This window comes from Falco cherrug, chromosome 9 (genome assembly GCF_023634085.1).
Source record: "Falco cherrug isolate bFalChe1 chromosome 9, bFalChe1.pri, whole genome shotgun sequence".
Taxonomy (NCBI): Eukaryota; Metazoa; Chordata; class Aves; order Falconiformes; family Falconidae; genus Falco; species Falco cherrug.
In genome coordinates, this window is record NC_073705.1 from 24,620,829 (window position 1) to 24,758,249 (window position 137,421).

At 41.8% G+C, this 137,421-nt stretch overlaps 1 protein-coding gene across 5 annotated transcripts; it reads right to left on the reverse strand.

The window, feature by feature from the left end:
• Nucleotides 1-16,212: 16,212 nt before the first annotated feature.
• ADD3 (adducin 3) lies at nt 16,213-119,909 on the reverse strand. Of its 5 annotated transcripts, none has more exons than XM_055720109.1 (16): nt 119,891-119,909; nt 83,374-83,418; nt 45,592-45,815; nt 31,061-31,199; nt 29,396-29,547; nt 29,193-29,273; nt 27,967-28,116; nt 26,924-27,067; nt 26,737-26,835; nt 25,536-25,718; nt 24,458-24,715; nt 23,233-23,352; nt 21,635-21,724; nt 20,301-20,424; nt 19,280-19,375; nt 16,213-18,604 (listed from the first exon to the last, which is right to left on the reverse strand). In XM_055720109.1, exons 3-16 carry the CDS (start codon nt 45,784-45,786, stop codon nt 18,306-18,308), a joined length of 2,130 nt encoding a protein of 709 aa, XP_055576084.1. In that variant the 5' UTR covers nt 45,787-45,815; nt 83,374-83,418; nt 119,891-119,909; the 3' UTR covers nt 16,213-18,305. The 5 variants fall into 5 exon arrangements, with proteins under 5 accessions (XP_055576084.1, XP_055576083.1, XP_055576086.1 ...); XM_055720108.1 differs by lacking the exon at nt 119,891-119,909 and adding an exon at nt 119,510-119,647; XM_055720111.1 differs by lacking the exons at nt 19,280-19,375; nt 119,891-119,909 and adding an exon at nt 119,510-119,646.
• Nucleotides 119,910-137,421: the final 17,512 nt, after the last annotated feature.

Here is a 137,421-nt window from a genome sequence, read left to right on the forward strand (position 1 = left end):
CGCTTCACCGGAGGAGCTCCACTTTGGGAGGAACCTTGGGAGCAGCTGGTGCCACCAGCCACTGGCTCTGCCAGGTTAGTGTGGGAGCAACGCATCGAGAGACAAGTCATGAGTCTCACAGTGTAATTATGGTTGCCTAATGGTTTCCTTAATTTCTCACCAGCAGCTGCCTGCAACACCTCCACACCCTGCGGCAGGGCTTGCTGTACCTCTGCGGGCCACTGGCAGGCAGGTTTTGACCCCCGGGGCTGCTGCAGGAGAGTTTCCTGGCACATCCCAAGAACACGAAAAGCACAGCAGTGCTTGGATGCAGTTTAGCTCACCTTTACTTGCTTGACATCCTAATATTCAAACACAAATAGACCGGCCTTGCTGCTACTCAGAGCACCTGATGTTGTAAGGGGAGGGCAAAACCAGAGGGGATCTGCTGGGTCATTTAGTCCAACTATTCTGAGCAGCTGCATCACATAATCTCTTTCACAAATTTCCCAGCCTCCCGGCAGCCCCCATCAGTTAATACCCATTTGTTCATGTGCCAACGTTATCTGTGGTTTAAAAGCTATTCTCTCTCACCAGTATTTCTCTACAGCTTCCTCCTCGCCTTCCTCTGCCCCCTCTCACTGTAACTAAGGAGGAGGATCGTGCATCCTCCCAGGTTGATCCCACCTGGCATCCTCCGCCTCCGCCCCAGCTGTGGCTGATCATTGCAGCGGCACCGTGGGCAAGTCACAGCACCCTGGCTCCTGGTCTGCTGCCCGCAGCCATGCCGCCTGGGCGGCTTCTGATTTCTTCCCAATAGACTGAGATCCTCGTGTCTTATGCCAATCGTGTCACAGCAAAACTCACTGCTGTCGGTTCTGACCCTCCTTTTGTGTGGGTCCTGGCTCTGCCGAGGGCAGGGTGATGTCTCTAGCCCCTCAATTCCCCTTAGCCCACACATTACCCACTTTGCAGCTCATTTACTAATCCTCACCTGTTCTGGCTCCACAAACGTTTTGCATGGTGCTGTCAGATATGCGTTTGAAGAAGAGATTTGATCTGTTGCATTGCCTGGTCTAGAAAAGTCTCTGGTTGTAAAGGAAAAAATCAGGCACTTTTAACCCTTTCCCCTTTCTCTCCAAGCCTTTGTTGTTTTCTCCAGGACCCCAGATGCCATAGGATCCCCCCAAAAGCAAATTGTTTGCAGAGTAAAACCAAATAAAATGCCCTCAAACCAATGTGCAGGGCAGGAGAGAGTGACTGTGGGTCCCTGGAAGTGTTGGCCAGGCAGCACGTGCCGTGCTTAAATCAGCAGCTGACCGTGGGTAACATCTTCAGCAGGAACACGTTTGCTCCATGCTGTTGACTTGCTGCCCTGCGTTGGGTATTTCCCTTCCCGGGCGCTCCTATGGCCCCCTTCGTCCAGGGATCACAAAACACTCTACAGACCTGTGAGTGCTGACCCTCAGCAAGCTGGACTCAGAGAAGAATGCAAATTGTTTGCTCTACATTTCAGACTGCCGAACTCGGTGGCTGATAACTTGGTCCACACCAGCCAGTTTAAATGCTTGGCTGCGATGAGACACTGACGTGATTTTCTCATCACCTGCCCCAGCTGCCAGACCGCTTTGCCATGAGCATCACTTTGACGATGCTTAAAGATGCTGTTTGCAAAGGCACCCCTCTAAATCTGTCCAGAAATGCTCTCAGCACCTGCAGGAAGGCAATCCAGAGATCCTGCTTCAAGCCCACCCCTGTTTATTTGTATTACATTGAGAAAACACTCCAGCCTGCAGTGGGATGGCCCCATCCCTCCGAGTGCTCACAGCCTCCAGGGAATGGAGAAAAAAAAGATTTTTTGGGGTGCTCAGGATTAATAGGATTCATTGTCTTCAAAACACTTGGGGTGATTCAGCGTTGGAGGCTGAGGGATGTAGACAAGGAGGCGCTGTGGGTTGAAGGGGGTGAAGCAGGATGGGGACAGCAAACCCCTCCTGGGGATGGTGCGGGAGGCTGGCGGTGGGACGGGACTGCACAGGCTTGCTGCCAGGAGCTCAGGCACGTGGCCACTGAAGAAGACACCACAGAAAACCAGGGTTGATTTGATGGTCAACCAAACCGAAGCAGTAAATCACACGGTAGCTTACAGGACACGGTCACCTGGCACTGCTGCCAGTAGGAACAGTCCGCAGGGGCTGCAACGGCTGGAAAGCTGCTGGAGAAAGGCAGAGACAGGGGCTGTGGGGTGGAGGCAGAGTCCCGTGGCCACTGGTGGGCTGACCCAGCACCACACAGGACGGGTGTCACGGGCCACTTAGGCTGAAGCCAGACCAGCGAAAACTCACTGGATCCAGGCGTCACCCCTGCCCACTCCCTGCCAAACCCTGCCCTGCGTGGGTTTCACCCGGCCGGGCAGCCAGACACGGCGGAGGTTAGAGCGAAGACATAAATAAAAAGGTTAATATTTTCCACCCGTCTCTCCCAGTTGCCATGCAGATTGCAGCTGTTTCTCCCCAGTCACGTTGGCCGCAATACTCGTTGGGTTGGTATTTAATTGCCTCTCCCTAACGACGCATTAGGCAGGGTGTAATTTGCCGGAGCTGGTCAAACAATACAGATAAACCCGGTTCGCACACAAAGGCAGCGGAGCGGGGAAACTTCGCCATCTGATTCTGCTCCCCTTTGGAGCTGGTGGCTCCAGACATGGGTGGGATGCGAAGCGACGGACGTCTTGGACGTCTTGGCCTTCGGGAGGAGGAAGGAAAATGTCAAATTACAGGAGGCACCTACTCGCGCTGTGGTGAGCAGGGGTGAAGCCATACGTGTCCCCAGCGGCACCGGGGCTGGGCTGCCGTGTACCAGCTCAGGGGCTGGCCACGTGTTGTTACAGCTCAGTACACCCCTTTTCTTGGGCTTTCTTTCCTTTTTCCTGAATTTCAGTTGTAAAGATATTTTAAGACTTCTCTCTGCGATTTTTTTTTAAGCTTAGCAGTGTCAGCACGTATGTGGGAGATGGCAACTTCACTCTTGCTTGGGAATCACCCAGCTGGTGATCAAAACCCAACAGGTCTTTTAACTTCAGAGGCAGAGGGCTGCCATAACACCAATGTGGGCCCTCACTGCTTCTTAGGACCTTGGCTTCAGCAGAAGTAGGTAAAAAAGAAACAAAAAGGGGAACGCTTCACCCCACAGCCACAGCTTCTCACCCTGGCTCTGCAGCACCGGGATGCTCAGAGCCTCTCTGCCCTCCCCGGCTCCCCTTGCATGCCAGGCTCTGGCTGGGGGAGGGAGATTTCACCCAGATGCTGTGAATAAATGAGACAGAGAGAGTTAAAAATTAGCCTGCTCTTGCAATGCAAGCGCAGAAAAAGCAAAACACGCCCTCCCCTGTACTGGCCCTGGCACAGACCTGCATTTATGACCGTGTCTAATACAGCCATGTTTTATCAGAAAAGATAGAAACGGGCGATCCCCAATACTGATAGACGGAGAAGGGCAGTTACACAGATCACGGGTGGATTTTAGTGTTCCTTAAATATTTACACAAACTACGCTGTTAGTCACTTTTAAAGGACTGCAGATTTCCAGCATGCAGTGAGCTTTAAAATGCTCAGAAATGAAGTATTGCCATTAAAATTAATTGGGGAATCACCCGGTTTTGGACACCCCAAGTATTTTTAGGAAGGCAAGTGTGCGATCCTGCCTGTGCAGCAGTGACTCCTGTGGGTCCGCCACTTTGTGCGTGGGTCTGCAGGAGCCCAGCTGCTCTGCGTCTCCCTGCAGAGGGAAGACTTGTTTGGGATGGCACCAGGCTCCCGCATCCCATTCCTGGACCACTCAGCATCCTCCTCCCGTTGCTAAAAAGCCACATGCACACAATGAAACCGGCTGCTTTGTCACCACGTTGCACATTAATGCCCACACACACAACGCAGGGTCATTTATGGGTAACTGTGAGATAACCCTGTCCTGGCGCCCGGCATCCTGGCACCTGGTACCCGGTGTGTGCCCAGGCGTGGGGGCTGCCTCCGACGCCTGTTCAGGCACAAGCTGGGAGGAAGCAAACAAGCGACACATAAAAAAAGGGCTGTTTGTTTGAAGGTTGCTGGAACAGGAGGAAATCAAGGGTGCGTCAAAATGGAAAAGCACAAAGCCAGCAGGGAAATGGTTTATTTATAAACTTTTAGAAGACAGCCGTGAACAATGGGGTGGGTGTTTGTTTTTTATCCCACACAGAAATGGAAAAGGGGTCTGGGTTCGTCTGCTGCCAGTGCAGTGGGGCAGGCTTGCTGGGGGTCCGTGGGGTCTCCAGGATGCGGCTCCACCACCTGTCCAGAGCCATATCCTTGGCAGGGGGGTACCAGATTCTTGCTGCCTTCTGCCAAAGCTCTCCCACAACAAAAGCTCTGCGTTGTTGGTGGTAAAGAGCTGCACAGCACCCGCGGTGCACGTTCCCTCCCTGGGGCGGAAGGGAGCACCCACTGGCAGGCAGGCATTAGGGTAGGTCCCTGTCCCTGTGCAGCAGCAGCCCTGAGCATGTTTCAGAGCAGGTGATGCAACAGCAAACCTTGCTCCTGCTCATAGGGTGTCCGAGAGCTGTTTGTAACTTACTACATGTCCTCATTTCTAAAGATGTTTTTCTTGTATAGAGGGAGTGTACAGGTGAGCCATGGCCGGTGGCAAGTCGCACCCCGGTGTTGTTTCCCGAGCGTGGGAGTGGAGGCAGGAGCGGGCAGAGTTCGGCAGCGCTGCCGGAGCAGCTCTCGTTCACTCCTCCCAGATAAGGGGCCCTTTGCCTCTCCGTACATCCTCTGCCATGTTTTGAAATGAGCCCAGGAGACGTGGCCAGCCAGCCTGCATGGCAGCAGGCTCTCCCATGCAAAGTTTAAGCCATGGCGTATGGCAAATTAAAGAACACCCACCAAGCTCCAGTGAATGAATTTGATGAGCATCTCAGTCCTGTCTCACCTTTCCTCCCTAGTCAGAAGAAACATCAATATCTTTTCCAATCAAAATGTTTTTTTGGAAAAACGGCTTCCCCAGCTATTTAAGCTGGGGATGTCCCTCCCCACCCCCCTTGCTGCTGCTCAGCCCTGGGACAGGAGCCAAAGCGGGCACCAAAGCTGTGCCCTCTGCCCTGGCCCCGTGGGGACATGGGCTGGTGGCGCTGGGCCTGGACCTGGTGAAGGGTTCAAGTGCTCCGCTGCCTTGTCTATAGGGACAAAAGGAGCATGGCTGGGACCCAGCAGATCAGTCAACCAGGTGTCTAAGGCCACGTGGGTAAAGCTGGGTGTATGGGTAAGAGCCCTGCAGAATGAGGCCCAAGCAAAGAAAGTTTGTGATGGCAACTCCCTGCTGCCCAGGGCAATTGTATACACATATGAAAAATAAAACTATGTAACAGGGAAATCCTTCCACAGACTCTTCCTGCCCTAGAAATGTTCTTTTTTTAAAAAAAAAAATGACATTTGCACAAACATTTTTTTTCCCCAGGAGAGATAGCTGAGGAATACAGCAGTCCCGGAAAAGATGACATGAAAATGGAAATGACAAAAATGTTTTTGCTGAGAACTTTGGAATCTCCAGTGCATGCATACAGGTATATACGTATATACCCACCCAGCCCCACAAACTCACACTCTCATTTTCCCTATCCGTGTTTAATGGTCCCCCTGACAACTGCAGCTGCACAAACCTGGGTAACGCAGAACGTTAACGGGACCAGCAAGGTAACTCACAGGCTCAGACACTGCACCAACGGGGGAGCACTGGGACAAAAGGAGCCATCAGGAACGTGACATTTTCCCTGCTGCCTGGCAAGCGCAGCACTGAGCATCACCATACCCTGGCTCTCTGATGAGGCTACCAGCCGATGGAGAGGAGCATCCTTCCCGGCTGCTGGAGCTGGAGCGCAGGAATGGCCATCCCAGCCCCTGCCTACAGCCCTGGCAGCACTTCAGTTACACAGGGGCTAAGCAGGGCTGTTGTTCCTTTAGGGCTGGGGGAGTTACAACCTCTAATCCTAAAATCAGTCCACAATCACATCTATCAAATTAGAGGCAGCTGCTAAAAATGGCACACAGGGACACGCACCCGTGTTCCTTGAAGAGCCCGGCTAGCTTCACGCAGCAAAAGCTGTTTAATCTGTGTGCTGGGCACAGGCTGACATGGGGGAATGCTCCCTGCATGCCACTTTCTCCTTATGGGAATATGCTCCTTTTAATCTCAGTTTTCCAGATATTAAGCCATTTGTGGGTTACAGAAACTTGGGCACTATGGCAGGCAGAGCAGCCTCTGTGTTTCACCTGGCAGAGAAAGAGTTTGCTGCTGACCCATGGATCTGAAGAACTTACCCTTGCAAAACCTAGCTATAAACAGGTTAGATCTGGCTGCCTCCGCCTGCCTGTGCCCCAAAGCAGCTGAGAAAGGAGGGATCCTCCCACAGCACCTCAGTTCTGGCTTCAGAGACCATGTCAGCCAAGAGACGACGGTGATGGCAGCACAGCAGCTCCTGCTCTAATACTTCTCCAGCTGTCCTGCTGCAGCCTGGGGTGTCCAGGGCTGCACCATGCACACCGGCAGGTCCACGTGCTGGCAGCTTAGCGTGATGCCCAGCTGGCAGCTGCACGGTGTACAAGGCTCAGCCATCCCCGACAGCCCTATTGCAGGTCTCAGACTTCTGTTCAAAGTTAACCAGTCCCACTAAGAACCACTTTTTCTCTCTCAAAAAGTGCCAGAGCTGTGATCATTATGCAGGGATAATTTGCAGCCTCTCCTTCAAGCACCTGCTTGGGCAGGGAGAGGCTCCCGGTGAGGAGCACCAGCTCCCTGCCCAGCCGAGCGGAAGGAGGGCTCGGAGCCACCTCCCACAGCATCCCCTCACTTCATTAGGGACGAAAGTCAGAGCACTAAAGATGCTCAAGAGCACAAATTTGTATTAAAACATAAAAGTGTTTCGTGATCTTGCTGCTGCAATGTGCTTGCCTAATGTGTTGACTCATAGCGATGGGACTGCGTGAGCCCGTGTCCCGGCGCAGGCCTGGCGTGCCTTTGCGTCACGTACGTGTCACAGGTTTCCCCAGCACCCTCCACCTGGGGAGCAGGGCGCTGGCGAGGCAGGTGCTGTGGTGTGTGCGGCACGGGTGGCATTGGCACGGGTGGCATTGACACGGGTGGCATTGGCACGGGTGCCGCGGGAGCACGGCACTGAGCACCCCTGCCCCCAGGTGCCGCTTTGGTTCTTTCTTGTACTACTGATCTTTCAAAGTAAATTTTTTTTTTCCTGAGTGTCCAGGAAATCAGTGGTGTTGGCAGCCTCGACTAGATCTAAACGAGAACAGGGACCATGTTTTGGGGTGGCAGTGGTGCTCTGCTTTGGGGGCAGCAGCTGGGGCGTGCCAGGACTGAGTCCTCATCTTGCAGGGCGTTAATGCAGTGTGTGTGGCTTGCCAATTCCCCCCCATTCCCCAAAGGCTCACACTGAGCCCCAGCGAGCCCTGCCATGCCGATGTGGGGTTCAGGGGGCTGGAGGTACCATCTGGGAGCCTGGCCCCGCCAGGGGAGCCCCTGACCTACTCACGTGAACCCTCTGCAGGCTGAAGGCTCAGATGAGATTATTTTCACATAGACAGAGGTGCTGGTCCCCTGTGTATAACATCTCTCCAGCCAAACTGGATGCTTCTCACTACCCTGTGCAGCATGCAACAGTGCGCAGGGCGCAGTGTTGACAGCAGCACCCACGTACGTTACATTGGAGGAAAAGGCTGAAACGAAAAGAGAGCTTTTGCGTCCGCACATCGCTTTCAAGCCAAAAATGCCCCATGTAAGAAAATCATCAAGAATATTTCCCCTTGACACCCCTTGTTCACACAAAGCTCGTTTTAAATGAAGGGATGTGACACGGTTATTTCTCAAAGTGTTCCCAAAAGGCTCAGCAGCCCCCAGCAAGCAGCTGGCACCACAGGCATCCTCGCTAGACTGCAGGCAGGAGGGTGCTGGAGGGATGGTCCAGGTAACACCAACACAGCGCCTTCATCCTCACCCTGAGGAGGCAGCTGGGTCACCTCTAGTACCACCAAGCAACTGGGAGGCAGACATCAAGCCAAATGATTTGGAAGTCAGCCCAAAATAGCTGGTTATAAGAAAATCACTCCAATACCCAGATATTCTCCTATCACACAGACCCTGGCAGAGAGAAGCCTGCCCGATGTGCCTCTTCCAGGTCATTTGTGAAGCTGGACCCATTAAATAAATCTAGGAAGGACCAGCTGCGCCAGCTGGAGGTGAATGATCGGATGGAGGTGACGTACCAGCCAGGAGATCAATGCTTAAATGGATGCAGTTACTTATTAGATGTAAACACTGATGAATAAATCTAAATAAACTCTAATTATTTATACAGCATATTCCTAATGCTGGTTGAATGTTGACTCTTGCCAACTTTAAAATAAAACTGAAGACAGGGTAAATGATTTAATGCCTCTGTAGATATAATTAGCATATGTAATATGTATATACAAATATACATAATATATATAATTATAGGTGTTGGTGTTTAAGAGAGTAGTCTAGCCAGACTGAAAGAGTAAGTACTGAAAATTTTGCTACTGCCTGCTAGAGAGGGAAGGATGCTTAAACGCACTGGAATAAGAAATTGGTAGTTGGTGTTTGGGGAGGGGAGTTATTGCCCCATGTTCCCCGTCTGCTCAGCAGATTCGACAGCCAACTTCTCCACCTCGTCCATCTATCTAAAGAACTGGGGCTGGAAGTGTCCAACATCCAGGGGCAAATACACAGCTGTGTATAAGCTGCAGCTGTTGCAGTGTATTCGCACCACCTTCCGCAGGTCATTTTTGGCACCCAGTGGAGATGTAACTCCAGAAACCATGAGGCTTTGGTCCTCCGGAGCACCCGCCTGGGCCCATGCCTGCACTCCCACAACACCCAGGTGATAGAGTCCAGGCTGTGTTTGTCCTCCCCACTCTGCCGGGCTCCTGCCTGGCCCACAGGTCCCTCGGCATGGGTTGCTTGTGCTGCAGACCCCAGAGGCACCCTCAGATGAGCAAGCTGTGCTGAGAAAGGTGTACTGCCTCTTCTGCCTTCCCTTCTCCATCCCAAACACCTCGCAGGTGGCGCACAAGAAACAGCAAGGTAAACATCTTCCATTCATGACCCATCTAGGCTTTGGGCAAGGCAAGAGTTAGTCCTTGTGCCTGCTTGTGTTGACAGGGAGATGCCATGCGATTGCTTGTGCGGCTGACGGATGTGCAACCGCACATATTACGTGCGTTGATTCTCCAGTTTTCTCAAGGCACTGGCTGCAATTTCTCTTCGCTCAAGTTTGATGTTTGGACTTTGGTGTCCAAGGGAGGGGGTTTCATGCCCAGGGAGCCTGCAGGCGGCACCTCAGCACACAGAGGGGCACAGTGGTGGCCCGCAGCATGCAGGCAATGGTGAGCAGCAAGGCAAGTCCGTCCTGCTGCCTCAGGTTAGAGCTAGGTTTCTTTACAAAAAAGCAAGCTACCTTCACAGGCAGGCACAGCTTGGGACTGCATTTATACAAGTTTAATGAAGTTTTGAAAGTTTGCAGAAACTCCATTGTTCAGCTGTTAGGACAGAGGGAAGAGGAATGAGGTGATGTCCCACCAGCTGCTTTACTGCACCACGTGGCTATCGGTGCAGGGACTCAAAGCGTCCCCAAGCCTTAGTGTGTTGTGCCAAGCACGGGCTTGTGAGACCTGCTGGGGCAGGTCCCTGCATTGCCACGAACATTTGGAAACCTTTAACATGAAGGCATGTTCATTAAGGGTCAGCTAGCTGCTCTCAACACCTTGGATACAGAAAATCAGCCATCCACAGCAACCTCCCTTTTCCCATCCCCACGGGGGCATGGAGGAGAGGGAAGAGACTTGATTGCCGGGATGTTCACGGGGAAACTCAATCCCTACAAGGTCCTTAGGCACAACCACTGGTTGCCACGCTGCTGGGTTTTGGGGGCTGCTTTTCCCTCTGCAGCTCAGGGGGTATTTGGCTTTTGATGCATGAAGCCAAGGGCTGAACAAGCAACTTGCTCTTCTGCAGCTCTCTCTGGCATCAGCAAATGTGCTCAGCCCTTCGAGAAAAATCGGGCCATTAATTCAAGCACCTCATTTTAGGTGATGTTTGAACTTCCTGTACCTCTGGGAAGAGAGGGATGAGTGTTGCGCCTGGCAAGGAGGTCAGAGAGCAGCCAGCAGCTGATGTGCCTAAGGTCAAAACCAGCACCAGCTGCTGGGGCTGGGAGCAGAAGGCTCCCATTCTGAGCTCTGCCAAGACAATGCCGCCACTCCAGAGCATTTCAGTTATTCCTTACAGAACTTAACTACTCACTGTCCTGATAACCCAGAGCACAAGTTTTGTTTTTGCAAACACCATCTGCAAATGAAGAAATTGCAAAAGCTGCCACAGCATCTAGAGACACGCAGCCATACCAAGCTGCTGCTGCAAATGCAAAAGGAAAAGCGCCTGGACACTGTGACACTGAAGTAGGTGAGACAGAAAGGTACAGGATCCTTCGCACCGGTGGATACTGGTTATCTCCCCTGGAGAGAGAGGGAGCCCTGGGAAGGGCCTTCAGCTGCCCCTCACCCCTATGAGGGCTGGGCAAGGAGAACAGCTGGCCAGGATGAAACCTCTCGAATCAGTCGCTCCTCGCATCCCTCCGGCATCCCACCTGGGACTGGCACCAAACACTCCCTCCAAACACAGGGAGGGAAGGACACAAAGCCAGGAGGTGTCCCCTTCCCCGCATGGCGATGGCAGCCCTGTGCCAGTTAGAGCAAGTATTTCCAGGTGAGGTGCCCAGCCCCAGCACTGGCAGCCGAAGCTGGCACGTTCGCTTTCCCCAGTCCCAAAGCCCTCCAAAACAAAAGCTCCCCCCTGAGTTCAGGAAAACATCACTCAGCAAAGACTCTGGCCATTTCTGAGGTCAAATTGAAGTGCAAGAGTAGGTTTGAGCTCCTAAAAATGAGACCGAAGGAAAAGCTTCACTGCCTGGAGAGGCCAGGGCTGAGCCCAGCTCTCCACTCTGTGGTGCAAACACCCCAGCTCCGGTGTGCTGGCAGAGGATGCTCAGGATCCGGCCCTGAGCACGCTGGTATTTGAATCACAAAACCCCCCACAGAAACTCCGGCAGCATCTTAATGATGAAAAAATGAAGCGGAGTCAGTCTGAAGAGACACTTGTGGGGGAAGCACCAGCCCCGCGCAACTGCGGTGGGAAGCTTTTGTGTACACGCCAGCCGCCAGATCAGCCCTAATTGATTTTTCTCCCCCTTTTGCCTTGTTGATTTGCAGCCATTCTCACACAGCTGTAAAGGACAAGGTGTTTTTCACTTAACTTCTTCGGTTGGAGAAGACAGGAGGGAAAAAACCGGAGAGATCAAACAGCAGAGAGCAGCCCCACAACATCGGTGCTGGGGGGCCCCTGCAGGCAGGCGGGTGCCCTGCCGGCTCCGGCAGCAGGATTTGGCCCAAGTTTCCATCGCTCTGAACTGTGGGGATGCCGTCAGAGCTGACACGCGTCTCCTGGAGCCCAGGCAGCTGCGCACAGCTGGCAGAGCGGGCTGGGCAGCAGGGCAGGCAATGAACCTCAGCCCCACATTTGCTGGCTGCTGGACTTTATTCTCTTCCTCTTCATTCAATAAATCTAACCTTAAAGTGAAAGAACAGTCAGGGGCTGCTGGCAGCAAAGGGACATGCGTGGGGAGGAGTGGAGCTGGCTTCAGACTGAGCTGAGCTGCAGCTGCCGAGGCCACTTTGGGCACACGCGGGAATCAGCCGCCCTCCAGGGTGGCCAGACAGATGCCATGCCAAGAGAGGTGCAGCCTCTGCTCCCCTGGGCTGGACCCCCGGCGCAGGGCTCCCCTGGGCTGGCCAGAGCTTCGGTGGGGGAGAGAGGAGGAGAGCTGCGCGTGGGGGCAAAAGGCACCTGCGCCCACTGACGCTGGCGAGCGGGCACCACCTCTGGGCCACGCGTCTTTGCAGGCTGTGGCAGTGACCCTGCACACTTACCCCGTGGCAGGGTTGGACCCTGCACGAAAATCACCCTGGGACTCTGCCAGGATAACGCCACGTGTTTTCCCTTTGGCCTCAGCACTAGGCCTGCTGCATGGCACAGCTTGGTTTAAAGGTTAAAGCTGAGGACCAACATGGGATGGATGCACTAATGTCACACTTAAGCATAAGATCTTAGAAGGGAAAACATCTGCATCTGTTTCATGTGAGCTCAAGCCTTTGGTTTTCTCTCTACAAGTTTGTTCCAGTGCAAATGCTGACCAGGAATAGGAAAGAGAAACTGGATAAGTCAGGCAAGACAGACAGAGGAGGAAGTTCTGCTAAACACATGCTCCAGATGCTTCCAGCCATCATTTTTCCCTTATGTGCTTCATTTACAGGCAGATCTCAAGTAAGACACACTGGCACCACCTTCTACTCTTCTGAAGTCAAATGTGTCTTTTTTTCCCTTAGAGACAGTTCAGAGCATCTGTCCCTTTGACCACCATATATAAGGGATGCCTTATAATAGTATATAACGTCTGTATCTATAAAACATAATATATGCCTATGTCTATCCTCCCTCCTCATTTTCTTCCCCTTTCTCTTGATTTTCCATGCACAACAGTTAACAGCACAAACAGCAAAGTGTTTCCCTTTTCAAGTTTGAGTAATGCAGAAAAGTAAGTTTAACAAACCAAAACGAAGGTCCAACTTGCCCAATATCCTGTTTCCCACAAAGAGAGAGGGAAGACGCGTGGAGAAAAGCACAAAACCAGGGTGAGCATGCAGCGATGCTTCCTGAGACCTTGCCCTCAACCTCCAACAACCTGCAGGTCAGAGACAGAGTGAGACCAAGATGCCAAGCACGCCCTTGGCAAAAAAAAAAAAAAAATAATAAAATGAAGAGCAAGGAGACACAAGCAGGCTAGCAGTAGCAAAGCACGCTGTTCCCTTTTAAAGAGTTAAAAAAATTTAGAATTACCCTCCAAAACCGGTGTGGTTTAACTTCCGAAGCAGCAGGTTTCTCTAATATTTTAAAATAACTTTTCTCACTGCAGGTCTTCCTAGAGGCACAGCTGCCATGACTTCGGGTTCTCCATTCAGGCACCCCCAGCTTACCCGAGGGGGGCATCAGCAGGGCTGTGCCCCAGCCCCGAGACACCTGAAGCTCTGCTGCTTCTCAGCCCCGTCCCGCCCTGCCCCACGCACCTTCTTCCAGGGTCTCCTGTCACTTCTGTCCCCGCCACCCAGAAATGCCAAGAGCCCTCTGGCCCGTGGGAAGGGTTGCTAGAGAAAATATTGAATGTAAGGATGTTCTTCTGCTCAGTGGAGGGAGTTCACGAGTGCAAAAAAACCCAAATGTTCTCAGCTTGCTGCAAAATCATGAGGGCACTGAGGGGAGCGGAGGAGTCTTGCCTCCTGGACAGCGCCCGCTCCATTGCTGGATTTTGAAATGAATCAATATAGAAAACAAGTCCGACAGCCAGATGTCTGCTTTCATCTGGCTGCACTGGAACTGGAATAAAGCCCACAAAATCCCCACCAAAACACTTTCTTTGAAAGCTCTTTGTTAATGGCTTTCTAGCTGCAGGGAACGCAGGCAGCAAGAGTGGAAGCCTGATGATGCCATCTAAAGGCCGCTTGAATTTTCACCTTTCTAAGGCTGTGTTTGACTCAGACTCTCAACCACAATTTCAGAGTGTGAGCTTGTCTTTGCCCTCCATTTCTCATCAGGTTTTGTTTTGTTTGCTTATATGAGCTGATCAAACTTGACCGAAGCTTTCCATGCTGTGCACTGGTCCAAGTAAAAACTGCTGGGGTGTGTTTGCCCGTACTGCCAGCACCTGTGAGATGTAAAGCTCACGTAACCAAATACTTCCAAAGGACAAGGCTGTAGGAAAAGACAAGTTTCTCCCCGTGACATTCTGGCAATCTTTCCTCTCAGAAACCTAAACCGCTGCTGGCTTCGCAACTGAGATTAGAAATTGTGGCAAAGGGCTGAGCAATCTTTGCATCAGGGGTGGGCTTTCCACTGTGCCTCTAAGAGCCTGTGCAAGTTTGGCCAGTCTGCAAGTCTCTAAACACGGGAGTTTATACAGGCTCTGTAAAAGCATATATACAGCTAAAATGTCAGAAGCACCCACCTCCAGCCAGCGCCCTCCCAGCCTTCCTCGCTGGGCTGCTCGCGCTGTTTGGGCCATACGCACGGCAATGCCCAGAGACAGGCTGCGCTCCAGGCGCCTGCATGCACACTGCCAGGCAGCTTCTAATTAGTGCTTTTCAATGAGTCCTTCACCTCATTTAACATGCTGGATCCCTGAAAGAATAAACACCAACCCACGCAGCAACCCTGTGGGTGCGGGGATGCATTTCCCCACCAGTTTGCGGGAAGGGAGAGGAGGAACATCAGCGCTCACTTCAGAAGTTTCCATCAGACCCACGTGCCCAGCCTGGGACACAGTGGCCCTTTCTCCCTGTCCTTGGCTACTCAACAGTACATGTGAGAAGTTTCCACAGGGTAAAACTGAAAACAGTTTTGCAAAGTGGACATCTGGAAAATAGAAAACCCTCATCTACTGAGCAGCAGAGAAAACAGCAATGTGTGCGATGTGCTCAACAGCGTACAATAGCTCAATTGGCGAGGCAGGAAAATACTGGTCAAAATGGCCTATTACAGCCTCCAGCACAACATTCTGTCTCCTTGTAGCATCTCAAGTCTGATCTAAATAAAGTATACCTCTCTCTGCAATTTCTGCAAATCAAGTAACATCTGGTTTGCTGTGTAACACTCACCTACAGAACAGGCGAGAGTCTGTAAAAGCAGTGGAGACGTGACCACTCGGACCACAACACAGATTTCAGTATGGCCATACATAGACAAAAGCAGGGTAGAAAGATGCACAACTTCATAAATCCTTTGGTTTGCTTTATAAGGGTCTTGGGCGGTAGCTTGTGTGTAATTCCTCATAGCATACACCGCTGCTGCTTATCTGTATTACCCCTTCTTGGGTTAAGCATCCTAATGGTAATAATTACTTCCTATCAGGTCAACGATCCGTTCTGAAGCTTGTCCTTCCAAGTCCTCCTACTTCCCAAGACTTAAGCCTTAACATACGTTACGCCTGTTGTGAAAATCTACTTTATTTCCGTGCTTTGGCTTGCAGAATCTCAGATCCTTCTTGTAACACTGTAAGTGAAAGAGTAAGACGTAAGTGGAAATGAAGGGTCTGTTGCAGTTCGTAGACTCTTGGGAATAAAGAGAATTTGAAGAAGAAAACTACAGACGCACTTAGCTTCAGAGTGTAAGCTCCTCCGTGTTGATACAGTATCTACTTTCACGTTAGTGCAGCACTAAGCAGACTGTAGATGCTCTGGGAGACAAACAATCGTAGAGAGAGTTTTTTGAAACTTGGTGAAGATTTATTTAAAATGTTAAATCAAAATTATCCTCCCACATGGGGACCGAGTTCATGAAACTGTCACCAGACCTAGAGGGCTGGATTTTGACGTTCTTATAAACAGAAACAAAGCGCTGATTTGCGGAAGGACAATGAAAACAAACATTTGTCAAAGTCCTTAAGGACATTTCACGGAGTTGATACAGCTATGAAAACATAACACTACAACTTCTGCTGCCTTAGAGACTCTGAGGTATACCATATGCTGGCAGGGCATGACACTGATGTTTTCAAATAACTTTGCATTAAAAGCCTGCCCTACAAAAAATCCCTTTGTTTTCATTAATAAACCAACGACCAACAAAAAAAATGGTAATTTCCACAAGTTATTTCCCTGCTCTGTACTTACACAGCACTTAAACCACCCGAGTCCTCTGTCTCAGGCCGTCATACACAACCCCATGCTGCAGAGCAGAAGATACAGACCGGGAAGATGGGAAAGCATGCCTCGGGAGAGGAAAGCTGCAGCACGAACTCAACGAGGGCTCAAAAAAACTGCCTGACAATGCTGGTTTTTACCATGGGCCTGTCCTTTCTCATCTCTAGGATCTACGACAAAGAAAACAACTGTTCTCTAATAAGATCAGACTTTTCTTGCACAGCTTTCAGAACAAGCACAGGCAAGAAGCCATCTTCAGAATAAATTCTTGAGAAGCAATGTGCGTAATCAAAGCATCTTTTCTAAAAGTGAGAGATGTAAGAGCACTGTATACAAACAAAAGGCCGCTATACAAAATCCATCTATTTAAAATACTGTTTATTTGTGATTTAACATTAATTAGCATTACATCTATGAGCAATTGCAGATAACATTTATATATTTTCCACAGGACACAAGAGTTGGCTGGCTCATTCTTTATGCCAAAGCAAGTAAATAGAGGCATTAGCAAAAGGTGCAAATAGTTCACGGTTGCATTTTAAAAAATATTTATGCACATTGCATTAATTTAGATATATTTTTAAAAAAGTTATGAAAAGCGTAGTTCACAGGTTACTGTTTCTACATATGTTGTAATACAACACAAACAATGTAGAACACAAAAAACAAAGTAAGCAACTGAAAGTTTCCACTATGATTAAAAACACTGATTCCAGTATTTAGTGATAGCTAGAAAATTGTTTCCAGGATCCATTCCAACATTGCATTATCACACTTACACAGTCAAAGCTAACCAGCCCCCAAACATGCTATAATCAACATTTTTGCATGCCAAACCACTCTCCAGCCATATTTAACAATTATATATTGATAATATTTCAACCGGCAATTTGGGAATCACATGGATCTTTAAAATGTACTTCCTATCGCGATGACTGATTTACAGACAATTTGACACAGCGAAGAAAACCCTATGTTAATTTCTATGTTTAGTTTGTATTTACAATACAGTAAAAGTACTAAAATGACAATATCAGTAAAAATGAGTAAGTGACAGTACCAACCTTACCCATGGCACTAGGCTCTGATTTGCTCTGGGTTCATCCAAAGGACAACACAGATTCACGAGACCCTTTTACAATTCAAATGAAAGTGAAGAAAAACCCAAAGTGTTGCACTCTGTATGAATCCATACAAATTATTTAAAACGTCTAATATGGAAATGTCACTTTGCTGATTTAATAAAAATATCCCACAATCCATATCATATATGTAAAAAAAATAATCACCAAACTTTTACTTTCTTTGTCTCCTCCTGTTTTCTTACTATTTCACTTTCCCTTTTAACAGTTTTGTTTCCTTCATTTGGTTATGTTAAGAGATTATTTTTCTTCATTCATTAGCAATACCATGAGAGAAAAAAACACAACCCACAAGTAATTTTTAAACATGAATCCAGTTCAATTTTATATGCTTTTATCCTTTGATTTCTAAGTCCCTGGATTCCTGAATTATATTTAAGTATACTCTAAACCAAGCATTCTTAAATACACTCTACTATTAAATGCTTGGTTCACATGCTTATAATACCTTTATACTGAATGGTATACAAACATTTGAACATATAAAATCATCTTTTTGTTTTGCCAGTTAAACTAAATTATCAATGTTAAGTGTATAAAATCCCCCTTCTCGAAAAATAAGGGTTTTCCCTCCCCAACTGATAGAATAAAAAAGAAGTCTTCAAAAATTATATTTCACTAAAATGAAATATTTGGCAAAAAAGTTATTGAAGAATGGAATTCTTTAAACATTTTGTATAATTCCAAATAAACTTTCTCTTACACAGTTTTCCCCCTAATATTATGTGCCAGTGTATAATATTTCTATATGATCTAATCTTAAAAAAGATTTAAAGGTGTGCTGTTAATATATACCCACTCAAACAGGGGTGTGGAAACATAAAATATATGGTCGAAATCGCAATACAAAAATGTATGATCTGGTTACCGAATGAGACAGCAGTTTTAAAAAGTCATATGATTATTCAACAGTAACTTTAATAAAGACTTTAACTGTACTGAAAATTTTAAGGTCTGCAAAATACTGCAAGCAGAACTTGCTGCTGCATACTGTGATGGTATTTGATCTTGCTTGCTATGATGGCAATTGAGCACCTGCCAGTGTAGTTCTACAAGAAACTAATGAATGTTTCCAACCCTCACAGCAATTTTGGACACAGTTAAGTGAGAGGTGAATTAATTTTCAATTAAACATGAAAGCTTTTTTTTTTTTTTTTTTGTTCGTTTGGTTGGGTTTTTTTAAAGCAAAACCTCTTCCAGTTCCTTTTTGTTTAGGCTAAAAGTCCAGTTACCGCACACCCCTAACACTACGCTGTTAATGGTCAACTTAAACATTTAAAATGTGCAATGTCTCCTCATAACAGAACTGCACTTATGCTTCTACTTTCTCCTTCTTTTTGCTCTTTTTCAGGAAAGATGGGGTGCGGAATTTCTTCTTCTTCTTTGATGGGGATTTGGAAGGTGACCCTTCAGGAGACAGGGTCTCTTCTATCTTTTCAGAGCTTTTAATTGTAATCTCTACGCTCTCCACAGTACTAGTGGTTAACTGACTGACCCTCTTGGTGAGATCTTCTTCCACGTCATGTGCATCTTCCTTGCCATTCACCACCACAACTGGCAACTCCACAGATATTAGGTTGGCATTCTGGGTGTAGAGATCTTCATGATTTTCTGAAAGAACAGACCACTTTGAAATTATTTATATATGCTATCATGCAAAGAAAAAAGCACCGAAACAGTCTGCGGGTTTGGACTGTGAACCAAAGAATGAATCCTGAAGTGCTTAGATGTGTTTTTTTCCCCCCTCTTCATCTACACTCTTACTTTTGCAAGCAGACAATACTGTGCAAATGTTATTAAAGGAAAACGGGCTGAAGAAGCTCTTCCAGGTACATATACAGCTCAAGCTGTACACAGTATATACAAACACAGTCTACAGAGCATACACATGTACAGTCTCAAGCACATTCAGAATTACGCTTTACTGCAAGAGACTAATTTGTGAAAATGCAGCTATTCCATACAGAAGTCTTTGGAGAACTAGCCTTTCAAAATGCCTTCTCAGACTTTGCTAGAAAAGTCTTAAACACTTTCAGTAAAATAAAAATACACTATCTATTTCCTCCACCTTATTAATATCTAAATTTCAGTATGCCCTGTGTTGTTCTTTGTGAGAATCAGGTGTTAGAAAAAAATGGGAAACCAGTGTTCTGGACAGATTCCCACCCAGACCTGGTAAAAGAGGGCTCTTTTTGGCTCAGATGACTTCATGCAAGTGTAAGAATGCAGCAGAAGACTGGATGACTCAGATTATCAGAGTCATTGTACAGAAATTGCATGGAATACCTTCTAATTTTTCTGGGACATTTTGCGGGGATTGAGTTTGTGACTGAATTTGTGACACAGATGAACCGTCATCTGAGAATAATTCCTGTTCAGCATCTGCAGGACAAGATTTGAATTAGTAGCCATGCACAAGTAAAAAATCAAGCAAGAATGTCAGTGCTAGTGCTACAAGATTTACAGCTCTGCTAGCATTGCGTTGCTCATGCTGACATCAGGAAATTACAATACACAGTAAACTCTATAGAATTAGGTATTTACACATTTTATCTGCTAACAGTCATTATATATTAGTTCTTTAATAGCAAGCATTAAAAAGGGTGGCAGGGTTGCATTCCAAGTAGCATGCCCCATGGTGGTATCTAGCCATGGATCACACAGTTTGCTGTTATGGTAAGCTATTATGCTACGCCCTGGATGTGATATATAGCAAAATTGTTCTATTACACATTAGTGAGGAAGAATGTACAGTAAGTGTTATTGGTGAAAAAAATACTAAAAAATCAACCCTGAATTAGTAATTCCCTGTGGAACAGCAGTATTGGAAGAAGATGTAAAAATACATGAGTCTTGCACATTGGGAGTATAGAAGAAAATTAAAGAGGCCAACAACAAACACCTCTGTAAACTTTTGCTCAGCTGGGCACAGACCTGAGCAAACTTTGATATCAGCTTTGAAGAGGAGGTTGGACTAAGATGACCTTCATGGGCTCTTTCAACACAAGTTATTCTAGGATACTATAATGACTTTTTGTCAGAAAAGTGAGTTTTTGTCAACCCCGTTTCTGTGCAAACCTTCCATTGCTTTAATTTTAGCACAAACCAGGGTAAAAAAACCCTCCAACAAACAAACAAAAACAAACTAAATATTCTACTCTCTCAAAGAATGATTAGTTCTAAAGTAGTTGCCAACAGTACATGCTAATAATTAACATATATACGTTTTTAACAGTACATGTTTTCAAACTAAAAGTGAGAACATTATTAAAGTGTAACCCCCAACATTTAAAAATGCAACACTGACCTTCCAACCCTTGCTGCTTGCGCTCAATTGTTCTCTTGTACTCTTCCAGTTCCTTTTCTGTGAGATGGCTGAACGGGTTGGGTGGTGCCGGTGGCGCGTGCTCATCATCTTCAAATTGCATTGGCTGGAAAAGAGAAAACCACAACATTTAAGAGTTAAAAAAAAAAAAAAAGAAAAAGCAGCAAGCAAGACATACATGTTTAATGTCCAAAGTTTGGTGACACCAGGTTGGCAGGGAACACAGAAAACCACAGATGCATTCAGAGGAGAATTACCCCATTTAGAGGCATTCACATAGTGATGAATACTGACTACTGAGCTGTAAATCACCATCCTTTTGCAGCAGCACAATCATTATTTGAGAGGGTTTTTTTGTATCAAGGGGCAGCTTCAGAATACAGACCTGTCTCAAGAGCTTACACTTCAGGGACTAATACACTTCTCAGAGAAGTGAAAGTCCTTTAACAACAGGATTCAAAAATAAGGTTTCCTACGTTTTCTGCAAATGCCCCAAGTTCTAGGAATTTCTTTTTGTAGGAAAGTAACTGTGCTCACGCTCCAGTTTAGGAATCTAACTGGAAGAGCCATAGGAGGGATGGATCTTACAACAACAAAATTAAAATAACTCTCATGTTGAAAGAAAACGTGTTTGGAAAATACCCTTTTTGCCTGAAATAAATAAGCAAATTCAGTGTTATCTCAAAAGAATACTGGAAACCAAAATGAGGAAATACGTGTACTATCCCATGGATGGCTGGAAACTCTTAGAACTACAGAATTCCAATTACAATTCATCACAGTTTGTTAGATAAAGTTATTAGGAATATCTGTATTGTTTGGAAGTAAGTATATTCTATTCAAGAAAAGATTAGCGTGGACAGGTAAGAAACAGGAAACCTCCCTCCCTCTCTCCCAAGAAGAATCTTGTTTCTAATGAAAGTTGCCTTCTACATGGTCACATCCCACCTCTTAAATTCAGTTATTTCTGGGCCTCAATGGTTTCCTTTAGTAGTGGCTCCACACATTGATGAAAAGATTATTTTTGGCACCATGCACTGCAAAGTTCATCCTCTCTAGCTTCAGTGATCTTAGACAGGGGTCCTACTCCATTAATACGAATGGCAGGCAAACTTACCACGCATATCTCCATTTAAAACTAACATTTTAAACCTCTGAAATCAAACATGAATAAAATGTATCACATGTCCAAAATCTGGCATTAACATAATCAGTTCTAACAAAGCATTTAAAAAGAAAATGGCCCAAACTGATGTTTGAAATACAGACAGCCAAATAACCCAAATATGTACATCAATTAATTATGTCCTACTCACCGGGCTCGGCTTTTTATCCACAACAATCCCAGCGAGCAGCTGAGACTGTGGTCCTGCTGTCTTTAGGTCATATCGGTTTTGCTCCCTTATCTATATAGAGAAAATAAACCAGATTAGAATCAGGTATTTATCTTTAACAGATCCTGTGCCCATCGGCTTTGCAAAGCCGGTAGCACAGGCAGTAGTGAATGGCTGGAGGATCAAGCTGTATGCTGCCGCACTTGAAAATTAAGAACTCTCTTTCTACCTCTGAGTACGCTGCATATGCTGTTCAGCCCTCTGAGTACTCCCAAATATCCACCCTCGTCCCAGCCCCTGACCTTCATGCAAGCCACTATTTAGAAATAAGCTTCAAGGAACAGTATGTCTCTGAACCGGTCCTCTCCAGCCCATAAATCATAGAATCATTTAGGCTGGAAAAGACCTTTGAGATCATCTAATTCAACTGTGAACCCAGGACTCCCAAGTCCATCACTAAACCATGCCTCTGAGCACCACGTCTACGCATGTTTTGGACACCTCCAGGGATGGTGATTCCACCAACCCCCTGGACAGCCTGTTCCAATGCTTGACCACCCTTTCTGTGAAGAAATTTCACCCAATATCCAATGACACGTGTTAAGCTAGTGGAGAGATCTCTGTGGTCACAAAGGTTGGTAAAGTTTTTCTTTCCGTGAATAGCTCACTATTTTCCACAAACCAACAGTCCTAGCTTCACATTGTCAGTGAGTAAGAGATTGACTGATCAGATATAAATACAAATAAAGATCATATAAAAAATGTATACAGCAGAAAAATAAGAATAAACTGTCTAATAAGACAGCAACATGCATGGATCATTGTCTGGGACTTGTATTACTAATCTTTAAATGATTAGAAGGAGCCTTTCCAGTTCTAAGGAAGGGAGTTGCTCCTTTCTAACTCCAGTTCAGTCCCCACGGATGCTGATACAATGCTTTCCAAGAAAGAAAAAGAAAAAAAGTAATCAAACGGAAAGTGTCCTGAATATCTGTTAATACAGTTATACCTCGGGTGGAGTATTTGGTCAGTCTGATAGTCAGCGTCTTATGTGCTGGAAGGGAAAAGCAGTGAGATATTTGTGTTTACAGAGAGGTCCAACAATAATCTCTCTCTTTTTTTTTTACTGCCACTAGGAAGTGGATTGGACCATAGAAACTCCAGCTTAATAAGGGCTAGGCAAATTAATACGAAACAGAGTGAGATTACAGCCCGAGATCGACTCATGCTGTAGATGACACACAGCAATTCAGTTCATCTTGACACCTAATTATCCACTAAAAATAATGCTAAATTGCAGAAACTACCACTTCTAATCTATCATTTCCACAGTTAATACTCATCCTTCATCAAACTACTGCATTCAAAATGTATATATATAGTGTACGTATCTACAGATTTCACATGTATCATACATTTAAATACATGGGGTTTAGTGAAAAATCACATACAATGTAAAAAACTTCTCAGCAAAATCAGAACATTTGAAAATGTTATGTTACTGCTGTATTGAATCATTACTTGAACATATAATTTTATTTGGAAATGTTACCATTTTAATTTCATTACACTTCTTTTACCTTATTTCTCTTTTCCAATACTTCATTTGGGTTTGTATTTAGAGGAACAAATTGGTTTGGATCTTCAATTTTGATTGGCGTTCCTCCACTAGTCTTGGAGGAGTCATCAGCTTTCATCCACTTAAAGGGAAAAAAACCAAAAAACAAAAAGCTAAAAATTCCAGCATGATGGAGAGGAACAATTCTCAGCGTTGCCCTACTGTTAAAGAAGAGATACAAGGAAAGGACTTTCTGACTTTATTGTCAATTCCACATGACACCCACAAAATAATCTGACTTCTTACAGGTTTGAGTGTTTGCCCAAGAGGATTTAAGTTGCCTTGAACATGTATCATCGAGACTACTTTTTTGTAAACACTGAAATACATTCCTGAGGAATGCAGTACCGTGTACTAATGAAGTTATATTTAGAAAGGATCACCCGTCCTAGTAACTCGCAGATACATCCACCAGCTCCAGATACTTTGTTCACCAACCAAAGCAACCAACTTTCACCGCTGCTAACCACACATTTTGTCTATAGGTTTTTTTTCTTTAAATCAGTTACTGAGGGTGTTTCTCCCAAATTAAGTTTCAAAACTCGCTAGCCTGCCAGCAGGAGGAGCTGATGCTTTTACAGTTGTACTATGCAACTGGGAGTAGCCTGATGGCAAATAACATGCTTCTCTGCTCCTTAATCCCGCAAGAGCCACACTCCTCAGACTGGAAACACAGTGGAAGCTTCTTGGTGAGCTGAAGGAGGAGAAATCTCGGTCATCATTGTAACTAGTAGTATGAACAGACCCTTCAAAGTCTGTTTTCAGTAGGCTCACAAACAGTAAAGGGGCAGTTAGAGATGAATTAGAGATTGTGCCTCCCCCATCTAGAGAAGAGAACAACCACTGGGTGATTTAAAACCTCACTATGGTGGATAATTAATAGCACAAAAAGATGTAATAGAAAAACTTTTCCACTTCAGGAATCAGAAGAGCTAGTAACAAAAGGGAAATCATTGTTCAATTTTGTCACAAACACTTACTCTTCCAAACAGTTAACCCCCACTCCCCTTTCCCAGAGGCGGCCCTTAGGACTAAGGGCATTTGGTCTCCCCAGAGTCTCTTTGTCTGCTTTTATTTGGTTGATAAACTTACTTGCTATTCTTGTTAAAGATTTCTTCATACAAACTGTGCGTAATTTACTTTCAAGTAGTGCAAAAACTAAGTAACTGCCTAAAATATCTACCTACCGTAATCTTAGTCCTGGGACTGGTTTCCCCGTTCCAGGACTCCTCAGGCACATTAACTTTCAAGTATGTGTTTGGCGAGTTCAGCCATCTTGTCTTTTCCCTCTGTTGCCTCTGCGCCAGGAATTTCAGGGGGGAAAGCGGGACTGTATCATCTTCAAAGGAAAAGGCAGTCACAGTGGCTGGGATCTCAACGTCACTCTTATGTCTGGGTTTTTCTCTGACTAATGGTTGCCTATAGGCATAGCCAGTTCTGTATCCCTATGGAGGAGGGGAAAAAAAAATTTTTTTAAAATAAAAGTAATAGATAAAATCAGGAAAAGGTATCCAAAGAAGTCATGGGAGTTTTGTGCTGCCCTATACGCATTGAACAGGTCCACTGAGCTCTTCAGAGAATGGGCTAGTGTTGCTGTCCATCATTCATTCATACTGTTAACCGTCAAGAGACCCATTTAAAATACAGGACGGTAGCAGCTGGACAGGACCTCGCTCACCCTTCACCCTCCTGCCACCTTCCTTCAGTGTGTGAACACCAAATGACTCCCTGCCCAGGCTATGACCTAGGTAGGGTTCATGATGACGTTTATCTGTCTTGGGCAACGGCACAGCCTAGTTCACAACAATCCCCCACTCCTCACTCTATTTGTACTGAAGGCTGTTGCATAATTCATTATGCAGAGAAACAGGCATTTCAAACAAATAATAAACTATAATCTTACCTCCTAATATTAGAGTTAATAACAAAATACAGAGGGAATCTGCCATGTCTATTTACTAGGTGGCGATTCAAATATGTTTTTACTGTTAAGTTACTATAAAGAGCAAATATGCTTGTGAGATGGGTCAGACAAAATTTAAGTTCAAGACATAAATTCTTACCAAGACAGAATACTACTGTCAGATACAGTGACTTAATAAAAACCAAACCAAGCAGAAGCAACTTCATATACAATAAAAATTATTCCACCTTAATTTGCAAACTCACAAAGAAACCACAAAAAATAATTTGCTTTGCAGAAGCTAATCCTACACTCAAAAGTTTACAGAGACTACGTGGTCAACACCTTCAACATGCTCTCACCAGGTTGTCCAGCATCCGCATGAGCGCTTCAAATTCTTGCTCCCCAACTTTCCATTTTTGTTGTGAAGCCATATTAACTCCACCTCCTCCAGTTGCTGCCACAGCGTGTGTGGAAGGCTTGAACTTCTGCAGGTCCAGTAGTAGGAGATTGTCTATCCCACCTGCTCCAGCTAATGCATGAACCTAGAGACATCAATGAGCGTATTTCGTTTGTGGAAAAGCTTTTGGATCGTTTCCTTTTCTGAATTCACAGGAGAAACATACTTAAACACCAGCTGCAGCTATTTCTCAGGCTAGTTTTCTACTGTGCAAAAATGTATTAAAATATATAGCAAGTGATTCTTATGGAAAGGATGACAGTATCTGCTAACAATTGCACTTCACAAGTAGACTCAAATACTAACTTTCAGAGTACCTTAGAAAGGTCTTTCTGCATCACAAGACTAAAAGTTTTCATTTTTATATCCATTTCAAAACAAACTCAAACAGCAGGGCAACGGAGGAAAGGAGTGGGAGACTGCCATTTGCACCTCCAAATGCCTGCTTGGGAGGAAAGGATCACTGGAGAACAAGAAAGAGCAAAGTGAAGTTTCTGGGGATGGGCTTAAAGAGTTATGGAAGGTGAGGACACTTTCAGTGGTCTCTCTTCACAGGTTATAGATAACATCTAGATACCGAACTAGGTAGGCAGACAAAATGGAAACAACTGATTTTGGGTCTCAAGTTATTTTTAAATACAATACCCTCTACCATTGCTCCAAAGACCTTGTGTTTATTTGGTTTTCCAAAGCCTTGTTATCACAGGGAGAAGCTTCTTTTCTTGTCAAAACATTCAGCTTTGATAATGAGCTGGATGTTGAGAGATCTTAAGTCACACTTTCATACGCAGTGAGTACCACCGAATCTATTACCCACCAGATTCTCTGCATGAAGCTCACCTGCCCACAGCATGGAACAAAACCTGTATCCTTCAGAGTGTAACACCACCAATACTTATTCTAGGAAGAGTGATACAGTATTTGTGCTGTTCCTTCTATATTTTCCTGGTTATTCCAATTTCTCTGACTTTGACCTGGCATACGATTACTGGATTTCACAACCCCGGACGTTTTGTACTATGAGAGATCTTCCCATCTGGGATGTAATCTATAACTCTGCAGCATAAATGTTTGAAATGAAATAGAGATAAATTCTCTCTCACCTGTGTTTCACAAGCCAGTTGCACATTGAAAATATAGTGGAATGCTTCTTCCAGTGTCTCTCCTAATGCTACCACACCATGGTTTCTCAAGACTAATACCTAGTAAATGAAGACACTAATGTTAAATGGTAGAAACTGGCGCAGTACATGAAAATTGTTTATGAAGGGCGTGAATGAGGTTGAATACCTTGCAACTGGGTCCAAGAACTTTCTGAAGCTGAATTCTCTCTTCCTGTTCATCAAGAGATCCCTGGTAGTTGTAATAAGCAACATCTCCAAGAATCAGAGCTTCCTGTGATATGGGAAGGATGCCACACTTCATAGATGAAACCTGTTTCAAGAAAATGAAGTACTGATAACTAGGAAAAAAGTGAAACTCTTAAAACCCACATCTCAACCACCCAAACCTTAGTAGGATATAATTTGTATCTTTGTTAGAAGAGACACAAACTCTCCATAGTGGAAGCTTAGAAACAATACCTTTCTTTAATTCTTCCCTAGTGTAATTTGCAAGGGGGTGACAGAGCTGCTGCTATCCAACCTAGGGACAGATTCATTACAGGAAAAGACAAATTATCCCAACTAAGTTAATTTTATCCATGTTTAATGCTCAGCATAAGCCTTCTTAATGGTTTTTCCTTCTTTCCCACATTTATAACTTCAAAAAGCTAGTATAAAAGAAGTTATTTTTTTTTTGTCTGTAGTCAAGGAATGCATATATATGCATTTATATATAAAATAATATAAATGTATCTATTTATCTCATACTATGTTTTTCAAGTCTCCTTATATTTTGATCATTGTTATACAGACAATTTTAAACTTACATGTTAGCCGTGACTTTTTAATAGCGAGGAAAATCCAAATTGAACGTAACTACTAATTAAGCCATTAAAATGGAGTTGCATAATGCAAATTATGATGTATACAGCATGTTAGATGGTCTAAGATGCTTTACATGAAGCCCGTGTAAACTATGTAATTTACAGTCTCCCCAGCCTGAGTAATATTGTACCTGAGCATCAGTTTATTCCTATCCATTTCACTGTGGTGGCCCAGTTCTCTTTCTCTGGGTATTTGATAACCTCTCACCTTTCTTTACCAGCGTAGAGTCAATTTTAAAAACAAAATTAAAACTGCCACAAGCAGTAATTCAGATTCAGAAGTGTGCTCTATGTTCATAAGGTAAATCTGTTTTGCTTTACTCTTCATGCTAGAAAGAAGACTTACAGCTGCTGTTGCAGGGGTATGTATGTGTATTACACATCTGACATCAGGGCGTGTGGAGTAGATGGCCACATGTGGACTGAATCCTGCATTGTCAATACTTAGAGTTGTACTTCCCTGGTCAACTACATCTCCTAGGATGTTTACTTTGACCTGGAAAAGTCAAACAAAGGGACAATATTAAAAAAGTTTGCGACAACTGCCATTACCTGCAAACTACCTTCCCTTTCATACTCGGTACCAAATTTCCCCACCAGATATTTAGGGCTCAGAGCATGACAAAAAGGAGAGCAGCCGTGAATCTGTGCATCAATAAACCATTGTGCTGTCCAAGCCCTTGATAGCTGTTGGAAGTCCAGCCATGGAAGAAGTGAAGATAAGACACGGACACAACATATATTCCTTTTTGGTCTAGCTGACTTTTTCTTCTTTCTAACTTTCACAGATTAATTTTGTTAACATGTCCTACATTTTAAATATGAAGAAAATTCAGCCTCTGAGAAATTTCCAATAAGAAAATTAAATGCATACGGAATTTTCAATTTCATGGGAACATTAAAATAATAATTTCAGGATCAACAAAAAACAACAGCAGGGTCATATCAGGTCTTGTTCTCAGGTTTCTATTTTGGTTCTGTGATTGCTGGTGTAATGCTATCAGTCTCAGTCTGCTACCCCTTTTCAACTGGAGGTAGTTTCTTTACAGATACATACTGACACGAAGAACATATGGCAGGTTCTGCATCAAAAGATGCATGATTTAGCAGCCACCATTGCCTAAATGCCAATCTGTAACTTCACCCAGCTCCTTTGTTGGGCCTGGGGAAGATTATTCAACTTTATTTCCCCACTTACAAAGGTAAGAGCTGATTCTACTAACACTACTCCTACAGAGTCATTTCGTATGTATTACCATATTGTCAGGTTATAAAAGGTTGCTGTTACACTGAGGCTATTTGATGAGCTTCATCAGACAGGAAAACAAAACGTTGCTGCTCCACATTGAAGCTGAAGACAAAGCAACAGAAAGCAAAGCTAAACCCCAAAAGAACTGCTGAAGACAAAGGATTCTAGTATCTAAATAGTTAATCAGCTTTTCATTTGGTGGGTAAACATTAAAACAGAAACAGCAGCATGATTATAGTTTAGAAGTCCATTTTAGCAGCCACAAAAGTCTTTTAGAAAACAGGTTGAGCCTTGCTGGTTATTACAGCAGGTGAATCACATACCAAATTAGAAGCTGAAGCTTCAGAAAAGGACAGACCTCTTGGAATGATTAGAATATGGTCATGTTCTTTGCTTACTCTTACCTGCAAAGGAGGAAGAAAATGGATTACTGATCTATTTTTAAATTTATATTATTCGGGGGGAAATTAATTTGAACGAACAGGCAAGGTTCCAAATAAAAATATTTCTTCTCTAAAATACTTACTGTGATATAGGCATTTGGCAAATGTGCCCACCCGAACAAGTCAGCCAATCTGTATAAACTGGCCAACTTGCAACGAGTAAGTTTTTCTCCTTTAACAAATGAGGAAGTATCTATCCCAGGTAGATCGTTGATGGGTGTAATCATTCCATGGCCTGAAAAACATGGACAGAAAAAGATGATGGCCAGTCAGACAATTAGATAACTTCTAGCTGTGCCATAATCTTGAAGCAGCGTATTTAAATTGTTAGCATAGCAGTACCTGCAATTATTAGGCTGGGACTAATTATTAGGCTGCACTGCTGGGATTTTAAAGGTCTGAAACCTCTGTTACTTTAAGACAGTAGGAACCATACCCCAAATTTAGGTCTTCATCTCTTTTTCAAACATGAGAGAGGTGAAATAAAGGTTTCCTTTGAAGTACCACTCAGATTTTGAGCTCTCTCTTGACTCACGATCCTATACAGGACTCTGCTTTAAGACATTGGCCACTAATGAAGGATTTTCACACATTACTTTGAAAATTACAGAAGAACACATTCCTGCTAGACTTCTGACATCGGTATAACTAATTTGAAGAGATGTCTCAGTCTTAGCACTTGAATTTAGTCTTAATGAAGAAACTGGGATTAGTGCAAGAGTTCTCAAATCCTTAGAAGATATCATCTCTTAACAGAGAAATCACAAAGATCAATTTTTCTTTGATTTGTGATGACACAAATATTCCCATCTCCCCTTCACAAATGCATGACATCCCTTTGAAAGCCTTTGCTTACAGGGAAAGTCACAACCAGAAGAGGTAATAGTTATTTTGGTTTTCAACAAAAAAAAAGTATGTACTTTGAGATCAGTCGCCCTGTTCTCATTCCTGGGCAAACGTAGCACAGACAACAGCCGGACCCACAGTCTCACTAACCAACCAGAGACACAGAGATGAGATTATTTGAGCTTTCTGTTGTTCTCTTCCACATCTTTTGTTAAATGAACTCTGAAGCACCATTTTGGGACCAATTCTCAAAAGACGCTGAATGCTGACAGCTGCCACTGTACTTCAGGCTTGTAAGCTCCCATATGATGTCCACCCACAGAACTTAAATCGACTTTAACGTTTCAGTGCTTCATGACTTGGAAAGAAGAACTTGGGCGTTAACTGAAAGATCCTAGCAACATCTTTATAACTAGAGTGCATACTACAAGCTGTTTTTAACTGTGGGAGCTGTTTGTGTAATGACTCAGTTTGTCAGGCTATTCTGTCCCCTTTTTTCTTTTCTTTTTTTTTTTTTTTTTTAAATAACACTTTATATGCAAGAGTAGAAAAATAAACAATCTAAATGGTTATGTATTTCACATCTCAGTTTATGCTCATGTTAAACTGTTAATAACAACAGGGCCCAGCATTTTGTTCCCCATCTCAGTTAAACTTTTATTAACAAATTCTAGAATAACTGAGTGTGAAGACTCCAAACAATTTGGGTATCATTATACAAATCAGAGAATCTGAAAGAAGCCTAAAAAAGAAAGTTAAGGCTACCATCTGTACCACTTCACAGCTGAAGCAAGCTCCGACAGAACTTTTATTCAAAGTGAGAGGAGATCCTAGCATTGCTAAGCCCTGGTGATAATAAAAAAGGAAGAGAAAAAGTGCAATTATATGTTTAATTCACTTACTGAGTGAAGATGAGGAAAAACCTGCAAAAGAGCTTGCTGTAATGTATTCAGCAATCTGCTGTAACGCAAGCAGTCCAGTGGGGTTATTGCCCTTCTTCATTTGTTCTTGAATAAGGCATTCCAGATCTTCTCTAAAAGCCTGTAGAAACATTTGAAAATCATCAAGGAAACCTGGCTTTGATATAAATAAAATTATTATAGGTGGGGCTGTAGCTTTGCCTGTTATTAATGTTACATGAAACTTCCCCTTAGACCTTGTTTTTAGCTGCTTATAACTTTGCCAAACTTTAACCATCTGATCTAAACTTTGTATGCTAAGTGTTAGCAATTTGGGAGGTGGAAGGAAGGAATTTGATCACAGAGGGTTAACTATTTCCCAGAACAAGGGAAGATAAAATGTATTTTTGTAAATGATAACAAAAACCATTTTTATCAATAATTAAAGAGTTCTCCATATTTTGGAAGAGGTACTTGAAATTTGATCAGGATGTGTTGCTTTTAGTGCTGGATATTATTTAGTTCTGTAATCCCCCTGAAAGTCCATTCAAATTTGATAAAACTATAAACAACTGGAAAACTGGAGCTCATCCATGCTCAAATAGTATCACAGACATGCAAAAACTAGAAGGAATGCCAGGATGTCATCTCCTCTCTATTTCTTTCCTTCTCCCAAAGGGAAAAAACCTTCCCTTTTCTCCTGTATAAAATGACTGCATGCCCAAGAGGTAAACTCTTGCAGAATATATAATGAAAAAGGTTTTCACATATCAAATTTAATATACTATGCACTGTGGACAAAGCCTGTTTCTTCCAGATGACAGACAGATGAACCACTGCCCACAACAAATGCCTATCCTAGGACTACTTCAGTCCTGACATTTCTAGTAAATTCTGTTCCTTCACACTTTGCTTGTAGGTTATTTTTTCTAATTCTCTCATTATTTCTTGGCAGCATCTTCCAGCTTTTTTCTGAACCAGCAGTACGCAAAGCTGCACACAACATGAGCTGAGGTGTATTGCAAATGCTCTTGCTGGTTCATTCTGGAAAGACATTTGGTGTCTTTACCATGCAGCTGACACCTATTATAACTCCAGGCTATTCGCTGTATGTAATTGCTCCTTTCAGCTTGCCTTCCTTAGCAGAGCACTCGCTCTCAATTAAAAAAGAAAATGGTTCTGTATGGCAAATGTAATTTCTTCACTGAATTTTAATTCAGTCCTCCAAAACACCCACTTAATTGGGTAAAACCCACCAGTCTCATTACATAGTCTGTTCATCAACAGGGTTTGACTCTAAAAGAGAGAGTGCTGCCAGACTCCCCAAGAACATTCTCAAGACTCTACTTGACATGGCTTCTTAGTTGGACAGCCAAGCATCCATAACTACTCTTTAATTTCCAAGTTTTCAGACACCCATGCTCTTCCTTAGTGTAATTTTGTCAGAGTCGTGTATACCCGAGACATCCCAGAGTTCCACAAGTAAAGCCTCTAAAAACTCATGTGGGATGACTACACGGCAGTCTATTCCACTGATCTCTCTGCTTAGACCATCCCATGCGCGCAGCATCCGCCAAACAGCTGAACAGCCTCTTGCTAGCCTGAAGATACACAGGCAAAATCAGATTTTTCTGTTTAGTGGCTGCTGTAGGTAAAGATCTATGCAGCAGGGGAAAGGAGCGAATGGGGAATAGGAAAGAAGAAACAGGGAACCGAGTGAGGAAAGGAACCTAACTAGGACTGGGAGAAAAGGAGTGGGGGTATGGGAGGTGCATCAGCACTGGGAGCCTGTATGGGAAACTGATGGGAGGTAACTGCCAGAAAGGCAAACAAGGATTTGTGGAAAACAGCAAGTGGTTGGAGAAAACATCCGGACTTTCATCTTTTGTCTATCATTTTGACTGTGAAACCCACTCCCTTCAACCTGATTCTGCTCCAAGGATGGCCATCATCACCGTGACTCCATGTGTCCCAATGGCAATGGGGGTGCCAGCCTTAGTGACAAAATAACGAGCGCTGTCCCCAGCCTGGAACCCCAGTGTGGCCGCAGGCCCAGATTGCTGGAAGTCAGTCATGCAGAAGACATTTCTTTGCCCACCTTGTGCACAGACAATAATCTTTAAGCATACCACAGTCATCTTGTCCCCATGCCTCATTTGGCACACACTGGCCTCTAGTTCTCACTAGAAAATAAATTTAGTATTTTTCCCTCTTCTCATGGCTCAGCAGGTGGCCCTGTGTCTTTTGTGCACGCTACTCATACTCTCTTGAGATGACAATTATGATTTATCTGACAAGATTTTCTCTGGGCAGATAATTACTGTAAATCCAAGTGCTTCACAAGCATTAAGTTACTAATCCCTGAAACCTGCCTTTAAGGTGCAGCAGGGAGGTCAAGCTCAGATACTTCCACCAATTCAGGACATTCATTCAGAGATGCCCAGAGCCCCAGTTGCGGAGCACTGCACAGTAAGCAGCTTCTTACACACTCAGAGCACAACTCTCGGTGAAAATTCAAGTGCAGCACTGAGTGTTTACGGTGCTGCGGTACCGCTGGGCAACAAGGGGGATACACAGAAAATTGCAATCTGAAAAAACAGGGAACAGATGATTCAGCATCACCCATCAGCCCGGTTTGAATCCTTGAGGCTGGTCAGTACCTAAATCTGAGCATTTCTCACTACAACCAAAGTGGTTCTGAATGAAATTCAGATGTGCATGATTTATACAATCCCCTATAGAAGACATAAGTGTTTTTCACATAAAAAGCATTTTGGTGATCAAACAGCTCACAGTGCATAAAGAAAGGAGCCAAGGTCCAGCCCTTATGTTCTACCAACCTGCTTCCAAGTTCATCAACAAATACTAACAGTTATTTTCAAATTCTGTCATTCCAAGTTATTTGATAACTTCTCAAATATTCCTGAAAGAGGCTCCCTGCAAGAAAGCTCTGGTATTACACACTCTGCAAGGCTGAAATGCTCTTTCACTCTTGTTTACAATATGTATATAAGGAAACTGCATATTTGTAGTCTCCCGGGGGCTATGTGGAAGACAGAATTCACAAAATTCATGGAAGTATTTGCTTGGGAGGAGACTGAGAAGAACAGTTATCTGTATTATATTAAATCACTCTTTCTTTAATTCAACAAGGACTATAAAAAGGATCTGCAAAAACGTTCACAGTAAACTCTTATTAGTCATATTCAGACCTTTTTTTTTTTTTTAAACCTGTATGAGTAATGTTACTTTTCTAGCAGAAAAAAAGGTAGTGCGATGTATTTCAGGCAATTTTTTGACAAAGATTTTTTTGTTTCTTACCATATTTTTAATTCTGCTTTCTGATCATGCTATTTTCATTCTTCTGAGCTTAGTTTTGCTCTCTGATGTTAACAGTAGTATATTATACACTGCTGAGGCCACTACAAATGAGGATTTACTGTTGTATCAACAATTCTGTCAAACCAAACAAGCAGCTTTACTTAAAAATAATTTTAGAAAAAGCAGAAAATAGGCAAAAGCTGGGGCAAGTAGGACATATAGAGGTTTGGCACGAGCTGTAAAGCAGAGGTGAGGATAGGGATGAAGAGCATAAAATAAAGTACGCAATTTATCCACGTGTCAGTACACAACAATGTTTTCTAGCAGACTGCAGCCTTCAGTGTCATGCACATGACTCACGCACATTCCTCCATGGATATTTATGAATATTTCAAAACCTTTTGTTCACTGCTACAGACCTTTAAAACATGGATCTCTATGTCCTTGGATAACCATCCCACATGTGCCAACACAACCTTCCTCCATTTATGATAATTCCCGATGAGCCCATATGAAGGGCATCACCTTCTTCTGGACAACAATTTACCTTAAATATTAGCCATTAAATGAATAATATTTATTGAAGCTTTCACTGTAAAGCACTGATTTCTGTAAAACCACTACTGTGCAGGGCCCAGATTTTGGGTCCAACTCATTCAGCAGCAGGAATCTGCTCCTGAAAACCTAACCGGTTTTGTTTTGCTTTAATTCACCAGCCTGTAATAGATATATGGCATTACACTGCAACTGCCTGCAAACGACCAAGTAAAAGTCATGCTTGAGACATGTTTTCAAAAAGATGACCAACACTCAGCTCTGGCACAAAGCAGATATTTTTCAAGCAGAAAGATCACCAGTAATTTCAGATGTAGTATTTGACAAGAAAGTGCTGACAAAGAAAAAACTGTACTGTCAGATGAATGAAAAATGATGTTAATCAGCTGTATGCTCAGCATTGCTCCATAGAGAAATTTTCAGCTCTAGGATTTAAACAGCTTTTTGGGCACGCATGGGTTTTGTTTGTTTTAAAACAGCAAAACTTCAGACGTAAGATGAGACAGTAACAGCAGTGACTTTTTACAGTGGTGTACTAAGTCCCAAAGCAAGAAACTCAGCATCTCAAGGCTGCTCAAGCTGCCTGTCAACAGTCACCCTGTCAACAGAGCTGCACCACTTCTGGACTTGGCCAACCTGCCTGTGCCTGCACAGCCAGCGAGGCTGCTGCCTGGATAACCCACCCAGCCGTAGGTGAGGATTGTTTCCTGTTTGCACAAACATCCTTCTGCCTTCAGTGAGCTCACCTCCCCAGCCAAGCACCAGTGTTCCACCTTGTTTGTGCTGGAACAGCACTTCAAGCATCCTGCAGAAAGTTTGCATAGAAAATAGCACCTAAGCTACCTCAGTGAATAGCCTGACCTCAGTACGCAGCAGGCTGCAAACTCCCCTTCCACCGCTGCCAGCTGAGGTTGTTCTCTTCGAAACTGCAGTGAGCTGAACTGCACTAAGTAAAGCAGGGGAAAACATGGTTTTGAATTTACACCATGAACCAAAGCACCCCCTGCACAGCCAAGCCTGGCAGCTGCTGACTTGATTGCCCTGAGCTTGGCAGTGCTCAGCTGCCCTGCTTCCATCTCACCCACCTTCTGAATGCCACTCCACTACCTTGCACTGATACGAATTTCCCCACAACTCACCAGTAAAAATATGCAGGGCAGCTCAGCTTGATCCTAAAACAAGTGTTTCTAACACTCCAGACAGCTCTTTTACACAGCCTCACACAGTACTGCAGCTTGCAGAACAGAAACCGATTTTCTTGATAGAGTCATTAGTTACATGATTAGGTCAAGGTTTTTCTAACACCATAAAATTACTTCTCCAGAAATACTTGCAATCATCTTCCAAATACACATCAAACTCAAGCAGTTTAGATGCAAACATCTTTCAGCTTAGACCTGCAAGGGTTCTCTGAAACTCAAGCGTGAAGTTACAAGCCTCAGTTCTGACTCATTCACTTCATTTTCTTTCAGCAGGACAGCCTAAGTGTGAGCTGACAGCATAAACTGGGGCTTTTAAGAATCAAATCAACATTTGCATGTACCAGTTGACAACTGGTATTTTTCCGTCAACATAAGCAGAAAAAATAGAATAACCGACTTGCTAGAGTAACCTATTTTACATGTATACACATCTATATATGGCACAGAACAAAAACGTTGTTAGAAAATTTTAGTATTAATCTCTTCATCTTGGTAGGCAGCTCTCTGAGGAGGTTAAAAAGTATGCAGGCTCATAGGTATTTTGCCTATCTTTCTATGCTGTTTCTTGTTTATTGTCCATTGATTTCTCCATGTAGTCCTTATCCACTCAAAAGAAGTAGAAATAAGAATAGTAAGAAAAAAATTTCCCTGTAAATAGAGAAAACAATGGTATACAGGTTATCTACCAATATTCCATGCCATTGCAAACCTTCAAGAGGAGAAAGCATGTGCTTGCATCAGGATTAACTACAGTAAGGTCCAAACAGTTTGGTATGTCAGCCTGCAGGAAAGCTGGTAGAAAAGGTATGTGGGGTCCCTACATGTAAGGCAGCAACAGCACTGCTGTTTGACTAAAAGCAGCAGAATAATACAAGAAAACCCTTCACACATTTTCACTTTTTCCCATTTTTGATCACAGTTTATGTATCTTAAATGCATTTTTAAAAACACATCTACACATAAACGTGCCCACACAGAGTCTCTAAGCCAAATCACCACTGCTGAAGAAAACTTTTAAAACTTAACTGGTATTTTGTTCTGGAGAGCGAAGAGATGTCAGTTTTAACTCCTGTGCTGTAAACGTAGCTGTGGCTGCTGGCGGAGAGCAAGACCTTCACCAAAACAGCCGATACTGGTTCGTAACAGACTGTTTCAAGACTGGAGTTCAGATACAAACAACCGGTGCACTAAGTGGAAAAGGGTGGAGTCGGCCACAAAAAAACCCGCCAGCGAGTAAAGGCTGGTGGGGAGAAGATAAAACATAAAAAGCGTTTGTTAACACCACGGGGGAAAAAAACAACCCAGGGTGTGTGTAGGGGGAAGCTTTTGTGTTAAGATAGAAAGAAATGGGCTTAGTAATACATAGGGGGAATTAGGTAAAGTTATAATAATCTCTTCAGTTGCAGTGAAGCGCGTGGCTATCTGGGCTGGATGCAGCGACTCAATCAGCAGCAAGCAGGTCCCCACACTGAGCTCAGCCTGCGCTGGTTTTTCCGGCTCCTCTAACCTGGTACACACTAGCTTCCCTCCGTGAGCTGGTGTGTTTACTCCTGCGATAAACAGCCTAGAGATACCCTATGATTAAAGCAAAACCTGAAGCACTGAACTCCTTTGCAAAGCCTATCTTCAGCACACCCAGCTCCCCAAGTCCCAGTGCCAGCTGTCGTCCCACCCTCACAAAACTGCTGCCATGAATGGAGGGTCTGTGTCCCTCCCTCATGTTCTTGTGGAATAAAGTCATACTATGCATCTTTGCTAGATGTAATATAACTGCTGAAATTTAATCAAATTACGGTTTGTCAGGGGTCTAACAGATTTCCAAGCATAATTAACTTTTTCAGTAAGGGCAGGAGTAGGGAGGGTGGAAGCACATTTGGCGGTGATGCACCAGGACAGATGACAGGCAGAGGTCTTGCAGGGCGTTCTGGATGTATGTGCCTCTGCAGCCAGGGATGAAAGTTATCAGTCGTGACCTTCCAGGATTTTCCAGGCACTGTTAAAAGAGCGTACTAAACCAAAGGATTATTGAACAGCCAAACCCAACCAACCAAAAGCCTTAAAAAAAAAAAAGCCTTAAAAATGAATACAGCTAAATCACAGATTCACAGAACGATCAGGGTTGGAAGGGACCTCTGGAGATCATCTAGTCCACCCCCCTGCTAAAGCAGGTTCTCCCAGAGCAGGTTGCACAGGGTTGCATCCAGGCAGGTGTTGAATGTCTCCAGAGGAGACCCCACAGCCTCTCTGGGCAGCCTGGGCCAGTGCTCTGTCACCCTCAAGGTAAAGAAGTTCTTCCCCATGTTCAGCTGGAGCTGCCTGTGCTGCAGTTTGTGCCCGTTGCCCCTTGTCCTGTCGCTGGGCACCATTGAAAAGAGCCTGGCCCCGTCCTCTGACACTCGCCCGTAAGATATTTGTAGGCATGGGTAAGAGTTTCTCTCCACCCAGCCCTCCAGCCTGTCCAGATCTTGCTGAATGGCAGCACAGCTGCCTTCTCCCCGTTTTGTATCATCAGCAAACTTGCCAAAAGTATGCCTAGTCTGTTCATCCAGGACATTGATAACTGAGTTCACCAGGACTGGACCCAGTGCTGACCCCTGGGGAACACCACTGGCTACAGATCGCCAGCTGGACTCTGCACCGCTGGTCACAGCTCTGAGCTCTGCCATTCAGCCAGTTCTCAATCCACCTCACGGGCCTCATCTAGTCCACACTTCCTGAGTTTACACATGATGTTGTGGGAGACCATGTCAAAAACCTTGCTGATGTCAAGGTAGACAACGTCCACCAGTCTCCCCTTGTCTACCCAGCCAGTCGTTCATTCCATCACAGAAGGCTATCAGGTTGGTCAGGCATGATCTCCCCTTGGTATATCCATGCTGACTACTCCTGATAACCTTCTTTTCCTCCATGTGCTTTGAGATGACCTACAGCATGAGCTGTTCCATCACCTATCCAGGGATGGAGGGAAGGCTGACCAGCCTGTAGTTTCCTGGGTCCTCCTTCTTGCCTTTTGAAGACTGGAGTGACACTGGCTTTCTTTCAGTCCTCAGGCACCTCTCCTGTCCTCCATGACCTTCCAAAGATGATGGAGAGTGGCTTTGCAATAACATCTGCCATCTCCCTCAGCACTCGGGGGTGCATCCCATCGGAGCCCATGGATTTGTGGGTATTAGGTTTGCTTAAGTGATCTCTAACATGAACCTCCTTGACCAAGGGAAAGTCTTCCTTTCTCTAGACTTCTTCTCTTGCCTCCATGGCCTAGTAAACTGGAGGGCCAGCCTTGGCAGTGAAAACTGAAGCAAAGGTGGCATCCAAGTAACTCTGCCTTTTCTGTGTCCTTCGTCACCAGGGCACTCACCTCATTCAAGCAGCAGGCCTGCATTTTCCCTAGTCATCCTTTTCCTGCTAATGTACTTGAAGAAGCTATTCTTGTTGTTCTTGACCTCCCTTGCCAGATTTCATTCCAATCGGACCTTAGCCTTCCTTGTCACCTCCCTGCATGTTCTGATCCCATCCTTATATTCCTCTGAAGTGACCTGTCTCTTTTTCCACAACCTGTAATTTTCCTTTTTCTGTTTGAAATTTGCCAGAAGCTCCTTACTCGTCCATGCAGGTCTCCTGCCCCCTCGATTTCCTGCTCATGGGGATGCACCTGTCTTGAGCTTGTCCTTTCAGTCATTATTCATTATCTGTACTGCTCTCACCAGACAGATTTGATGCCTTCATTGGACAGAATTTACAAGACTAGTGAATGAAAGAAAAATGGTGGATATTGTTACAATGCGTTGTATTTTAGATCACCTTATCACTTACCTAGGGAATTAATCCAGATCAGAGTGTTATTCACAATTAATAACTTCAAATACATATAGAATCATATGAAAGTCATCAGGCAAAGAGGATGGATCTGAATGTTTAATGATCCGAGTAATCTAAAGGACACAGTACCAAAAGTACAACAGAATTTGTAGACACCTGCCAAGACAACAAAACCCCAAACCCAAGCAGTTAACAACCAGCAGAAAGATTAGAAATATGGATGAGACAGGGGGGCAAGGATTCATTTGAAAATTGTTGGCATTTATATCATGATTTTAACTAAATGGAAAGCACCAATATGGAAATGAGAGGAGTGCAAAGTAACTAATTTTTAATGTAACAAAGTGGGGAAAATCTCACAATTGCTCTTGTGGTGCAGATGGATATGAATTGACCGCACACTGTCACAGCTATAGAAATGGAAGTTAGGCAATAGGATTTCTTGGTTCCCTCTCAGAAATCTAGTGGATGGCCTTGATTTAAGACACCATTACCCTGAGCATAATTTCCTCCTCACTTAAAATGCTGAACTTGCCCAGGCCACCTGGTCTGCTCCAGGCTCAGCAGGGTATTGTCACGGCTCACAGGGGATCTTTAAGGGACGTTTTGTGGCATGTCTTAAATGACATGCCAAGTTGAGCTTATCTCCCCTGGTGAACGAAATGCTGCACAGTTTGTATGATGAAAGCATGCAATTAAATAAGCTATTGTGACGAGAGGAGAGTCAGGACTCCCCAGCAGGAAGATGGCAGAGAAGATCAAAGAAGGAGCTGCAGTGCGAGAGGCCTGCCCAGCAAGGAGGTCCCAGGGGATGTACAAAGTTGTGAGCCCTTTAAGACCAAAGGGTGATGCTCTTGAAAGATCCAAAAGGCTTTTGAACTTGTGGGGAAAGAGCAGCAGAAGCTGAAACATGGGAGGAACTGAAAAGACTTTGATATTTTAGAGAAAATAAATTGCCCCAAAAGTGAGCGGTGTTGCAAAGATACTGGATGTTCACTTGATACAAAATGAAGCAAGCTAGACAACTGCAGAAATTGGGGGAAAAAATAAATCAAACCATCCTTCATCCCTGTCCTGATGGTTTGAAAATAACACAGCCATGAAAAAAAAAATCATCATCAAGTGTGGGTGGGTTTGCTTGTTATTGAGGAGAAAATCCTGCCTGCTAAGGCAGACCTCTGAATAGACAAGTTGCTAAGCTGGACTGTTATCTCCCCACTTTTTTGGGCAAGACCAGCTAGCATGGGTAGGCAGGGGTGTGTGTACATGTACAAGGAAGGAAGGGAGGCACAGGAGAGAGGTACATTTTTAACCTCAGCATAAAAAGAACTGATTTTGCAATCTGGATGGCTAAACCTGAACCAATGCCCTCATGTTACAGTAGTGCCAAGCTAGAATTGCCCTGAACACCCTGCAGAACCATGAAGGATTGGTAGATGCTCTCTATATACAACATGAAATTAAAGCAGAGCATGATGAGATCCTGCCAGCAAAGTGCTCAACTTAAAACCAAACAAGCTCCAAGTAACCGTGTTTCATATGTAAAAACAGCAAGTGCACATTCAATGGGTCTCGACAAGCCACACAAAACTTTCACTGGTAAATTCAAAACATAAACTGGGCATTTAAACTCCAATAACCAAGGATTTTTATGTTTATATATTTCAACTGTTCAACTTATAATTAATACACAAATTTGAGTACTCCAACTTTTTCTTACATCAATAAAAATAATTAAATATATCTCATATAACAGTATATCTTATGTATAAGAACGCGTCCTCTCCCATTTCCACCCTGACCTGTGGCTCTTCTTCAAATACAGTGATGTAAAGTGGATGTAAGGTACTCCTCAATGCAGTTTAAGGAGTGATCCTAACTTCCTGTTGGGTTACACACACTGTCCTGTTAGCTAAAGACTGTAGTTAGTTTTCCTGCTGGTTAGACAATTCTTTCACATGGTCTCACTTCACTGGAAGCAGCATGCCACTGCTGCCTGCCCACAGAAACACCTGACGCCTTCCGTGGCCTCTCTGGGAGGGCTGCAGGGCATTTCTCCCTTCAGTAAGTTCACAGAGCTCCTCAATGCTGAACTGAGACTGTTCAGTCTTCACACAGCATAACTATGCAACCATTGCTTCCAGCCCCCCCAGTGTTTTTGAAGCTTCCAGTTGCCATGGTAAAAGCACCAGAGAAATGCCAGAAGGAAATGAAGGCCAGGAGTACTTGTATACCATAACTGAAATAAGGGGTTTGATGATGCAGCAAACAAATGTTTACTCTTTGAAAGAGGTACTTACCCTGTGTTAGCAAACAATATATGACTGTTTAGCATATAAAAAGAAAAAACTTTTTAATTTCAAAGTTGGAAAATCTAAAAAAAACACCCCATCTTTTCAAATTTCGGATATATTATAGGTCAATTATCTCAGACCCGATGTAAAGCAATAAAATTAGTCCACTTCACAGATGTAGTATTTTTTCTTTAAAAATAACAACACAGCACCCAAACCTTCTGAACTTGCAGAAAGTACTGTAATAAACTCAAATGGCTTTATCTCAAAGATTGGCCAGCAGTACCTCTGGATGCTATCGGTCTGTTCAGACCCAGCTGACATTAATTTCTTTCCACCTTTCTAACAGACATAGAACAACAAACACGTGGGTTCTCTCAGATTCTCCAGGCCATCAGATGCTCATGGGTTACATGCAGGATTCAGCAAACATAGAATTCACAGATAATGCCAGGACATTCTTTGTGGGCAGCAGTCATAAAATGCCTGTAATTTGTTTAAGATTTATTATGAACAGACTCTTAAGACATTAGCAAACGTCAGAGGTAATGGGAATAGCTTTTCGGTAGCTTTTAAATTATTTAATTTAGGAAAGGGAAATTGCACATCAGAGACAAGTAGTCAGACTGCACATCAATATGTGCATCAAACAGTACATCAGAGAGATTCAGCAGTTTGATGTCTGGAGATGTCTGGTCAGGGCTGTAGCCCTTACAGTAACATGCACTGTGCAAAATACACCACTGATCCTGAAATGTATTCTCTAATTTATTTTCTTGCTAAAGGACTTAGATTTTCCTACTTGAAAGAAAGAAAAAAGCTTGTTAATAAAACAGATGGAATCAGTATCTATGTTTCCTAGTATATGACAGTGATTAACCCTTTAGTTTTACACCATAACCTTTTGCTTGGAGAAAGTGCATGTTCAAACCAGCTCACCTCAAGTCCATACATGCTATTGCATTTTTAAGAAAGGTATTATCCTTCCTACATTCACCTCACATTTAATAATACTTGCTAGAAGATGAGTCAATAGCTGTTTCTCTGTTCTGAATGTATATATCAAGACTGGGTAAAGATATGAATGCATGTACCTAAGACTGGGTGAAGATTTACCAGCAAGCAAGCTCTTCTTTAAAATGTGTCTGATAACCTCTCTTCCTCTTCTTCTAAACACCTTCAAACTATTTCTTCCTTGTCGACTGGAATAAACCAGAGAAGCAACAAAGCTCTATGCAAACTTCTAATATGTAATTCTGCAGCTATAGAACAAAAACATTACACACAATTCTCGTTAATTCAATCCTGAACCTTTGTTACGCAGACTGGTAACAGGAAAAATGCTTTCCAGCCCTTTTGCGACAAATATTATATTCAGGAGGAGACAAGGTAATTGTTTTCAGTCCTGACTCTCAAAACATTATGGCACATCGCAGCTGGAACCTGGAAGAAATAATGCAGTTTCTATCCCCAAATCAGTTATGAAATTTGCTTGATGGACATTCAGTTACAGATACTGTATTAAAACTGCTTTTATTTCCTCACTTGAGAAATCATAACAGGGTTCCTGTGAATTTTTTACATCAAGAGACAATAAAAAGAGATACTTGAGGGGAAATAGTAGCTCAGACAACTCCCCTTTGTGCCTGATCGCACACTTGGCTCCCATGTTGTCGTTTCTCCCTGGCAGATGCTGAGAGCTGAGCAGGCGGCAGGTCCTGGCTTATTTGGACAACTGTTCCCTTACACAACAAAAACTTGCAACTTATTGGCAGCTCCAAACAGTCACTTCCCAAAAAGTGCTGGGCTCAGCTTCTCTTGTGGCAGGACACTAACAACAGCCCGGCAGCGCTTTGTCCCCCAACCTTCTGTTAAAGCAGTTACCCAAACTCAGGGGTTGCCCCTCTTCATCCCTCTTCCTAACATCTGCACTGCAGTGATACTGCATTTATTAAAAAAACCACAGAGGCTGTAGCAAAGGGAAATTCATTACATTTTGCAGACTTGGCAAAAGGTCCCCCAAAACGTTAAGGAAAGAGTTACACTCATCAGATTCAATACCGCCATTGAAAGGACCAAGAAAATAACACATGTACAAGCCCAAACAAGAGCTCTCCAATTTATTTTTCTCTGTTAGGCTAAAGATCTGGTCTGTGCTGTGAGTCCTGGCTATTCATAACGTGAATATTTTAACAGGAAGAAGCAGATTCTGATCACATTTTATAATTGAGTGTTTAACATAAAATTATCGTGATTAAAGCATTATGCAATACCTCCCTTAAGAGTATTTTCTTTATAAAAGAGCTTGGCTGCAAAACCAAACTTGCACAAATTGACTTGAAAGTAATAAATTCCTTAGTCAACAGGTTCACATTATACTCAGAGCAACACACAGATCCAAGAGGCACTCCACGATAACACTTTAGCAAACAATCCTGTTATTCATGGATGACTATAACAGGGTGATTACTAGCAGCTGTTTGCAATCTCATTACATATGGAAAAGCTTCAAAAAAAATTACAGAAGCACCCCAACTTACAGAGGAACTGGAGAGAGAAGGATCTGTAAAGCTGCTTAACCCCTTCCCAGTCCCGTTATCCTTATTACATTATATTCCAACATCCTTAAAGGATCACCCTCCACCATCCTTACTCACTCCCCATGGCTTCAAAATACTCAAGACAACAGTATAACTTTCCAATGTATTAATCAGGTTAAACCAAAAGAATGCATATATTAAAATGTAACTTAAAACTAATGTCAGTGTGGTTCAATAGATTTAACAGTTTTATATGTAGCCTACACAAGTAGTGAACTTATACAATGAGTAGATGAGTGCTAATATGGCCAAGTACGGGTATGACTGCTTCCAAGGACATGAAAAGAACATAGCCTAGCTTTAAACAAACTTAAGCCAATTATAAATGTTAATTAAAGCATTCCTGATGCAAATGATAGGTTAATATTCAAACTCAGAAAGCAGAACTCTGAGTAATGCCCTAATTTGTTCTTACTTGACCACTGACTCCTTCACTCTCTTCCCTACCCCTTATGTTTTAACTAAGTACCCTGCAGCCAGCCAGATCTTCTTGCAATACTGCAGTGAAGCCTAAGAATATAAAAGCATCAGGAGAAAAAACTAACAAAATAAAGGCTGCTTGTTTACAGACAAAACACCATGCAAACGAAATGTTGGATAATCTGTTTAGTGATTCTTCTCAGAAGATGGTCCAGAGATATTCTAACTAGGTGTAGTATGTATTTCTAAGTCTCAAAAAGTTAATCAGGAATCTCAGAAAATAATATTCTTTCATTCTCATCCCCCCCCTTAACCCCACTCACAGGGCTCTGCAGTATCTGAGTGACCCTCTTCCTTTGCTCCATCATATTGAAGTCCTGTCTCAGGTCAGGAGACATGTTTCTCTCCCGGATATACTCTGGGTCATTCTCATTGATGCGATCAAAGTACCGCTCTTTGTGAGGCATCGTGGCTGGGGGAGGAGTAGTGATCACCACCTGACTGGCATCAGTACTCATGCTTCAACACCGCGGATGGTAGGCTTCACCTGAAACAAGAAGAGGGAAGAATGATTAACAATTAAAAGGAGGGTGTTGAATATAACTTCCAAGTCTGGACACAAATAATGTTCTTTTTCATCCCTGCCGAACAACATCTAAAATGAAAAGAGAACAAGTGAATAATTATCATAATCAGAGGACTAAGGAAAAATTCTAGAAAAGTGTTTAAAAAACAGTAATGAATTCTCTAATCACGCATAACCATTTCTATTCAAGTTCAAATAAAACCCCAACAGCATACAATTAAGAAATATGACATCAGAAATGACTTACAACATTTTGTGACAAGCTTTCTTGTACCATTTCTCATTGCACGCATCACCCCCCCCCCCAAGGTTTTTATAGCCCTCCTTCCTGACATGTTAAAGCAAACACACCCCAGAAGATGGGGCCTCTGTTTAACATCTGTTCAGACCTCATCTCCCAACTTGAACGATGACATTCCTCAATTATAGCATTTCCAAAGCATCTTATAACCCCAGCTTAAAGACAAGACACCAAGCCGCTCAAAGATTGCCAAGGGATCTCTGCAGAGAGCTGTCTGGTGTCTGCACTTTCAGGAGACACTCAGAGAAACCAAGGGGACTACAGAAAAGGTTGTATGTTGGGCTGCATCCATGGCAAACAGCTGAGTTTTAGCTTTTCTCCTCTTGTGTGCAGTTGTATGCAAAGATTCTCACTGAAGCTCATTATACTAGGAGGGAAAAAAAACAAACCACCACCCTAAAAACCTCTTTCATGTCTTGGTCCAAAGCTACGCTTAAAATCTCATTAAAAAACCTGATAAGCATTTGTAAACACAAACAGAACTGGATCAAAAGCAAAGAAGCAGGCACCTGAATTTTCATGTAAAGAATCAGGCTCAGAAGCACACTCAAACACCATTCCTCAAGTGGGTACTGAAGAAGGATGTTTTCTCAGGTTTGAGGAACAAAGCGAAGCAAGATTTTTAGGAAGAGATAGTGTTATGCAAATATGTTTTAACATGCAAATATCTACATTCAATAATATATTTAATAGAAAAATATTTGCATGCAAATGTATTTGGCATGTAAATAATTCACATCTTCGGAGGAAAAAAAGCCAAACATGAAGGAACGAGAACTGTCGAGCATTATTAAAACAGCCTGGTTTGACATTATGGTATCAGTGGTATGTGCTCTGTGGCACAGTTCACCCATCCCTCATTTGGGTCAGTGCAGCTACTGTTTGGGGCATTCTGTGAACAGTGATGAGGAGCATCTGAACTCCTCCAACTATATCCTCACGTATTTGCCGGATGAAACATCTGGAAGCCCTGTTAAAACCAGCTGCAGCAGCCCAAGCAGCCAAAACCCTCATCCTGCCTGTGACAAGTCCTTCTGGTCCTTGTGCTGCACCTCTACTGCGCAGCCACACCACGAACAAGGCTAGCAGGAGGATGCAAATTGGTTTTCTGCCAATTTCCCACGCTGACACCCAAACAGCTTTGCTGGCACACTGTGAGGGAGGGCACAAGGATGAAATCCTGGGGCACTGCATCCCTGCCACCAAATATGAAACCCCAGGCAGAAAACAAGACAGACACCACTTACGGAGCTGGGAAAGCATTAGCAGGTAAGGTACAAGAAAACCATGTCTATGATTTTCTTGTATGTTACAGATTATGAGAAGATTTGGGACTGAGATGAAATACAGCTAACACCCTTCTAAAAGACAATCACTACAGGTTGTAATTCTTTTTGTCCTTTACACTTTTTTTTTTTTTTTTTTTTTTGAGGGATGAAACACCATCCAGGAGGGAACATTACCCAGGAGCACATACAGAGCTTCCAGGAGGTACCTGGTGAGCTGGACAAACACACCACATTCTGGCATGTTTAATTTGCATCCTGGAGATAAGCTCCATGAACTCTGATGGTATGGAGGCTGTGGAAGTGTACCAGTGAGTTTTGCATTTGCTGCTTGGGTGCAGTAGGCATTCATTCAGCATTAGCAAATGACTGACCACCGGGGGAAGCCTACTACGTGTGAACAATTTGGGGATGCTGAGGGGAAGACAAGGGGCTTGCTTCAAGGAAGTGAGGGTTTGGGAAAAATCTAGTAGGAGTATAACAGGAGCTTTAGTTTATCTAAAGAATGAACTATTGTCTTTTCCAGCTGGGAGCACTGAAGCAGAAGAATAAACTTCTTGGGGCAGTGTTTGGAGATATGATCACAGCTCAGCTTTCCTCTGGTCAGGTTAGAAGAGATACCCTTATAATTGTAACCATGTATTATGTCCGTTCCCCCCACCCCAAAAAATGCAGGGTTTAAGAAACAAAAGAAAAAAGCATCATGAGAAGACACAAGACCATGAGCTCACTCTTTCACTCTCCAAATGCCACAAGGTATGAAGAGCCTGAGACCACATCTCTAAACCTACACCGTTCTCCATCTGTATCATGGTAAATACTTCCATCTGAGTCAGAACAGACACTTCCAGCACCTGCTGGTAACTGAAAGCAGTCTAGAAATGCAGATGGCAAGAACCTTGCTTGAATTGGCAACCAGCTGTGACTCCTCTCTTCAGTTGCTTCTTCCCAGGAGTTGCCTTATCCAACTGTTTTTCCTAAAATGCTCCTGAATCCTGTTAACCCCAAGTGGCACACTGCACTGCTGATCCACTTGGTTGGTTCAGCTGACTACATGCATGTCTGAACTTCAAAAACCTTTTATTGTTATTATTATAGGTTTACAGGACACAATTAGTTCAAGTCTGTTACTTTAGAATTAATTCTTACAGTGACAGAAAAACCCATTCATCTGTAAAGAGAAACAAATGTGGCTGGCAATACCCAAAATCCACAAAAGAGATTTTTCTAATTGCTTTGGACTTCATTTTTTCCTTTTTCCTTTCAGAGTGGTTTGTTACCTCTAGCCATTAAGATTACAACATTGAAGTCCTTATACTATAAAAATCCTCTCCGTTACTGAACATAATATGGGTATTGGGTCTAGTTGTTCCTATTAGGTCTGGTTCAATGCCTGCTCTGTTGGGCCCAGGCTGACTCTCATATAACCCCTACTGTTTGGCTGGAAAATTTTCAAACAAATCAGCCATTCTTTTATAATTTATCTGCATCTTGCACTGTTTTTTGGTGTGGTGGTGTTTGTTTTTTTTTTGTTTTGTGTGGTTTGTCGTCCCCCCCCCCCCCCCGAGAACATTTGTTAAAAATGTGCTCAGCTTTTGGGGATCTAAAAATCTGTACCACCTCCTCAGCACAGGACTGGTAATGACATAGATGTAAGCGTTTACAGAAAATCCAGATCTCAAAATCTACGAATTGTGATAAAGGACTCTCTCCCTCCCTCCCCTTTTTTTGGTGAGATTCTTTTGCCTAGAAGAAAAATCAGCTTTGCTGCAAGGCAACTTTTGGCTTCCACCCCTTCCAATGATGTTCATGAATTATACAAAGTGAGCTACCATCTTCCTGAGTGGTACTAGCTAATGCTTCTTAGGCACGCTATACTGCATAAGTGATTTCAGAGACTGAAATACAGGTGGAAGTGAGAGACTGTAAGCCCCTATAGCAACTAGACACTATATCTAGACTGGTCAGAAAGGATAAATATACACAGAGAAATCAAATCTAAACTAGGATCTGATTTTGTCCTGATAAGAGCCATCACTCTTGCTCAGCTGAGACACATGTTTTAGCTCACATTTTGGCCTAGCATGCATATGCTGTTAGACCAAAAAGAGATTCAAAGTATGCAGAAGAGCAGTTATCCCACCTATGGTTCAACTACTCCGATGTGGGGCAAAAGAAACTAAGAAGAGCAAGTCAGCACATAGAAGCTTTTCTTGTACAGAATCGCTATCTCTGCTGAAAATACTTTTAGGGACCTGTGAAACAAAGAGACTTTGTTACAGGGTAATTGCTTCCCCCTGTCTAGTTATGCCCTCCTGGTTCATGACGAACTGAACTCAAACTGCTACATAAGAAAACAGGTTGTGTCCTTCCATGCTTTGGTATCTTATAGAGCTGATGGGCTTGGCCTCCCTATTCTGTTCTGTACTTTATACCCTTAAGTGGGCTACAGCAGTTAAGTGGAACATTCCGCCTCTGTCAGGAGTCTGTGCAACTCTCTACTTAAAAATAAGCTTTATTTAACAAAAGCTTCCAATTTATTCCAGGAACTTGGAACTGTTAATTTTAGGCTGCAACTTTAAGTCCTGAGCATCCCCATTTGACATTTTGTAAAGTCTAAGTACCACGCTGTGCTGCTTTTGTTGGAATAACTGTTTTCAATGTCAAATCACAAAAGCAGCTCAAAAATAATAATGAGGTCAGAGAAACAAGGAGTACTGAAGGAAAAAAAAAGCACAAGAGACCAAATGCAAGAAAAATTTATCTTGCCAAAGAACACACTAGAAGGCACTGACTTGATATATCTTTTGTAACGTACAGACTGTATATAAAATAAATATCACCGTAAGAGAAAGACAGAGCAACAGAAAAGGGGTCAAATCATTAGATCACCTATCAACAAAGCATTAACCTACCTCTTATGCTGATTTTTTTTATGGCTGGTTTCAGACATCCCCTTTTTCTCTATGCAGTACAATCCATCTGTTTGAGAGTTTCCAGCACTGCAAATCAGCAGTGTGTGCGCCGCATCATTAACCAGTATGCCTGATTGCAGGTCTGAGCGCTCGAGCTAGACTATACCACATCTGAGCATTTCTTTTTTAAGGAACACATTGTGTTATTCTGCTTTTGCTATTTCTCGCCTGGTTGTTTTTAAGGAACAGTCTGCTCTTTCTTCCCCCCTCCAGTATCTTGTCTGCCAGGAGACTTGTTGGAAGCAAACTGGGTGTCTCTTGATCTCTGTTCCAGCCTCCCTATGAAACAGGCAGGTTCCTGTCTGAATCAAAGACTTGGCTTTAGCCAACATGTCAGCTACATAAGTTAGCTGGCAGAAAGAAACACGCTTAAGGAATATGAGGAAATGGTTAAGAGGGACAGAAAAATACGTAGCAGAATATAGACTGAGACACGGTCACCATTGCTATCTTCTGGCATTAGAAAGTCAACTGTTCACCCTCTCTCCTATACACTTTAGAGATGCCATGCAACTGAGCAATTGCATCTGTTCTAGGGAAAAAAATATATTTGGGTAAACACCTCAAAATTAAATTAATTTTTAAATTCTCCTGATCAGGACATCAAATACTATAAATATCTGACAACATGTTGACAGATTTTTATTTTTTTTAAAAACATTACAACAGGTTTGGGTTTCATTTATCTGTCTCACACACTGATAAGATGAGCAAGATGCATGTTCAGACATTAGCATTTTCTAAATGCAATTTGTGGAACTGAAAATACTTCTGCTACACTAGATAGGTAGCATTTCTTCAATGTTACATTGACCGATTTTACAAATACACAGTGATTCTGTACACTAGCACTCATGTTAGCCTGTTAAACCAGGACCTTACATTGACACAAGGCAGTATTTGCATTAAAAAATAAAGTAGTTGCACCTTCTCCCAGCCTTCCCAGCTTTCTCCTGGTATTACCTCTTCAGATTCACACCAGCAGATGTTTGTAAGGTGAGATGGTGGAATGGGTAGGATAAACTACTCTTTGTCTGGTTTTAAGTTCTTTTTTGGTTTTGGTTTATTTTGTTTGGGGTTTTTTTTGTTTTGTTGTGGTTTTGTTTTTAACTTTGGGGTTTTTTTTAAATGAATTTATTTTCAGCTGTGTCAGTTCCCCCAGCCAGTTAACTGCGTATCAACACAAATGTTTGTTCTGAAACAAAGACAATGATGATACGGGGGTGTCTAATACAGCTTCTTCCAGTAGCAGTGCGCCCATAAACAATTTGTCATATTACAGCCCAAACTGGTTACAAATCAAATATTCTAATCCAGCATGGCATATTTAATTTAAGTCCTTCTGCTTTTAAATAGAGTAAGCTAATAAAATAATCATCATATCCTTTCAGACACCACATGAAAGAGACTATGTGGCAGTAGAGTATTTTCTCCCAAGAAATAAAAACTTGAGTATATCTGAATCTTAGTTTTGTGTTTCTGTGTTAAATCTAAAGAATTATTTTTGCGCAATTATAGTCAACATAAATATTCAAGCTGCGCAACTCACACTTTACTCAGTGTAAAATGGAACTGAGCCAGCTACTCTTTACTATCAGAAAGCGAGGTAACATAGGAGGTTGCAGATAGCCACCCAGAATAGGAGGGCTATACCTTTAACTGAAGATGTAACATTTTTTTCCTCTGTTAAGGCAGGCTCCTTATAATGCGCCCAGCCTGTAGCAGGTGTAGTCTGCACCTCCACATTTGCAGGCCAGCCTGCCAACATTTTGCAGCACAAGCAGTGGGGGGAAAAAAACCTCAAGCCTAGAACGATGGTTTGATGCATCCAATATGCTCTACCACATGGCCATAAGTGCTATTTGCATGTGTTAAGTCTCATAAATGAGCTGGTATGCTTAACCCTCTAGACCCAAACCTACCTTAATCATTCACATTTTGGTATTCCTCACTGCAGCGTGACAGTTTTTAAATGATTGAGAGAACCCTTGATGAGCAAGTTATCCAGTTACCCTTTTCTGAGTGACAGTGTGATAAAAGACAAAACCAGACGCAAAAGGACAACCTCTAGAGTTCAGAGACAAGGCCCATCTTGCCCAGTATTGAACCCCCTGTGCTGAGGAGAGGCTGTACATAACTGGGCTCTTTCCATTGCTGTCCTTTGAGCAGTCAGCTGCATAGGGGCTTCCTTGCTTCACTCCATAAAATGATATTTTCTTGTTTTACAAGCAAATTGTTACAGTTGTGCAGAGAATAAGAACATTTTGAGATTATGCTGTTACTTACACAAAACATTCAGGTCAGAACAAACCCAGTCAACACAAACTGGTTACAGAGAAGTAACAGAGGAGGAATTCAGAGTTTGATGGTGAAATGATGCACCCAAGTACTCCTCCAGCACACCAGGAAGGGGTTGGCTGCACCACGAGAAAGCACTGAAATCTCAAAGTGGTGAAGGAAGATTCGTATCATGTGTATTATTCACTATGAATCCTCTTTTACTGCTGGACACAGTTTGCCACACCAATTATTTGTAACAGTATGACACAAGCAAATAAGAACTATTAATTTGCAACTTTAAAGAGACACAATAGACTGTGCCACTTAAACCTCGCTTTAAGAGAGGGAGGTCAGTCACCCACATATATCATGCAGGTTTCTTTTTTCCCTTTCCCTAACCTTGTTCCTTTAAAAAAAAAATATCTCTCTTTTCCTCCTTTTATTTATTCATTATTTTTAATAACTACTTGGTTTACAGCTTCTTACCAGAACAGTTTTTACCAGAAACTCCATATAAAACTGAGTTATATTTTGCTCATAGATAAGTTTTATTTACATATGGAAGCATATGCGTATATTTTGAAAGAACATGAAATTGCACTTTGGACTGCTGATAGTTGGCATGTCTGCTTGGGTACACAGGGTAACTGGTCCTATGAAACAGTGTGGAATCCATTGAAAGAGACTATTTCTAAGGCAATTTTAAAAAATCACCTCCTTAAATAGAGTGAAAACAGCTAATACACTAAATTATTTGTTAAAATGTAAATAGTTTCTGTACTCACTAGACTTGAAAAGCTGTCAGTCTTACCTCACACCTGCTTCTCCTCTGGGTTTTTTTTCATCTTCTATGTTATACTGAAGTTCACAAAAAAGCAGAGTAAAAATGGGTTCTATGATGAGAATGTAAGATTCTCTTGGTTTAAGGTGTTTTTCTATAGCAGCATTAAATTAAAATTTTATGCACAGGATATGAGATCACTTGAAAATACTAAGGTTAAATAACCTACTTCTGTTCAAAGGCAAGACTGCTGACCGGGAGGGATATCCTCGCTGTAGCAGAAAGCCAAGGAGACATCCAGAGAAAAGAAAACCTCTCCCTATGGCATACACAGAAAGCTCCTCTCACAGAAAGCACAGGTGTGGTGAATGACAACAATGGAAATGAAGTTACTTCTCCCCCTGTAACATTTTTCTGCTCATTCCCACTTTGCTCCATGGTAAAAATTACCTGCCACTCACAGAAGACTCCCTCCTACCTCTACTGCTCCAGAGGATTTGGTAAAGGACCAGAGCAACATTAATTACTACAGATTTTCAAGTTGCAAGCTTTCTGAAGCTGTATTCCCTTGAAGCATTTAGGACTTCTGCAAAAAAGGCTCTGAAAGCAGAAGACCTCTGGCAGAGGAGGCAGCCAGCACAGCAATGGCAGCAGAACTGCCGCTTTGGTGCGGCATTTGCTCGTGACCACCCTCAGCCAGCTCACGGGCAGCAGGAGTGCTCGACCTGCAAGAATTCAATCAACTCTCTGGAACTGGTTTCTTTTGGCAAATCCAAATGAAAAGAAAAGCATTGGCTCTTTCCCAATGCCACCTGGAAGTTTAGACATTACAAAGAATAAACTATACATCCAAATTTAACCAGTTTTAAAACTATATTAAGAACATATGTACTGCAATCATCTCTAAACAGTAGTTCTAGCTGATGAAAGCACATGAACATGTGTGTAACTCCAGCATGCCACAAGCCATGGGGACACGGGAAGATCCAGGCGCTCCTGAGCAGCTCCCAGCAGCGCAGCCCATGTCAGAGAACAGGCCCACGGGCCAGCACAGCCCTGATGGGCTCTGCCAGACTGGCAGGGCATCTCAGCTCTTGCTGATCCTGTTTTGTTACCCCTTTTTTACAGATGACATTTACCCACCCATGTCAAACCCGTTTGGATGCCTAGAACAAAAGTAATAACTATTATCAAATATTTACATATTTCAAGGAATCCATCAGTGATCTCGGCACTCACCGGGAGTTATTGTCCTGTATTTATCCGTTCCCGACACTAACCGACACCCTGTAGAGTTAGTATCAATAAGGGATACAAGTAAACTATAGTTGCAGAGCAAAAACCAGATCATTTGCCTTTGACTTTACTTGACTCAACAAACCCCTCAAAATAATACCAGGGAGCTTTAACCCCAAATGCGTATTTCAGTTTTATTATAAAACCAGAAACGAAGACATAAGACATACGGATCAGTTTTCAATAGGAATAACTGCTTTTTGCTTTTGGTTTTAAGGATTCTGATCAAGCGCAAACGCTGCAGCACCAAAGGAGCTTCAACTTTTGGTTCTCACCCTGCTCACATTCATGTTACAAAGGGACAGAGTAGATTACTAGTCGGGGGGGAGAGGGGGAGGACAGTATTTTGAATTCATCTAGTTTCAGAGATATCTGGGAACTTGGTAATGGAAAAGTAAGGTAGTTATTTTCCAAAATATTGCAACTTTAAGACAATGAAAATATATTTTATTTTTTTTTTAGGTTTATCTCTGCTTAGCCACAACTGATTTTGTAGATAAGTTACCTAAAAATATTTCACAAGGCAGTAGACAAGAGAGCGCTAAATTAATAGATTACATTCTGTTAGTACTTATCCATATTAAACTGTGCAAGTATGCAAACACAGAACCCTCACTCATAGACAAGCAAAGGCTGAAAAATTTCCCTAAATCCTTTGAAAAAGATGAAACCTAGGATCCTCCAAAATAACAACTGAGAACTTATCTGTAAAAAACTGCACATAACTGAAAAACCTGATTGCAGTCAAAACCTTTCACATTTTGCAGCACTTTTCCTCTCTCCCCCCTGCAATGCAAAGCCTCCAACTTCCTCTGATGACTTTCTTCTTGGGCTGCCTCTGAACTGCACCCATGCTGGGGGAAAATTTCACTCTTTACACAGATCTACAGAGTTATGGAGCAGAAGAACCAAGTTTGCTATGTAAATAATTTAAAAAAAAAAATCCACTAATTCACACCAACCTGGAAAGCACCATTTGGAGTAATGAGGGCTACTCCCAGCAATCTGCAAGAGCCGTCCTCAGTCACTGGTATAATGGGTGACACTAGATAGCAGGGAAAGCTCTTATTGATCCCAGGGCACATCAAAAGCCTTCTTGATTTATGGCAGTTTGATTATCTTGAGAAATGTCATGGCCAAAGCAGCTGCCTCCTGCATTTTTCTGGAGGGTCAGAGGCTGTGACGGTGGGCAACCCAGATGATCGACACAAGGCAACTGCTAGATTTTAGGAATGTTTTACATGAACAACCAAACTCGTGTATGGCAGCACGCAGCCAAACCTTTTTATAGCCCAAACTCCTGGAGTTCCCCCTCTTCACATCAGATCCTGACCTTTACCACCACCGACAGCTCTGTGTAGACCCCATTTAAGACCACTGCCATGCATTGACCATCCTGAATTGCAGCTCAATGCCCTCCGTAACTCATAAGTGGGGAACTGGAAACCCAGCCAACAGCTAATCTCAGTAGGGACATTTGTAACTGGAGATTTGAAGAAAAGATGAAATTGTGCCAGGCCTTCGATCATAAAGTCTTCAGGACAAACTATCTTTATTTATATGACGCACCACACCCTGCACGGTTCCCCCCAGTTCATCTTGGGATCTCTGAATCACTCCACCATAAATTTTAAATAAGCAATAACACAAGTCACATTAATACACCAGTAGCAGCCTGATCATGTCAAAATAAATTGGCTAGCTTCTCAAAAAAGGAATTTTAACATTTTACTGAATTCTACATACATTCTCACATTAAACAGAAAACAACAGCATTTCAAAAAGTTGATTTATGGTGGTTATAGTAAAAAACTAAGAATGTTTTAGATAAAACCACAATTGCATATACTGATTTCACATATGAAGAACAGGCATAGTAGGAGCTTTATGGTTGTCTTAAGGTTTTTAACCGTAATTTAAAAATAGTAATTGCTGAGATCAATGAAAGCGTGAAACAAATTATGCCAGCCCAGCCCAGGCCTGACTGCAGCAGACACAGTGCCACTGATTGGCAGGGAGAAGCATGGAAAAAATACCTGGGCATCTCCAGAAAAAAGCTACACTTTTACTCTAGTAAATGCTCTAAAAAAGCAAGCTACAAATGGGGGTGTAGAGGGAAGGCTCTGTTAGTAAGACTTTAACAGCTTATATCAGCCATGGGATGGAAGAGGGGACAAAATCTGTAAATCACTAGTCCCAAATTATGCTGAGAGTGCCTTTTCTCACCTCATTGGGTCTCCATTACTGGAATTAGTTTTGTTTGAACATAGAGGAAAATCTTTCTCCTCCCTGGTCCATTTGCAAACATAAATGTTGACGTATATTAAAAAGTAACATGACAGAAGTTAACATAAGCAGAATTTGATTTGGGTTATGGTTGCATGCCTAATATGTACAAAATTTTCACCTTTAGAGGACTTAAGCACACTTTATGCTACAGTTTTTCATGTTTTCCTGGCTGGCTTGAGGTGATCCTGCCCGTCCCAACTCACGCGTTTCAGCTCCCCACCTTTCAAAACGCCATCCCCTAGCTGTGCTAGCACACCTCTCCACAAAGCTAGGCTCTGACCTGGATACACAAAGGGACCAGGGTTACACACAGTCTGGGGGAAAAGGGAAGGGGAAAGTATGGAGCAGAGAAGGGCCACATGGACATTCGGGGGCAGCCAGGCCCTCTTCGAAAGCTCAAAAAGCAGCTACTTAATTAGCTATGTTAAAAGCATGTTGATTTGATTATCGCTCCTAGTGAAATCCCTAGAATTTACAGTGGTGCAGCAACATTTTTCCTGTTTCTCCACATTGCTAATATTGGCTTCAGCTTACTTGAAAATAATTAAAAAAAAAAACCCAACCAACTACCTAACTGGTAAATATACAGTTTCATATGCAGTCAAAGTTTTACCTATATAAATATGTATATCAATCTCAACAGACTTGGCCTGCATTTGACCTTTGCTCACCTCAGTCACCTTTTCCTCGTGGTACTGGAAAGATAAATTAAATTTGGAGAGCTAAAGGTCTTCTACACCTTCAGGAATGGAAAATTACTCCACTGAATTTCAAGCAAGCCAGCAAGTCAGAGGGTCATTTTGGACTTAACCACAGCCCTGAACAGAGAAGCAGATGTGCCCAGAGCAGTAGCCAGCAAACCCCTGAACAAGTGGTGAAGATTTACTAACAAAAGCTTCGGTAGGACACACAGTGAGGGGTATGGTGAGTCAACAATAAGCACAGTAGAAAGACTAGTTTTTTAAAATTCAAAAGGAGAATATATAAATATTTCATAATTAGGTTATTATTATTTTCCAGTGCAAGCAAGCAATTATCTACTTTTATCCTGTATTTCTCCTTCTCCGTCATCACTCATAAGCACTGAAAGTCTGGATGAAATAGAAGACATACAACAAACTACTTCACAGAGCATGGATACATCTTGGCATGCTACATGAAATCCTGGGGACTTGCAAACATCTGTGTTGTTTCTAAAATGCAAAATGAGCCTGACATTCAACACTTCTTGAGATTTAAATCATCCTCCCTTTTGTCCCAAGCAGTTGCATGAAGTGTGAATATTTTCATGTCTAAAGAGGAGCTAGTCCAATGTACTAGGGACAGAACTTCCTAGAAGCCAAGGTGGCACAAACACCATCCACCACAGACAGTTTCAGAAGACACTTACTTTCTACTAAAGCAGACAAAAGAAGAAAATCTTCTTCGTGGTTTCTCTTAGAGGAGAAACAAACTAGGCACCTGAATGAGTTGCAGTACCAGTGGACTCAAAGTCTAGCTGTAAAGACCTCAGTTATAATTCTGAGGACACATGTTGCCTTTGATCAGTAACACATACAGCATGGAAGACTCTCCCTCAAGTCCTTCCCCAAACAATTCTTCCAGTTGTGACTTAGATTTTTTATTTATAATTCCAGTAATATTCTGAAGCCAACAAATACATTAACTTATCTGTCTCTTAGATAAAACTATCTCAATATAATGTATTATGACAGAAATTCATAAAATAACATAAAAGTTGTTTTAATTGAATTTCCAAAGCTCGTTTGTTAACCTGGCCTGAAAAACGTATTTGGCTGTTTGCAATTAAACCTACTTATGTCTATGTTAAATGCAAGTATCAGACATGCTACCCATGGGCCAGAGTTCAGACTCAGAGCGCAGAGAGATGTTGGGGCAAATTTTAATCTCCATTATATCCTTATGAATTAAAAGCAACCAAATTAAAAATCAGTTAACAATTGCTGTAAAAATTACATTGTGTTCTGAGCTTTGGTGATGCTTATTTTTGAATATTTAAATAACTCATGGAAATCATCTCGATAAGCATGGTATTTCAGTTTATACCATAGGAAAATTACTGATGACAAAAAAAAAAAATAATGTCTGAGGCTATACAGATTACATCTGTTTGAGGAGTGAAAGTAAATCACATCTTTTCTATGTCTTTCAGTTATCTTGTTCACTTATGTGTTGGACGTTTATTTTAAAAACATTTATAAAAATTTAACGCTGTTCAAGGAATTAAAGATCTCTGTATTAATGTAAGAACATGCCAAAAGATACCACAAAACTTCATTAATCAAGTGCTGAATAATAGGCAACTAGACGCCTGCCAAAGGCTGATTCATGACAGCTTCCACAGACAGGCTGTAATGCTGCGGAGGACACCACCAACCCAGGGCGGACACAGCTCTACGTTAGCCACAGTGGGGATGTGGATGAACTGCATCTTTTTTGGAAATAATTTCCTAATCCAAAAAAGAAAACAGGAGTCTACAGGACAAATCTGTTTTCTGGAGTCTGGTCTAAAAGGTTGCTGGAGGAGTAGTGGTGGATGCTGCTTTTAGAGTTGGGCAGTAAGTCGATAATTTATTTTTTTTTCCATTAAGATGTATTGTTCTAACTTGCTAATTTATTCCATTATTTTGGGCAGGGGGATAGCTAGATTTCTGGTTTGTTTGTTTGTGGTTGTTTTTTGGTTTTGGTTTTGTTTTGGTTTTTTTTTTTTTTTTTAATCTTGAGTGATGCTTCCAGTATGCACTGGAACAAGCACTTAAGATGCCATTCATGGGCTGCTGTGGTTTTTTTTTTTTGTTGTTGTTCTTTTTAATTCTCTGGCAAATTGCTATGGGATTTTGATTTCTGCCTGCATCATCAGTATTATGTTCCCTCTCTGTGACAAATTATCAAAACTGGTCAGAGTTTGTACTGCAAAGCAGTCAGGGAGAAGTGATGAAAAGCATACAAAGTTTTGTGCTATATGAACAGACCTTTTCTTGAGACTTCTGCCTTCAACTTCAGAAAGCTGGAACTCATAATGAAAAACACTCCTACCTGCTGCACATCTCCTGTCCCTCACAGAGTGCAATTACACAATTATGCTATATGAACCTGAAGATAGGTTTTTGTTATGTCTACCCTGTGTTCACTTTCATTTTATATTCAAAGTGTTGTTTGTAATCGGATGATACTGGACTAGAAGACTAAGATGGACGGAGCTATTCCAACTGATCTGTTTGTTTTTTTTTTTTTAAGTTATTTTTAACATTAATGAGGCACTGGATACAAAGCTTTTAATAATTGTACATCTGATATCTAATAACAGAACATGAGCTAGAGAAAGATAAATATTTAAACAAACCCATCCCTTCCTGGCCCACCCTGGCATGGTGCAGCAGGTTATGGGCATGCCTAGCTGCCCAAAAGTGAGTCAACAGCTACCCTGAGCTAGTGGTACATTTCACCTTTTCATTCTGTATCAGAAACTATTTCCCCCAACAACAAGTACCCCAAGTCAGCTGTTCCATCCTTGTATGGGACATTCAAAAAGAGTAATTACTAAGTGCTTCTTCAGGACAACTGTGAATGCTTTCAAAACTATGTTGTTTGGAAACACAATGCCTCTAGGTTACTGGTCTCTATTAGACGGGAACATCTTATACACCTAAGAGATTTTATATACTGTTCGCAGCAAAGTATAAAACACTTCAAATCTGAGAATTTAATGGTTTTTGGTTCTGCAAATTTGATGACAAGTTTAGTTATGTACATTTATACTGGATTTTATTTTTTAGTTATTGTCCTATGATCAGATGGAACGATCAGCTTGTACCTCTCTTCAACCTCAGCATTAAAACCCTACACCTTTCTCTTCTAACCAGGTATCAACTTTTGTAATGCATAAGAGAGTTATTTGTAACCTTTGTACCAAGTTTGGCTTAAAGTAACCAACAGGTTCAAAAGTTAAGTGGCAGGCTTATACATGCTAATACATGCACAGCGTGATCAAGTAAGATCGCATTTCCATAGAGCAGCAGGTGAACAACAAGCAGGTACCTTGACCTCTTGCTGACATGCAGCATGCACCCAGTGCACATATGAGTGCAGAACTGAGTTCAGTCATTTTAAAAAAAAAAAACTCCCATGATAATTAAGCTGAACCTATCAACAAGCATGATTTTGCAGACATGGACAGTCAAATGGGAACTTGGATAATCATACAGAAGAGACAATACTTCTCTTTCTTTTAATAATAAGTAACACTTGTGCCCACGGTGATAGTACTTCCTGAAACAAATAAAGCAAGACATGTTTGCAAATTTAAATTTGTAGTACAAATTTAAAACCAGCATGGACTCTCAAAGCATAGTAAAGACTAGCTGGCATTGAAACTGGTATCTATAAATAGCATAGGTTCATATTCCGAGAGGTGATGAGCATTCAAAATTCCCCAGATGCCAGTGAATGATGACCTGAAAGAGCTAGTTCTACCTGGGCAATAAAAGCACTCAACAGACCTGGGAATTGTACTAGTAAGGGCAGAATAGCTTGAATTATTTTCTTTTGTCCCCTGTTCTTCCAATTGCATCGTTATCACTAACAAAAAGATAAATCAATTACCAATGATACAGATATATGGTTATGTATAAAAATATATAGCTGATATAGATCTAGATATATAGCAATATACAGACTGCTGAGATAAATCAATTCAAATCATGATATTGAAGTGATGTATGTTAAAAAAAAAGCCAAAACACAACAAACATTTTCATTGTTATTCTTGCAACTCATCTGACCTCCTCGGTACAACCATGACAAATGCTCAGTCAAAAAAAGCAGCCAAAACTAAAATCTGAACAAATTGTTACATAGGCTCAGAGTATTAGTTAAGAAATATAGCTGCTCTGAAACATTTAAAGAGAATACAAAAGGGCCTCTACAATAGTATAACCTTTGCCTCTGTCTGCTAGCATCACAGTTTACATGGTTTCCATGGAAACCCTCTGCAAACATATGAATGTGCTTGTTGCGTTAGATGTCGAACAGAAAATCCTTTGTGGCAACTCTGGAGGGCCATGGCCAGTGCCAATCTCCCAGCGGAATAATGCCCTTCACTATGCCTTGCCCAGCAGGCTCATGACATACTTGCTCACATGGCACAGCTGCTGCCATCGCTTGTTTTCCCTCAACTGATTAAAAAAACAAGTGTATATCATAATTATTAAATATTCTTTCCACATGGAGAGCCCATTTTGCCCCCATTAAAATAATGGCAAAGTCTCCAGTACTGGACCCTCAGCTGTAACCCAAGAGCTGCAGAGTGCGGGCACTGACTAGGAGGCTTCCAGCAGGCTTCCAGTTAGGCATTAGGGAATACATTTACATAATGAGTAGACAACTACCCAGAATGGGAATGCCACAATTCTTCATTATTACATATTTTGAGAAACACACCTTAAAAACCCCCACAAAATTCTCAGCATGCAACAGGTACCTCAGTCCAGAAAAGAAAACTAGTTTTCACCACCTTGTTTCTTACCATGGAAAGATCAACTGATTTACACGTAACTCAGGTACTGGATAAGCTCCTCCTCCAGCCACAGAGGCAGGAAAATTCTACCCAAGACAGTCTGAAATGTCATCAGGAGCGCTGGTTTCTTTTTTTGTTGTTAAGGGTATGTGTACAAGTGAAAGCTGAGGGACTAAAACACCTAGTTTCTGTTTTACAGTGGAGGAGTTACTGGCAAGCGCAACACTTGAAAGCTGTGTCCCATCTGACTTTCCTCAAAATGCATATCCACTCTGCACCTCTATGTATTTAACATCACTGAAATAAGAGTGCTTCTAATAAAAGTGCACCTTTAAGACTGATGGTACGCATAGCTGGAACATACCTTGTGTGTAGATTAAAGCATTCCCCTATATCATTATTCCTCTCAAACAATAAATTCTTAGTACAACAAGTTTCTCTAATTTCTGAGATATCAACAGCCTAATTTATCTAATTGCTTACAGATGTGCACAGTCTTGAGAAGGATAGCGGCTCCAAAGGCTGCCTTCAAGATAAAATCAGGTCTGCAGACGGCATGGGAGGTGAAAGCCTGCCTGTCCCGTTCCACGTAGAACTGGGGAAGGTGACAACCTTTTGCTTGTCTGGACACTTCACCTGTTCATTCAGCTGTTTCCAGCCACTCTTACATCATTTATTTTTGTCACTGTGAATGTAATAGTTTTGTCTTAAAAGCTGAAGAACAAAGGAAGACCAATTTTGTACCAGAAAGAAGAAAGCAAACAAACCGCTTTTACTTTGCCAACACCGCCTCTATCTTTTTTTCTTTCCCTTTCATACAGGCAGCCCCAAGGTGAAGACCTCCACAGTCCCCCATGGCCACCCTCACCTCACACACACCACCAGCCCAGGCCCCCGCACACCGGCCACCAGATTAGTCCTGAGGGTGGCCAACCCCTCCTTTTAGCCTCCCTCGCCTGCACAGCGAAGTAATGAGGGGGTCAGTCACTGCCCGCCTTGTTCCAACGCTCTAATAGCCTATTGTTCTCTTGGTGCCTCGGTGAGATAAACCGAAATCCAGCGTTTTCTGAGGGGAAGTGAATTCCCACCATTGGCCAAGGGCTCGGCTTCATGGGGGGGAGGCAGCCCACCCTGCTGCTCGGCAGGGAGATGGTGGGTTTGTTTTTGTTTGCAGGCGGTTTGCAGGAACATCTGCTCAGTGAAGCAGTAGCATGGCTCTTGCCTGCCACCACCCGCGGGCCTCTCCCCGTCGTGCAAAACCACGTTTATTCCCTCTGCATGTGGTTATCGCTACAAAGATACTACATGGATAGTGCCCCAGCCAAAATCTGGCTCCTACCTGATCAATGTTTGTGTTCTGTTCCCTGCCTTAAATTGTAGAAGGATCAAATATATAACGGTTGCTACCGAGATGCAGTAAGTTTCCAAGGAAAGAGGAGCCATGGCCCAGGCTTAGGGCAGAGCAGCCCGACAGTGGGGCTGAAGCACCCCCAGCATCACATCCACCAGGTTAAAGGTAATAATGTTTAAGTACTGGGATGGGAGAAAGGGCAAAACAGAAATTAATCCAACGATACACAAAATGATAAGATCAAGAAGTCACTCATTTTGTATTTTTACCACATCCTCTTGTCCAACAGAGGTGCACTGAACATCATTAACATCCCGCTAATGAGACATCCAACTGCCCAGAACACAGCAATAATGAACGTAAGCTCTGTTTCCACCAAATCTACCAGAAAGACTAGTAAGGGTCTGCTTTCCCACTGACAAGAGCACATGACTCCCATTAGCCTTAATAAAAGAAGAGTGCATTCAGTGGGAGAGAAATTTCCCAAGGTTGCATAACTGAACTGTGGCATGCTGAAGACACAGTATAGACTGCTAAGAGAAGCTGGCCATCCCAAAACTACAGTGACAGGCCAAATTCTTTCCTAATTTTCCCATTAATTTGTTGAACTTTTGTTGTAGTTAGGAATTCCTCACTTTTAGGCCAGTGAAAATACTCAGAACTTTTATGCCAAGACTATGAAAAAGCAGATCAGATAGTTGGATACTTCACTCCTATTTTTAGGCTGAAAAAATATAACTTCAGATATGCACTTTATCATAATGCATTGTCCCTGCATACTATTCTTGACTCCACAGTACATAAATTCTTACTTCTGTAACAATGCAAATTTGTTGACAGGATGATAGGTTAAAGTTTATCTTTCAGGCTGCTTCCCTTGCACCAGTCAGAAAAATCTAGTTATGTCAATTTATGTCCCTTTCAGTGTTCAGTGAGGCGAGGAAATGGAGTGGAGTGCCAGAATGTGGAAACAATGCAAAAAACTAATGCCAGAACTGAGTATCTGACTCCTATACTAAGCTCTGTATGCACTTTGGGATTAATACTGCATATCTCAAAACTGCATTTAAGAAAAACTTTAATTCCAGACATTAAAAGCACAATTAGCCTACTACAAGTTAGAAGCTTTTTCTTCATCTTTTATCCCTAGTTCAAGTTTATGTATTTTAAAACACTTGGGAGTTTTGCTTTTCTGAGGTGGGGGTGGATATCAGAAAATTGAATTTCACAGGCCATTTAAAAATACTTGGTCATGTGTTTATCATAAGAATCTATCTGATGTAATCTAAGGCATTCAATGCTATTATAGTATACATTAATTAAAGCTGCTTCATGCATTCTGCTATAGCTTTAAATGAGAACAGACTTCTCTATTATCTCTCACTACAATGACTAATACAGGACAATATCTGCTACGCTACTACTCATACATACGATAAAAGTCTATTAGCACACATACTCACAGAAGTTGAACTACTTTGATAAAATAAACTGAGATAGGGAACTATGGTGGAACAACTGCTTTTACTGTGCCACTGGTGCTGTGCTGCATTTTAGAGCCATGTGTTAAAATATATCTTCCAAATTAAATCAAGATTACCTACCTATTTATGCTCAGCTGTTAAAAAAAAAAAAAAAAGACCAAAACCCAAACAAAAATCCAAACCCAACCACAGAACAATACCAAACATATTTTATTTATTTTATTTCACAGAGTTAGAATTAAAAACTCAAAGGACAGTACAGCAAATCATGGTAAGGTACCACAGAATCAGCCCTGTGCCTGATGTGGCTGCACGCACTTTAGCTGCCAGCATATAGTCAAAACTCTGAGCCCTGTCCTACCAAAGCTTGACTTAAGTGGAATCAAAATCAGATCACATTTCCTAAAACCCCACCCCATAATATGCAGAACAACCGAGGCAAACAGAGTAACTGATTTATGGAACACACAGATACTAACTACACTGGAAAACCCCATTCAAACGCAGAAATCTTAACTCACCAGTCATGTCATGACACTGAGGATAAAAATCACGCAAGTCTCAAATAAAAGACAATCAAAATACAAGACAACTTTCTGCAGCATCCATCCCCAACCATTCTGTCAAATACACAACGTCAATAGCACAAAGCATCTTTATGACAAGAATAAAAGGCTCTTTAAATGCTCCTTTTATTTTTTATTGAATGAACCCACTCTTACACAAAGTTCATGCAACGATGTCTCGAGCTGTAGTACTGGCAAATCATGTATTTGATTAGTCAACTAAGGCTTCTAAGTCACATGCAGAACAATTTGAAATATTCATTAATTGCATGTTATTACTTCACGTAGCAAGTGAGGTGGTTAAGACACTGAACTTACTAGTATATCGAGATATCTAGTTGTCAGGAAGATTAAAATCTTTTTGGCGTGTCACCATAACTGACCACACACTTTTCTGCTCCAAGTCACTGGTAAAACCCAAAGGGAGTTAAGAACCAAAGGCACAGACTCCTCCCAGCTACAGCATTAGCATTTTATGTGGTTGACTCTTCTCACAGAATTAGTAATTTTTACTACAGTGTTCCTCTTTTCAAGGAAGCACATTGCACCACACCTCCCAATTGTTTTAGAATGACATATATACAAAGACTATAGTTGAAAAAGATAGCATCAGATGTGGCGAGTCCAGAGAAATCTTGTCCTAAATATTTTTCAAGTTTACTAATGAGAAAAGGGTGGAGAAAGAAACCACAACTAAAAGATTCACAAACATAAACTCATTTACAGGTTTGCAAAGCAAATCATGGCACCAACCTGTCACGTAACCCATAGGAAAATGCAGCTGCAGACTCTGTGGATCAAGATATTCACTGCTGGATAAAATTAAATTGTTCCAGCTACTATATGAGTTCTTAAAAACTGGTTGGGTTTTTTTGCCACTTTTAATCTCTCAGTCAGACAGGCAGTAGATTAAAGTGATTTAAGTATAACAGGAAGCCAGAGCAGAAAGCAATCGGTTTCTAACTTTAACAACTTCTTGCACTATAGGCAATTAAAAGCCCTGTTCTCGTATGCTCTTTAGTGCCTTGACATGGACACAGTCGGTTACCCGTCATAAAATCAACTGCAGCTCTATCATTTCTTAAATATTTACTAGTAAGGTATGCCAGAGTACAAAACCCAGAACTGCATTCCTGATATTCAGACCCTTCTGTCAAAACACAAATTGACAAAAAGACCTTCTGATTAAAACACTCCAGAGTGCTTTTACACTTTGGTTTTAAAGTACAGATCTGCCTTTTTTTCCCCTCCCCCAAACACCACCCACTCTACCAAACAAATAGCTAATCCAATGTTGCACAGGAATTTTAATTGTTTCCATAACTTCTGCTACCTGCCAAAAAGGTACTTTGTGCGACATATACAGAACAGGGTGCCCGTGATACATGTGTACTTAAAATATGAACATACATACACATGTATAACATATGGCTTACGTAATAATTAACTTCTGTATTGCTATAAAAACTAGAAGCCTTTCGAAGGGGCAGCCTTTATTTTTAAGTAATAGCCACAGTTTGAGCATACTGACTGTCTGGCTCAGATTTACAATCAAGTTACTACAGCTGAACTTCCTGCACGCCATGTGAGCCAGGCTTGGTCTGGTGTCTCCTTGAGCACTGTTAGCTATGACAGATGCAAGTTTGCAGCGGAAATCCCTTGCATGACAGGCTGAAAAACTAGGATGCACTCCTTTCTATTTGCTGTGAGTACCGTCACACGGATCTCTACAGCAATCTTTGCAAACAGTCTGGCTAATGTGGGTGCTATGACTGAAAGTCTGGCTCTTTTCAAGAGCTGTGTAACTTTTTATTTTGGGGGAGTTTTGTTTTTGGGGTTTTTTTTTTAGTGTGTTTGTTTTGTTGTTTTTTTTTTTAAATAAAAAAAATAAAGAAAAGATCTTGGTCTGTCAACCCTTCTTCACTCTACACAGTATTTCTTACCACAAATAATAGCCCTGGTTTCAGTGGGACCTTTGAAATACTCTTCTTGTGGTACAAGTATTTGCACAACATAAACTAGTAGGGACATTTTCAGCATATTTGTACAACTTCATTGATCTAGTTCTTATGACCAGGTCTTGAAACAACAAAAACTTTCTCTAATATTTGTTTAAATAAACAATACATTCTACATATCGGGTGTTTATAAACATGCAGTATGCAGTTACTATGTATCAGTAAAATCCCTAGGAGAGCTGTTGTTATTTTGGCAAAAAAAAGCTCATAGGTGTTCCACTGGGTAAATTGCATGGCAGTATAAACCTGCTAGTAGCATGCTAGTAGGGGAGGCCTAACAAGTCCATAAAACAAAAGTGCATTCAGAACAGTTTAATAAACAAGGGGAAAAATATCTGTGGGACTTACAGGGTGGAAGCTAACAAAAACTTATCTTCAACAACAGGTACTCCACATTTTTCCACTGATTTTACGACTAAACCCAGCATGATGTAGTTTCTGACGCCATTAGCACGCAGAATCTACTTTTGACAGCATTTTTTAATTTGTGATGAGTGGTTTGTTTTTGCATTGTTACGGGCTGGGTGAAGCCTCGAGGCAGACATGCAGTTCTGTTGATAACATGCGTATTTTCCAGCCTCGTGATAAATTTCCCATAACTGCCAGCCTGGAACTCTACTTTCAGCAACTTGACTGTTTCACATTTGGCTAGAGCAGCATCAGTGCATTTGATATAACAACTCCAAGACTAATAGATGGAAGACTACCATATTCAGAACAGGTTACTTTCAATGCTTAACTTCAGACTCCTGTTTTCGACAATACTGACTGTTGCTTTCAGAAAGCCAAATCTCCCTCAACAGGTTTTTTCAAGCTGGAAATCCAAAGCCAGAAATTACTTTTGGAAGGTGCCGTTGGAATTTGAATACCAATGTCAACAGGTCTGGTTGTTACAGCTTCGGAGTGGTTTTACTTTTATGCAAATCCTAACACGCATACATGTTGCAGTACTTTTACACCCCAACTACTGAGGTCTGTGCCATTTTCAAAACCTAAAAAACTTGCCTTTCACAGCTGCAAAGGAAATGACAAGAGAAGAAAAACACAGCCAGTGTATATCAGCAATTAATTCCATCTACAACTGCCCAGCTGTTTGTGCATGGAGGAACCAGCCTGTTTCCCCTCCGAGCTTTTGCCACTGAAAGCTGATACCGCGCTTTCAGGGACGTGGGCTGTTGGTAACGCGTTAGGAATGTGCGTGAGATCGCACGAAGCTGAAGCAGAAGAAATGAAATCCAGACCAGTACTGCATATCTGTGTTATGAGGATAAAGTTATCTGGGGCAGAGGGCGGCAGGAGGGGGGCCAGGGATGAGGACCTGCCAACAAAGCCAGGCTCAGCATGCAGGACAGACATGATTGTCGCTTACTGGCAGAGGCAAGGTGGGACAGTGTCAGAAACCCATGGGTCTCTATCAGCTCTGCCACGATGTTTTTACGTTGGCTGGTGCCAAACAGGTACATTTGGGAGCACTTCACAAATTCTGTTTCTTTTACTCGGGATCAGCGCTTTTACAGTGAAGTTGCTAGACTTGGCTCCATCTGAACTAGCATAAGACTTCTAAGTAATTACTACTTATTGGTAAGTAACCTTACCAGTGTTTGCAGCCCTGAAGCTCCAGCGCTAATGGCAGAATTCAGCTTTTTAGTTTTCGCTATGAATAAAATCCCCACATGCCACTCTTGGGATTTCAGGAAAGACAGAGTATATGAGAGGAGGATGCTATTCAGTAACATCCACAAACCCTGCCCCACTAAGCACCTGGAAATTTCATCCCACTCTGGAATAAACTCACCAGGCTACATGCACAGCTCAACTTTTTCCTCTAACATATTTAAAAAACATGTATTTTTTTCCTCCCTTAACCCAAGCCAGCCCCCATTTTTCCAAGTTATCCATATAGATTCCTTTTTGCTGGGTAAAGCCACACACAAGAGTCTTCTAATATATGTTACCAGAATTTTTTTCTTCAGCTCCAACACATTTAAAAAAAGCTCCTTTGACCTTTAGTAAATCAAAACTGCTGTTGCTGGACCACTCAACCAGAGGCAACATCTCAAACTGCACAGGTGTTCAGAAGAGTAACACTAATAAAATATTTGCACCTGACAATTTTCAAGACCAGTACCTAAGGTAAGAAATAACTATCAAAGAGCTATTTCCTTTTACAAAAAAGCATGCTGAAGAATACCACCTTGCATATTTTGCTAAATAAATTTGGTCTGCTAAAACTGCTTGTGTCCCAGTGTGTGGAAAGAAAAACACTCTGCAGAAGTAAGACTGTAATATTGTATCCATGCAGTATTGAAACAAATGTGGGAACTGTATTCTTTCAGCAAACAAGATTAACAAAACATTTAAACAATACCTTTTTAAATATGGATCTCCAAAGTTTAGACCAATGCTTCCAAAGATTTGTATCATCTCTGAAATACCTACACAAGCACACCATGCTATCACTGGGAAAATGCAAAAACAGAGGACTTTCGGTAATTTACAGAGGACTTTTGGTAATTTACAGTTTCCCAAGGAAAGTAATTCTAAATCCTATGGTTGACTAGAAAGTATGAATTTGTATGAATGGCTTAAAACACTTTCTCTTTTTACTCCCTCAGAACCAACAACTCAATAATGGGTAAACAAAAGCAGATTAATTTTTTTTAAATCAGAAGTATAGCACACTTTAGACTGCAAGTAATCACACTATATTGTTGCCAGAGTATTTCCACTGCTGCTTAAAAGCAAGAACTGCACTCACCATTCTTCCCGTAATTTCACTTTTAGCTATTCAACACTGGGCAAATCCACTGAGGGATTTGTATTTGTCCTTGTATTGCTTGCTGTCTGCCGCAGCAAAACCTGACTTCCTCACATATTAGAAACATACACAGAAAGTTTCTGTATGTGATCAACCCAGCTTTACATGGGGGAAGAAGGTACAAGGGGAAGGAGGTGGAAATAAGTGCACACAGGAAGAGCTGCACTCATCAACACCAAGACCTCCATAGGCCAGCTCTCCAAGAACGTTAGTTCTTTTCACATGAAGTGCTGCAATACAAATACTATATATTACTTAATATTACTTATCATAAATACTGTGCAATACAAGGCAAAACTATACTTAAACAGCAAAACACAGAGAAGTTTTAAAACTAAAAATCCCAGAAGGATTAAAGACTTTATTAGACCTACTTCAATATATAAGATATTTCAGCAAACTGGGGGATGGTGACAGTGCCATAGCTGCCTTAAGAAATGACATAACTTATCAATAACTCCCTCCCCACCATACTTATTAGAATGGGTATTGTTTCTCAGGTTCAGTTTTCAGCAATATTTTGTTAGAAGGCTAAGAAAATACTGATAGATGTTAAACACAACAACAGAGTAAACTACACTGCATCAGTAAAACTCAGCTGAACACTACAAAGAGAAATCACTGAAATGAATCTTGCAGGTGCATGTATGCCAGCTGGCTAACTAAACACAACTGTCCACTGACTAGTCTCTTCTCTTTTTGCTTTTTCTTCTCCAAAGCAAAATTCTTTATTGTGCAGCAAACCTATCTAGGATCTTTACTTTTAAGTAAAGCATGGAAGATGTGTTCCAGAAATAAATGCCACAATTCTTCTGCTCTTAAGAGTTTACCATTTAAATTTAGGCACGATGCTTCAAGCTGGAGATAAATTTAAGTGACTACGGCTAAAATTCAGATGCAGAGAGGGCTCTGAGCCCGAGTACCACTTACATCCCAAAATAGATGTATGGGTGAGTAGTAGTGAGGTTTTAAGTGGTGCATGGCTCTCAGATTTGCTACACAGCAAAGAATTTAACATTAAAAGAATGCAAAAGGGACGTAGAAAATCCCTAGTGTTCACATTCACCTGTAACACGAGGAAGTTGCGTTTACTCATGCTGAGAAAGTGCCCGCATGAATGAACTGGCAATATGTATCATACATCGGAATAATTACTGAAGTATGGAAGGTGCTTGATAGTGCCTAGAAATACTTAAATTACATAATGATTAAGGATTAATAGCACCCTTTTGAACTTACTAGAGGAGTTCATACTTTTTGTTAAGTAATTCGAGTCACTTGGGATGATCTGTCTCTCCAGAATTTGACTCAGGAACAAAGTTGCTCAATGTCTAGAAGTTCCTGGTCTGAAAGGAAAATTCCTAGGTCCTGAAGTGATAGTTTTCATTTACCATTCATATTACATATGAACTACTTAAATTTAGTATCGTCACGTTCAACATTTGTATTCATGAATTCATTAGGTCCTAGAGTTTGATTCTTTTTTCCTAACTTTAGATATTTACATAACATTTTGATTTGTTGTCTAATTAAAATCTCTCTCTAGGATGAAGTGAGTTATTTTCTAGACTTCATTGGCAGCATTCATAGACTTACAGTGATTACAACAGAGGCACATAATTCACAAGCAGACATCCATATTGCAGACATCTCAAGTTATGCAAGATGCACGCTGCATGCAAGACCAAGGAAACACAAGACTAGATCACTTAGCTATTTTAAATACCAAGGGGGGGGAAAATGGCAAATGGTGCATTTAAGAACAAGAGCCTACTCATTAAATTCTTGCAATTCACACAGTATGACAGATAGTACATTTTTCTATGCATCTCACTAACTTCAGAGGCCATGGGGTCTTTTACATTGCTATAGTCAACAAGCCATATTACATACTAATTTTCTGCATTGCCTTACAACACAGTATAAAATGAGTATCTATCAGTACCAAGCAAAAAACAAGATCTGGTAACAGTAGCATGAGTGTAGATTAAAATATGCTGTGAGAAAATGTCACCAGGCACAAACAAGCTTTCAGAATACCAAGTGCAGGAGCCGCTAACATAACAAATGTTAATGAAAATAAATGTTTGATTCCTTAAAAACATAAATAAAAAAGTGTCAACATGCAGGGAATAGAGCAGGAGAAAAGGTGAAAGGAGGAGGCATGAGGGAAACGGTAGATTTAGATTTTATTTGGTTTGTGATCAAAATACAAATCTACTTAATTAGGAAAATGTATATCCACAGAGACTACTATAAAGTGAAACATTTTAAGAGAAAATGGTGTTTAACAAGTTCCATAAAACATTTTTAAAACAACGATAATGCTTTCCCTTCTGCTCCCAGTAAATGCTTGAAGCTAATGTACATCTCGAAGACCACCTTCTGTATTTTGTTATTGCTGTCAAGAAAGAAAAATGAGCCAAAAATTTAGCAAATGCATTACACAACTCTCACTTCTGGACTAAAATCTTTACATTTCAATGTTAGCATGACATGTAAATAAGCAAAGTACTCCTTTATACTAGAAATCCTTTAACAGTTCATGTTGAAAGTTGAGTTAAAGCAACAAACCCCTCACATCCATCAGCCTGCTACAAGCGCCTTGCTATGCTCACTGCACTACAGAGTTCATTACAGCGAAACGTATTGAATGCGTTACACTAAAATGTATTTGGTAAAAGCTTATTTAAGCTCGACAGCTAGATGATAGGGGGTTGAATTGGCATGATTCATGGCAAACATGCAACACTAAGTTAAGGTGAAAATGAAAGGATTTTTGAAAGCTTTTTTGAATCACGCAAGCTTATCAGTATCCACCTACAAACATATGCTTTCTTCCATATGATACAACATACGCAAAATAACAGCGGTGCAAACTTGGTGTTTTATGCTTTAAAAAGAATAGCATAAATTTATCTACAGTGTATCTTCCCAAAGCCTGAAGGACAGATTTGGTCAAAGAAAGAGTTTCCATGGAAGTAACCTGACCTTTTTGGTAACCCTTCCTGATTTTATGATTCCTTGGTACAAAATTGGTATATAGTTGATATATTCCTGACGCAGGAAAAGGCCTTTTGGCTGGTCTAGTAAATGTGTTTCACTTTAAAGCTATATCACCATCATTAAGGTATTAAAATCTTTACAGAGATCAGCATTAAGGGGTTATCTTCCTCAGTTACTTATCTTCTCAAACATCCACAGGTCATCAACAACTTTATAGACAATTGGTGAAATGCAAGTTCTTCCTCCTCAGAATGATAAGTAGCTGAAAAAAAATCCTCACTGGGCACAGCCTTACTGCTTTGTGCAAGTGTTTACTCCTTCAAGGGAAGTGTCATTGAAACAAGTGTATCAAACAGCTCTGTCTCTTAATCAGGTATTCTTCCCTTTTGCTGAGTAAGTGAAGTCTTAAAATGCCCACATTCTCTTTCAGTTCATGAATTCATACACTTATGATGAACTAGTAGGAAAAAAAGTGATGTTTAATTCCAATGCAAACTTTTTACAATGAAGAAACTTAAAACGTATTTGATCTACATCCAAAGTTAGACCGCACCCATCAAACCGTGCATGCACCCAACTTCCATGAAGCCACTATTAGTCCAAAGAATCTTTTATCCTGAACCCTTGTATCTGATGTCAGGATGATGCTAAACCTTACTTATTTTGTATCCTCTTACCAAGACGTGCGTGTTATCAGGAATGTAAAAAAAAGTCACACGCTTCCAGTCTGACACATGCCAATCACATATGAAGACAGGAGAAAATTCAGACTTGGCAGATTTCACAAGCCTACTTTCTGACCACGCCGCATTCACTGCAAACTAAGCTTCACCTAAATCTTGTGGTCAGAACTTGATCAAAACTGAACATTCACATCTAAATTACATCACAGATTTTGAGTTCAGACAGGTCATTTAGTGCACTTGATGCAATACAGTTAATTTAAGTCCACTGTTTCTTATGATCCAATTATTTATTGACATTCATCTAATCTAACAAAAAAGTTACACTGCTGTATAGTATACTGTTTCTCATTATTAAGTAAGTATATTTTTCACAAAAGTATATGATTACAGAACAAATATTTTTTACTTTCTTTTAATTGCATTTGACACCACTGGCAGTTTCAATTCTGCAAGCTGAAGGAGAGGAAAAAGAAAGGACCCAATTAACTGCATCTCTCACCATAAGGCTAAAGACCATCTATTTGGAATGTACGTGTATACTTTCCTCAAATCATGGGATAAATTATATATGCCCACATGTTTACCAGTCCTGTGGTCTTTGTTCCTAATAAAGCATACCAACGTGCCTGTACAGACCTGCAGGTCTGTGGTACCCTGACTATTTCTGGAATGCTTTTAATATATTGAAATTGTGTTTGCCTGTTTTCCTGCCTCTGATCCTGTGGCAGTTTAAAGTAACAGATCACAGTTGCCAGATCAGTGTTGTCACATGCAGTTACCTTAAGATTTCTTGGGCAAATGTTATCTTTTTGATGTTATTTTTTTTGAGGTTGCAAAACCCTTTCCTACCAACATTTCAATTTGAGACCAATTCTCAAAATATCACCTACAAAGCAAAGTTCCTGCATTAAAATCTCTCAGGAAAGTCAACTTGGATACAAATAATTTAGCTTTCGTTCTGTGCCTTATCTTTGCCGAGCACTTTTACAGTTCAGTCATCTATCAGCTCTCCAGTCTGTCTGGCAGGACGTCCATTTCTGAGGTACTTGAAATGATTCAATTTAAATGATTTACTGTAGACTCTCATATCTTTAGCAAATTGTTTCTCAGAATATCTTTTGGCCAGACTTATTATACTTTAAAATTTAATTTGCAAGAGGAGCTGCTTTTTTTTTTCCGTTTTATTTTCTTTGGAGAAAACCTCGACTTTTGAAAGATTTCTCCTTGTTTCTAAGAGATTCCTTAACTCCGCTATAAAATCCTACTTAGCTCTTGAAAATAAAAAGCAACAACAACAACGAAGTTGGAAGTCTTTGATAGACAGTATATATTTTATCCAACTTCCAATTCACAGTCTTTAAAGAGCTGCTTTACTACCTGCAAGCTTCAACTTCCTTACAACAACCACCCTTACAACTAGCAAAGGCAGAAGACTGGCATGGGAGCTTGGGAGCTGCAGCGTTCAGTTCTCTGGCTCAGTGAACTTTCAGTTCAGTCACATAAACATACTTATGGAGAGCCAGGTAAGAACCAGCTCTGCTATCCCAGACCCCCTATTCCAACATACCAAAAGTGACATTGATGCTTTCTGAAGACACCGCCTTCTGCAAGCTTGAGACTCGTATCAACAGGCTTCTTCCTTGAAAACACTAATGAAATTATCTCCTTCTGTACCTTCATGGTAGCAGGTTACTGCTCCAAACATCAAGAATATTTGTTCTATGCATTATAACCAGGATTGGAACTCGTGAGTTACAGTATGTTTCATATTTTATTTTATTTTTTTAAGAAACATATTCAAAGACTGCAAACAAAGGATTTCATGGTAGTGGCATTAAATGGTAACATTTGGGGGCTTGACTGCTTTAGCTTATTAGAAGAATTAACTAAAGGTACAACCTATGTCAAGTATAAAAGGTCTATTCCCATCCTTACAGTTAAAGTAATCACCACTCACTAATTTGTGTAGCTGCACTAGTGTTCATCCAGAAGCATGGATAAATTGAACTTAAAATTTAAAGAACTAATTACAGGTTGCTCCAATTCCTTGAACAGACAAGCTTCAAATGGAACCATTTGACATGAAACCCTACATATCTCTACATCAAGGTGTAGAGACTCCACAACAGCAGCCGCTGTCAACCACTGAAAACAATTCCCAAACATGGATCATAAAGAAGACAGACTCGGCACTTACACTGTTAGCAATTTTTTTTACCCCCAATCCCTGCCCTTCAACCAAGCTCTCCCCAGTATAAAGATGATAACACAAATCACGTTTCCTAGCACTCCTAGCTGATAACCAGCAGAGACTGTAGAGTTGGGAGGTCTCAGTTAACAGCAGAAACCCTTTAGAAGGAACACAATTAAGACAGCGTCAGCTGCAAATAACTTGGCTGTGTTAGGTTAATATGATGTCAAGGTACACAACTAAGCCAAATCTTAAAACTAGCTGTATATTTAACTGATTTTTTTCCTATGAAGAGTCACTGATCATTAGCAGACAGAAAAAAACCTCATATTACTACAACTGAACTGTTAAGAAGTAAATCCAGCTTCAACGGAGGGGAAACAAAAAGCTGTGTGTTTATTAAACTGAGTTCTAAAATATCAACATTGCTAAGGAGGTCATCGTTACTGAGTGAAGTTCAATGACTGAAGGAGAAAAAAAAAAATTGTAAATCCACAAGCTGTTGTTGCAAGTCAGTCAGTATTGAGCAGGAGATTCAAGGCTTGTAACTACTTTGGAAAAAACACAGGTTTTAAAACATTTATTCTTCATTCACGCCACTCAGCTGATGAGTAAAGCCAAACCAGAATAGGTTGGATAAACACCCAATAATCTCCACTGTAAAGTTAAAGTGATAAGCTGATACACATCTAGGTACATTTTTATTTTTTTAATGCTTACAAAGATTCAGCACTTTTAAGCCATGAGGGACAGACTTACTCCTAAACTAAGAAGCAATTAAAAAATTTAAGTACAACGTGGTAGGGATAGGGTGACACATTTAAACCCATTTTGTTAATAGTTAGAATGCTAGCAAAATAGAATGATTTTTCCTTTTAGAAACAATATTGAATTTTAAGCTAGATCCGTTCTCTTGTAGTTATAAGCTTACTGATTTAAAATATGCCAGTCTGCAATTCTGAATCAGCATTTTCAGCTTTAATTCCAGCATCACATAAAGAGCTGAAAATCTGATCACCATGTCACAAGCTACTGATTAATTATATCAACTCTTTTTTTCAGCGCTGTTCTTCATTAATTCATAATTAACAGGATTTGGTAACACAATCTGTACTACTAACTTTTAACAGCCTGATCATGTCAACTGAAAAAGGACAAGTTTTTTAGTTGGTGAACTCCAGAGCTCCAGTGCTTCTCTCACATGCTCAGCAGCACCCACTCCCTACAGTTCCTGCTGGACATACCCACCAAGCTCCTCCAACCCCTGCTACAATCAGACACTTTACACAAATGCTGTCCTCTTCCTCCTCCTACCTCACATGACACCGCTTTATCACACAGACCAAGGAATTTGACATGATTAAGATACAGAAGCTTATCTGCTGCCAGCAAACTGTTTCCATGATAGGGGCATCGGAAAGGGAAAGGGAAAATGGCAGAAAGCAATCCAACACATTTCAACATGTTCCAGGCACTTGAGTCGAGGTGGGGGGAGGCAGCAACAGCAAGTCATTATTTTAATGTGATTAAAATAACGGCTTCAAAAGATATGCTGGCTGGAAAATTCTGAATGTCTTTTCCTTAAATCCGTAACAGACTTAACATCTACGGAAGTTCTGCACAAACCCAAGTATTAGCAGCACGCCTGAAGAAGCAGAATCGTTGCTTGAAGTGCCCTATTCAGATTTTTAAAGGCTGCATGATTTTGGATAAGCTCTCCTTACTACTATGGATCACTGAAGTAGCAGCAATTCTGAAAGTATCCTAGGGTAATGTTTTCCTGTTTTACTTTAAAAGCTTCCTCAGCTATTAAGCTCTCATCTTCCAGCTTTCCATCACAGCGAGAGAAGCAGTGCAAGTGCTCCAGCTTAATCTGCTCATGCCAAAGAAACTTTCGTTTTGGCTCTTTTGAGACAAGACAATCATCAGCCTAGTGCTGAGGATACAGAGAACCAGGTTCTACTTTGTAAGGGCAATCTACATTGAGAATTACACGTTTTTAAAATAATAATTAAGAACACAATCAGCCACGCAACACACACACATCTGTAATAAAGCAACAGGAGCAACACACAAAGCAAGTGCTTTTTCAGGAGAAAGGCAACAACTGTAGGAACGTTGAACAGGATCTCTGTTTGTCTTTTTTTTTTTTATATTCTCTTTGATTACTTTAGCTTGCACAATATGTTATCCCACATTGTATTTCATTTGTTTATGAGTATCTGGGCAGAGTTCCAGTGCTTTGATGCAACTGGTCACAGTGAACAGCTCAGTTCAGCATGAACACTACCACCAGCAGGGAAAGGTGGAGGAGATACAGCACCATTGTCACGTCCAGTACAGGACAAAGTCGAGACCAGCCAAGCAAACAGGAACTGAGTTCCATGAAGTCTCTTCACCTCAACAGGAAAGAAAAAGTCTGACAAATGGAGGACTCTAGAAAAATATAATAATTTTCATGATTAATGCAGTTATCTTTTTCTAATCTGCATGAGAAAAACGCAGAGTACAGATACAGTATGAAAAAATATTACTGTCTGCAACTACAAATATTTAGCAAGAAGATCAAAGTCAAAGACTCAGGCTTTTCTGCATTGAAACTTCTCATGCTAGGAACAAAAAAAGCTTCAAACCAATTCACAATAGAGAATAAGGTATCAGATAACATGATTTTATGAAACATGCATGAGCCCAACTGTATGTTTAATTTTGGTTTGTTATTAGACTGCAAGACCAACTTCTTTTGACAAGTATTTACTGGAAACAGGCATTTAAGGCAGAAATACACTTGTATCACATATTCTGCTTCATCATTCATGTAGGATTGTCTAGAATCAATGACATTTGAAGAGTCCCACCAGTGTGACTGAAGTGGCACCAAATAAAAGAACAAACTGACCAAAATAAGAAGAAAGTTTTCATAAGACAGACCATGGGGCTCAGAGAGGACAATAAAGTTACATATAACAGGAGGATTGCAGGCCTCTAGGATGCTGAAGTATGGTTCCACCAGGGCTGGTAACTGACAGATGACAGAGAATATAATCTATGTTTACATGAAATGCCATATATCCATGAGTAAACACTTATTAAACAGTTCCTCTTATCAAGCCTTGGAAGGGGTGTGCCTAAACAGATTTCAAGCCCATGTTTACCTCTCTTCCTCCATTTTCAAGCCAATGTTTACCCCAGTTCCTCCTTGCTGGATGGGAAAGGTGAGGGATGGTAGGAAAATGGAGACAAATATGTTGAAAGATACACTGGGGAGAAGGGGGGGGAAAAAAGAAAAAAAAAAAAAAAGAGGAAAAAAAGGCACTCAAGAGCATGCTTAAAAGTCCCACAAACAACATCTAGCCTCTCTCTAGGCTTAGAAAATCCAGGGGCTGAAAAGCAACAAAACTACAGCAGCTTGTTTAGAAAAATGACCCTCAACAGGGCTACTACAGTCATCCTGCAAAATAGATATGCCCCCATAACACATGTGTGTGTTGGGACAGTAAGGACTGACACTAAGTAAGGTAGTTTGGGTCAACTTTGGTCAATTCTACATTGGTAATATGCAAAAATACTTCAGTAACCGTCCTACTCTGCCCTACCTTGACCTCTTTGTCAGTACTACATGCAAGGGGATTTTAAAAGTCTAATTTCTAGCAAAAAGAGTAAAGCTATCTGGGACATGGAATGTTTCATATCAGAGAAAGGCATTAAAAAAGCATTTAAAAAAAAATCAACTTTACAAACTTGCTGAATCTTAAAGTAGAGTTTTATGAGATAGTTTCAGAAAATGGCCCCAACAGGTCCCTTGAATGTTTTAACAGTTCAAAGTCTGAGCCCCCCCTCACACAAACCATGTGGGACAACAGAAGCTGAAGGGAACGCAGCCTGCCCAGCAGCAAAGAGTCAACACCGAATTTCATTTAACCTGGTGAAATGGTTGGGGGTAATGCAGCCAGCCTCTCTACATTTCAGGGAGAGCTTGGGGTTTTGTTTCTGTTTGGGGAGAAGGATGTTTGGGATTTTTTGGTGTGCTTTTTTTTTTTTTTTAAGAAAAATCAATTCAGGTAATATATTTAAACACAGATTTAGATTAATCTTCAACCTTACTGTATTTTTGTACCATTTGCTTTTAGACTATTGCTTAGACAGAGGAGGAAATAAAAATGCAGTCATTTTACCATATTCTCCCGTTATAATGCATGCACCAGATTGGAGTTATTGAATAAGCTCATAAACCCCCAGGTTACATTCTTTTTCATCTGCAGCCTTGCCTTTCAAGTGAGCACTACTCTTATTAAAAGGACCAGAGACTGTCCTCAGGCATACCCTGTCTTTGAAGATGAAGCCCCAGCTACATTTTATGGAAAAGACCACTCAGGTCTTACCTTCACTAAACTGCACAGCGGGTTTAAACAATTACGCAAGACAGTGGACTTTGATTCCAGGCTCCTCTTACTCAGTCTCAAGTTTTAAAAATAATATTTTCTTTCTGCTAGGGCAGTCCTGAAATAAATGTTCCAAACAGTGATGATCCAAAGGCATTAAAGAAAAAGTTACAGCTTAAACAGCGTGACACAGATTATGAATAAAGAAACCCTTCCCATATGGAAAAGTTTTAGAAATTTGACATTTCTTTTCAATATGTGTTAATCAGAAAGACAGTAGTGAATTCTGACTGCTTCAGAAGAGAATCAAAATCTTGGGATATATTACACAAAAGAGCAATTGCAAAGAAGGAAGAACAATCTTATAGTTTCTTTTAAAACTTAACTATTAACAGTATTTTCTTAAATGGCTGGGAAAGTCTGCAGTTTGGAGCCAGCCACATGTTACTTATCAATGCTTCAAATGCAGGGTGAGTAAGAAAGGCCATGTCTGGTTCCTTTTGCAATAGGGGAAAATCTCTTTTGAAGTCTTTGAGGGACTGATGGGGGAGAAAGTGTCAGGAAAAGGGTATGACAGGTTTTGCACAGTGAGGGGCAAAAAAAGCCTGAAGTAAAATCTCTTGTCTAAACTGGGCAAAGAGATAGAAACCTCTCCTTCAGCACTGGAGTCGTCAGATAAAAAGTCTGAGACTCTTGTATCTTTTTTCCAGCGACACATGAATTCCTTTTTCTGCTTTTTGCCAGCTTCTCATCTTACCAAAAGCCTGCAGGAGAGGCCAGTCCAGCACCGAAGGGGACACAGCCATGCTGGGGCTCCATGTACAGTAGTCAGTTTCCCAAGATCCCAGGAAAACAACTTGTATTTTAAACACCCCAAGCATCACAAAAGACTTCAATTTAAAGGTGGAAGTTATCATCTGAATGATCTTAAAGCAAAATTTAAAGGATCAAGAAATTATTCTGTTTCTTGAAACAAAAGGCATTCGATGAACATCACTGCCAATATCACTGTTTTGCTCTGGGACAGGATTTCTCTCCTGTATTTACTATTCTGCGCAAGTAACTAACCTAAAAAATTCCACATTGCCTGCAGCATAATCATAATTATCCATCGGCAGGTTAAGAAGTAGACACATTTCGTTTTTACCAGCACTGTAAGTTGCTCTGCCCTTCTAAATTCCCATACTGTTGAAAACGCCAATCAAAACCAAAACTCGTTATTTTTCTCATCAATCACAAAAATAAATGTTTGATATAACTAGTCTCCAAAAGCTGCATTAAAAGTAAAAATTTGAGAGGTTAATTCCATACCAACTGTATTCATAGCTGTAGCAAACTGCTTTTGCATGTATTGCATGAACAACCTACACAGCAGAAGACATGCAAACTCAGCGTTAACTCAACAGGGCAGAAAGCTCCAGTTCACTACCCTCATTGCCCACAAGTAACAGTTTCATGCACTCTTTGTGGAAGAAAGAAGCTCAGCGCTGTTCAATTTGAAGTGCACAGAAGTATGCAGTAAACTTTTATTAATAAAAGCCACCGTTTTTATATTTTGATAATGTGATAATGAATACTATCCCCTAGGATACATAATAATAAATACTATCCCCTGTGATACAGAAGTCTCTGAAAGAAAATTTCCTTTAGCATGTCTGACCAGGAGGTCTGGTACCTACAAACAGTAATCCTGTTGCAGTTTCTGAACTCTAATGGTGAAAATAAATATTTTTTGTACAACCCTCAACCCTGTTTTGTTACCAAAACAGGGCTCTGAATTGGTTAGTGTCAGGCTACAAATAGGAAACAAACTGAACATAAATAACGTGCTGAGGTCTGCTAATTACTGTGATGATTGTCAAAGCTGCTAGTACCAAATTCACTCATCTTTGATGGTACTTATCAGCTGGTCATTGTACCCAGTTGTACAAATAGGTAATATCCACCTCACTGTGGCTGGAACTTTCAGGACGACTCTATATCCACACACATAAGAAATTTCATTACATATTTAGAGTAAATATTATGCACTATTACTCAGACTTACACACACACACACCAAAGCTATGTTACAGTTTCATCCCATGAAAGTATTTTGCACAACATTAATGAGATCAAAGTAATTGTGGATTTTTTTTGTCTGTGCTTTTTAGTAAAACCACTTTAAAGTGGCAGTTTGCTGATTCAGTTCCCCTCCTCCTCTTTAAAATCATTACACTAAACGACGAGCAACAGCACAGCCAAGAATTCAGACAGTAAAGTATTTTAACTACCTTGAGTTTTTCCACAATTCTCCTTGCTCTAGTAATGTAGTTGACCTGTAAAACAGAAGAAAGAGATTACTGATTCCTGGTAGGCTTTTCAATATTACTAGAATATACTGTACACTTAAAACTTACAAAAGCATTAACACAACATTCAGTTTCTTGAAATCTTTTTCAGAATATTTAATGGAATTACATTTTACTTTGTTAATATAACACTTTTTTCATATACAAAAAAATCTCAAAGGGAAGTCTCACTTAAGAGCGCCTAGTTGGGAACCTCATCATTTTGCCTCATGCACACTGGGGTACAAATCATACGTAAAATCCAGTCTACCTACTGAATTTTTAAAATAGAGCATAACAGCCACAACCCACAGTTCCTCTTCTAGCCCAGCAGAAGCTGAACTCTAGAGCAGCTGCTATGCTGCTGAGCAGGCAGGCTCTGGTCCAGTGGGGAGCCAGGGAAAGGAACACAATACCTCTCTTTGAAGGTTGACAACTGCTGGTGAGCAAAGTTCATAAGGAAACAACCGCCTTGCTCTGACCCTTTCCCACCACTGAGCAGCTATGGGTTTTCCTCTTGCCTTCATCTTCTAACATGAAAGTAAAATGAATAAATAAAGTAGCAATTGTTCTATCGTCTTTTGTCTTCTCAGTCTCTGAGCACAAGTTGTCTTCTATCAAACTTGACAAATCTATTTCTATCATCTTCCCTTTTCCCTCAACCACTCCTCCAAGGAAAAGCAGTTATTCCCTGGGGGCCAGGGGCCAGACTCTTTGATTTCATACATGCATACAAAACATATGTTACATTTTCTTTTCTAAGATCTATACATTGCAAATTAGACATTTTATGCATTGTGAAAACACTAAGCTCAGCCTACCATCAGGCACAGGCAGTACTTCTCACCAACTTGTTAACCCATTTTTACTTATCACATTGTAACAGCCCCTTTCAACCATCACCAGCTTTTTCCCTTTTAATCTTTCATGACTACAATACAGTATCCTCAAGCATTACTGTTTAGGTCTTCTTGGTATGTACAAATATTTCACCAGTTTCAACAATTCAGCAAGCTGGCTATCCCATTCCCTATCACCGCTAAAAGCTGGATTATTCAATGTTCTGTATGAATTTCAGCAGTGAAGAATTGATTTCCAAAGAACTAATGTGCACAAAAAGCAGGCAAGTAGAAATACACAAAATTGCTGTAAGACATTATTCTCACAAGATACTCTGAAGCAAAAAACAAAACTTCCAAGAGAACCATGGTTAAAATAAGATGTTGCATGTGTGCACAAATTGCCTATTTCCCTGAATTACTTTGTTACAGAAGCTCAGTTCCTTGCTCACTTGAAATATATATGTTGCCATAAACATGGCATTATTTTCAGCAAGTTTGTATTTAGGAATGAACAATGTACTAATACAGGTAAACAGCCATAGAACTATTTCATCTACTTTCAGATCTGACAAGAATACAGATTTAGGAGACAGAACTGGCTCTAGCCAGGTGCTCTGCATGGGGCTTGGGCATATTTGCTTATTTTGCTGTCCTGCCAACTGCTCCCTGGCAGAGCATACAAAGTGATGGCAGTGACTGGGGAAAGAGGAGGAAATGTATTGGCATCAAAAAGTCGTGTTAGATCAGGAGCCCTCCACAAAGTCAGGAATTTAAACACTTTAACGTGACTGTTTATTCTTGGCATGAGTACGATTTATTTTTCATCTACTTCACACTGTTAGAGATAAGGGAACGCTATTTCTATGCAAGTTCCCGATACATTATTTTAAGCCTAGCCAGCACCCGCAAGAAATCCCATCTTGCAGGCTAGCAGCTATTGTTTCTAGAAGGTATTGGTAGACCACTCTTAGACATGAAAATTCAATATTCTTTCCAATCTTGACAGCTCTGGGTACAATAGCACTGGTTGGCAGAATGTAGAGGCACCCACTTATTATGGCGTTTAACACTACTTTATTTCCCCCGGAGCTGTACAGCACCGCTAGCTCCCATAGGGACCAGGGTACCCCCAGGCAAGCTACGGCTACCTTGCTTGGCTGTGTCCCCATCTCTGGGCACTGGAGACCCTACAGCTCTCAGCAAAAGAAGGGAGTGGGGGAAAGACCTGAAGCCAAGAACTGTAACACTCCAAACATCATACAATTCCGAGAAGATTTTTTCCTGCCCTTTGTCACAAATGCTTTGCTACAACCCCTTTCTTCTTTACATCCCTTCTCACTAGTATCGCTCAACGCATTTTCACAAGCTCTTGCTCCCTCCCCAATTCAAAAATCTCATTGTCAAAGAAATCCCAACAAAAAAAACCTTGACAATTGTGAAACTGCTATGTTTGGTGCCATGACCTAATTCACTCTGCTTAATTCATTGGGGTCTTTTCATCCCATTCTATCCACCCCTTGAGTGTAAGCAAGAAACTCTGACCTAGGCAGTGGCCAGCAGTTGTCTTCACTACACTTAACATTGTTTAGGCCATACTTTTAGCTCTTATTTAGTAATTAAATGCATCTATGGCCAAAATAAAAATCATACATCCAGTAACAAAGGATGCAGATCATACCAATTCTGGGGAAAAAAATCTGAGAAGAAATAACAGTCGTGCAGTGAAGAACCAACTCAAAGGCAGATTAAGGAAAATATTAACTGGAAGACATTCTTGGATAAACAAATTAGGAAGAGAGATTGATTTTAACTGAAGACATGACAGCCGTAAGACAAATATTGAATATGAGCAGCTTCAAAAAAAGGAATACATCTGAATAAATGTATGTCAGAAATCAGACATAGTATACAAATCCTAACATGATATTGAAAATGCAAGTACAAATTAAATGTTAAATGAGGGTTTCAGCCTGTAAGACAAAAGGATTTGTATTTCAGAGATAACATTTCTCTTCTTGAGTATTAAAGTGCCACTTGGTTATTTGAGAGCTAGCTCTCCCCCACTCAGAGAAGCAACATTTTAGAGCTGCATCCAGAAACTATGAGTAATCACGATGACAGACCGTCAAGGAACTGATGGGATATCCCAAAGAAACATGTCCTGGAATGAAAATATGATCATCTTCAACTACTCATACTATAATGACTGATCAAGCATGTATAAGGAAAATACACTTCTGGTTTGAATCCAGATCTTAAGCATAAAAAGTAAAGCCCTAGTAAATATTTAAGAGAATTTTAAGTTCCAAACTGAAGAGCTGGCAGCTAATATGTTGTTTTTTTTTTTTAAACAAACAAAACCATCAAAAGATTGTGCAACTCTAAGAGTCCTTAAGGAAACAATTGGGAATTTTTCATAACGTGGTATTTCCTTATACCACTGACCACAGAAATGCAAACAGTTCCACCAAACAGAGATTTCTTCATTGGAAACAGCTGACAATCTAACCATGTTTCCATCTTTTCCACTCTCAGTGCTCAGCATACAAAATAGATGATATAATGGGATACAGAAGTGCCGTACCAGGGCCACAGGATATCTTTACTACAACTCAGCACCTGAAAGGCTTTACAAGAATATATTTCCTGAGGGAGAGAGAGCAAACTTATGTTTAATTAATCGAGCATCTTTGTCTAATATATTTTTCTGCTGAGATTTCTACTACTTTGTTGATTTCCCCAAAATGCTGTCAGGTTCCTTATCAACTAGAAACAGACCCCTAGCCTCAACCATAACTCGTATCAGTCACAAGACTCAGTTCTGCAACATTCCCTTCCTGACAGTAAGGCAGGTGATGCTAGTGAGGAGCACTGGCACAAAACCATGGGTTGTTACTCAACTTGTCAGGTGGAAAAAAAAAGGTAGTACTACTGGTAGTATAGCCTTCGTACCTTATACAATATACCCCATGTTAGTCTAAAGAATAGATCTCCTCATCAGTTTCTCCATTTGGGATTATTATTTGAGCAATGCCAACCAACACTGACTACCTCCAAAGCAAGCTGGAAATGTTGGTGTAATGTGATGGGCAATAGCACTCTTGGCACTCTCAGACTACCTTCACACCCTGCACGAGGAGACCAAGAATCAGAGATATCCCAAGGAAAAGGCAAGACAGGCCTTATAAAAGGGACTTCATTCTCTTGACAGCTAATTACCAAGTAACTATGATGGAGAAAGCAATTTACAATCTGTGCTGAGCTTCATGCTGTGAATACAAAAAAAAAAAAGAAATGAACATAAGCCGTGGTAAAACCAGAGAGTATTGTCAGAATTCAGGAAGGCACCAGGAATGCTATAAGGTGCTAATCATAGGCACCCTGACAAACATCTGTCATTACAAATTTGCAACTCAATTAAGCCAAGATTTTAATCAGGGCTACAACTTTACTTAATTCTCTCCATTGCAGCTGAAGGAAAGCAAGGGGAATAAGTCATAAAAATAGAGCAAAACTGAAATGTGCTACAGAGAGACCAAATTGTTTTCAGAAGGAAAAAAACAAAACAAACAAAACCCATGAAAGACAAAGCTTTATGGAGTTAGTGTGCCAAACAAGTAAAGAATTTTGCATGGTAGAAAAGACAAATGTCTTAACTTCAGATAGAGACATTAAAAGACTTTGCCTGTGTGGAAGACTGTTTACAGTCTTATTACCCTGGTAGTCAAGGAAACCACTCTTAGAAGATTTCAAATTTTGGAGTTCCCCTTTTAGGACAGAACATGGAAAAATTCTCCACATTTGTCAAAAAAAGATAATGGGATACTGATCTGGTGTCCCACATGAGGATAAACAGGGCCACAAGGCTTTGACAGCACACTTGTCTCAATGGCACTGCAAAGGAAGAGGTCACCCCCATGACCAAAACGTGCCTATACTGTGCTTTTAATCTTCTGAGGTAATAAATGATAAATCAGCCATTGCAAGTCTCCCATAATATTTTCACATACAAGACCATTTACCAGGAGTTAAATGGTTTTCAACTAAAGCCCTAATAGAATTAAATCTGGCCAGGGTCATCAAGGACAACAAGAAAAGCTTCTATAGGTGTGTTGGTGTAGATGCAGACCCTTTCTGGAAGGAAACAGGAGACCTGGTTACCCAGGACTTGGGGAAAGCGGAGGTAGTCAACAATTTTTTTTACCTCTGTCTTCACTGGCAAGTGCTCCAGCCACACCACCCACATCGCAGAAGGCAAAGGCAGGGACAGGGAGAATGAAGAGCTGCCCACTGTAGGAGGAGGTCAGGTTCAAGACCATCTAAGGAACCTAAAAGTGCACAAGTCCATGGGACCTGATGAGATGCATCTGCAGGTCCTGAGGGGAGCGGTGGATGAAGTGGCTGACCCACTATCCATCATATTTGACAAGTCACGGAAGTCCAGTGAAGCTCCCACTGACTGGAAACAGGGAAACACAACTTCATTTTTACCAAGGGAAAAAAGGAAAACACAGAGAACTACAGGCCAGTCAGTTTCACCTCTGTGCCTGATGAGTTCATGGAGCAGATTCTCCTGGAAACTATGCTAAGGCACATGGAAAATAAGGAGGTCATTCGTGACAGCCAGCGTGGTTTAACTAACAGCAAATCATGCCTGACAAATTTGGTGGCCTTTTGTGACAGGGCTACAGCACTGGTGGATGAGGGAAGGGCAACTGACATCATCTACCTGGACTTGTGCAAACCATTTGACACTGTCCCACGCGACATCGTTGTCTCTAAACTGGAGACACACGGATTTGACAGATGGAGCACTCAGTGGATAAGGAATTGGGTAGATGACCACACTCAAAATGTTGCAGTCAACAGTTCAATGTTCAAGTACAGACCAGTGACAAGCAGCTTTCCTCAGGTATGGGTACCAGCACTGTTTAACATCTTTGTCAGTGACAGGGACACTAGGAATGAGTGCACCCTCAGCAAGCTCACCAACGACACCAAGCTGAGTAGTACAGTCAACATGCTGGAGGGAAGCAATGCCATCCAGAGGGACCTTGATAGGCTTGAGATGGGCCCATGCAAACCTCATGAAGTTCAACAAGGCCAAGCACAAGGTCCTGCACCTGGGTCAGGGCAATCAAAGCACAAATACAGGCTGGGCAGAAAATGGATTGAAAGCAACCCTGAGAAAGACTTGGGGCTGTTGGTGGACAAGAAGCTCAACACGACCTGGCAGCGTGCATTTGCAGCCCAGAAAGCCAACGGTATCCTGGGCTGCATCAAAAGAAGGGCGACCAGCAGGTCAAGGGAGGTGATTCTCCTCTTCTATTCAGCTCTCCTGAGACCCCACCTGGGGTACTGCATTCAGCTCTGGGGCCCTCAGCATCAGAAGGACATGGATGTGTTGGAGCAAGTCCAGAGGAGGTCACAAAGATGACCAGAGGGCTAGAGCTCCTCTCCTAGGAAGACAGGCTGAGAGAGTTGGGGTTGTTCAGCCTGGAGAAGCGAAAGCTCTGGGGAGACCTTATAGCAGCCTTCCAGCACCTTAAGGGGACCTACATGAAAGCTGGAGAGGGACTTTTTACAAGGGCCTGTAGAGACAGGACAAGGAGTAATGCCTTTAAACTGAAAGGGGGTAGATTTCGATTGGGTATTTAGGAAGAAATTCTTTACTGTGAGAGTGGTGAGGCAGTAGAATAGAACAGGTTGCCCAGAGCAGCTGTGGATGCCCCATCCCTGGCAGTGTTCAAGGCCAGGCTGGATGGGGTTTTGGGCAACCTGATCTAGTGGAAGGTGTCCCTGCCCATGGCAGGGGGGTTGGAACTAGACTATCTTTAAAGTCCCTTCTAACCCAAACCGTTCTATGATTCTGTGAGTTACTGAACAGGAAGCTAAACATTTCAAGATAGGCTTTATTTGAACTACTGCATCTTTATCTTTTCTTTCTAAGAGATGTACACAAAACTCTCAAAGCACTGACCTTCCAAAGCACACTCTTGGTCTTGGAGAAATCTGCTTTTCTAAAGTTACAAACATATGAAGCCTCCCCTCCTTTTCAGAGGATACTGAAGATCTAAACATAAATTATACAAAGCAGCAGCTTGGTTTAATTACAAATAGTAAAGCAAAAATTTTCCCAATTATCTTAAGTAGATAAGAAAAAAACACATCAGCTGATATGCCAGTCTGTGCTGAGATTTAGAAGACTGCTCAAAACCTATCAGCATCCTAGAGAAAAACATACACCAAAATATTTTCAATTTAATCTTAGTGAGGATACTATAGAGAACTACCCAGACTCTGCAGGCTGTAAGGCAAGGCAGTAGTTAGAGCACACCACATATTTCCACAATTAGAACATAGTAATATCAAGCTATGCAAGAAATGATTTGCTAGTTTTCATTAACATGTACGGTTCATTTTTATTTTTTCCTACAGTTGTTGCACCAAGATGCATGTTCAGAATGGCAAGAAACTACTAAGCAGAGTCTATGTAACATTTATATTCAAGTTGAACTGGCACCACAATCAGTGGAAGCTTTTTTTTTTTTTTTTAAGGAAGCAAAGATTAATTTTAGAGAAATGTTACAAATCAAAGCTATTGAAGAATATTTGAAAAGCTTTAATTACAGCTTCTGTCTGAACTAAATACATACGAAAATGAACATGCTCATTCACTATTACCATAGGGTTTACAGTTTATAACAACACCTGTTATTCCATTTTACTTTTGTCATCGGATAAATCCCACTACTGAAGGCTCAATGCTCAACAATCCAGTGTTGTGAAGAATATAGCTGCTGTCTGGTATCTACTCTAATTACTGTTTCTCAGCAAGTTTATAAGAGTAGTTTCAAGTGGGGTATTTTAAGTACTGCATTATTAATTTTTCATATAAATACAGTCCAAGCAGTGGGAAATGGCAGTTTCAGAATTCATCTGAATGGCCTTAAGGATCCAGATGCGTTCTGTACAGTTCTGCAACAGGCGTCCCAACTGGCATCAGGAAAATAATTTCAGCATTACATACTTCTACTCCCTTTGCCTACTTAAAATGAAATCCCTACTGAGATCAGCATTAGTCAAGCTGTATTCATTCATATTTGTTAATATATTGCATCTCTTTCAGTGACAGGTACTTCAAGCCACACAAAATACAAACACTAACCATGGCTTCAAAAAGCCTGTCAAGGGGAGGTGAACAGTGGTCCTTTAACTTTCATCATGAAAAATGAAAAAGCGTATGTTAGAGCTATACACAATACATTTAAGCAAAATGATTTTCAAGCTATGTCCAAGGTTTGGGTAATTGTAAAGAAAAAATCCCACTTAGCATCTTCCTATTGCTGTTTAATGCCCCTGAACTTGCATCCTAATCTTTTTCCCTCTCTAGGTTTTTTGGGGTTTTTTTTTTTTTTTGTTTGGGTTGTTGTTTTTTTTTTTTCACACTCCACATATATTCCAGTATTCAGACTCTTCAGATTTTAAATCTCTCCTGGAAGAAAATTATAAAAAGAATAATGTATCTTGCATTTCTTTTTTAAAAAGAGAAGGAAATGTAAAAGCCCGACATTACTCCTTTCTCACCTTTTGTTAGCACAGGTTTCCTGCTTTCTTCTTGTCCCCAAGATAAAATCTCCTTCTCATTTTCTACCAGTCTTTCAGGGTCAGCTCCAACTCATTAGCTTATTCTACAATCTCATTACTGTCATCAGATTTCACCTACTCAAATGACATACTCACTCCACTTCTTAAAAGTTGCTCTCAGTTTCTCACCAGAAACCATCCATGCCAACCAATCCTACCTAGCAGTTTGCAGGATCCCACCCTCAGCAACGCATACTCACCTAGAAATGCCAATACTGTTAACTGTTGTAAGAAATAAGAAATCCCACCCTCCACTCATTGCAGCTCCCTCCTTTAATACTTTGCTCCTACTTCTACATTCAATTTTCAGCACCATCCCCTGAACTTACAGCACTTCATCTTTGGCCTGCTCCCCCTTTTCCATTGCCATGTGATATGAGAGCTACCCATAAGCACTGCTTTGTCTAACCTCCTATAAATCATAAATATACCAGTTTACCACTAGGAAATGGCCCTGCATCTATCTAGCCTTTTAAATTCTCAATCTGACATCCACAAGAGAACATTTTTACATTTTTAATCACCTCATCCGCAATCAGAAGCAACTTCTTGGTGTTGTATGCAGACCATCCACCTCTTGCTCTGCCCAAGACACTCGCTACAGCATCAAAGCTTCAAGAACAGAATGGGCACTTCGGGGAGCAAGAGCTCTGCTCCCTTGGGCTCCATCACGCAGGTATGTGATACACCATTTTCATTAGACTTGCATGTGAAAAACACACTTAAACATTTGCAGTTATAGTGCTGTTACAGAGACAGTTGTCTGCCTAAGGATAAAAAGCAAGGCAAGTTTCACAGGGAATCTTTCCATCTTTTTCCACATGAGAATGTGCTAGATTTTATTGTTACTATACTACATTTCATTTCAAGGCATGTTTTTTTTGCAAACTGCCTTTGCCATTTCACTCCTAAAAAATGTCCATTCAGGATGTTTTTACTAAGAAGTGATGCTTGATAACTCGATGCTTCAACCACCTCTGCTGCCACCGATTACTTTCTAATCTCATCTTTTCCTTTACTACTATGTTGGGTTTATTTCTAAGCCATCAAATCTACATCACCTCTACACCTGCACTAGCACAGTTTTCTCTTTCAGCTATGAAGCCGAAGCATTACTCCCATTCTACTTCAGCAACATTACTTCTGAAGGTTTCCAGCAAGGTTACCATCATTCTTTCCGAGACTGCCCAAACTTGCTTCATACTGTGCCCAAAAACAAGAAGAGACGAATGGAAATAAAAATGAAGCCCTGCAGCTGAAGTTTTGAGGGGCTGGAGAGGATTTTCCCCACACTCCCAATTGTTATTGAGGCAATCAGCCCAGTCACATCGATGCACAGCACAACCTCTCATGAGCAATCTCTGTGCCCGATGACAAATAATCAATGTGTCACAACATAAACTTCAATTGTATGGTATTATTTTCTTCCAGTATCAATTTATGGATAAAGCCATAGCTAGATTCATGATGCCAGTCTTGCTGCAAAACTAATAATGGACAATAAACATACAGAACTTTAAATATTTTTCCTCATCTACGAAGTACCGAAACACTTATTTATTGAAACAAGCTGTATTTGGAAGATTGTGATTTGTTTACAAACTGACCAACTCCATTGGTTGAACTCCATTCAACAGATTATCAGTATTCTTCCTACTTTATTCTGATATTATAAACAGAAACATTGCCTCTTTGTATTCTTTATTGACTCTCATTAAATGCTCAGTGAAGACCCCAAACCTGAGAAAGAATAAAAACCAACTTTTTTTTTTAAAAAAAACCCCTCTGTACCTCACTTATTCACTTTTTACTTCTAACAAAGCTTAATTCATCCAACCTCCACCCTAACCCCTGGGAGCATCTTGTACTTTCCAGCATCTGGACTGTATTTACTTTACTAAGAAGAAAGTTAAATTTGCTCATGAACAAAGAAAATCCCCTTACTATCTTCCCGTCTTGTCTGCATAGTTATTTTTTAAATTCTTATTTTCTTAAAAACATTATTGTGCCCTCTGGGGAGCTCGCACAATCTTCCTTGTGAGTTCTATGGAGGTCACGCAACTTCTTCATTTACCATCTTCTAACATTGTCTTTTTATTATCCAAAAAAAAAAAAAAGGGGGGGGGGGGGGGGGGAAGAGAAATTACTATTTTTCCCCTCTGTTTTAACCTTCTCTTCACAAAAGGCCTTACGGACAGCACAGAAGTTCACGTATGATGGATTAGGATAGTAGCCATTGTGCTGAGGTGTTTGTTTAGACAGTAAAAGTAACAGTTTTGCAAATGAAAAATGATTGCAGAACTAAGATCAGAAACAAATTTTATGAGGAACATAGACACGTGTTTACTTTTGAAGCTGTACCCGTTTTGATTGTATCCCTCCCCCTGGTAGCTCATGCTAGTGCAGGACTGCTGCATCTCTGTCCCTCCACTTTTCATCAAAATATCTGTGTTGTGACCCCATTACCAACACTATGGATACAAACGTGCCAAGGAACACTTCCCAAAAAGGTGCAGACTGCAGAAGACAAGCAGCTACCTCAAACTGCTTTTTACTGTCGACCACATGTTCTTAAACCCCACCTACTTTTATTTGGTTTTATCTGAGCTGCTGTATAATGCTTCCCCTTTAGTGCATTTTATAACCCTATTTTTCAAGGCACACTATCGTTTTTGATCAAAAGTAGTGAACTATAGCTTATGACTAAACGCTATTTTTCAGCTTTGCTCTGCTCCACTTGACATGCACCAGAAATCTTCATCAAGTTTAAATGAAAGCCAGATTGGCCCCTTTGTTACAAAGAAAATTAATGAAAGCAATGAGCAACGCATGACATGCTAACTTTTTAATTAGGAATTGAAGGTTCCTGATGCTTTGTGATGCTTGACCCAAATGCCTGACTAATTTAAAATATTAATTTAGTTTAATGAGCTAATTTACTACCTGTGATAAGGGAAAAATGCCAGTGTAGAACTATACAGCAACATAAATTAGAAAACACATGCTAGAAGAAAAACACCTTTCTACAGGGATGATTGCCTGAAGAAAACTGCCTGCTGTTGTTTATTTTCAAGTTGAACCTCTGAATTTAATTCAAAGAAGTGACCCTTCAGAGGCATAATGATTTTTAATGTTTATGTCAAGTATCTTCTGGTCTCTTCAGCAACTCTTCTCGAATATCAAGGAGTAGAAGTTCAACTACAGATGTGCGGGAGGCTGCATACCACCACCACAGTAAATTCATTAGAGCAGGAAATACACAGTCGAAAGGTAACAATGAATTAAAAACATAATTGAACATGCCCATGTGAGAAGTCACTACTGAAGTGACTCACCCAAATACTACCATGTATAAAATAATGAAAAATAGATAGTTAAAATTTTGCATAAAGCTCTGTGGCCACAAAAATGCTTGGACCAGCATAATTAAAGGGATAAAGCTGGGGCAGAAACACTTCCCTTGCCAACATTTACCTCTTCCATATCCGTGAAATGAGGGCTTAATGCAATATTAACAAAACCAAACATTCTGCTTCCCTGCATTTGTAGTTGCCAGTTTCTACACTGACTCAATACAATCCCTTCCCAGTTTTTCCCTCCTCACCTCCAAAATCCACAAAGGACCATCAGTATGAATGAACACAGTTTTCCATTAAAATTAGCTGAAGCATAGTGAAGATGCCACACTTCTCTGTTTTAGGGAAGTATTGCCAAGTTATTTATCAGAACAAAACCCTAGGAGATTTGTTACCAGTTGAGCAACACCTCCCACTAACAAGGACATTTTGCCCTCTTTATGTGCTTTGAAGCTGTTCAAATTTGCCCCAGACTATGTAATACTTTTTTCTTTTGCAAGTGAAGACATGGACAAAACACAGTTAGGCAAATAAACTTCCTTTTCTTGAGACACAAGCTGAATGTTTCACGCAAGCTACTTTTACTTTCAGCAGTGACAACTCCTTGCAACTTAATCAAAGGAATAGCAATCACAGCCTAGCAGGCTATGTTTTCTAGAGCACCCATGCTGGAAAATGATCAGTAAGAAAAGGTTCACTGCTGAGGAAAGAAGAATCTGCAGAGAAGGACCAATGTATTTGCACTTAGTGTGCATCAATTTGATTTTACGTGTTTCTAACAGAAAGAACATGAAGTGACTTGATTCTCAGTCTGCCTCTATGGTATCAGACTAGTTTCTAAGGAAACAAGGAGAATCCGAGGCAACAAGATTTCTGCATTTGTGCTGCTTCTGTAGCAAACACAGCATCGGCTGCAGAAGGTGCATGAAGCAAAATCCCTCCAAGCCAATTAAGGAATTGAATCTTGAGCATCCTGAACTAGCAATTTAACCAGCAACCTCACTGGTGAAGCACACCCATCTATTCAAGGAGGGAGAGCACAGAGGTGTGAGGAGGATGCACACCCACTCATCACCAGTACCAGTCTTCCTCTCTCAACAACAGTGCAGGAAGAAACACTAAAAATAAACTGTAATACAGTTGGCACTTAATATAATCTGCTTGTTCATGCATGCCGCAGTTCCTCTGTGACTTTTAAAAAGAAAATCTGACTGCCCGCATCTTGTGGTATCTCTTTCAGAGGGAAAGCAAATTTTTAACTAGTGAGGCAGCAAGAATCTTCTTTCCAAGAACTCAAAGCAGACCAGGTAAAGGGTGCTGATTTTCAGGAGCTTCCACACGATGAACTCCAACTAGGTTTCCTTGCCACCATGAGCACTGGACTTTGGAGAGGCTCACCCCAAGCCTCCCTGCCAGTCAGGCTGGTGGCACAGGGCTGCTTTAGATGATGTCCTCGTCTGGTGCTGCACCCTATGTGCAAAGATTGCATTCAGGATGCAGACAGACCCAAGGACAGCTACATCAGGTAACTCCACACAGTTAGGTCCTCCAGGCCAAAATAATCAGAATTCTTTGGAGAATTTAAAACTTCAGAGGTACACGGTGCACTTCTGAAACTCTGAAATGAAACATTCCTTCTAGCAACCAGTCACATAACCCACTGCTTAGCAATGGAGGTTGCACGTGTGTATGTGTCTGCAAGCAAAACAAGTTGCATTATCCATCATCCTCACGACACAGCAAGACAGTTTCTCTCTGGGTATATATGCAATTTTAAAGAAAAAAGTTATCTTAAATTCACATTTCAAAATAAATCCAGTTTTCCTTTATGTTCAATAAAAACTGGACTGTGAATTGAAAATAAAGTTTTCCTAAAGCAGTTTCAATATGGGTGTTCAAGTGAGGCTAATTTAACTCTAAAGAGAACACTCCCCAGTTTGCATAGTCCTGTGTTGGTTTGGGCAGGGACAATTCTTTTTGCACTGCTGTCTACTTTTCAGAAGGAAAATGCCAATGCACCTCAAAAAAATCAGTGTTAAAAACCTACTTCCCAAAGTCTTTGCCTGAAGGGCAGCAGTCCAGAGATACAGCCCAGGGCTGAACCCCCCAATACATTACCACCAGGCCAGGATACTATTTCACTGCAGAAAGCACATCAATACCCATCTCTATCTATAAATCAGCGGAATCTATTTTAGGCACGAAAGCTTCAAAATAAATCCTTCTGACCAACCTCCCAAATTAATTATGCAAATGCTGTATGAAAGTGCACAGATCATTATTACTTCAATTATTAAACCCCTGCACAGATACTCTGAAAGGGAAAAAATAAACGTCTAGTTATACACATTGAATAATCCAGATAACAGCCTGTCACATGCATCACTCAATGCAAATCAGAATGATGGTTTTAGCTGTAAACACAGTGTGGAAACATCAAATAACTATTTCATGTTTGGCAAGAACACACTTGTGTTTAAGATACCATTCTGTATTCAGTGGGTTATATATATTTTTAACTTTTCTTCCTGACAAGTTTCAAAGCCTTTCCTTACAAAACATACCCTGTAACATATTCCAACATAGGTGAATAATCATATTGCCCCTGACAGAAGAACACTGCTGCTTCCAGACTTGCTAAAAACACTAGAAGCAACAATACTTTGTTTACTCCATTATTGTCATTCAAGCAAAGCATGATTGCTTATATATTCAAAATGACCATATAGAAAGGCTGTACTCAAAAATTCCTGTGCTGAGGGGCACTCACCACTTCCAAGAAAGGAAGAAAGGCATACTTGCTGTGGGTAACTAACACCGGTCATGAAAATAAGTCCCCAAGACTCACTCCAGACATGTTTAGCAGGTAGGATTTTCTTCATTTCAAACTATGTCTTTCCAACACAGCAAGCAAACCATGCAGGCATTGAGAGACATGAAAGGAAGGGACAAAACTGAACAGGTAGAAGTAGATGAGAAGGCCCAGGTTAGACATGCTAGGGAAGCAGCAGGAACGATTGCCATCCTCTTCATGCCTGGTACTAGAGAAATTCCTTATACCCACTGTCCGTGCCATAAAGCCAAATTCCAGTATGTGTTAAAACACATTTCAAGACAATGTTATTAAGGGGAGATTAGGTTTTTAATGAAACAGTCCTACAACTCAAGAACTTTAGGCTATCAGTTGGAAAAGCACAAATTAAGAATTTCAGCTACTGTCATTGTGTAGCCACTACATCAGATATAAATGCAACAAGAATGTCTATCTGCTGTATGGCACAGCAGTTTTCGCTTCCCCCCCAGGCTTTGCTTTCTAAGACCTTTTGCTACTTACATGTAAAACACAAGATACTAAATTTCACGTTGAGATTATACTAGTTTTAAGGTATGAAGAAATTCTATAAAAATATCAATAAAGGAAAATAAATGCACAACTTCTTAAAGACACAGCTGGAATAGATTTAGGGGTCAGTCCAATGAAAGTACTGCTGCTGCACATTTTCGCCTGGTTGGATCACCACATTGAGACAAAGACAGATCCTGTCAGATATTGCTGCAATAGCTATAACAAAGTTTACTGATGAAATCCTTATTTGTCATTCACGATAGGGATTCCAGTTTTCCAAAGGGGAAAAGAAAAAAACCACCCAGGACCATTAAAACTATACACAAGTGTTACAGTCAGTTTACAGAAGATGCAAACAAGAACAAAACTCAAATTTACTTACATTCAGAAGACAAATACCTATATTGATTAATGCCTGGACCACGCAAAGCTTCAGAAGATTGCTCAATTATTTTAACTTATTTTGCCACCGAAAGAAAAAGCAAAATTCTTACATTCCGACTCTGGAAGAGAACTTCATTTCGCAATACCAAGGTCAAGATTTCTCAAAAATAGAAGTTATCAGTGTATAAGATTAACCTTTCTTTCCCCCCCAGAAATCAAGGCTTGTTTTCTTTTTTCTCAGTTGATATGGAACATTATTTGCAACTTCATCAAACTGACTCACTTCCGCAGGCTCCTCCAGCACACTTCTATCAAAGCCCTTTTGGGAGGAGATTATTTTTCCTCTTTCAAAACTGTAAGTTGAACGATACTCAAGTGTACAGTTAGAATAGTACTAGTGTGTATTATTGCTATGCAAAAAGGATGCTATTTAGTTTTATATGTTCCTCCCTCAAGAATGGAAGGAGGAGACGTCATTTGGTCTCAATTCCCCCTTCCCAGGTCTTGCAAAGCTAAATCAAACCATGCCATCTTCCTCCTCACCTCTCAGTAGTTGCCTTTCAAACATCCTCAGCTTTGGCTAAGGACATTTATTGTACACACTTCAATGCCTTCAAAAAAATTTCTTTAAAAAATGAGAAGAAACATATACTGATCAAACAGAGTGCTACAAAAAGTGGTGATTCAAGACTGCATAAGATATATATCAAAGATCAGCAGAATTAATACAAGTCCCGGTTTAAAATAAAATAGTACTGCAGAAGCATAAGATTTTCTGAGCATGTGCACTTCAGTAGATTTACACAAGCCCCTACTATCTTTGCAACTCATTTGCTTCCACTGCTAAAACTGCTAAACTCAAGAAAAAATAGTCACTTTTATATGCTGTTTCTACAACACTTCCACATTAAGAACTTGTGCATCAAATGCAGTTAGAAAGAGAGCAAAGCTAGGATAGAATTTGTATCTTCAATTTGAGTACAACTGTTGAATGTTTTAATGATTCAAGTCTAATATCGAGGTTTTACCTAAGGTTCTTTTATTTACTTTTTTATAGTAACATTTGCCTATTCAGATTGGGTTTGGAAATCAAGACATCACTTAACACACCATTCATATTCACCTCTCACTGTATACACAGCTATCCGCTCCTTCCTCATTTGCTGTTACATTCAACAAGCTTTTGTTGCTTGCTCTATTTCTGTTCAGCAAAATACACGTCTTTGTATCAAAACAACTGTAACTGCTTGATGAACACCTTAAAATTGCAAGTTGTAATACATAACATCTCATGAAGCTTCTCCTGAGATTGCATCAACCTACAGGCTTACTAGCAAAGTGCAGTTATGTTTCTCTTTTCCTGTTTTACCATCCCCCCTCCTCCTTTTTCAAGCAAGATTATTCTCATCCTTAGAAAGAGGAAGTCATTAAGTTCAAAATGTTTATGCTAAATGAAAACATACATATTGCCATCGCTGCTATTCACTGACTATTGGGTGGTCTCAATCTGAATCCACCTTCTGATCAGGCAAATGCTTTCCTTGAAGAAATTATCAAAACACACCCTCAGAGACCAAGGATTGGAAAGGTATGAACCATCAGCTATTATAATTACAGTTCAGGATTTTTATTTTTGTTTTTAAAAGACTAACATACTGAAAACAGATGTTTGGGATGTTTTTGTGGGTAAGTACTTAAATATTTTCCCCAAATTGTTTCAGAAATTGACTAGTGCTGTACATTTCTTGGGATGAGGTCAGCAATATGCATTAGTGCAGCACCTTTGTTGCAGTAATTAGCACGGGTTTTGTGCCAGAGTGTTTGAAAAGCGAAATTAATAGCCCACTGGCATCCTACACTGCTAACCTTCAGAGCACTGTCTGCAACTGCCTGTGATCAGTGTCTCCAACATGCCAACTTCTGGTCATACTGTTCTTATTCATAAACTCCTGAACCATTTCAAATTTCCTCTTAAATTTGATAAGCATTTAAAAAACCCCAGCCATCTTCAGCTTAGTACTTTGATAATAATACATTAATGGGTGGTCCACAAGACCTTCCCATACACAGAACATCTGACTATAATGTTCCTTAGAATAAAAAATAAAATTAAAAAAAAAATCCATCACTTCTGCTTTAAATTTATTGTCATACTAATCCCAATTTACTATGGCTTGCTTTTTGCAGATATAAATTAGATTCCAGGAGAAATTAAATTCCAGTCCATCAGCACAGATTTTCAATTGCTTTTTTTCAACACTGTCTGTCCTTAGTACAGGAAAATGTACTTCCTCCCAACCTCAAAGTTTTAATCATTGAATAATATTTGAAAGAAGTGAAGAACTCTCTCTGAGAAGAGAGCTGCAAAACAGTTCCTCAGTAATCATGAGCACTTTCAGGAAACCTGAATGCTCCTCCAGCACGCCCACTTGCTTCCCGTGAACAACCAGCGTTCAGAATCATCTAGTGAGGTCTTCCAAAGTGCTGAGAACATGGTTTCTGTGCATTTTGATGTTCTATGAATCACCAAGAACAGAACATGAAGCCAAGAAACAGTAAAACATGTGTATGTACGAACAACAAGTAAGAGCTGCTAAGAGTAATATTAGACCTACCAAAATATATCCTGAACATATCAGGAAGACACCGACAGGAACTTGCACATTATGCCACTTCCACATGAGATTCTTTACTTTTGTTTGGACCCACAGATCAATATGAATGTCAGGAATTAATAAAGCTAGCAGTACAGATCACCCCTCCAGAGACCAGCCACATCTGTTCAGCAATGCCAAGCTGCCAGCTGGATAGAGTCCCAAAAGCCTTTAAAGGGTCATCATGCACAGCGAAAACTTGTACTGAGCTAAAAACCTTTTAGCCTAGCAACTAAAAAGGTAATAGGTATTCTGCTAATTACATTAATCACTTAAGTCATGTTTAGCTTTATTAATTAGGATGCCTAATTTTAAAAGGTGAAACAGCCACAGTATTTAAATTCCTGTTTTGCTCTGGTATTGCAACAAAGATCTATTATAAATCACTGCCATTCTCAGGACTAAATAAAAAAAAAGTTATGCTGCTAACAGATGAGCTAATGAGTTAACATTTGACAAGTCAAAGAAAGTATTACTTGTTGAATACTGCCTATTCTAAGCAACTTCAATGTATTAATAATCAATTAAAAAAAATTAAAGATGAAAGACACCCTGGATCTCAGAAGAGACCATTTAACCACACAAGGATATTTAAATCCAAGTACAAATTGTCAAAAAGTCCTTTCCTTGTGAACATTTGATCAGAGCCTGTTAAGGAAAGAAATAAACCCTAGACGTAAATGACATTTGCCTCCCTCCCCAGTATGTCGGTCACTAACGCACAAGGCCTTGCAGGGCATAAAATTGCCCATCGAGATTTTGACACAAGAAGCAATTTCTGAAATAACTGTCTGCTGGCCTACATGGAAACCGATCATTCCAAATATCTCAGAATGGAGGAGTACAGTTTCAACTGTACTGTTTCATCTAGAGGGTGTTTTCCACAGCTGCAGGTGGCCCAACTTTCATGTGGGAAAGACACGGCTGACACCTTTAAATAGGGCAGGCACATGCTGAAGAGATATGTTGTTCAGGATTACAACAGCTGAAACCCCACTGTGTAGCTCCCCCTGCTCTGAGGGAATCACAGCCTGATACTCTCTTTATTACAGGAAATCATGCCTCTGATGTTCACAAGGTATTTCCAATTCTTATCTTTCAGCTGTTTCCCAAGTTGAACCCAAAAGACTAATCCAGGCTGGACTTCTTCACAAGCCCCACAGACAGCTTGTTTTGTAAGCAAAAGCAGTCACTTGCAAGAGCATAACTACGATCAACCTGCTGAAATTGGTCTGAACAATTCACGTGAACAACTGGTGTGCAGCTTATTTTATTAAAAGCAAATAATTACTCTCAAATTTTACTCATAGCAGTGAGCTATGACCTATAGTACCAGGGGTTTGCTACCAGTCTTAAAAAGCACCATGTCCGTGAAGGTTTGTCGCTGTGCAGTACTGCTCTTTCTAACCCCATGCAACGCTTCAGTACTACCAGCGTTGCAGGGCCATTACAAGATGTGGGACACTACCAATGAAGGCCGCCTGGAATTATTAGCCACCATTCAATTAGCAATTCAGCTATTCATTTTATATCCCTTTAAGCAGGGCTTATTAACCACACTACACAGTAACGCGGACTGGCCATCTGGAAACACAGATGTCATCTGCTCACCTTTGTAATCTGTTGGAAGGTTTTTCAGATGAAGTCGTATTTCATCTTGTGGTGCTATATAAATAAACAAAGTATTATAAACAATAATTTTTATCTGACTGGGGTTATGTCATATGATTTGCTTTCTTTATGAAAGAAAACACATACATAAAGTGTAACCAGATGCTGTTGGCAGAGAATCGATTTAATACGGACTCATTTCTAAAAACATGATTACAGATGTGGCCTACATCTTGAACCCAATGTTTAGGGAAAAATTCTCTATGTCTAATCATTTCACTCGTCTTCTATATTTTCTCTAAGCCTCTTAACTCACAAAAAATGTTTCCTAGAACTAAAAAAGTTTACACCCTCCCCTTTCACACATCCACCATGAAAGTAATTCAAGCATACCCTTATCAAAGAAAAGCTGAACATGTATGTTACTGAGGAAACGCTGCTTTGTAGCGGCTCATTGCTATACCAGCTGTGAAAAGGCAACATTGCAGGTTAGAACTAAGTCTAGACTGAGCTTCTTTACTACAAACAATGCTTACCTGGGCCTGTACCTGACCTTGGAATTTGATTTTCAGAGAACAAAACCAGTTACTACAACTCTGCTCACAGGACTCGGGAAACTGAAGATTAGACAAGTTCATAGTTATATGAATAGAGAATCCAATGTTTAAGAAAAATTATCTCTATATATGCAATCATTTTACTATCACTCTCCATTCATGCTCATATGAAATAAAACTAAACCCCAAAATGGTTCATGGTTACCAAGGTTATTGCCTTGTTAATGTTTTTATCAAAGGAACCAAAATCTTGAAACTAGGTTAGGTAACTAACAGTGACATCACTTAAAATCAACAGTTGAAAGAAAACAATCCCCTTCCCCAAATTCTCCTTTGATGAAACCTTTGAAAAATAAAACTAAATAACTCTGAAAGAGTACATCACCACTTATGAGCACCTACATTTATTGGTAAAGCTCGGGTATTTGATTAATCTAGATTATCTTTTCCAAGCAAGGTGTTAAAAAGGTCATACGAAATGATGGAAAAGTTGAAGAATAAAAATCAAAACAGGGAAAAGTCCTATTTCACCTAGTGTCAGGTGATGTGAAGAGAGTTTCAATTTTAAAATCCTCTCACAACTAGCCAATTTCTAATCAGACACATAACTGTATTTGCTTCTGAAGTCAGGAAGATCAGACTATTAGATTTTTTCACTGTTTAAAATGTTCCAAGCAACCTTTAACAGGAACTTTAAACACCTGTCACATCTGAATTAAGCATAATTTTCAACAGGATTAAATATATATATACAAATATAGTTGTATAAACACTGTCTTTAGTGGTGGAATCAGATTGATTTGAGGTGCAGTTAGACTTAACTGCTTGCTCAGAAAGGAAACTTTGGTGAGGATGGACAAACAAGGCAATCTGTGCCTTGGCAAGCAAAGCACTTGTTTCTGCTCCATGAGGGAAAGGTTATTTCAGCAAGAGAGGCTGCTGGAGCATCCGAGTGTCGAGGCTCAGCTATGCTCTCACCCAAGTGTTTCCAGGTGTTTCAGTCAGGGTGGGCGATGCAGGTGGGCAGCTCTGCCCACATACAGTCTAGCTACACAGTACCTAAAAATTACTTCTAAAATTCAATTGCTATAGCCTCAATTAAAAAGAATAGGCCTGCTGGGTAGGTGCACTTACCTACTATTTGTAACAAAAGCCTTGCTAGCAAAGCTTTTTCTTCAAATATCAAAATATTCTCAAATAGGGGTTTCTTTTATTCGACTCATTCTGAAGCCTACCTATGTATGGGAGATAGGAGAAACAAACGAGGTTGTGTGTGCATTTGTTTGTTTTCTTAATAAGGAAGACAAATTGAACTGCTTGAGAACCCAAAACATACAGGTGGTTTCCAGACACATTAATAAATCTATGGCAAAACTTTCATTCATTTGGTAGGTGCCAACTATTTCACATAAAGGGTTTCACTGTCCCCAGAAAGGGTGAACATCAGCAGCTGTCACATCAGTATGGGATAAAATACATTTCAAGGAGAAAGATAACATACTGCAACATTTACACAGCTTGTATTAAAAGGTAATAATAATAATAATAATCATCATCATCATCATCTTGCAGCCCGAGTCCTTCCTGAAGTTAAGCCGATAGGCAGACGTGATATTTCACTATGACAGCAATCAAATAATGAGCTGAGAACCACAGAATTTTTATCTGGATGTTATTGGCATGGAGTTGAGAGGACCCACAGATCCAGGCCCCACCACACAAAGAATTTGTATGCAGGCATAATAACCTAAGTGTACTATTCCCTACTCGACTGGGGCACCTTAATTAGCCAGTCAAGCCTGAGCTGAGTTTGCCTTGTTTTAAGGGTTCCGGCATCCACAGAGATTTCTCCAAAAAGCAATTCAAAGCAGGAATGTGATTAAAGGGAAAGCCTCAGCTGGCTGAGCTGAGCGGTGTGAATACCTCCTGCCTTTCCACTTCCTTATGGACCAAGCCAAAGAAAGATGTTGTGGCTCAAAAGAAAGTCTCAGTAGCTGTGGAACCGAGTCCATAACAAATCCCCCCACCGCCACCCCAGGAGATGCTACAAGGAAATCACTGTATCTCACAACCAAGTTAGTTCTACTTTTCTGCTTTTATAACCCACCTGATCTATACTAAAATACACTAAAGAGAGCACTCTAGAAGTGGCACAGTTGCACAATTTTGGTCGAGTCTATGCCAATTCAGTTTACCACAAAGAGCAAACAACTAGAAGATCAGATCCTCTTACATTAAATACAGTCACTCAGACCTCTCAAGAAACTTAATTTCACACAGCTGCAAGATAAATAAATAATTTGAAGATGTCGACTGTAATCTTTCATGTTTTTCACACCGAGTTACACAACCTTGCAACCCTCAAAATCCACAGGCTCCTGTAGATGACTATGATTTTACAACTCAGCCATACTCACCTCGCCTCTGGTCAGAAATGGACATTGCAATAAGTTTCTGGACAGACAAATCCTACTTTTACAAATGCCTTAATAATTTAGGTACTTCAGGGCAAACTTTTTTCTTTCTTATGTAATACCCATTGCTGTAATCCACAGAAATATTTCCAAAAGTTTATCCTTGGGGCAATATGTAGTTTTACCCGTTCTGTCAGCTTTCTTTTCTCATCAAGCAGAATCCACATGCATATTATAGTTAAAAAAAAAAAAAAAGACTACTAAAAATGCCATGTTAATTTGACTGTAATGAACAGTGCCAATACACTGCAAGTGCTAATCTCAAACTTTTTGCTCCATGAGGCAACCAGTTTTCATCTTCTGAATTGCCAGATTATTAGTAACTGTAAGGGCTTTCATTTTTACCAGAGAGAGGCTTCTAACATGGGTAGGAAGGACATAAGAATAGGAAAGGAGTTAAAGACATGCAGCTGAACCTGAATAAGAGAAAGAGCATTAGGAAAGTTTCTCCCAGTTTTCTATGGATAAAGAAGTGGATAAGGTATGTTGAAGAGCATGTGCAGAAATAGATGGGGAGAGGAAAGCATTTTGTGTATTGGATATGATTCAGTTGTTGCACCCAGTTTCACCAACGTGCACTGACACAGAAGTTATTGAGAACAACAAGGGGTGAAAAATACCTCCAAAACATTCTAAAGGAATTAGAAGGCCATTAAAATGATGGCTACAGTTTTTACTTCAGCAGCTTTACTGTGGTATCTATTAGTTTGTAAATGTCAAAGCTAATACCATCTTTTTTCCTCCTCTGTCCTTGAGAGGTATCTGCAGAAAACTGCAGTACTGCACACTCTCTACCCTGAGAGACCAACATTCTGGCATAACAGAGGCAGTGAGAAACAGATTCAGCATCATTCCTCTTCTGGCAGCACTCAACATCAGAAAGAGAAAACCACGAGCACACTCTATGTTCATACTTCACACTGTATTTCTGGCTGAGAGGCACAATCATTTATTTATAGAACCTCTCAGCAAATTTGTTTGCATCCTGAAGCACATTTTAATAATTCTATCCCTATTTTAGCATATTATAATCACTAATATTTTATAGATGTGGCAGAAGACGAAAGATACCATTATCAGCTAGCAGACAGTTGCAGCAAGTCTGAGGCAACAGCAACGAAGGTCAGGTACTCACCGTGCCAGAAAGCTGCACTGCTTCTCACTAAGCACAAGCTGAACACTTGGAACAAGGCTTCAGGAACCTCAGGCACAGCCAGGTCTATTATACTGGCTTCAGTTACAGTCCTTTCAGTGACTCTGGATGTCTCCTGTTGAATTTACTGCTGTAATGGCATTTGTGTCAAGGAGACTTCCTGAGTGAGCCAGAATTCAGGATAAATGCACGAAGATAGGATACAGAGATTAAAAGTACTGCCCAAGTTGTCTGCTATTGGTCTTTTCTTACTTCAGGCACTCAAGCTGCCTCAGTTTTAAACTCTGCTCAAAGCAAATGAACAAATGCCAGTAAAAAGTTTGATGGAAAACCCAACATCAGCCAAATCTGGCATTGTTTGTTTCACTTATATAGAACCATTATGTCCGGCCCTTGGATCCTCTTTATTATACCCTCATTTCCCCTGACTGAAGAAACCTCTGTAACAGAAAACCCTCAGGAGCCATAATTTAACAAAGACAGCATCCAAACTTTATACAATAGCCATATGAATGAAGCCAGTAATCTGGGTATGGTTAGAGTTTAAAAAAAAATATCCAATGGACAAAATTAAAAACTACATTTAATAATAAATCTTTTTATGAGTAAGCTTAATACTCTTCCTCTTGGCACAAGAATGTAATACTGTGTTCCTTGCCAAGGAACAAAAAGCAACAGAAAGCCCACACAGAACAAGAACCTTAAGAAATGGAGTAAACATCAGATACAGATAGTATTTTCAAAAAGTTTTACTTTTTTTTTTTTTTCATATGGCCTACATCTCATTAACCAAAACTTTTTAAGAATACCAGTGCTCAAAATGAGTCTTCAAAAAGACAGCAGAAGTCAGAGCCAAACCAGGGCTGGGTAAGACAAGACAATTGCATTGCAATTACTAACAAGCTCCTCCACATGCTTTACTATTAGGAGAAAGCAACAGCCTACACATGTGCAAGCATGGCACTCACACACAGAAAGACCCTGGGCTGATAGAGTATACATACAACTTTTTTCCTACAGAAATCAAATGGCTGAGAACCCAAAACTACCGAGCTTAGGTGGGGATGGTGTTTTCACGCAACCCAAGGCACCACTGTCTTGACGATGTGAACAAGAGCAGAAGTGCTGCTACTCCTGTTGGTGCATTTAAAAGGTGCCCAATAAACAAGCTGTCTCTGAAGCCATTGTGGCTAATGACATTTAAAATTGAGGGGCTCTGGTTTGGTTCATCTAACACTGAAATGCTACCAACAGAAAACAAGTTCACACTGGGGGCAATATGTGTAACTCTCAAAGTAATTTTCAAAAGCTCTTTCTGTTGAAGTCAGTATCAGGTCGTCCAACACGCTGACACAGCCAGAGCTGTTATTTTTAAACACAGCCATAGTCTATTTAACTAAAGCATCTTTACTCTGACTCAGCCAGTATTACTTTGATAAGACTCCTTAAGCATCTACGCTGAAGCCTGCATATCACATCAAACAATGAAAATATGAACTTTTGAAGAGGATGCTTCATCATAGCTAGGAAAAAAGGAAAAGAAAGAGGTCCAGGAAAAAGCTAGGAGGACCCAGCACTGAAGACCATGAAGACATGAAGTGCAGAACAGCTATACACACTGTGAATCTGTATCATTCACCACCTGCACAGACACTAACTGGAACAATTTCAGTCAACCTAAACAGCAAACAGCTTTCTGCTGTCGGAAACTCAGCATTACACTTCTAAAACAATTCTTCTGCAAAATCTGTGTATAGCAACACACGTCATTTAACTGATGAAAAACATGGATAGACAGAGAAGACAGGCAATACCATTTTCAAAGACATGTAAAAAGACTGCAAGTTAAACAACATTCTGGGAGGCAGGCTGAGCTGTACTAGACAACTCATTTGTATATGGTTTTCCTTAATGTAATCCTTACTTATATATATAAAGTTGTCTTGTAAACATATGTATAAGTTCATTACTAGAACCAAGTGCAACCACATCCTTTCCTCTCACCAAAGAAATAATTTGTTCTATACGTTCATGAACATACAGACACTGTGGTCTATCTAACGCAATGAAGTTCTCTTATGGCAATATTTAGCTGCCATTTCTTATGCATAACTATGAAATCAAACCAAAAAATAAGAAAAGGAGTGGTACATACACATTGTTCAGTAGTGAAAATCTTTTTATTTTAGAATACAAAATTTATATATGTGCATTTTGTATATATGTGTTATATATGTGCAGGTATACTGCAGGCTCTGGAGACAAGGGAAGGCTGTTAGAGAAAGCAACCCCAAGCACCCAACACCTTCATACCACCCAGGACTGTCACCCACTGGCAGCCTCATGGAGCTGGGATATGGGTGTGTGACGTGGGAGCCAAAGAGCAGCTCAGCCCAGCATGCTGAGACTCTTTTAATAAAAATAGTTTCAAAGTTTACACAGTTTCTCCAAAACATTGTGTTTATCCCAAAGAGTCTTGCTTTAAACAACTGTTCCCCCTCAGATTTTGAGGATACTGGGACAGTAGGGGGAACCTTGTAACCCAGTGGCTGCCACATTGTATCTCAAACCGTAGAGAAACAGCTTTCTCATTCTTACTTTCCTACAAACAAGTCCCCTTGCAGAAGGCTCAAGTAACAAACACCTTCCACTTGCATTTCTGAACTCCTGGTACTGCAGGTGGGATGCTGCAGAGCTGTCACCACTGAAGGATAAGGGACAGGAGGCAACCTGAAGCTCGACACTGACAGTCCCCCATCTCCCTATCCCCCTCTTTCCCCACAGGTTCTCACCAGTGCCTTCAACACCTCACACCCTCCCTAGTGCTCAGCCAAACCTGTCTTGAGCTAAGCCAAATTATTTAAGAGACTTAATGCAGAAAGGGTGGGGAGAGGAGGTATTCTGCTGCAATTCACAGTGACTTGCATAAGATCAGCAATCACCAGAGCTTAGACAAGAGAGTATGAGGCAGGGCCACATGGCCAGGAGGAAAGAGCAGGATATCCCCTTTAGCTTGGTTGCAACATACAACCCAAATATTTCAATCAGATGGAAATCAGAGTCCTAGAGAAGAGTGACTAAAGAGATTATTATATTTATTGGAACAGTGACATGCAGACTTCTTATTTGACTGGGTTCTTAAATAGGAATACAGGGCTTTAATTTGTTTCTTTTTGGGTTACTCTCTCCAGAACTAATTAAAACAGTTTAGGGAGGGTGGAATAACCTTGGAGGGAGTATACTACACTAAGCCATATGAGCCATAATAGCTTCCCCAGCACAAATATATGCTAGTACACATTCTTCAAGTTAACTAATAAACAGAAAAGTAATAAAAAAGAATTACTTACACTGTGCATTTGCACATTGTAACCAGTAATTCTGTAGCTTTAATTTCATCTTTGAACTAGCAGTTATTGACAAGAAATGGTGGCAGCAGTGTATATTACAGAAGGCGTAAACAAATGACCTTTATCTAACTTTAATAAAGTAATAAAGGACAGACTTCTTTAACTTTCTTCAAAGAGATTTTTATAGCTAACTACCAGCAGGGTGTGGACTGAAGCTAAAAACTTTGAAATAGGTCCCTGTGAAATCTGAAACCAAAATACAGCAAAGGTCACCTCTCTGTGAAGAACCGTCTTGTCTGTATGTATACTATAAGCAAAGCTCTGTTAGCTCAGCCTCAGTAATAATGTAATTCAATTTACCCCCTGGGAATAGCAACAACATCAAGTTTCTACTACAAAGATAAATTTACTGCACACAATACCTGTTACTATACATTTGCAGCATGTTTGATAGTAGCCAGACACCAGCATTACACGGTATACCTCAAGCTATTTTTTCTTGTTAAAGGCTATCCCAGGTTATAAATGTGACATTGTTATTCTCACTCCCACTATTAACTAATTCTTTTTAGTCAACGCTGCACATAGAGTCTTATGCAACATACTAGCCAATATTAATAGGAAAGGAAGAAATACATCGAATTTGGAAAATTTACTATTCCCCCTCCCCAAGGAGAAGTTTTCAACCCTTTTCACCAAGAAAACATAATTTTTCCAGTGGAGAGACAGGATCTCCTAACACAAGTATTGGGACAGTAAGACTACTATACTTTGTCCATCTTATGGGCTCCTGCGAAACAGTTCACAGACCCAAGCTTAGAGACAAGAGCCATATAGCAACTCAGGTTCTTGAAATAGTTGCCCATATGAACATTACTCTGCAGATACACAGGGACGAGCAGTCTACTCTTCCAGCTATAGGAAAAGGCCAGGCAGCTGAAGCTGCTGGCACTGGAACCACTGGGTGAGCCTGGGCTCCTGCTTGCCTTGCCTACAGAGCAGAGCGCTCCTACCTCCTGCATCTCAGAGCTCCCTTTTTCTCCGAGTTATGTCATGTGTATTTGCCAACTGAGGAGAACTTTGGCAATCTTCACGTCTAAGCAAGTATTTCACAAGGAGTAGGACTGAGATGTTGACTGCCCTTGCTGGAGGATGCTTCTTGGGTGTAGAAGACATCCCCATCTCCATTGGTCTCTTTGGGTTTATTGTGGAAGAGATGGTATCTTGATCCAGGCAACTGGAGACTTTCAGACAAGATATTTTAAAGGATACAGGATCCCACCTGGCAATAATTAAAAGTCACTCGATTTGATTAGAAGCACTGATATGCTATAAACCACTGGCATTAGGAATGGCAAGAAAAAGAACATTTTCTGCTGACCAGACAGCAAAAGTTTCCATTTTGAATGTTGCAGAGCTTGAAGCAGTCTGAAATCTAGCCCTTAACAAGGAGCTGTCTCAGGGCATGTAAAATTAGGGACACTACTGTTTAAATGCATCTAAGCTTGAGCAAATGCACACAAAGAAGAGCATAACATGTACACAGCAACCATTAAAAGAGGAAGTAGCATTTCAGTTTTCTCCCCAAGTGCTTGGCTCACAGGAAAACCTCTGATGTAAAAAGGGAACCCACACTGCCCCTCTGCCACCTAAGGGCAAATTATGCAGGCAGCTATAAAAAAAAACCTCCTGATGTTTTACAGCTTAAACGCTTTATATAGTTAAACTGAGTTGTCTTGAGTTCACATGCTTTATGTTATTTGATATGTTTTAACTAAGACGCTACCTGGATTCATTCCAAGATATTTATTTTTTTTTAAACTAACCTGTTTTTGAGTACAGACTCACTCATGCTAGCACTACACAGATGTATTCAATCTCTTTGCATGCTGCAAAACTATTTAAACAAAGTTCAAAACAGAGTAAAAAAAGGAAGGGGTACCTGACTGCCAGACCACTGGGTCTGGTTTGGGGATTTTTTAAAATTTATTTTAGAAACCCACAAATTTCAATGCATTTGCAAGTTGTTCTGCGCATTTCTTACTTTTTGCCCAATACCAGACCCATGATTTTGATTGGATTGATAAAGAACAAGCCAAACATATGAAGAGAGCTTTGCTAGTTACAGGCATACTTTGCTTTACAAAACATTGTACTAGCTATTAGAAAAATGAATTTGTGATACACACTTTAATTTCTCAGCTGCTCAGGATTAAATCTTTGCAATAAAAATATTTATGAAAATTTGACCGAGTGATCTACTTTGGACACTTTGTCTTGGAGGATGGAGTTTTTTGTTCCAAATCATGCAAACGCATGCTCTCAACTGTGTCACTCCAGTCCTTAAGCCATTTAACATAGAACATGCACGTGTCCCTTGAATGCCAAGTCAGCTACACGTCAAATAGCTCTGGATAGTCAACCCATAACAATCAGAACGTCAGTAAGAAACCTAATTTGTATTCAGTGTTATGCCCATTGATGGGAATAGGAAAAGAAAAAAAAAATCAACACATACCCACAATTCTTTCACAACCTCAATTGAGAAAATCATACAACCCTTGGCCTGAAAATACAAAGTTTGCCCTAAGAGGCAACAGCTTCCATTTAGTAAATGAACTAAAGACCATGAATGTCTTTGCTTTCTGCTTTCTACCCTGACAGCTGGGTCAGAAAAAAATTTGAGTCACCAGAAAAGTTTTGCCTTTGCATACACTTTCAGAGAAATAGACATTTAAAGAAAGACAGCTGCTATTGAAAGCTAGAAATTGTACAGATTAACTGTGAAAACTACAATTACTCCTTAACTGGGTATTTAGTGCAATGCTTCATGTGCAATTAAGAACTGAAACAAGATGATGGGCTTGTTGTGGGCACTATCACAATTTAATCACCATAACAGAAATATCTATTTGACTAGTCATTTATTATGACAGTAATACTACCTCAGAAGGGCTAATGCTGTAGTCCATTAACACAGGGGTACCAGGCATTAATTTTATACACAGCCTCTTGCACCCTAAGTTTCAGCACCACCACAGAAATTCCAGATAATACAGCTGAAAACAATCATAAGAGAATACTTGATCTTACCCTCCACAGGCTACTATACCATGAAACTCCAAATAAAGTTTGTATGTTCTGAAGTTTTTTTTTGTTTGGTTTTGGTGGTTTTGGACACACAGCAAATACAGAAGGTTGTCTGGTGTGTAACAACAATTGGTATATTAAGAGAGCTGGTTCAAATTGTGTTTTACTCCTGCTTTAGCAGTGACCAGGAGCCTGGAGAAGTTGTTATGCAACACATTAGCACTCCTAAAAACAGCTGCATATCCAAGTCAGGAAAACAAAGGTACTTGTGAGGTCACTACTTCTGTGTCATTGTATTCTAGACAGAGCTGGATGCACTGCCTAGTATTGTCTGCTGTTTCCGTCCCAAAATCCTATTTTCAATTTCACCTAATTTTGAATGTGTTAGGCTGAAGGTTGCCTCTGCTAAGCGTCTGCTAGATCAGAAACATCTGCGACAAAACACTTCTACTCTTCTTGACACAAGGGCTCATAAGTATGTTTTCCAATGCCATAGTTTAATTTTCATTTTTATATCAAAGATATTTTCTTTGGAAAGCACTACCCAGCTTTCAAATACTCGACTTTATGGCCTTACTGATGCTCTTTATAAATACAGGTTTTTTGTATATAAATCCATAAAGACTAAAATGTTATATGGGTTGCTAAGGAAGTTCTGGAATACTGGATTATATGAAAAAAACAACTTATGTTAATATAAGTTGGCTGGGTTCAGAGAGATTGCTGATAATTTTCATTGATTTAGCAATCTGAATCAGACAACTTCAGTACCAAATAATTTCCCCAGCATTCTGTCAGGACTTCTACAGCTGCCAAAATAAGCATTTCTTCAACAAAAGCCAGTCCATGGTGGCGGGCGGGCGGGGGGGGGGGGGGGGGGGGGGGGGCGGGGCAGAGGGGAATATTTCCATTTTTTTTCCCCTTTCTTGTTTTTACTGTATTAGAAAAAGTAAAACAAGCTTTATCCAATAAGTAAGCTTTCTATTTTGCACTCTGCCATTAGAAGGACATGCACACAAACACTTGGTTAAGCAGTAAGCATCCTGCTTTCAGAACTGACATTTATTGTGCATCTGCAAACACAAGATGCAGATCCAACTGGCCTCTAAATTATGTTGCATTTAATGTAATAGCTATAGATGACATGCATAGGAATGCTTGTTTTCAACAAAAAAAAAAGGCCACATCATGAAATAATTAAATACATGCAACAACAAAAAAAAGTTTGAGACCAATTGTTACAGGTATAGATAATGACAACAAGCACAGACTTTCAAAGCAATTCAATAGAATCCTCTTACTTTGACCAACACAGCAGATAGTTCAGCTCTTGGCTGAAGTGCCAGCTACCGTTAACACAAACACTGTGCTAGGTACTCATTCAGGGCAGTGCAGCAACAGTAAGAGCAGCAGTAAGCTGCCAACAACTCTACGGTATTCAGAATTGCCACATACTTTAGCTGAAGAAATAACTTCAGGAGGTTCCGACTGCACAAGGGAAAAAGGGATTTACCAGCTGCTAGGTGCTGCGGGTCAAGAAAACAGAATATGAAAAGCTACAAAGCAAGCTGGAGCTCTCACACCAGTTTGCCATTTACTGATCTTCACCTCAGCCTGCTAACTGGCATGAAAACTAGCTACCGCATTGATGTCACTAGGATTTTAACACATTAAACAATACAAGGCAAGGAAAGAGTTTCTTCCTAGTCAAGACCAGAACAGTTTAAGAGACTGCAACAATGAATGAAGGCTGTTAAAATATTTCCTTAATTAGCACTTTGTAATAGCTGAGTGCATTCTTATTAAGCAGAACTGATATTACTATCATAAGACACATACTACATTTAACATGCTCCCAAAGTTGTAACTAAATAGATACCTACACCACATTTACCAAACTCTGAAGATCCAGGGAGGGGAAAACCAACCAGGAGCTATCCTGTTTACACTGATGTTTGAAGCTATCAAGCCTTCTTTCACTAACTTTTCAATTAATCCGAAGAAAATTCTCAACTTTTTAGTAGTAAACCTTTTCCAGTTTACTGATGATTTTTACGTGACAATGCCCCATAGCCTAGATTAAGAACACGCCATAACTAAAGACACTTTCCTACCTAAACAAATGTATTATAATTGGTTTGTTTGTTTTAACTATAATCCAGACCACAAATTATCCACAAAACAGCCATGTATTTGCAAGGGTATCTTTAAAAGAAATGTCTCAAAATCTCATTTGTGATGATGCACAATGACTTGTGTTATCTTGAATATGGAAAAGAAACAAAAGTGTTTCCCCATATGCCAAGTGACTCAAAGTTAATATAGAAAGCAGAGCAGACTGTGGCAAACAGATCTAACATTAACACACAATGAGTAAGTTACTGCTTGTTCCCTAAGGGAAGTTTTATTCATCTTCATCTGCCAAAAAAATGCTACACAAAAGACAACTACCCTCCATGAACCCTACCAGAAGCCACACCACCATCTACTACCATCTCTCATATTGCAACCGGCATTTCAAAACATAACTTGCAGAAGAGACCATGATGTAACAGGAAGTAATGTTATTAAATACTATAGATTGCATTCTTTCAAGTCAATACCAAAACAATGACCAACCCAGTTTCTGAAACAGCAGCACTGCAAAAATTGATTTACAAGGGAAATAATAGCCAAAGGTTGCTATGGCTGCTAAAGTTACAGGACATTTTTTAAAGAAACAAAATTTTAATACAGTTTAAAAACAAAAGCTAGCAAAGGCAATTTTATGCACCAGCTCAAAGTCACACAAGTTATTTTCCTAAATTAATTTTTTTAAAAAAAAAACATCATCATCCCAACACCACCCAAAGCATGGCAAGGATGTTTGTTGCAGTTTTAACCAGCAGCAATGATTTTAACAACAGAAAAACTAGCAGCCTTCTGCCTTCTTTCACTTCAATTTTTGATCTGTAAAACACTCCACTTACAAAAGGAAACAAACTAACATTAGCCTGTCTTAAAATATTTTTCATCTCTTACAGGTTAATAATATCTGCTGATTTTCATGGCAATAATGTCTTACGCCAAGTCACCTGGCCTGTAACAAGTTGAGCCTGAACAAAAGCATGCAGCCCCTTATGCAATGTCACCTCTAACATCACATGCAACAGGGACAGTTCCAGCACAGTTACACTGAACCCAGCTCGGTTCATCTAGCCCTGTCAAACAACTGATGCATAACCAGCAAATGGTCAACAGCACAGAGCTGCAGTACATCTTGCTGACTGACAATGAAGCATTCCCATTCACCCAGACTGCTCAAGTCCACCCACAGTCTACTCCACAAGCAACGCAAAGTCTCTGGCAGGAGAAGCACCACCTGTACCTCCAAACAGAGGGCTAAATGGTCATGGTGGACATGACAGCCTCATTGCACCACCCTAAAATCACCACTTCCTTAAATAAAAATGTCAGCTGCCTCAATCCTCAGGCAAAAGTCAAGGATAATGACTGATTTAACCAAGAGACCATTAAATCCCCAGATATCCTAAAGCGTAGCAGCACTCCATCTATTGGTCAAGAATTAAGGACGTGCTTAATCATCATCATGCACTAACCTCAATCATTAAACACTCAGCCTCTAAACAGCCAACCCCTTCCTCCCTGCTTATGACTTCACATTCTGCCAGCGAAAACTAAATGCAAGTAATAATGTATCACTGAAAGTGTTAACATGAAAATTTCTATAAACTAAAACCGGTATACACTATTAATCACACAATTATCATGTTGTTTCATTAATGAGCACATGCACTCTTTACTCAAAGTAGCATTGAGAAGCTTGTCTGATAACGGCTGAAGAGCCCACAGCATTCCCAGGGTTCACACCTTCTTTCCCTGTAAGTACTGGATGCCACCAAGGAAGCTCGAATGAGGACTTCACATGCCATTTCCAGCCAGGCCACTTATGTGGCAGGGTGTGCAGACCAAAGAACTCCATGGTGTAAGCGACATGCCAGCAAACCCTGGCAAGGAGGCGAAAGGGAGCCTTTCACAGCAGATCTGCTGCCAAAGCAGCCACATGCAGAACTGCCCCAGCTCACGCTGCTCCCCTGCAAAGTCACCTCTTCCCAGCAGATCACACACAGATGCATGTCTGCCGCACCTGTGCTTTATTCCAGTCACCAGCAACTGGACCAGGAGGCAGGTGAGACAGCCTTGAAGCTGCTCCAGGCATGCCAAAGCCCTTTTTTAAAGGCTGAGGTCACAATCATCAGATCCATTCCTCCAGTACCAAAGCTGATTTAAGCAGCAACTTCTCCCACACAATTAGTAATTCAGCAACTTCATACATTCATACTTTTATAACCCTTGGCCAAGTATTTTTTTCCCAGATATTCATTGCCATTGAGTTTATCTATTTGTTTTAAAACTTAATTCCTCCACACAGTGGCACCATACAAGATGAGGCACAATCCTACATGTTTTTCCTCTGCCTGGTACCACACCACTTCCCTCCAGACATGAGTTGAGGACCCATGGATGAAAACAAGCAGATTCAGCCTCAACCTGCCCGTAACATAATGATGCTGAGAAGACAGAAACAGAAGCAACCCACCTCCGTGACCAGCTGCAGCAGTTGCTGCTTTTGAGGTGTGCTCTACCCTCCTTACAGAGCCAGTCCGAGGCTTCCTGTGAAAATCACATCGCTCGGCCGCGCAGACCCTGCCTGCTTGCCCTGAAGTCCAGGATGAACGCCGACTGATAAAGCCACTCCGAACTCCTAAATAAGCTTTTTAATACAAGATGAAAATCATCATGGGGCAAGACCAAAACCGAGGCACAAACTCCCGAAAGGCCCATCACAACCCTCGTTTCTTGCAGTCTAAAGTTCACGGCTGCGATTGTAAATTTCATCCTGGCTTAACAGAAACGCACAACGAAAATCATCCCGGGGCACTAACAAAAGACGGGGCGGCGGGACCGGCGGGACACCCCGAGGCAGCGGCGGTGGGTGCGCGGTGCCGGGACCGGAATGCGTGTCCCTGCGGGAAACCGCATTCCTGGGCTCCCCGCACCACTGCCGAGGTGGATCAAGGTGGAGCCCCGCGCGATGAAACACACAAAAAAGCCTAAAGAATATAATTTTTTTCCAGAACTTTTCGGAGACTCACAGGGAGTCCGGAGCCTTGCGGAGGACCGAGGGCAATCCATAATTACAGTAATGACTTCCAAGGTTTTATTTGATTAGCAGAGTTTCCGAGAAGACGCGCATTATTTAAAGCCCTGTCCTTTGCAGCTCAGCGCCGAGGCAGAAAGACGGCACTGCAGCATCTCCCCCGGCCGGCGGGCTGGCGTATGCCCACGCACAAGTTCCCCCTTCGCCCTACGGCGGCCGCCGCACCCCTCCGCCGCCCCAGCCCGCTGCCAGCCGCGGCCCCGCGCTACCCCGCAGCCCCGAGGCGGCCGAGGGAACCGGGGGGAGCGCGCCAGGCCTCCCGCCGCCGCCCGCCCCCCCGCCCCCAGCGGTGGCAACGGTTCGGCCGCAGCCTCGCAGCGGCCGCTGCCGCCCGCGTTCAGGCGGGAAACGGACAGATCCGCCGCTCCTCTCCGCCGCACCGCGGGAGCGTTACCTCAGCGGGCCCGCGCCTTTGTGCTTCAGTCCATCCCTCTCCGCCGGGCGGCGGGAGCCCCAGCACCACCGCGGCGAGCGGGCGGGGAAAGGGGCGGCACACTATGTGGCAGGAAGGGACACCTGGGCTCCTCCCCCCGCGCCCGCCCGCCAGCCGCGGCTCACTATCTGGCAACGAGCGGGGGGCTCGCCCGCCGCCTCTCCCCGCCGCCCCTCGGCCAAGCTTGAGGCCGGGGGAGGGTGAGGAGGGCCGGCGGGCCGCCCTCCTCCACTCTCCCCCCAAACTTGGCCGAGGGGTGGCGGCACCACCGGCGTCCTCCGCCCTGGCCGCCCTCCATTGTTGTCCCCGGCCCAACTCTCCGCGCCTCGGCTGCGGCCGTACCTGCAGTGCGGGGCGGGCAACGTCGCCCGCCGCCGGCGGGGCATCCTCCGGGGGGCGGTTATCCCTGAGGGGCCATGGCGGGCGGGCTCTGGCCTGAGGAGACGGACCGCGTAACGCCCGGCGCACAGCTGAGCTGGTGGTGGGGGGGAATGAAATGAGGTGTATGTGGGAACAATGAAGAAAAAAACCCACCCCAAACCAAAAAAGGACCTGTTTTGGAATGAAATTCTGAGAGATTTACACGGTCCTTGGGCCCGAAAGGCAGCAGAAGGCTTCTCCAGATGGCTTGTGCTGCTGAGGAGAAGGCTCTTGCGCCATCCGTGGGGAGAAAGCCGCCCCGGGCTTAAAAAAGCTGCATGAAATGCAAAACTCATTTTGGCAATAGCTGTCCGGGGTTTTTTTTTTCTTTTTTTTTTTCTTTTTTTTTTTTTTTGGCTTTCTGTAATTGTTCTGCTTTGCAGCTGAAATCATCTCTGTCTTGGTTCCCCACCCAAAGTTACTGGTTTTTTGGTTTCAGGGCTGGTTTGCTTACATCTGGGTGGCTCTGACCAGCCGTTTGAAGTTACAGAAGCAGTGGGTGATAGTCGTCCTTTGCATGCAACGAAGCCTGTATTTTAGTCATATTTTTAATTATTTCTAAAACTCGGAAGTTGTCTAAAATATCCTTGTAAAGGGCTAAAAGTTCCCTTTGAACTCAGCAATATTGCTTAGAGGTGTAAAATTATTCACACGTTTAACTTCATTTAGGTTCGGGGACAAAACCTTTTAATTCTGTGTACTGCTTGCTTTTAAAGAGCCCCTTGGGGACTGTGATCACAGGGATATGAGCAGGACACAGGCAAGGGCAGGGTGAAGACACCATGTGCCTGGGACCCCCTTCTGATGGAGTCACTGAAGAGGCTTCAGCCCTGCTGCCACCACATCAGTATAGGAGCCACAAATCTGACAGAAAGGCAAGCAAGGCCAAGAGAGGTCCTTGCAGAAAAAAGTACTTAAGGCACCAAACCCTCCAGCCACAGGATATTTGATTTGGATAGAGAGAGGATGCAGAGCACGTTTTAGCTTTGCAAATGTATACCCAGTGCTGACATGGCTCCACCTGACCAGACCAGCTCTATGGGAATCTGTAGTTACTGGCCACTAATAATGGGATGAGGTGGTACAGCATCTGCTGTCTAATACAAGACCTCTAACTATCTGGTGGGTGTAGGAAATTGAAACTTACCTTGGGCACAGGAAGAATATATACCTACATGCAGAGTGCGCTGTGAAGGTTGAAGCAATTGGCTTTCTCCAATTTGCATATTTATTCACTATAACACTCATGAAATTAGTAAGGCTGTTCCTTGCATGTTCATCCCCTCTTTTTCATTTCCTTTTGGAAAAAGTTAAAGCTGTATCATGTTTTAATAAATCTTTCAACCTGAAAAACCCAAGAAATAGCAAACTTTAGTTTGTGGTTTTGAACGCAAGGGTGATACTGCAATGGAATTGGTGGTTCAGGACTTGCCTCAACTTCTGCACTCTGGCCTAGACAACTGTTTAGCTAGAGATGGTGCTGGCACACAAGCAATTGGGTATGAACTCGCCACACACAAACTTCAGCTGGAAATTAGAGGAGAGTTGTTAACCATTAAAGCAATTAAATTCTACCTTTTTCAGGGAGGGTATTGGGAAAGGAAAAATCTCACTGCTTTTGAGATTGAGTTTATTAAAGTGGTTATACAATACATAGTCTGCAACCGTAGGGGACAGACTTGGTGTCTCAGGAGGTTGATCTGAGTGCTAAGGTGCTGCGTGACACTGATCACACACCTTGAGATTTGAATTTCAGAGGCAGCAGTCGCTTATCCCAGCAGATGCCTTTTGTGTTTATTGTACGATGTTTTCTTTTCCTGGGCATGTGGATGAGTTTTACTTTAGTCCTGGAAAGATTATGGAGATGACATGTTCTCATGATTCATGCTATAAATGGATGACAAGCAGGATCAAGAAGAAACTTCCCTGCATGGCAGACACTTGTCCCATTTGTTCTGGAGGTTTTGTTCCCTCCTTTGAAACAGCTGCCAGGTGCTCCTGGAGAGTCACTGGTCTCGGCCAGTTCTAGTTAGGCAGGTCTCTGTGCTGCAGCTCCTGCAGATGATGCAGCAAATAGAGATCTCTGCCTGTGCTGCCTGCCTGCAGGTTCCTGTGGTGCCTGGGGGCTGCTGCATAGACATCCTTCTGTGGAGTAGGAGAGGTAACACCTAGAGCAGGGAGGACAGATAATAGCCCGGTCTGTTCTTTTGAGGCCAGACTGTAGCTTAGTATTAAAAAAACTCGCTTAATGAGTGAAACCAAACCCATAGTAAGCTATCACAGAATTGCATTTTTGGAGAGTGCGTCCTCAGATGTAATATCTGGCTCTGTTACTCTCTCTGGACCTCACAGAGTTGTTCCCTGTCTGCCATGTCAATAAAACCCTCACTCTGTACATTTCCTGCTAAATACACTGCAAAAAATCCACACAACAGGTAAAGCATTTCCTTTTTGGGGACTCAGGCTGGCAGAAATACTCTGCCACTTTACATGGTACTGCAGCCTTTTCACCCTCTGTAAAGCCATGTGTCTAATCAGTGGACCTAGCTGAGCTACTCATTAGAAACTTGGCCAAACCACAAACATTTGTTTCCTTGCTTTATGCCAAACTCTGAGAAAGGAGGAGGGAGTGGCATGGAGCTCATGTTAATGAGTTCTTCATTCCCCACAGAGAGATAATCAGAGCACTGCTCAGAGATTCATCAACATTTTTTATTAGCACTTTAATGACCTACATGTTGGGGTTTTTTTTTAAGGAGTTACTTCAGCTAAGAGCTAGATAATTCCTCATGCAGCTGTGGTTTAGGAAGCAGCTCAGGGGACATGCATGCCAAATTACTTTAGCTCTAGTTTAAAAAATTATATATATCACAAGGTTTCCTGGGTGCCTCCTTTTTCAATCAAGGGCATTATGTCCTCAAACCGCCTCTTCTGGGTTATGGGGTGTGGGGGGGTGGTTTCTGCTGCAATCTTTGCAGCTTCGTGAGCTATACAGCAAAATGCCAAACACTTCTGGTACTGCATGTTCCCCGTGGACAAAGGACCATAACAGCTCCCTGACCCCAGTCACTCCAGGAGGCAGCCTCCCTCATGAGCGAGGAAAGACGCTTGCATGGTCCAGCACTGATTCTACAGACCACTTCAGCTTCAGCTGGCTGTATGAGGAACAAAGTTTCTAAATGCTGAGGGATGGAACCTCTTCCATGCTGCTGAAGACTGAATCCTTAACCAAGGGATTCCCCAGTGCCTGCTGAGGAGTCCCCAGCCCTGTGCATGTTGTGGGAGACCTTGCCGCAGCCATCTATACGTTATGGCAAGAGTGGATGGTGAGAGAGCACTCTCACAGGCTTGGCAAAGGCTGCTCAGAAATTACCCAAAGTTCGGTATTTGCAGCTCTCCTCTCGTAAGGAACCACCACGGTGGCAGTCAAGAATGGCAGCTACTCCAGAGTCCCTTTGGTTTAAAAGGGAGAGACCTGCTGGCCTTTTGCTGTCACTTAGGAGGGCTGTTGGATGGAAATTGCTGCACAGTCTCTTCCCATGCCTCCCCTGCTCCCCAGTGGCCAGATTTCCTTCTGGTCATCTGAAGAGAGCTGTGAGAATATGTACATTAAAGACAGGGATGTAGTCAAATGCTGCAGGATAACTGGGGTTATGAGAGTATTAAAAAGGAATACTATTTACTTTTTCCTGAATCGAGCTCCAAGTGTTTCCTGTCAGTACAATGGGACACAAATGTACAGGCCATTACGTTCACATTTCCTGCAAACTGTTGTCTCTTTCCTTCAAACACAGAGGACAGGAAAAGATGCTCTCTGCCCCCACTTGTGTTTCTCAACTGACTTTATCTCATTTGAAATGGATTTGAGACATTCAGCATTCGCTGTCTACAGTAGGTTGCCTCCCTTTTAATCCCAGTTGCCTTAGCCTGGGAGAGGTTGTAAATATAGAGGAATTCCTTTGAAATCAAAGAGAGCTTCACTGGGGTAACATCAGCATGAACGCAGGCCAAATGAGGTCCGTGGGGAATAAAATGCTAAGGCTAGGGAGGGGAAAAAAACCAAGATTCACAGCACTGGTCCAGAAGAATAGTAGCTCACAGCATATAAAAACCCCATAGTTCTCATTTCCTCCTTATCCCTTCAGGACAGGAAAGAACATCCTGCTCTTCTAATATGAGCAAAATACAAGTTATTTTTGGAAGCTAAAACTCATGTTCAGAGCACATTTTAAAAAGACATCTCTAATCTGTGATTCTGATGATGCATTTGGAGCACAGCACATCCTTCTGCACCAAGAAACCCATGTTTGTCAGCTCAGCACCATCTACACTCAGGCAAAAGGTTTATGTTGGTTGAAAAACAAGGCGGGGATTCTTTGTCAGCACATTAACTATGACTCCAAGCTAAATTGCCATCTCTGATGGGGGGGGGGTGCTGTCACCAGACGCACATCTGGTGGGAAGCCCAGTACCATTGCCTAGGGGAGAGGAGCATAGAAGTAAAGACTGTAAGTGCTGGGCTGTGGGATGTGATGGTTGGTTCAGTAGCTCTGAAAAAGGCTTTCTGTACCTATCTTGGACTCCATGGTAAGCTTCCACTTTCTTCTTCATTATCCCAAGACAAATTGGACATAGGACAAAGCTAGAGTCACCCCCTGCCCTCAGTGGTGACGTGTCTTTGCACGCTGTGCTTGTGCTTCTAGCTCTGGACCCACAGAAGAGCATGTGGCATAATTTTCTGGACCAAAGTTTTGAAGTTTAGAGCATCACATCAAATTCAGGGCCTTTTGGGCAAACTGTTGCTTTTCGTATTTGATGGATCACTTGAAAGGACAGCACAGAGATGAAATCAGCCTCAAATTTGTTAATATACATAAACAATTTTAATTCACAAATAATATTTGATTTTGGATGTGCATAGGTAACTGTTACTTCCAAATGCCTTTTTGGAAGTAAATAATATCGAAGAATGTATGTTAGTGTAATCTCTAATGATAAGGATAAACAAATTGTAGAGGAGTTAATGATTTACCAATTCAAGATTAACAAACAGCTAGCATACTATAAAAAGAGTTCCACTTTCCCTTTAAAAACCATTCATAGAATGTAAGATTTTAGCTTTTCTCAGCATCAAGGGCCCCAAATACCTAAGCAGACTCTTGGGAATGACCTCATCTGTAGTTCTGAGTGTATTCCCAGGGATGTGTAGGAACGGCTGGATCAAGAGCCGCAGGGCAGAACCTTGCTTCCCCAGCGCGACAGGGCTCCCCAAAGAGCAGCACGGGCCAGCAGCGCCTACGCAGAGCTCCTTGGCACTCGCCTGCAGCGTGCAAGCGTGTGCTCAGCACAATGTACTTCTGTCGCAGCAGCCGTTGAGAGCGCACTTAAAAAATCCATCCAGAGATATCCGTATGAAGTCAGTGGATTGCTCACATACTTATAGCACTGACTTCCCTGGCGGGACAAACTGTGTTCAGTGGTTTTGATGCTAAAGGACGTGAGATTGCTTCTGCTGACTGGCTCGGTTTGTTCTCAGACAGGAAGCGAAGAAGGGCAGTGGGACCGATGATCAGGTCTGTGCAAACAGACACTGGAAACTCAAAACAAATCAGTGGCAGAGGTATGTGGATAGTGTGCAAGAGAAAACCCTTTGCTTGTCTTTGCCCGGCAAATCCTGATAATTCTTCAGAATGTGTTTTAACCAGCTCCACATCTGCCTCTTTCCCTGCTGATGACTTACCCTAAATTGTAAAGTCAGTGGTTTTAACCGGGGTATCTGAACTCCCTGGGACTCTGCAGGGGAAAGATAAATGAATCTACACAGCAGACTTCAGTGTCACAGCCATTTTGCTAAGGGAGATAAGGAAACTGTGGGGGAGTAAAAGCAGAAATTCCATGTAACAACAGTAATGTGTAGTTCTACATACCATCACTTACATTCTAGAAAATAATACACAGATCCACTAAGTACAGTTCTGAATGTGTGTAAGTGTTATATGGCAGAAGCAGCAGCTCAAACTACTGTGCAGAAAACAGACCTTGGATTGTCTAAAGATAGATGGCAAAAAGCTATTAAACATCAATGGAGTTCCCTAGGCTTCACCAGAGTGGGAGACACATCGGTACAAATTGAGTCTTTGGCCCCCTGTAGCTCTGCAAATCATCAAAAAAGACATTAATGTCATTAGTAAAACCAGCAAATGTGCCTGTACTTATTACTTGTTTGTAATAAGATTTGGCTAGTGTATAATTAGCAGGCTGCAGAGGCCTTTTACAACCTCTGAGAACAGTCTCTCTGCCTCACTGAGGTTCACAGGAAAATTCCCTTTCTTTCCACGTAGTTACCACTTCCCCATCAGTTTCTACCCCTTCAGATGGACTGACATTAGCATATACAAACACGTCATATAAATCCATCTGTACTATTACATCTATACACATACACACACATCAGTTTGGTTTGATTATTTATTCTGCAAGGACAGTCTTTGATCAGGAATGCTTGTTTCCCAAGAGGCAATAACACTCTTCCGCCAAGTAGGGTACTGAATTATGTTGTGCATTTGCGGTAAGTAGACACAGCTTTACCCATTAGCTGGCTTGAACACATCTCATTGTGTATGGTTGGTTGAGCTGGTTCTCTCTCCTTCTGCTGGGATACTTATTCTCAAGGCTTAGACATGGCTGTAGTGAGCTACTTAAGCATGTGCCTAACTAAGGATATGCACAGCCCAAGGGAGGCTGGAATGGGACACATCCTTGAGTAGCTGCTGAACTAGTGTCCTGATTTGGATCCCAGTGTCAAAAATATAAATTGGGTGACAGCAAATGGCACTGAACAAGATGGCAATTTGTGCCACCACCCAGCAGAAGGCTGGGGGGACTTTTACAACCTCCAAGTATAGGTATAGGCTTGGATGGTGCTGGATGGGAAAATGGCATACAAATGTTCAGCTGGCATTAAAACAGATGAGAATGGCAGTGTTGGCGTTGGCCCTCTGTCAAGCCAAACTGCCACTATGAATCCAGCATCCTGCCTGGCTTTTGGGTAGGAAACCAGCTCCAGACCTTGGAGCTCTGCTCTGTTTTTCTACAACTGGGGGGCTTTTCAAAGCTGTTGAACCTACACATGAGAACCGGCTGTTTCACTTCCTTTCCCAACACCAGAGGTGTAAAGAGGCCAGCACACAGCCAAGAAAAGGGGCCGTGAATCAGCTGGGAGTTTCTGAGCATCTGACTGGTACCCTTATTTGAATTGAGTGCTCCAGTGCTGGGGCTGGGGGCAGCTACTGCTGCTGGGGACCAGCTCTCAGGTTCCTTTACAGTGTCCTCTGTGCTCAGCTCAGTGATATGAATGCTTTGGGAAGCTGGCATGGAGGGACCCATTTTGTGATCTACCCTCTGTCACTTGCACCACTGCTGTGCCCCCCCTGCTCTGCAAAAGCTGCTCTTGATTTACAAAACGTGTAACTCAGACCTTGCCTCTCTGCCTTGTGAGTGGGTATTTGGGACGGTGACTTGCTGGGACTGTGGGAGTGGTTCTTCCCTGTCTCATGGATGAACAATACGGTCCCTTCACTTATGATGTTGTTATCAATGATTCAAGACGAGATAGCAAAAATACTTTCCACACTGTGTAACTAGCTTCCTCGCAGAGAGATCCAGCTGCAGATATGATACTCATGCTCTAGTGCTTTCAAGGATTATCAGTGTAATTTTGGATGCTAATGGAAAAATAACACTGAGTGTTAAAAAACTCCCTCAAACAACAGCTGTGATAAAATGGGATTGTAGTTCTGTCACTGCTGTGAACTTTGTGTATGAACATAGGCAGGTCTTCGGGAGAAAATATCAAGTTTTCATCCACACATATGAGAGTCCAAGTTTTCAGATGTCCTGATGGATGGTCTTTCAAATCCCGGTGCAGCAGGTGGTGTTGCCATAATTTATAACCTGTCCTCCACCTGGGTGTTCATTTTCGCAACCTTTGACTGAAGTGTCCTGAGCCACTGATTTCTCTAACTGGATCCCACACTTTGTGCTTCTGTTTTGAAGCCAGCTTTACTTCCAGAGTCCTTCTGGTTTGTGGGGAACTTTCATTCATCTCAAACAAAGTCAAACTGGTGATTCAAGACTAATGAACTGCTGTGAATACTCTGCTTTATCAGAGGAAATAGTTGGAGGCTGAAGTCTTGGTCCCTAACAAGTCTTTGCGAGGATATTAACATGTCTTGCCAAGACCTAGTAATTCCCTTGCAGCCAATGCAACATTCTTCAGAGGCCATAAGGCAAGACTGGAAAGGGGGATCATGTGCCTCAGCCCAAGCTGAATTAGCTACTTCAGAGAAACACCCCAAGCATATGACTTCTTTTCCAGACACAGATCTAAGGTAACAAAACACACCATATTTTGGTGAATCCATTCAAGATATCTACTGTGAAGAAGTCTCAAGTATGAAAGGGAGAAATAGATTTTCAAAAAGGAAATTAAAACTGCCCATACAATGCAATATTCTTAGGAAAACAAATAGCTCTGATGATCTGGGTTAAAAAAGGAATTGCAGAAGAGGATATTGCACAGCTATGACTAGATTTCGTTTGCCTGTTCTCCTCTGAGAAAGGTGTCAGGAGAAGAAAAACAGAAAAACGCTAAATGTATTCCCTGCAATGTAACTGATTATGCAAAATACTGTCATCCTGGGAGCTGCCTACAGTAGGTTAAACCTGGCTTTCAGGAGATGAACAGCGGGTTTTCAATTATGGCATTTGAGACCTCCGGAGGGGGGATTATGAGAAGCTAGTATAAGTCAGATGGCCCTTTTAAGACACACTTTTTATTCAGCAACAGGATGAGCCCTCAGACAGATACTCTTGCAAGCACTCAAGGCATGTACAGTAAAGGGCAGGACAAAGATCCCTTGAAAGAAGCTTCAGGAGTAGTGGTGCATGGTTTGGACTCGGGGTGGGGGGAGCAGTGCCTTGGATCCCAGGGTGTTACCATCGTTGTGCCCCTGCTGAAATGCTGTGTGGGTAGTGTGGGAGTAGCCTTGGTGCCTGCTAGTCGGGTTACCTCTGTGCCACACATTGTTGCTGGGCTATTTCTCCAGCCTGAAGGGCAACGGGAATTTTACTGGCAGCTTCAGTGAAAACAGGCCAGCAGGCAGTGCTTTGCATCTCCTACACTAAGGATCTTTACTTGTTCACCATTCATTGTTCTGACAGTTGTCTCATTTATTCACTTTTTACATCAAAATTAATTCCTCTAAAGCTTATGTTCAGCCTTAAGCTTCAGCATGTGCTAATAGTATTAATCATTCTGGAAATAGCTCAGTCTGCTATCAGTAGCTATCTTGATGACACACTGTCCCAGCTCCACATTGCTTCCCTGCTCTCTGGGGGTGGCTCTTGAGCAACTAAATAGGCGCACAGCACGGGAGAGGGGTAGGAGGCAGAAGAAAGCAGAGAGGGATGCCCTTGGGTTGTGCCTTCATGCTTTGGAGTGTGTGCCAAGGTGCACTTAGTTGCAGCGTGACTCAGCCATGGTTTCTTCTAGGGGGGTCTGAGCTTCCCCTATGCATCCCATCTGTCCAAAAGGAGACATCACACAACATGTTTGGGGTGGTAAAGATGGTCTAGAAACCTTTCAAGAAGAGTCCTACTGTCACAGGTGTCAAGGGCAGATGGGACCAGCAGAGAGGAGAGCCAGGTCTTGGAAATAGTCTAGGATCCTGCAGATCAAGTTAAGTGTTGGTGCTGCTGTGTGACCTGCCCATATGGTTTGGCCTTTTTATTAGCCAGACTTCTGTGGATGTGTCTCTTCAGAAAAAGGAAGGATATGGTGGAGGACTTTGAAACCTCCTCCTGGATATATTAAGAAGTAACACCATGTGTGGAATCACCAGCAGAGAAATTCAACTGAAGTCTAAAAATAGAATTTCCTTTTGCTTTCTTATTCAAAAAAATGCTAATGCCCATTTCTAGGATTCTCACATTTCTTTATCTAATGGACAGTTTTCAAATAAAAGCATGCTCTAGGGTAATGTTATGTTCCCTTCACAATTGCCTCTGCAGGTTTTCTCTTCTTCGTGATCATATAAAATCTCACAGCTAGCTATGGCAACTGTGGAAAAATGCCAGTAACAGTAGCAAGGTTGCAAGTAACACATTGCTAGCTTCTTTGAACATAATTTAGCTGCTGAAAAACAAATGATGGTTACAAGCATATGACCAGTCACCTGCCTGCTTCCCGGCCCATGGCTTAAGAACTTCAAATTAGTACAAAAATATTTCACAGTTAATTAAAAGCCTTACTTTTATGAAGGTCAATAAGGATGGCTCTGCCCATGATTGCACACAAAAAATTTCCAGTACAATTGGAAAATCACTTTTGATGTCTTAGTTTCCCATTTTTAAATAGTACAAAGTACTCGCAGATGTGACTTTTCCACAATCCACAGCATGTGTCAGGAGAACATATAGGGCATTTGGTGGTCTCAGGCATACTACTGTACTCTGCTGCTGTAGTGCAAGATGCGCATGATGAAATAGTCCTTGAATAGAAAAACGTGAGGTCATTTTTATCTATGGATAGGCCATGAAAATGTAAAATGCATGGGATGTACATAGCAGTGGAACAGAATACTGCTATGGTAATTGTTTAAGAAATATTATACTTCACTCACAAATCAATAGACAAGTCAACAAGTTCATCTGAGATTGTTGTGTATCTATTTGAGGCACTTCAGTAGTACTTGAATTTCAGTATCCTAGTATCCCATAGCACATGTCAAAATATTGTATTGGTAGTTGAAATTAATTTAATTACCTCACTTCTTTGGCACTGATCATCTATTTTGACACTACCATCCTTCAGGTAATGCCCTTGCTTCAACTCGGAGCATACTGTCAACATTAACAGTGAATCATAGTTAGGAGAGAATAATCAACTTGCAACCTCATCTTTTTTCCAGCTAACATTTTGCCATGAAGTATGTTTAAAAAGGCTGGAAATGAACATAAAATTGAAAGTTAAATGAGCTACTTCATGGCTTTTACTATAGCAGCAACAATACCTGTGTCACTAAGCAAATCTACTGAGAAAACTATTTTGCTGTCAACAGTGTTGGAAAAAAGCCAGAGGTCCTGTTCAAGTTACAACAGAAATGCTGAAGTTAAACAAATGTAAAAAAATTATAATTTTGTGATTTTTTTTTTTACTCCCTCCAAAAATGTGGCATATGTCTTGCATTACAGGCTAAGGCATCCTATTCAGCCACATTGCTTTTTAATCAAATGCTTTCCTTGACTTGTTGCTTGACATTAACCCACTGCTCCCCCTCTGGATCCTTTCCTCTGTCTCCGTGCTCCCCTCTCCCTTCTGCTGCTGCTGTGCTGTTCAAGTTAACATCAGTTCCAAAAGTTCCCTTTTAATCAGACCGAGACTGCTGGCATGAGCTGTCAGCAGTATTCATTTCTCTAGGCTCTTGCCTTATGTTGCATTGCCTTGGCAACAAGATTTAGGAGCAAGGCAACAGCCTTGAACTTGTCAGAGTCTGTTGCAACGCGCTGAGCATGTATTACTCTCTGGCACCTCAGGTTGCTATAACAACTACTAACAATAAAACTCATCTCCCAGCTTTAAATACAGGAAATTTTACAGTCTGTTTCCTGGCAGGGCTGCAGCAATATTATGTGAATCCTGGCTATGTTTGTTTTGCCGCCTTCTTCCTTTTCGCACATGATAGCAGCCTCCAGGGGTGAAGTGATGATACATGAGAAGGAGTCTGGCAATGGGCAGCACAGCCCGTGGCAGCAAGCGTGGACGCTGCTGGTGCCGGGAGTGGGGCTGGGCGAACAAAAGGCCGAGTGACCGCAGGGACAATGCTGGGCACAGAGCCCCAGCAGCAAACCCCAAACACTCCAGACTGCAGGCTGTGCCCAGTGATGCTCAACACCTGCCCGCACCATGTTTTCAGCTGTGGCATTTTGATTTTTCCCCTGCTCCAGCAAAATACACCTTGCATGGGTGTCTGGGGTAGGAGCCTGCAGCCATCAGACAGGAAATTTGGGTCTCTGTCAGCACAAGTGTTTGCTCCCATTCTTGCAAATACGCAGTTGGCATTACTGATGGGAATAAAGGAGCAGTGCTAGTGTGGAGAGAGATGCAAGGGACCAATGACTCTTACAGAATCACAGAATATCTAAAGTTGGAAGGGACTCATAAGTCCAGCTCCCTGCTCCTCACAGAACTACCTAACACTAAATCATAGTCCTCCAGACATTCCTTGAACTCTGACAGGCTTGGTGCTGTGGGGATCCAGTGATCAACCACCCTTGGAGTGAAGAACCTTTTTCTAACCTCCAATCTGAACCCCCCCTGACGCAACTTCATTCCATTTCCTTGCATCCTATCGCTGGTCACCAGAGAGAGATCAGCACCTCTCCCTCCGCTGCCCACCTCCAGGAAGCTGTAGGATGCGATGAGGTCCCCTCTCAGCCCTCTCTTCTCCAAGCTGAACAAGACAAGTGACCTCAGCCACTCCTCCCAAGTCTTGCCCTTGAGGCCTTTCATAATCTTGGTTGCCTTCCTCTGCCCACACTCTAATAGTTGGATGTCCTTCTGTTGAGGCTCCCAAAATGGCACACATTGCTCGAGGAGGGGCCGCACCAGTGCAGTGCAGAGTGGGACAATCACGTCCCTCAACTGACTCTCTGTGTGCTTGATGCACCCAGGACACGGTTGGCCTTTTTGGCTGCCAGGGCAAATGTTGCCTTATGTTCAACTTGCCATCAACCCATGAGCCCAGATCTTTTTATGCAGGGATGCTCCCCAGCCTCTCCTTCCCCAGTCTGTATGTATAGCCAGGTTTACCCCACCCAGGTAGAGATGGGTGAACTCATGTACTCATCATATACATGTGCCCTGCTTGGCGCAGGTTGTCATGACACTAATGTCACAAATTAGGTCTGAGCCACTGGTGCTAGGTATTAAAAAACCCCAGCTCTTAGCAGAGACAAGGCTTTTAGTGCCAGAAGAGGCCTTTATGAGGAACATTTTCAGTCAATGGAAATGCAAGCTGAGGATGTAAATTGAGCCACTGCAGCATCAGGAATCATGGAAATTTCCCAGCAGCTCACCCACTGCCCTGTCACACCTTCTTCCTGTGGCTTCATTCATGAGGACAGTGCAAAGTACTCATCCTTTTCCTGTATGTCAACACCATGAGTATCTCGTGCAGACTTAACATCATTCTCACTTTTCCATAGCACCGGTCATATTTCTTCAAAGTGACAGAATTTATAACCCATGACTCAAACAATGGGAAAGCTTGTTTAAGAATAGCTCAGGATACAGCACATTGGAAGCATGGTGAGGAATGAAAACAGGAACAGAAAAGAAGTAGCATATTTTTCCTCCTTTATGACTGAAGCCCAGCTCCTGCAGCCAGGAAGCGCTGGTGGTGATACAGCACTTGGTGAGATGCAGGAGGAGGCTGAACTCTGTCTGAGCAAAGGTCTGTTTGTTTAGACGGATTTTAAAATGTAGAAATGGTGCTTTTTTTTTTTTTCCACAATTGCTGCCAGCTGAAGGACAGTGGTTGTGGGTGGCAGGAGTGGCTGGAAGTCTGGTCTCGTACTGCTTTCCAGTGACTGCCACCCTGTAGGGTCAGAGGCTGCAATACCTCAGGGACCCCAAGCACAGAGCACCACCTGGACCCACAGGTCTTTTAGAAATGACCCTAAAGAAGACCCATGTGGGCAACGACTTACTGCTGATGATAACAGAACTAGTGCATGGCAGAAAAGTTGCAGGCAAGGACCGTCCCGGGGTATTCACCGTCTTTCTACAGGGATCCTTTTAATTGCTTCATTTGCTTTTTCAGGCTCGTGCTTTCTCCTGCACAGAGTTTTGAGTAAACATTCCCCATACTGAGTTGCTAAGAGCCAAGCAGCTGACCTGACAGGGACACCCCAGCCCACAAACTTCTCTGGAGCTCCTCACATTCCATGTTTCATTTGGAGAAAAAAAAAAAAAAAAAAAAGCCCAGTTTTTTTGACTCCTAATCTAGAGTTTTGGTCTCACAGATAAGAACAAATAATGAAACATAACAAGCTTTTGTTTTAAGAAAAACAGCTCATCTGAAAAGCCCAGGGCTCAGTTCTGCAGTTAGATCTCAGGAGAGCTGTGTCCAAAGACCTGAAATAGCATGGACAGGGTCTCAGATGGTCCCAAACCTCTGACAGATACAGGCTACTGATCACTGTCTCTTGGGCATGGGAGTTAAAAAATGTGGCCAGGCACCGAACTAAAGCACCCAAACAGTCTCAGAGTTCAGTGTAACGTGCAGGGCATATGCCAGTGCCCAGGTTTGTGCCTGAGTACTGATCACAGCCCGGGACTGCTGCACAGCAACTGCAGGGCTTGCTCTCACAAGGCCAGTTACAGAACCTGGGCTACATCGTTAAGGTTTATGGTTTCTATGTGGGACACGTAGAGTGTTTAATCCCAACTTTTCCACTTGTCCCGTTATCTGAGACAGACAGTAACACAATACTTTGTGTCTGGACTCCTGCACCCACTGGAATAAACATCTGTTTCTTGTACTGTGATTCATTCAATATACTGCATGGCACGGGACACCAAATTATTTCAACACATTCAGGCTCAAGGGATTTTTCAGCAGGTGAGTGGGCCTCGCTCACAAAGGTGGCGACTTCGGGAGGGAGTTGGGCCTAGTAAAATGTAGCCCTTTACTATATATTTACAAATAAATTTCTACTATACTGAAAATGTTAATTAGAAACAAAATCCATGTCTGGTCCCTCACTGGCAACCCCAGATGCCAGGCACTTGAGTTAGCATTGCCCAGAGGAGATGTGCCACTAACCCAAGTGCTGCCAGGAGCTTGCAGGAGGACTCCTGTTTGCCCCCTGAGCAGAGAGCGAGAGAAGCGGGATCTAGCAGCGTTACAGAAGGCAAAGACACCTGGCCTCATTAGTTTTATTGCCAGAGCAAATAAGGAAACCTTCTGCAATAAAAATGCTTCCCAAGTGTCAGGCCAAAATACAGGCAGGTCACTGCACCCTGTTAACTGTGGTGCTGTTGAAGACTTTGAGGAAGAATGGCATCATATGAGCTAAGTAAAAGCCTCTGTTGTGCAATAGGCATGATTTTCATATTTAAATATGGAATATATCCATAATTATATCCAATTCATCAGGATATACCTCCTTAGCAGCATGGAGTTTTACGCAAGCTGAACAAATGATCTCCTAAAGTACTTAACAGGGCACCAGTGACCACTGTGGCCTCTTTTGCATGCAATTAGATCTAGCTTTTCCCATTGTTTTTTCCTGCTAGAACAGACAAGGGAAAACTAAGAAGTTCTGGAAATGGCTATGAGTCTCACATTTCACTTGCAAATAGGCGAGTTCAGGTGAGCAGGGATGTGTGCACACTGTTTGGTGTTGAAGCAGAGCCAGGCAGAAAATTCAGCAAACATTTCATTTTTATCCTTGTTGTTAAAGGTTTGCAAGTGAAGTCCTAACATCTGGTATTTAACTGAAAAGAGCAGACGTGGAAATACTCAGATATCTACCTGGCCTGCTGCTGCCTCCCTTTCCTTTCCAAATGCAGCTGCTGGGAACCACCCAATCATGATCAACTTCCAGTGCTGGCTGGATAAATTGTCCTCCCAAGAAAAACTAAGATAAAATCTCTAGATAGACTTGTTTCTTCTCTCCCTGCTATCTTTTCCTCCAAACACACCATTTGTTGTTGCAGTTTCTAGTTTCACTGTTTCCAAACATACAAAATTTATTTTAAACATGATCCAAAAGGACTCGTGCCACATGTTTGAAACCTCCATTTAACTCAGAGCTGAGAGCTTAAAATACAAGCAATTCTCTGCTGAACTGTTTTCAGGCCCTTCCTTGCCTTGGCACATTACAAAGCTTCTGTTATGTACTACCAAAACATTGCCATTAATTGTTAGGTAATTTTCTAGGGTGGGATTAGGAAGAAAACCGGGCTTAAAAGTACTTGCTGTCTCCTGTGTGGACCCAAGCATGCCTCTGGGCTGGGAGGATGTGACCTTGCTGAGCCGGCACAGAGGCATGAATGCAACCAAACTCACTGCGGGGCTTTTGTGAGTAAAACCACTTGCACGTGATGGTCTGCAGGACAGCCCCTGCGAAACACAAATACAACTGGGTTAGTTATTGTCCAGGCAATCCCAGTGCTGTCACACGGACAGGAGGGGCTGTTTGGCCATGTGTGCAACCTTGTAAAAAACACATTTTGACCCGTGTTCATGGGGGTGGAAGTGACCTCCCCCCTCACCTCCAACCCTCTGTGGGTCTTGCTAAGATGTTTCCCAGCTTGGAAGTGGTGCTGAGGCTGTAGCACTGTGGGACAGTGGCAATGGGAGAGCCCAATGGTGTGGTGGCCCTGGCCCCTGCGCCGGGAAAGTGGGGCTTTCACCTGTCCAGTGTCCAGGAGATGTCCCAAGGCACTGGAAGGATGCCATGATCCAAAAGCCAGGCTTCGCATAAGCAGAGCTGTAGCATCCCCTGTCCTCAGTGAGAGCTGTGCAGATGCTCAGTCCCCTGCTACAAATCCCCATTTCCTATGGCTGCCTCCCACAGCATCCCGCACCTTGATTGCTGCTTTGAGGGAAAAGAGATGTGTCCCAGTCACAGACTAGTCACTGGGTCGGCCTCCGGCATCACAGTCTCACTAATGTGCCAAACATCTTCTGCCATGAAAAAGCTGTGGGCTTACTCAAAGTGGGCAGGGGTCATTTTGGGAGATTAGGTTGCAAAGCAAGTCTAAATTTCACAGGTGCCCGACAAGAGAAGGTGAATGAAATTAAAGTTACAACCACAATAAAGGTATCATGAGTATAGAGGGGTTGATAAGATAAAGGGAGTTCTTTTATGTCTTATTTCCTGGTCTTGATCACTTGATACAGATCAAGATTACAATGGAGTTAATGGCTCTGTCACTTGGTGAGGTTGGTCTCAGGCAATTTTCTTTGCAATGTGTCAGATCTTTCTCCCTCACCCCTCTCTTTTGTAATCCGATGCAAACACAGCATTATACGAACATAAAAGATAGCTCAATCAGGACAATTTAATTAAAAGCAAGTTACGTTGAAGCGTTTTCATAAACCACCTTTGCAACAGAATTTGCACCATTTTAGTCAGCATCAAACAGCCATTTAGAGAGGACAGTTTCATCTCTTCTAAACATTTCAGATTATATATCATAGACAGCACTGCCGGATAATCATTAAAATATTTTACATTATCTACATTGGCAAGTTCATTAGGGCCACTTCAAAGCTTCCCAGAGACCCAAAATGCCCAGGAAACAACCATCAGACATTTTTGGCTTAACCGGAAAGCTCATTCTGCTTTCTCTTATTTAACTTATTAGTCATGTATTATTC

Bases quoted from the DNA above. Each gene is read 5' to 3' on its own strand.
- ADD3 (XM_055720109.1), bottom strand. From the start codon at position 45,786: ATGAGTACTGATGCCAGTCAGGTGGTGATCACTACTCCTCCCCCAGCC. The intron at 28,117-29,192 runs GTATGTGATTCA...TGACTTTTCCAG, and splicing joins AAGCTTCAGCTTCTAATTTG to GTCAAAGTAAACATCCTAGG. The intron at 21,725-23,232 runs GTAAAAGAAGTG...TTCTCTATATAG, and splicing joins TATTGGAAAAGAGAAATAAG to ATAAGGGAGCAAAACCGATA.